Below are 122,073 nucleotides of genomic sequence, written 5' to 3'. Positions count from 1 at the left end.
TGTGCCTCATGCCCTGTGTCACTGTGCTGTGTATGGTAACTCATGCCCTGTCACTGTGCTGTGTATGGTACCTCATGCCCTGTCACACTGTGCTGTGTATGGTGCCTCATGCCCTGTGTCACTGTGCTGTGTATGGTACCTCATGCCCTGTCACTGTGCTGTGTATGGTACCTCATGCCCTGTCACACTGTGCTGTGTATGGTGCCTCATAGCCTGTGTCACTGTGCTGTGTATGGTGCCTCATGCCCTGTCACACTGTGCTGTGTATGGTGCCTCATGCCCTGTGTCACTGTGCTGTGTATGGTGCCTCATGCCCTGTCACTGTGCTGTGTATGGTACCTCATGCCCTGTGTCACTGTGCTGTGTATGGTGCCTCATGCCCTGTCACACTGTGCTGTGTATGGTGCCTCATAGCCTGTGTCACTGTGCTGTGTATGGTGCCTCATGCCCTGTCACACTGTGCTCACTGTACAATATATACTGTATGTACTGTGTGTGTGTGATACATTGTGTCACTGTACTATATATATACTGTATGTACTGTGTGTGATACATTGTGTCACTGTACTATATATACTGTATGTACTATATATACTGTATGTACTGTGTGTGTGTGTGTGTGTGTGTGTGTGTGTGTGTGTGTGTGTGTGTGTGTGATACATTGTGTCACTGTACTATATATACTGTATGTAGTGTGTGTGTGTGTGTGTGTGTGTGTGTGTGTGTGTGTGTGTGTGTGTGATACATTGTGTCACTGTACTATATATACTGCATGTACTGTGTGTGTGATACATTGTGTCACTGTACTATATATACTGTATGTACTATATATACTGTATGTACTGTGTGTGTGTGTGATACATTGTGTCACTGTACTATATATACTGTATGTACTGTGTTTGTGATACATTGTGTCACTGTACTATATATATACTGTATGTACTGTGTGTGTGATACATAGTGTCACTGTACTATATATACTGCATGTACTGTGTGTGTGATACATAGTGTCACTGTACTATATATACTGCATGTACTGTGTGTGTGATACATTGTGTCACTGTACTATATATACTGTATGTACTATATATACTGTATGTACTGTGTGTGTGTGTGTGTGTGTGTGTGTGTGTGTGTGATACATTGTGTCTCTGTACTATATGTACTGTGTGTGTGTGATACATTGTGTCACTGTACTATATATACTGCATGTTCTGTGTGTGTGATACATTGTGTCACTGTACTATATATACTGTATGTACTATATATACTGTATGTACTGTGTGTGTGATACATTGTGTCACTGTACTATATATACTGTATGTACTGTGTATGTGTGTGTGTGTGTGTGATACATTGTGTCACTGTACTATATATACTGTATGTACTGTGTGTGCTACATAGTGTCACTGTACTATATATACTGTATGTACTGTGTGTGTGATACATTGTGTCACTGTACTATATATATATATATACTGTATATATATATATATATATATACTGTATGTACTGTGTGTGTGATACATTGTGTCACTGTACTATATATACTGTATGTACTGTGTGTGTGTGTGTGTGTGTGTGTGTGTGTGTGTGTGTGTGTGTGTGTGATACATTGTGTCACTGTACTATATATACTGTATGTACTGTGTGTGCTACATAGTGTCACTGTACTATATATACTGTATGTACTGTGTGTGTGATACATTGTGTCACTGTACTATATATATCTCTTATATATTTGGCTACATCTGTCACTCAAAGTGTGTCTGGAGCTGTAACGCTGGGTGGAGCCTCTGACTCACATGACTGACTCACATGACAGAGAACCAGCCCAGTGAGCCCACAGACAGTGCCAGACACCCTCTACCTCTCCATGTTACACAGCAAAGACACAGCTACTCACCAGACACACCAGGTGAGCGCCCCACAACTCTATACCTCCCAACATGACCCTCTCCAGGAGGGACAGAATGCTCTGTTTGTGGACTTCCATCTTAATTTATGATTGTCATCACCTGTCATTTTAAACAGGGTAATTGATAAGAAAGGTGTTTAAGCACAGGTGATGGTAATCCATAAATTAAGAAATTAAGAAGAAAGTCCAGAAACAGAGCAATGTGTCCCTCCTGGAGAGGGTCATATTGGGTATGCACCTCCCTCCCCCCCCCCCCCCCCCCCCCATTCACGGCATCCCCACGATTAAATGGCACATGCAAAACACTGACATGGCTATGGTCGACAATGAAAAAGGTTGACAAGATTTATTTTTCACTTTTTCAATGTTTTCATATTCATTCTCATGTGTCGACATCGACACCAATGAAGTGCCACACTTATGTCAACATTTACATGTGTTGACCTTTCTGTGTTGATTTTTTCTTGTGGCGATTCGCGGCACCCCCTCCCACGATTTGCAGCACACCCCCCGCAATTCGTGGCACCCCCGGTGACTCCCGTGATTCGCGGCCCCACCCCGTGACACCCCCCCTCCTGCAATTCGCGGCACCCCGCGACCCCCCCTCCCACGATTCGCGCCAACCCCCCGGGCCCCCCCTCCCACGGTTCATGGTGCCCCCCACGACCCCCCCTACCGCGATTCCCCACCCCTGACCCCCCCTCCTGTCATTGCGGCAACCCCCCGCCCCCGCGACCCACCCTCCCGCGATTCACTGCAACCCCCCGCGCCCCCCATCCCACAATTCGCGGCACCCACACCCCTCCCACGACCCCCCCTCCCGCAATTCACGGCATCCACCCACGACCCCTCCTCCCGTGATTCGCGGACACCCCTCACCTCCTCCCTCCCCCCCCACCCCCGCGCGTGATTCACGGCAACCCCAGGATTAAATGGCACATGCAAAACACTGGCACGGCTATGGTCGACAATGAAAAAGGTTGACATGAGTTTTTGAAGATTTATTTTTCTTTTTTTGAATGTTTTCATATTCATTCTCATGTGTCGACATGGACACAGATGAAGTGCCACACTTATGTCAACATTTACATGTGTTGAACTTTCTGTGTTGATTTTTTCTTTTAGCAATTTTTTTCCAGTGACAACTATGAACTATGTGCACGTCAACCTACACATCATCAACCAATTCTTTGTATAATATATAACACCTGTTCTGTTTTACTGTAGGTGTTTTAAGTCAGACCTTTTACTGCTACCATTACTGTTTATGTAAATGCATTCTGAATGACAGCAACATCCTACCATCCTTCTACAAGAATATATAACCAACTAGGTGATTCATTGCGCCCCGTGCCCCCCCCCCCTCCCGCAATTCACGGACCCCCCCTCCCGCGATTCGCAACCCCCCCCCCTCGCGCAATTCACGCCCCCTCCCACGCTTTGCGGACCCCTGCCCTCTCCCGCGATTCACCGACACCTGCGCCGCCTCCCTCCCTTGATTCATGGCACCCCCGCGCCCCTCCCGCAATTCACGGCACCCCTAAGCCCCTCTTTAGTCCCCCGTATTCTCACACACCCCTATCACTACCCAGCTTCCTGCTCTCCTGAACCGTAACTTCCACCACTGGGGAGTCGCTGACGCTGTTTTGCCCACATGCCCCTATCATGCCTCATAGCCCAGCCTCCTGCTCTCATGCACCCGAACTCCCACCCAGTAGGAGGAGACACTGACTAAGGGCCACCATCCTGTACTCCTGTACTGGCACGCTGAACCCTCACCCACTGGCAGAAGCTGCACAGTATCTCCCACCCTCCTCTTTAGTCCCCCTTATGCCCACACACCCCTATCACTACCCAGCCTCCTGTTTTCCTGTGTCGTGACCTCCGCCAGTGGGGAGCCGCTGACTCAGAAACACCCTACTATACTATTGCACACACACACCTAAACAACATGCACACACAGCCCCCCCCCACATCCACAAATGTCACTGTACCATCCACACTATCAATGTACATCTTACTCTGTAACCGCTTTTTAATTAAACAAAACAATACACGCCCCCTTCCACATCATATGCTCTCTATTTAACACATTTCACCTATAACTCAAGTTGCAATACAGGCATCTTTCATACAATTCTAAGCATCTTTCTCATATACAAATGTTCACAAATTAAGGGGGCGCAGCCCCTTACGACGGTGTGAAGAGCGCCCGTAGGGCGCGATGAATCACCTAGTATATATATATATATATATATATATATATATATATACTGTATGTACTGTGTGTGTGATACATTGTGTCACTGTACTATATATAGATATATATATATACTGTATGTACTGTGTGTGTGATACATTGTGTCACAGTACTATATATATACTGTATGTACTGTGTGTGTGATACATTGTATCACGCCACTATATATACTGTATGTACTGTGTGTGTGTGTGTGTGTGTGTGTGTGATACATTGTGTCACTATAATATATATATACTGTATGTATTGTGTGTGTGATACATTGTGTCACTATAATATATATACTGTATGTGTATGGTACCTCATGCCCTGTCACTGTGCTGTGTATGGTACGTCATGCCCTGTCACACTGTGCTGTGTATGGTGCCTCATAGCCTGTGTCACTGTGCTGTGTATGGTGCCTCATGCCCTGTCACACTGTGCTGTGTATGGTGCCTCATGCCCTGTGTCACTGTGCTGTGTATGGTGCCTCATGCCCTGTCACTGTGCTGTGTATGGTACCTCATGCCCTGTGTCACTGTGCTGTGTATGGTGCCTCATGCCCTGTCACACTGTGCTGTGTATGGTGCCTCATAGCCTGTGTCACTGTGCTGTGTATGGTGCCTCATGCCCTGTCACACTGTGCTCACTGTACAATATATACTGTATGTACTGTGTGTGTGTGTGTGTGTGTGTGTGTGTGATACATTGTGTCACTGTACTATATATACTGTATGTACTATATATACTGTATGTACTGTGTGTGTGTGTGTGTGTGTGTGTGTGTGAGATACATTGTGTCACTGTACTATATATACTGTATGTACTGTGTGTGTGTGTGTGTGTGTGTGTGTGTGATACATTGTGTCACTGTACTATATATACTGCATGTACTGTGTGTGTGATACATTGTGTCACTGTACTATATATACTGTATGTACTATATATACTGTATGTACTGTGTGTGTGTGTGATACATTGTGTCACTGTACTATATATACTGTATGTACTGTGTGTGTGTGTGTGTGTGTGTGTGTGTGTGTGTGTGTGATACATTGTGTCACTGTACTATATATACTGCATGTACTGTGTGTGTGATACATTGTGTCACTGTACTATATATACTGTATGTACTATATATACTGTATGTACTGTGTGCGTGTGATACATTGTGTCACTGTACTATATATACTGTATGTACTGTGTTTGTGATACATTGTGTCACTGTACTATATATATACTGTATGTACTGTGTGTGTGATACATAGTGTCACTGTACTATATATACTGCATGTACTGTGTGTGTGATACATAGTGTCACTGTACTATATATACTGCATGTACTGTGTGTGTGATACATTTTGTCACTGTACTATATATACTGTATGTACTGTGTGTGTGTGTGTGTGTGTGCGTGTGTGTGATACATTGTGTCACTGTACTATATATACTGTATGTACTGTGTGTGTGTGTGTGTGTGTGATACATTGTGTCACTGTACTATATATACTGCATGTACTGTGTGTGTGATACATTGTGTCACTGTACTATATATACTGTATGTACTATATATACTGTATGTACTGTGTGTGTGATACATTGTGTCACTGTACTATATATACTGTATGTACTGTGTGTGTGTGTGTGTGTGTGTGTGTGTGTGATACATTGTGTCACTGTACTATATATACTGTATGTACTGTGTGTGCTACATAGTGTCACTGTACTATATATACTGTATGTACTGTGTGTGTGATACATTGTGTCACTGTACTATATATATATATATATATATATATATATACTGTATGTACTGTGTGTGTGATACATTGTGTCACTGTACTATATATAGATATATATATATATATATATACTGTATGTACTGTGTGTGTGATACATTGTGTCACAGTACTATATATATACTGTATGTACTGTGTGTGTGATACATTGTATCACTCCACTATATATACTGTATGTACTGTGTGTGTGTGTGTGTGTGTGTGTGTGTGATACATTGTGTCACTATAATATATATATAATATATATACTGTATGTATTGTGTGTGTGATACATTGTGTCACTATAATATATATACTGTATGTACTGTGTGTGTGTGATACATTGTACCACTGTACTATATATACTGTATGTACTGTCTGTGTGATACATTTTGTCACTGTACTATATATACTGTATGTGTAATTCATATAATCCCCTGTGTGTGATACATTGTGTCAGTGTGCTGAGGAGATACACAGCATATAATCCACTGTGTGTTATACATTGTGTCAGTGTGCTGAGGAAATACACGGCATATAATCCCCTGTGTGTGATACATTGTGTCAGTGTGCTGAGGATATACGCTGCATATAATCCCCTGTGTGTGGTACATTGTGTCAGTGTGCTGAGGATATATACAGCATATAATCCCCTGTGTGTGATACATTGTGTCAGTGTGCTGAGGATATACACGGCATATAATCCCCTGTGTGTGATACATTGTGTCAATGTGCTGAGGATATACACGGCATATAACCCCCTGTGTGTGATACATTGTGTCAGTGTGCTGAGGATATACACGGCATATAATCCCCTGTGTGTGGTACATTGTGTCAGTGTGCTGAGGATATATACAGCATATAATCCCCTGTGTGTGATACATTGTGTCAGTGTGCTGAGGATATACACGGCATATAATCCCCTGTGTGTTATACATTGTGTCAGTGTGCTGAGGATATACACGGCATATAATCCCCTGTGTGTTATACATTGTGTCAGTGTGCTGAGGATATATACAGCATATAATCCCCTGTGTGTGATACATTGTGTCAGTGTGCTGAGGAGATACACGGCATATAATCCCCTGTGTGTGATACATTGTGTCAGTGTGCTGAGGATATACGCTGCATATAATCCCCTGTGTGTGATACATTGTGTCAGTGTGCTGAGGATATATACAGCATATAATCCCCTGTGTGTGATACATTGTGTCAGTGTGCTGAGGATATACACAGCATATAATCCCCTGTGTGTGATACATTGTGTCAGTGTGCTGAGGAGATACACGGCATATAATCCCCTGTGTGTTATACATTGTGTCAGTGTGCTGAGGATATACGCTGCATATAATCCCCTGTGTGTGGTACATTGTGTCAGTGTGCTGAGGAGATACACGGCATATAATCCCCTGTGTGTTATACATTGTGTCAGTGTGCTGAGGAGATACACGGCATATAATCCCCTGTGTGTGATACATTGTGTCAGTGTGCTGAGGATATACACGGCATATAATCCCCTGTGTGTGATACATTGTGTCAGTGTGCTGAGGATATATACAGCATATAATCCCCTGTGTGTGATACATTGTGTCAGTGTGCTGAGGATATACGCTGCATATAATCCCCTGTGTGTGATACATTGTGTCAGTGTGCTGAGGATATACACGGCATATAATCCCCTGTGTGTTATACATTGTGTCAGTGTGCTGAGGATATACACGGCATATAATCCCCTGTGTGTTATACATTGTGTCAGTGTGCTGAGGATATACACGGCATATAATCCCCTGTGTGTGGTACATTGTGTCAGTGTGCTGAGGAGATACACGGCATATAATCCCCTGTGTGTTATACATTGTGTCAGTGTGCTGAGGATATACACGGCATATAATCCCCTGTGTGTGGTACATTGTGTCAGTGTGCTGAGGAGATACACGGCATATAATCCCCTGTGTGTGATACATTGTGTCAGTGTGCTGAGGAGATACACGGCATATAATCCCCTGTGTGTGATACATTGTGTCAGTGTGCTGAGGATATACGCTGCATATAATCCCCTGTGTGTGGTACATTGTGTCAGTGTGCTGAGGAGATACACGGCATATAATCCCCTGTGTGTTATACATTGTGTCAGTGTGCTGAGGAGATACACGGCATATAATCCCCTGTGTGTGATACATTGTGTCAGTGTGCTGAGGATATACACAGCATATAATCCCCTGTGTGTTATACATTGTGTCAGTGTGCTGAGGATATACACAGCATATAATCCCCTGTGTGTGATACATTGTGTCAGTGTGCTGAGGATATACACAGCATATAATCCCCTGTGTGTTATACATTGTGTCAGTGTGCTGAGGAGATACACGGCATATAATCCCCTGTGTGTGATACATTGTGTCAGTGTGCTGAGGATATATACAGCATATAATCCCCTGTGTGTTATACATTGTGTCAGTGTGCTGAGGATATACACGGCATATAATCCCCTGTGTGTTATACATTGTGTCAGTGTGCTGAGGATATACACGGCATATAATCCCCTGTGTGTTATACATTGTGTCAGTGTGCTGAGGATATATACAGCATATAATCCCCTGTGTGTGATACATTGTGTCAGTGTGCTGAGGAGATACACGGCATATAATCCCCTGTGTGTGATACATTGTGTCAGTGTGCTGAGGATATACGCTGCATATAATCCCCTGTGTGTGATACATTGTGTCAGTGTGCTGAGGATATATACAGCATATAATCCCCTGTGTGTGATACATTGTGTCAGTGTGCTGAGGATATACACAGCATATAATCCCCTGTGTGTGATACATTGTGTCAGTGTGCTGAGGAGATACACGGCATATAATCCCCTGTGTGTGATACATTGTGTCAGTGTGCTGAGGATATACGCTGCAAATAATCCCCTGTGTGTGGTACATTGTGTCAGTGTGCTAAGGAGATACACGGCATATAATCCCCTGTGTGTTATACATTGTGTCAGTGTGCTGAGGAGATACACGGCATATAATCCCCTGTGTGTGATACATTGTGTCAGTGTGCTGAGGATATACACGGCATATAATCCCCTGTGTGTGATACATTGTGTCAGTGTGCTGAGGATATATACAGCATATAATCCCCTGTGTGTGATACATTGTGTCAGTGTGCTGAGGATATACGCTGCATATAATCCCCTGTGTGTGATACATTGTGTCAGTGTGCTGAGGATATACACGGCATATAATCCCCTGTGTGTTATACATTGTGTCAGTGTGCTGAGGATATACACGGCATATAATCCCCTGTGTGTTATACATTGTGTCAGTGTGCTGAGGATATACACGGCATATAATCCCCTGTGTGTGGTACATTGTGTCAGTGTGCTGAGGAGATACACGGCATATAATCCCCTGTGTGTTATACATTGTGTCAGTGTGCTGAGGATATACACGGCATATAATCCCCTGTGTGTGGTACATTGTGTCAGTGTGCTGAGGAGATACACGGCATATAATCCCCTGTGTGTGATACATTGTGTCAGTGTGCTGAGGAGATACACGGCATATAATCCCCTGTGTGTGATACATTGTGTCAGTGTGCTGAGGATATACGCTGCATATAATCCCCTGTGTGTGGTACATTGTGTCAGTGTGCTGAGGAGATACACGGCATATAATCCCCTGTGTGTTATACATTGTGTCAGTGTGCTGAGGAGATACACGGCATATAATCCCCTGTGTGTGATACATTGTGTCAGTGTGCTGAGGATATACACAGCATATAATCCCCTGTGTGTTATACATTGTGTCAGTGTGCTGAGGATATACACAGCATATAATCCCCTGTGTGTGATACATTGTGTCAGTGTGCTGAGGATATACACAGCATATAATCCCCTGTGTGTTATACATTGTGTCAGTGTGCTGAGGAGATACACGGCATATAATCCCCTGTGTGTGATACATTGTGTCAGTGTGCTGAGGATATATACAGCATATAATCCCCTGTGTGTTATACATTGTGTCAGTGTGCTGAGGAGATACACGGCATATAATCCCCTGTGTGTTATACATTGTGTCAGTGTGCTGAGGATATATACAGCATATAATCCCCTGTGTGTTATACATTGTGTCAGTGTGCTGAGGAGATACACGGCATATAATCCCCTGTGTGTGATACATTGTGTCAGTGTGCTGAGGATATACACAGCATATAATCCCCTGTGTGTGTTATACATTGTGTCAGTGTGCTGAGGATATACACAGCATATAATCCCCTGTGTGTGATACATTGTGTCAGTGTGCTGAGGATATACACAGCATATAATCCCCTGTGTGTGTTATACATTGTGTCAGTGTGCTGAGGATATACGCTGCATATAATCCCCTGTGTGTGGTACATTGTGTCAGTGTGCTGAGGAGATACACAGCATATAATCCCCTGTGTGTGATACATTGTGTCAGTGTGCTGAGGATATACACTGCATATAATCCCCTGTGTGTTATACATTGTGTCAGTGTGCTGAGGATATACGCTGCATATAATCCCCTGTGTGTGGTACATTGTGTAAGTGTGCTGAGGATATACACTGCATATAATCCCCTGTGTGTGATACATTGTGTCAGTGTGCTGAGGATATACACTGCATATAATCCCCTGTGTGTGATACATTGTGTCAGTGTGCTGAGGATATACGCTGCATATAATCCCCTGTGTGTGGTACATTGTGTAAGTGTGCTGAGGATATACACTGCATATAATCCCCTGTGTGTGATACATTGTGTCAGTGTGCTGAGGATATACGCTGCATATAATCCCCTGTGTGTGGTACATTGTCAGTGTGCTGAGGATATACACAGCATATAATCCCCTGTGTGTGATACATTGTGTCAGTGTGCTGAGGATATACACGGCATATAATCCCCTGTGTGTGATACATTGTGTCAGTGTGCTGAGGATATACGCTGCATATAATCCCCTGTGTGTGGTACATTGTGTAAGTGTGCTGAGGATATACACTGCATATAATCCCCTGTGTGTGATACATTGTGTCAGTGTGCTGAGGATATACACGGCATATAATCGGAAGCGTGTGGGTGGATGCGCGCGGGTGTATGTGTGTGATTGGATGCATGCGGGTGGATGTGTACAGGTGGAGGTGTGCTGGTGGATGCGTGCTGGTGGATGCGTGCGGGTGGATGCTTGCGGGTGGATGTGTGTGGGTGACTGTGCGGGTGGATGCGTACGGGTGGATGTGTACGCGTGGATGCGTGCGGGTGGATGCGTGCGGGTGGATGCGTGCGGGTGACTGTGTACGGGTGGATGTGTATGGGTGGATGTGGATGCGTGCGGGTGGATGCGTGCGGGTGGATGCGTGCGGGTGACTGTGTACGGGTGGATGTGTATGGGTGGATGTGGATGCGTGCGGGTGGATGCGTACGGGTGGATGGGTGCGGGTGGATGGGTGCGTGTGGATGGGTGCGGGTGGATGTGTACGGGTTGATGCGTGTGGGTGGATGCGTACGAGTGGATGTGTACGGGTGAATGTGTGCGGGTGAATGTGTGCGGGTGGATGCGTAATGGTGGATGCGTGCGGGTGGATGTGGATGCATGTGAGTGGATGCGTGCGGGTGGATGTGTGCGGGTGGATGTGTGCGGGTGGATGTGTGCGGGTGGATGCGTGTGGGTGGATGCGTGTGGGTGGACGGGTGGATGCGTGTGGGTGGATGCGTGCGGGTGGATGCGTATACGGGTGGATGCGTGCGGGTGGATGTGTGCGGGTGGATGCGTGTGGGTGGATGCGTGTGGGTGGTGGACGGGTGGATGCGTATATGGGTGGATGCGTGCGGGTGGATGCGTGCGGGTGGATGCGTGCGGGTGGATGCGTGTGGGTGGATGTGTGCGTGTGGATGTGTATGGGTGGATGCGTGCGGGTGGATGCGCGCGGGTGGATGTGTGTGATTGGATGCATGCGGGTGGATGCGTGCGAGTGGATGTGTGCGAGTGGATGCGTGTGGGTGGATGTGTGCGTGTGGATGCATGCGGGTGGATGCGCGCGGGTGGATGTGTGTGATTGGATGCATGCGGGTGGATGTGTATGGGTGGATGCATGCGAGTGGATGTGTGCGAGTGGATGCGTGCGGGTGGAGGTGTACGGGTGTATGTGGATGCGTGCGGGTGTATGTGTACGGGTTGATGCGTGCGGGTGGATGCGTGCGGGTTTATGTATACGGGTGGATGCATGCGGATGGATGCGTGCGGGTGGATGCGTGCGGGTGGATGTGTATGGGTGGATGTGTACGGGTGGATGGGTGCGGGTGGATGTGTACGGGTGGATGGGTGCGGGTGGATGTGTACGGGTGGATGGGTGCGGGTGGATGTGTACGCGTTGATGCGTGTGGGTGGATGCGTGCGGGTGGATGCGTACGGGTGGATGTATACGGGTGGATGCGTATATGGGTGGATGCGTGCGGGTGGATGTGTACGGGTGGATGCGTGCGGGTGGATGTGTATGGGTGGATGTGTACGGGTGGATGCGTGCGGGTGGATGCGTGCGGGTGGATGCGTGCGGGTGGATGCGTGCGGGTGGATGCGCGCGGGTGGATGCGTGCGAGTGGATGCGTGCGGGTGGATGCGTGCGGATGCGCGCGGGTGGATGCGTGCGGGCTCACCATGGAATGATTTATATACTGTGCACACGCCATGACAGCCGCCGCGTAGCCGCTCCCACTATACGGCCGGTCGCCACCCCCCCCAGACACCCACTTCCTGTCAGTCACCTTGCAAACGGCGTGTGAATAGAAAAAGTAGCAGGACGTCATTGCAGGTTGGCCTTGTGCAGGGGCACTATGGGCCGTACGCATGTGCAGTCTATGCTGTGTTAATTCGCAGCTGGGCGATCAGGTCTGAATCGGGCCCATGGTTTTGTGCATTTGCACACAAAATGTGCCCTGCGATCAGATCTGAATTAGGCTCAATGTGCACTATTTTCCGCTCCTGGATACAAAGCCGGGACACCAGTGGCTGAGCAGCGCTATACTGTGAGTCAGGCCCCTGATGGGATCACTCCGCACTGTGCACTGTATACGTCTCCGGGCTGTGACAGATCCTGTCAGGGCACCTGGCTACCTGGCCTGTGTATTTAGCTGAAGGGGGGGGGGGAGATGCTGCAGCTGGCTAGGACTCTGTATACATCATCAGTGACCTTTGCAGTAAATTACAGAACTGCAGACGGTACATTTCCCTGTAATGTCAGCTGTGCGGATGACGTTACCCAACCCCTGCCCGGCGCTGTACATCTCTCCTGTCCCTCTCCCTGTAGTGTGCTCTGTATTATACTGGGGAGCGGGAGATGGGATTGATACATCTTCCCCCTAGTACAGCACGCCAATAACAATAACGCTATATAGTCAAAATCGATAGCAAATTAGTTCAAATTGCACCGTGTTTTGCCGCGCCCGTTCCCGATGCGCGGACCTGCGTCATCCGAATCGGAAGTAGAAACAGACTACAGCGCAGTGTATTTCTACTGTCTCGTAATGAGGGCCATGCTGTACATGCTGTACTGCGCCACGTTAGAGTGCCTTACATTTCAAAATATGCCCGGTTGTTGTGTCCTAGAATATATTATGCCACACTATAGTGCCTCCATTTCATATTATGCCACATTACCGTGCCCCAGTTATTATTCCGCAGTATTATCGTGCCGTCCACATTACAAAGAGCAGATCATATTATGCCACATTAGAGTGCCCTCCAGTTCGTACTGCGCCATATTACAGTGCCCTCCAGTTCATACTGTGCCATATTACAGTGCCCTCCAGTTCATACTGTGCCATATGACAGTTCCCTCCAGTTCATACTTCACCATATTACAGTGCCCTCCAGTTCATACTGCGCCATATGACAGTGCCCTCCAGTTCATACTGCGCCATATTGCAGTGCCCTCCAGTTCATACTTCACCATATTACAGTGCCCTCCAGTTCATACTGCGCCATATGACAGTGCCCTCCAGTTCATACTGCGCCATATTACGGTGCCCTCCAGTTCATACTGCGCCATATTACGGTGCCCTCCAGTTCATACTGCGCCATATTACAGTGCCCTCCAGTTCATACTGCGCCATATTATGGTGCCCTCCAGTTCATACTGCGCCATATGACAGTGCCCTCCAGTTCATACTGTGCCATATAACAGTGCCCTCTAGTTCAAACTGCGCCATATTACAGTGCCCTCCAGTTCATACTGCGCCATATTACAGTGCCCTCCAGTTCATACTGTGCCATATGGCACTGCCCCCTTACCATTATAACATTAAGGGTCATGAATGTCATTGCAGATTGCACATTTCCTCATGTTTATATACAGTATGCCGCTGTTACCTACATATTGTGATTACCTGTATATTACCTTGATATTGCCTGTATACTGTCATTGGCCACTGGATTACTTGTATATTGTGGTTACATATATAATATATATATATGTATAATAGGTACTTGTGTAGTTTCACGGCGCCAGTATGGTGCTTCGCTCGCCCACACTGCGGGCTCGGTGGCTCGCTACGCTCCCCACGCTATTTAAAATCAACTCCATGCCAACATGGATAGTGGGGGTATGAACTATCCATGTTGGCATGGAGTTAAGTTACTTTTTTTAACATAGTTTGTGGCGAGCGTAGAACCTGGAAGTAGCAAGTAGCATGTTGGCGCCGTGAAACTACACAAGTACCGTATAATACACTGATTATTATCTGGCATTCATCTCTTCCTCTCCTCCCTTGCAGACTGGTCTCCTCCATACAAGCTGTCTTAGCATCTACGGCTGGGTATATAGTCGCTACTTCCTGCAGAGATGTCATCGAGGACCGGTACGTATGACCTGCAGGGTACATGTGAGGGTAAGCTGCCTGGCAGGGACAACACACACCAGCTGATAGGCTGCCCTCAGCCAGAGAACATAAGGAGCCATTAAATATGTATAGAATCTGATGTAGTGTGCGGAGGAGAGGTGTCTGCAGAGAGAGTCACCTCGCGGCCTGTGTCTGGGGACTAATCCGGTGACAGAACTGAGCGTGCACTAGCATTGTGTGACACATGTGACCGCTCATCCTGTCCTCCAGCTGCACTGACCTGCGCTCTCTAGGGTGTCTCTAGTCTCTGCGTTCTGGAAATCATTCAGTACAAACTTTTTGGTTGATGGGTTTTATTTAGCTACATTTTCAGTGTGTGTTATAGGTGCTGTATGATGTAGAGCCAGGAATACATTGCATATATTGTGTGTCTACGCGAGTCTGTGTATTACCGTGCAGTGGTAAATTGTGGTAGAGCGTTTGCTGTGTTATTTATCTCTCTTATACTCTATGCCAGGGGTGGGCAATTATTTCAGTAAATATTTGAGGGCCATGCTCAAAAGCGGGTGTGGCCACTCAAAAGCGGCTGGGGGGGGTGTCCTTGAGTGTAAGTGTACCACACCATATACCCCTTATATACATTATGCAACACAATAGTAGACACTCTTATACTTGCCCCTTAACATTACGCCACACGGATTGAGATTCACATGGAAGGATGCAAAATTCACATTATGCCACATGGAATAAGCCAAAATTCACAGGGAATGAGCCAAAATTCATGATATGCAACATGGAATGAGCCAAAATTCACACTATGCCACATGAAATGAGCTAAAATTCACACTATGCCACATGAAATGAGCTAAAATTCAAACTATGCCACATGAAATGAGCTAAAATTCACATTATGCCACATAAAATGAGCTAAAATTCACATTATGCCACACTGAATGAAGTAAAGTTCTGTTATACGGTGTGAGGGGGTCTCTTCAAAAGTGTAAAGGCCCCATCCACTAGTGTAATTTGGACCATTTAATCTGATTCTGAGGCATTGGACTAAGGAATCAGATGAAAACTGCCAAAATCGCATGTTTCATGCACTTTGGATTGGGCCCAGAGATTGTTAGTGCATGTGGATCGCGCAACCAGGAAAATAACCTGCCGCCCGGGAGCTGCCGGGTCAGTCGGCAGGGTATTGCATGCGAGGAACGGCATGTGATGCCTCAGTAGGGGATGGATGCCTTCATTTCATCCCAGTTGCTGCCTGTCATATAGATTTGTGCCCCCCCCCCCCAAAATAGGATAAGGTGAGTGTGTGTAGTCTTGTGTAAGGATTAGGTAAATGTGTGCAGACTGGTGTAAGGATAAGGTGAGTGTGTGCAGGCTTGTGTAAGCATAAGGTGAGTATGTGTAGTCTTGTGTAAGACTAAGGTGACTGTGTGCAGACTTTTGTAAGGATAAGGTGAGTGTGTGCAGGCTTGCAAGAATAAGGTGAGTGTGTGCAGTCTTGTGTAAGAATAAAGTGAGTGTGTGCAGACTTGTGTAAGAATAAACTGAGTGTGTGCAGTCTTGTGTAAAGATAAAGTAAGTATGTGCAGTCTTGTGTAAGGATAAAGTGAGTGTGTGCAGACTTGTGCAAGGATAAGGTGAGTATGTGCAGTGTTGTGTAAGGATAAAGTGAGTGTGTGCAGACTTGTGTAAGGATAAAGTGAGTGTGTGCGGGCAGTCTTGTGTAAGGATAAAGTGAGTGTGTGCAGACTTGTGTAAGGATAAAGTGAGCATGTGCAGTCTTGTGTAAGGATAAAGTGAGTGTGTGCAGACTTGTGTAAGGATAAGGTGAGTGTGTGCAGACCTGTGTAAGGATAAAGTGAGTGTGTGCAGACCTGTGTAAGGATAAGGTGAGTGTGTGCAGTCTTGTGTAAGGATAAAGTGAGTGTGTGCAGTCTTGAGTAAGAATAAAGTGAGTGTGTGCAGTCTTGTGTGACGATAAAGTATGTGCAGACTTGTGTAAGGATAATGTGAGTGTGCGCAGACTTGTGTGAGGATATAGTGAGTGTGTGCAGTCTTGTTTACACAAAGTGAGTGTGCACAGTCTTGTGTAAGAATAAAGTGAGTGTGTGCAGTCTTGTGTAAGGATAAGGTGAGTGTGTGCAGTCTTGTGTAACGATAAGGTGAGTGTGTGCAGTCTTGTGTAAGGATAAGGTGAGTGTGTGCAGTCTTGTGTAAGGATAAGGTGAGTGTGTGCAGTCTTGTGTAAGGATAAGGTGAGTGTGTGCAGTCTTGTGTAAGGATAAGGTGAGTGTGTGCAGACTTGTGTAAGGATAAGGTGAGTGTGTGCAGTCTTGAGTAAGAATAAAGTGAGTGTGTGCAGTCTTGAGTAAGAATAAAGTGAGTGTGTACAGTCTTGTGTGACGATAAAGTATGTGCAGACTTGTGTAAGGATAATGTGAGTGTGCGCAGACTTGTGTGAGGATATAGTGAGTGTGTGCAGTCTTGTGTAAGGATAAGGTGAGTGTGTGCAGACTTGTGTAAGGATAAGGTGAGTGTGTGCAGTCTTGTGTAAGAATAAAGTGAGTGTGTGCAGTCTTGTGTAAGGATAAGGTGAGTGTGTGCAGTCTTGTGTAACGATAAGGTGAGTGTGTGCAGTCTTGTGTGAGGATATAGTGAGTGTGTGCAGTCTTGTGTAAGGATAAGGTGAGTGTGTGCAGACTTGTGTAAGGATAAGGTGAGTGTGTGCAGTCTTGTGTGAGGATATAGTGAGTGTGTGCAGTCTTGTGTAAGGATAAGGTGAGTGTGTGCAGTCTTGTGTAAGGATAAGGTGAGTGTGTGCAGTCTTGTGTAAGGATAAGGTGAGTGTGTGCAGAATTGTGTAAGGATAAGGTGAGTGTGTGCAGTCTTGTGTGAGGATATAGTGAGTGTGTGCAGTCTTGTGTAAGGATAAAGTGAGTGTGTGCAGAATTGTGTAAGGATAAGGTGAGTGTGTGCAGTCTTGTGTAAGGATAAGGTGAGTGTGTGCAGTCTTGTGTAAGGATAAGGTGAGTGTGTGCAGTCTTGTGTAAGGATAAAGTGAGTGTGTGCAGACTTGTGTAAGGATAAGGTGAGTGTGTGCAGACTTGTGTAAGGATAAGGTGAGTGTGTGCAGTCTTGTGTAAGGATAAAGTGAGTGTGTGCAGACTTGTGTAAGGATAAGGTGAGTGTGTGCAGACTTGTGTAAGGATAAAGTGAGTGTGTGCAGGCTTGTGTAAGGATAAGGTGAGTGTGTGCAAGGGGTATGGATCATTAGGTCACCAAAATGTTGGTCAACAGTCAATAGGTCAACACCACTAGGTCGACATGAGTCTGGGTCGACATGCAGGATGGTCGACATGGTTTAGGTCAACAGTCAAAAGGTCAACATTGGGTTTAAAAAAAAATTGTCCCGAATATCGACACAGTCGACATGGACACTGAAAGGTAGCACGGCGTCCCCTCGCATGGCTCGCTGCGTTTCGCACACTATTTTATTCTCCCACCGTGCCCTAGTGGATGGCAGGGCATGAAATACTGTCTGTCGGCACATGTCAGCTCAAAAATGTGATCAACCCATGTCGACCTAATGACCCTGTCGATCTATTGACCCTGTCGACCTAACCCATGCCAACCTAGACTCATGTTGACCTGCCTGCATGTCGACCTAGACTCATGTCGACCTAAATGCATGTCGACCTAATGGTGTTAACCTAATGACTGTCTACCAACATGCTGGTGACCCAATGACCATATCCCGTCTGCAGACTTGTGTGATGTAGGGAATTCTGCACTCTAATTGGTCAATACAGTAGCCTCAGTCATCCACCAATCAGCATGCTGAGTGATAGCCATTAGTTTCCAGGCAGAGAATGTGTGTTGAGCATCTCAGGCTCCCTCCTATCACTGAGGCTCCAGAGGCAGCATCCCATGAGGAAAAGGCCCCTCAGGCCAAACCCCCCTCCCCCAACACTCAACGGCCCCTTGAGGTGTGAGAGCCAGTGTGCCCAATGTTTAGATGGTCGGAGAGCCTGACTCTCCGACCACACCACAAAATCATACTGGCAGGTTTATTGAAATCTGAAAATAGTTCTAGTGTGTACGCCACAGCCTAACCCTAACCCTACCACAGCCTAACCCTAACCCTACCACAGCCTAACCCTAACCCTACCACAGCCGAACCCTAAACCAACCACAGCCTAACCCTACCACAGCCTAACCCTACCACAGCCTAACCCTACCACAGCCTAACCCTACCACAGCCTAACCCTACCACAGCCTAACCCTAACCCTACCACAGCCTAACCCTAACCCTACCACAGCCTAACCCTAACCCTACCACAGCCTAACCCTAAACCAACCACAGCCTAACCCTACCACAGCCTAACCCTAACCCTACCACAGCCTAACCCTAACCCTACCACAGCCTAACCCTAACCCTACCACAGCCTAACCCTACCACAGCCTAACCCTAACCCTACCACAGCCTAACCCTAACCCTACCACAGCCTAACCCTAACCCTACCACAGCCTAACCCTAACCCTACCACAGCCTAACCCTAAACCAACCACAGCCTAACCCTACCACAGCCTAACCCTAACCCTACCACAGCCTAACCCTAACCCTACCACAGCCTAACCCTAACCCTACCACAGCCTAACCCTAACCCTACCACAGCCTAACCCTAAACCAACCACAGCCTAACCCTACCACAGCCTAACCCTAACCCTACCACAGCCTAACCCTAACCCTACCACAGCCTAACCCTAAACCAACCACAGCCTAACCCTACCACAGCCTAACCCTAACCCTACCACAGCCTAACCCTACCACAGCCTAACCCTAACCCGACCACAGCCTAACCCTACCACAGCCTAACCCTAACCCTACCACAGCCTAACCCTACCACAGCCTAACCCTAACCCTACCACAGCCTAACCCTACCACAGCCTAACCCTAACCCTACCACAGCCTAACCCTACCACAGCCTAACCCTACCACAGCCTAACCCTAACCCTACCACAGCCTAACCCTAACCCTACCACAGCCTAACCCTACCACAGCCGAACCCTACCACAGCCTAACCCTACCACAGCCTAACCCTAACCCTACCACAGCCTAACCCTAACCCTACCACAGCCTAACCCTAACCCTACCACAGCCTAACCCTACCACAGCCTAACCCTAACCCTACCACAGCCTAACCCTACCACAGCCTAACCCTAACCCTACCACAGCCTAACCCTATCACAGCCTAACCCTAACCCTACCACAGCCTAACCCTAACCCTACCACAGCCTAACCCTACCACAGCCTAACCCTAACCCTACCACAGCCTAACCCTACCACAGCCTAACCCTAACCCTACCACAGCCTAACCCTACCACAGCCTAACCCTACCACAGCCTAACCCTACCACAGCCTAATCCTACCACAGCCTAACCCTAACCCTACCACAGCCTAACCCTACCACAGCCTAACCCTACCACAGCCTAACCCTAAACCTACCACAGCCTAACCCTAAACCTACCACAGCCTAACCTCCCCTCCTCCACCCTAACCTTACTCTACCCCTCTCCCCCACAGCCTAACCCTAACCGCCCCTCCTCCACCCTAACCTTACTCTACCCCACTCTGCCACAGCCTAACCCTAAGCCTACCACAGCGTAACCCTAAACCTACCACAGCCTAACCTCCCCTCCCCCACCCTAACCTTACTCTACCCCCCTCCCCCACAGCCTAACCCTAACCGCCCCTCCTCCACCCTAACCTTACTCTACCCCTCTCTGCCACAGCCTAACCCTAACCTCCCCCCTCCACCCTAACCTTACTCTACCCCTCTCTGCCACAGCCTAACCCTAACCTCCACCCTAACCTTACTCTACCCCTCTCCCCCACAGCCTAACCCTAATCTCACCCCTCCAGCCTAACCTTACTCTACCCCTCTCCCCCACAGCCTAACCCTAACTTCCCCCCTCCACCCTAACCTTACTCTACCCCTCTCCCCCACAGTCTAACCCTAACCGCCCCTCCTCCACCCTAGCCTTATTCTACCCTCTCTGCCACAGCCTGACCCTAACCTTCTCCCCTCCACCCTAACCTTACTCTACCCCTCTCCCCCACAGCCTAACCCTAACCTCCCTTCCTCCACCCTAGTCTTACTCTACCCCTCCACATCCCAACCCCAACCTCCCCCCTCCATCCTAGCCTTACTCTACCCCCCTCCCCCACAGCCTAACCCTAACCTCCCCTCCTTCATACTAGCCTTACTCTACCCCCCACAGCCTAACCCTGACCTCCCTTCCTACACCCTAGTCTTACTCTACCTGCCCCCCAACAGCCTAACCCTAACCTCCGCTGCTCCACCCCCTCCCCCACAGTCTAACCTCCCGTCCTCCTCCCTAATCTTACTATACTCCCCACAGCCTAATCCTAACCTCCCCTCCTCCACCTAAGCCTTACTCTACCCCCACAGCATAACCCCCTAACCTCCCCTCCACCACACAAACCTTACTCTACCCCCCACAGCCTAAACCCCCCTCCTGTATCCTGTATTGTTAATCTACCCACATAGCCTAACCTTCCCTCCTGCACCATTGCCTTACTCTACCCCCCACAGTCTAACCCTAACCTCCCCTACTCCAGCCTATTCTTACTCTACCCCTAAAGCATAACTTCCCCTCCTCCATCCTAGTCTTACTCTACCTCCCACAGCCTAACCCAAACCTCCACTCTTCCACCCTATGCTTTCTCTACCCCCACAGCATAACCTCCCCTCCTCCACCCTAGTCTTACTCTACCTACCACAGCCTAACCCTAACCTCCACTCCTCCACCCTAGTCTCACTCTACCCCACACAGCCTAACCCTAACCTCCACTCCTCCACCCTAGTCTCACTCTACCCCCCACAGCCTAACCCTGACCTCCCCTCCTCCACCCAATACTTACTCTACCCCCGACAGCCTAACCCTCACCTCCCCTCCTCCACCCTAGTCTCACTCTACCCCCCCACAACCGAACCTCCCCTCCTCCACCCTAAACTCACTCTACCCCCCACAGCCTAACCCTAACCTCCCCTCCACCCAATACTCACTCTACCCCCCACAGCCTAACCCTAACCTCCCCTCCTCCAGACTAGCCTTACTCTTACCCATATACATTGCTAATCATTGACATCTACTGGAAATAGAATCCACCATGTCTATGCTGTCCTTTACTATATACTCCTTTAATATATTATATACAAAGAACTATCTATGTAACAGCAACTACAGCTATGGTTATCTTTTGATACATTTCAGACCTCTATAAATATGCATCATTCTAATGAGATATCTGTACATAATGGTCTGAATTTTGTCATTATTCTGGTCCTTCACATCACACCCGACACTGCGAAAGGCTGATCAGCACCTACACAATGTGAGCACAGGTGTAACATCCAGTATAAACAACAAGAGCCAAACAGATCCATAGAAACCAGCACTACAATGGCCTGTGGGAACAATGCTTACGTCAAAGTCTCTCCCAGTGTATGGTCAATATGGGGGTGTGTCTCTGGGAGGATCATCCTATAGGTCCATTCAAAACATCTTATGTCCTTATACAATGTCCAAGCATCATGTCCTCCGCCCTCCGGGATGGATATATCCCTACTCCTTACTCGTGTATGGGAAGTCATTGATTTTATTACAGATCAACTGCACTGATGACGATATAAGGATAGCACGATGTGACTGATAACAGTTTTTTTGTGCAAGCACAAGGTGAGCACCATTAAGACTTTCATCCGCATACATGTGTGGTTACAGAGACCGGACTATCACCTATTCTAAAGACACCTTTACTGGTTCAACACATGAGTTGTTCTGTGTAAGAGCTGCTTCCCGTATACACAGGAGCATAACCTTATAGAGAGGCCAATACTCTATTACACCCTATACAGACATAGGACACTACACCCCCAACATGTCCTGACCACTGGCCATAATACATCTATTACACCCTATACAGACATAGGACACTACACCCCAACATGTCCTGACCACCGGCCATAATACATCTATTACACCCTATACAGACATAGGACACTACACCCCCAACATGACCTGACCATAATACATCTATTACACCCTATACAGACATAGGACACTACACCCCCAACATGTCCTGACCGCCGGCCATAATACATCTATTACACCCTATAAAGACACAGGACACTACACCCCAACATGTCCTGACCGCTGGCCATAATACATCTATTACACCCTATACAGACATAGGACACTACACCCCCAACATGTCCTGACCACTGGCCATAATACATCTATTACACCCTATACAGACATAGGACACTACACCCCCAACATGACCTGACCGCTGGCCATAATACATCTATTACACCCTATACAGACATAGGACACTACACCCCAACATGTCCTGACCGCTGGCCATAATACATCTATTACACCCTATACAGACATAGGACACTACACCCCAACATGTCCTGACTGCTGACCATAATACATCTATTACACCCTATACAGACATAGGACACTACACCCCCAACATGTCCTGACTGCCGGCCATAATACATCTATTACACCCTATACAGACATAGGACACTACACCCCCAACATGTCCTGAGCACTGGCCATAATACATCTATTACACCCTATACAGACATAGGACACGACACCCCCAACATGTCCTGACCACCGGCCATAATACATCTATTACACCCTATACAGACATAGGACACTACACCCCAACATGTCCTGACCGCCGGCCATAATACATCTATTACACCCTATACAGACATAGGACACTACACCCCCAACATGTCCTGACCGCCGGCCATAATACATCTATTACACACTATACAGACATAGGACACTACACCCAACATGTCCTGACCGCTGGCCATAATACATCTATTACACCATATACAGACATAGGACACTACACCCCCAACATGTCCTGACCGCCGGCCATAATACATCTATTACACCCTATACAGACATAGGACACTACACCACAACATGTCCTGACCACTGGCCATAATACATCTATTACACCCTATACAGACATAGGACACTACACCCCCAACATGTCCTGACCTCTGGCCATAATACATCTATTACACCCTATACAGACATACTGTAGGACACTACACCCCAACATGTCCTGACCACCGGCCATAATACATATATTACACCCTATACAGACATAGGACACTACACCCCGACATGTCCTGACCGCTGGCCATAATACATCTATTACACCCTATACAGACATAGGACACTACACCCCGACATGTCCTGACCGCTGGCCATAATACATCTATTACACCCTATACAGACATAGGACACTACACCCCGACATGTCCTGACCACTGGCCATAATACATCTATTACACTCTATACAGACATAGGACACTACACCCCCAACATGTCCTGACCGCTGGCCATAATACATCTATTACACCCTATACCATGGGTCCTCAAACTGCGGCCCTCCAGATGTTGTGAAACTACAAATCCCAGCATGCCTTGCCACAGTTTTAACACTCCCTTATAGCAAAACTGTGGCAAGGCATGCTGGGATCTTGTAGTTTCACAACATCTGGAGGGCCGCAGTTTGAGGACCCATGCCCTATACAGACATAGGACACTACACCCCAACATGTCCTGACCGCTGGCCATAATACATCTATTAGACCCTATACAGACATAGGACACTACACCCCAACATGTCCTGACCGCCGGCCATAATACATCTATTACACCCTATACAGACATAGGACACTACACCCCAATATGTCCTGACCGCCGGCCATAATACATCTATTACACCCTATACAGACATAGGACACTACACCCCAACATGTCCTGACCGCCGGCCATAATACATCTATTACACCCTATACAGACATAGGACACTACACCCCCAACATGTCCTGACCACTGGCCATAATACATCTATCACACCCTATACAGACATAGGACACTACACCCCAACATGTCCTGACCGCCGGCCATAATACATCTATTACACCCTATACAGACATAGGACACTACACCCCAACATGTCCTGACCGCCGGCCATAATACATCTATTACACCCTATACAGACATAGGACACTACACCCCCAACATGACCTGACCACTGACCATAATACATCTATTACACCCTATACAGACATAGGACACTACACCCCAACATGTCCTGACCGCTGGCCATAATACATCTATTACACCCTATACAGACATAGGACACTACACCCCAACATGACCTGACCGCTGGCAATAATACATCTATTACACCCTATACAGACATAGGACACTACACCCCAACATGACCTGACCACTGGCCATAATACATCTATTACACCCTATACAGACATAGGACACTACACCCCAACATGTCCTGACCGCTGGCCATAATACATCTATTACACCCTATACAGACATAGGACACTACACCCCAACATGTCCTGACCGCTGGCCATAATACAACTATTACACCCTATACAGACATAGGACACTACACCCCAACATGACCTGACCACTGGCCATAATACATCTATTACACCCTATACAGACATAGGACACTACACCCCAACATGTCCTGACCACTGGTCATAATACATCTATTACACCCTACACAGACATAGGACACTACACCCCAACATGACCTGACCACTGGCCATAATACATCTATTACACCCTATACAGACATAGGACACTACACCCCCAACATGTCCTGACCGCTGGCCATAATACATCTATTACACCCTATACAGACATAGGACACTACACCCCCAACATGTCCTGACCACCGGCCATAATACATCTATTACACCCTATACAGACATAGGACACTACACCCCTACATGTCCTGACCGCCGGCCATAATACATCTATTACACCCTATACAGACATAGGACACTACACCCCCAACATGTCCTGACCACTGGCCATAATACATCTATTACACCCTATACAGACATAGGACACTACACCCCCAACATGACCTGACCGCTGGCCATAATACATCTATTACACCCTATACAGACATAGGACACTACACCCCAACATGTCCTGACCGCTGGCCATAATACATCTATTACACCCTATACAGACAGGACACTACACCCCCAACATGTCCTGACTGCCGGCCATAATACATCTATTACACCCTATACAGACATAGGACACTACACTCCCAACATGTCCTGACCTCTGGCCATAATACATCTATTACACCCTATACAGACATACTGTAGGACACTACACCCCAACATGTCCTGACCACCGGCCATAATACATCTATTACACCCTATTCAGACATAGGACACTACACCCCGACATGTCCTGACCGCTGGCCATAATACATCTATTACACCCTATACAGACATAGGACACTACACCCCGACATGTCCTGACCGCTGGCCATAATACATCTATTACACCCTATACAGACATAGGACACTAAACCCCGACATGTCATGACCACTGGCCATAATACATCTATTACACTCTATACAGACATAGGACACTACACCCCAACATGTCCTGACCGCTGGCCATAATACATCTATTAGACCCTATACAGACATAGGACACTACACGCCAACATGTCCTGACCGCCGGCCATAATACATCTATTACACCCTATACAGACATAGGACACTACACCCCAATATGTCCTGACCGCCGGCCATAATACATCTATTACACCCTATACAGACATAGGACACTACACCCCAACATGTCCTGACCGCTGGCCATAATACATCTATTACACCCTATACAGACATAGGACACTACACCCCAACATGACCTGACCGCTGACCATAATACATCTATTACACCCTATACAGACATAGGACACTACACCCCCAACATGTCCTGGCCACTGGCCATAATACATCTATTACACCCTATACAGACATAGGACACTACACCCCAACATGTCCTGACCACTGGTCATAATACATCTATTACACCCTACACAGACATAGGACACTACACCCCAACATGACCTGACCACTGGCCATAATACATCTATTACACCCTATACAGACATAGGACACTACACCCCCAACATGTCCTGACAGCTGGCCATAATACATCTATTACACCCTATACAGACATAGGACACTACACCCCCAACATGTCCTGACCGCTGGCCATAATACATCTATTACACCCTATACAGACATAGGACACTACACCCCCAACATGTCCTGACCACCGGCCATAATACATCTATTACACCCTATACAGACATAGGACACTACACCCCAACATGTCCTGACCGCCGGCCATAATACATCTATTACACCCTATACAGACATAGGACACTACACCCCCAACATGTCCTGACCACTGGCCATAATACATCTATTACACCCTATACAGACATAGGACACTACACCCCCAACATGACCTGACCGCTGGCCATAATACATCTATTACACCCTATACAGACATAGGACACTACACCCCAACATGTCCTGACCGCTGGCCATAATACATCTATTACACCCTATACAGACAGGACACTACACCCCCAACATGTCCTGACTGCCGGCCATAATACATCTATTACACCCTATACAGACATAGGACACTACACCCCCAACATGTCCTGACCTCTGGCCATAATACATCTATTACACCCTATACAGACATACTGTAGGACACTACACCCCAACATGTCCTGACCACCGGCCATAATACATCTATTACACCCTATTCAGACATAGGACACTACACCCCGACATGTCCTGACCGCTGGCCATAATACATCTATTACACCCTATACAGACATAGGACACTACACCCCGACATGTCCTGACCGCTGGCCATAATACATCTATTACACCCTATACAGACATAGGACACTACACCCCGACATGTCCTGACCACTGGCCATAATACATCTATTACACTCTATACAGACATAGGACACTACACCCCAACATGTCCTGACCGCTGGCCATAATACATCTATTAGACCCTATACAGACATAGGACACTACACCCCAACATGTCCTGACCGCCGGCCATAATACATCTATTACACCCTATACAGACATAGGACACTACACCCCAATATGTCCTGACCGCCGGCCATAATACATCTATTACACCCTATACAGACATAGGACACTACACCCCAACATGTCCTGACCGCCGGCCATAATACATCTATTACACCCTATACAGACATAGGACACTACACCCCAACATGTCCTGACCGCTGGCCATAATACATCTATTACACCCTATACAGACATAGGACACTACACCCCAACATGACCTGACCGCTGACCATAATACATCTATTACACCCTATACAGACATAGGACACTACACCCCCAACATGTCCTGGCCACTGGCCATAATACATCTATTACACCCTATACAGACATAGGACACTACACCCCAACATGTCCTGACCACTGGTCATAATACATCTATTACACCCTACACAGACATAGGACACTACACCCCAACATGACCTGACCACTGGCCATAATACATCTATTACACCCTATACAGACATAGGACACTACACCCCCAACATGTCCTGACCGCTGGCCATAATACATCTATTACACCCTATACAGACATAGGACACTACACCCCAACATGTCCTGACCGCTGTACATAATACATCTATTACACCCTATACAGACATAGGACACTACACCCCAACATGTCCTGACCGCCGGCCATAATACATCTATTACACCCTATACAGACATAGGACACTACACCCCAACATGTCCTGACCGCTGGCCATAATACATCTATTACACCCTATACAGACATAGGACACTACACCCCCAACATGTCCTGACCGCCGGCCATAATACATCTATTACACCCTATACAGACATAGGACACTACACCCCCAACATGTCCTGACCGCCGGCCATAATACATCTATTACACCCTATACAGACATAGGACACTACACCCCCAACATGTCCTGACCCCCGGCCATAATACATCTATTACACCGTATACAGACATAGGACACTACACCCCAACATGTCCTGACCGCTGGCCATAATACATCTATTACACCCTATACAGACATAGGACACTACACCCCAACATGTCCTGACCGCTGACCATAATACATCTATTACACCCTATACAGACATAGGACACTACACCCCAACATGTCCTGACCGCCGGCCATAATACATCTATTACACCCTATACAGACATAGGACACTACACCCCCAACATGTCCTGACCACTGGCCATAATACATCTATTACACCCTATACAGACATAGGACACTACACCCCCAACATGACCTGACCGCTGGCCATAATACATCTATTACACCCTATACAGACATAGGACACTACACCCCAACATGTCCTGACCGCTGGCCATAATACATCTATTACACCCTATACAGACAGGACACTACACCCCCAACATGTCCTGACTGCCGGCCATAATAAATCTATTACACCCTATACAGACATAGGACACTACACCCCCAACATGTCCTGAGCACTGGCCATAATACATCTATTACACCCTATACAGACATAGGACACTACACCCCCAACATGTCCTGACCACCGGCCATAATACATCTATTACACCCTATACAGACATAGGACACTACACCCCAACATGTCCTGACAGCCGGCCATAATACATCTATTACACCCTATACAGACATAGGACACTACACCCCCAACATGTCCTGACCGCTGGCCATAATACATCTATTACACCCTATACAGACATAGGACACTACACCCCCAACATGTCCTGACCACTGGCCATAATACATCTATTACACCCTATACAGACATAGGACACTACACCCCCAACATGTCCTGACCACTGGCCATAATACATCTATTACACCCTATACAGACATAGGACACTACACCCCGACATGTCCTGACCACTGGCCATAATACATCTATTACACTCTATACAGACATAGGACACTACACCCCAACATGTCCTGACCACTGGCCATAATACATCTATTAGACCCTATACAGACATAGGACACTACACCCCCAACATGACCTGACCGCTGGCCATAATACATCTATTACACCCTATACAGACATATGACACTACACACCAACATGTCCTGACCGCCGGCCATAATACATCTATTACACCCTATACAGACATAGGACACTACACCCCAATATGTCCTGACCGCCGGCCATAATACATCTATTACACCCTATACAGACATAGGACACTACACCCCAACATGTCCTGACCGCCGGCCATAATACATCTATTACACCCTATACAGACATAGGACACTACACCCCAACATGTCCTGACCGCCGGCCATAATACATCTATTACACCCTATACAGACATAGGACACTACACCCCAACATGACCTGACCACTGGCCATAATACATCTATTACACACTATACAGACATAGGACACTACACCCCGACATGTCCTGACCACTGACCATAATACATCTATTGCACCCTATACAGACATAGGACACTACACCCCAACATGTCCTGACCACTGGCCATAATACATCTATTACACCCTATACAGACATAGGACACTACACCCCAACATGACCTGACCACTGGCCATAATACATCTATTACACCCTATACAGACATAGGACACTACACCCCCCAACATGTCCTGACCGCTGGCCATAATACATCTATTACACCCTATACAGACATAGGACACTACACCCCAACATGTCCTGACCGCTGGCCATAATACATCTATTAGACCCTATACAGACATAGGACACTACACCCCAACATGTCCTGACCGCCGGCCATAATACATCTATTACACCCTATACAGACATAGGACACTACACCCCAATATGTCCTGACCGCCGGCCATAATACATCTATTACACCCTATACAGACATAGGACACTACACCCCAACATGTCCTGACCGCCGGCCATAATACATCTATTACACCCTATACAGACATAGGACACTACACCCCCAACATGTCCTGACCACCGGCCATAATACATCTATTACACCCTATACAGACATAGGACACTACACCCCAACATGTCCTGACCGCCGGCCATAATACATCTATTACACCCTATACAGACATAGGACACTACACCCCAACATGTCCTGACCGCCGGCCATAATACATCTATTACACCCTATACAGACATAGGACACTACACCCCCAACATGACCTGACCACTGACCATAATACATCTATTACACCCTATACAGACATAGGACACTACACCCCAACATGTCCTGACCGCTGGCCATAATACATCTATTACACCCTATACAGACATAGGACACTACACCCCAACATGACCTGACCGCTGGCAATAATACATCTATTACACCCTATACAGACATAGGACACTACACCCCAACATGACCTGACCACTGGCCATAATACATCTATTACACCCTATACAGACATAGGACACTACACCCCAACATGTCCTGACCGCTGGCCATAATACATCTATTACACCCTATACAGACATAGGACACTACACCCCAACATGTCCTGACCGCTGGCCATAATACAACTATTACACCCTATACAGACATAGGACACTACACCCCAACATGACCTGACCACTGGCCATAATACATCTATTACACCCTATACAGACATAGGACACTACACCCCAACATGTCCTGACCACTAGTCATAATACATCTATTACACCCTACACAGACATAGGACACTACACCCCAACATGACCTGACCACTGGCCATAATACATCTATTACACCCTATACAGACATAGGACACTACACCCCCAACATGTCCTGACCGCTGGCCATAATACATCTATTACACCCTATACAGACATAGGACACTACACCCCCAACATGTCCTGACCACCGGCCATAATACATCTATTACACCCTATACAGACATAGGACACTACACCCCAACATGTCCTGACCGCCGGCCATAATACATCTATTACACCCTATACAGACATAGGACACTACACCCCCAACATGTCCTGACCACTGGCCATAATACATCTATTACACCCTATACAGACATAGGACACTACACCCCCAACATGACCTGACCGCTGGCCATAATACATCTATTACACCCTATACAGACATAGGACACTACACCCCAACATGTCCTGACCGCTGGCCATAATACATCTATTACACCCTATACAGACAGGACACTACACCCCCAACATGTCCTGACTGCCGGCCATAATACATCTATTACACCCTATACAGACATAGGACACTACACCCCCAACATGTCCTGACCTCTGGCCATAATACATCTATTACACCCTATACAGACATACTGTAGGACACTACACCCCAACATGTCCTGACCACCGGCCATAATACATCTATTACACCCTATACAGACATAGGACACTACACCCCGACATGTCCTGACCGCTGGCCATAATACATCTATTACACCCTATACAGACATAGGACACTACACCCCGACATGTCCTGACCGCTGGCCATAATACATCTATTACACCCTATACAGACATAGGACACTACACCCCGACATGTCCTGACCACTGGCCATAATACATCTATTACACTCTATACAGACATAGGACACTACACCCCAACATGTCCTGACCGCTGGCCATAATACATCTATTAGACCCTATACAGACATAGGACACTACACCCCAACATGTCCTGACCGCCGGCCATAATACATCTATTACACCCTATACAGACATAGGACACTACACCCCAATATGTCCTGACCGCCGGCCATAATACATCTATTACACCCTATACAGACATAGGACACTACACCCCAACATGTCCTGACCGCCGGCCATAATACATCTATTACACCCTATACAGACATAGGACACTACACCCCAACATGTCCTGACCGCTGGCCATAATACATCTATTACACCCTATACAGACATAGGACACTACACCCCAACATGACCTGACCGCTGACCATAATACATCTATTACACCCTATACAGACATAGGACACTACACCCCCAACATGTCCTGGCCACTGGCCATAATACATCTATTACACCCTATACAGACATAGGACACTACACCCCAACATGTCCTGACCACTGGTCATAATACATCTATTACACCCTACACAGACATAGGACACTACACCCCAACATGACCTGACCACTGGCCATAATACATCTATTACACCCTATACAGACATAGGACACTACACCCCCAACATGTCCTGACCGCTGGCCATAATACATCTATTACACCCTATACAGACATAGGACACTACACCCCAACATGTCCTGACCGCTGTACATAATACATCTATTACACCCTATACAGACATAGGACACTACACCCCAACATGTCCTGACCGCCGGCCATAATACATCTATTACACCCTATACAGACATAGGACACTACACCCCAACATGTCCTGACCGCTGGCCATAATACATCTATTACACCCTATACAGACATAGGACACTACACCCCCAACATGTCCTGACCACCGGCCATAATACATCTATTACACCCTATACAGACATAGGACACTACACCCCCAACATGTCCTGACCGCCGGCCATAATACATCTATTACACCCTATACAGACATAGGACACTACACCCCCAACATGTCCTGACCCCCGGCCATAATACATCTATTACACCGTATACAGATATAGGACACTACACCCCAACATGTCCTGACCACTGGCCATAATACATCTATTACACCCTATACAGACATAGGACACTACACCCCAACATGTCCTGACCGCTGACCATAATACATCTATTACACCCTATACAGACATAGGACACTACACCCCAACATGTCCTGACCGCCGGCCATAATACATCTATTACACCCTATACAGACATAGGACACTACACCCCCAACATGTCCTGACCACTGGCCATAATACATCTATTACACCCTATACAGACATAGGACACTACACCCCCAACATGACCTGACCGCTGGCCATAATACATCTATTACACCCTATACAGACATAGGACACTACACCCCAACATGTCCTGACCGCTGGCCATAATACATCTATTACACCCTATACAGACATAGGACACTACACCCCAACATGTCCTGACCGCTGGCCATAATACAACTATTACACCCTATACAGACATAGGACACTACACCCCAACATGACCTGACCACTGGCCATAATACATCTATTACACCCTATACAGACATAGGACACTACACCCCAACATGTCCTGACCACTAGTCATAATACATCTATTACACCCTACACAGACATAGGACACTACACCCCAACATGACCTGACCACTGGCCATAATACATCTATTACACCCTATACAGACATAGGACACTACACCCCCAACATGTCCTGACCGCTGGCCATAATACATCTATTACACCCTATACAGACATAGGACACTACACCCCCAACATGTCCTGACCACCGGCCATAATACATCTATTACACCCTATACAGACATAGGACACTACACCCCAACATGTCCTGACCGCCGGCCATAATACATCTATTACACCCTATACAGACATAGGACACTACACCCCCAACATGTCCTGACCACTGGCCATAATACATCTATTACACCCTATACAGACATAGGACACTACACCCCCAACATGACCTGACCGCTGGCCATAATACATCTATTACACCCTATACAGACATAGGACACTACACCCCAACATGTCCTGACCGCTGGCCATAATACATCTATTACACCCTATACAGACAGGACACTACACCCCCAACATGTCCTGACTGCCGGCCATAATACATCTATTACACCCTATACAGACATAGGACACTACACCCCCAACATGTCCTGACCTCTGGCCATAATACATCTATTACACCCTATACAGACATACTGTAGGACACTACACCCCAACATGTCCTGACCACCGGCCATAATACATCTATTACACCCTATACAGACATAGGACACTACACCCCGACATGTCCTGACCGCTGGCCATAATACATCTATTACACCCTATACAGACATAGGACACTACACCCCGACATGTCCTGACCGCTGGCCATAATACATCTATTACACCCTATACAGACATAGGACACTACACCCCGACATGTCCTGACCACTGGCCATAATACATCTATTACACTCTATACAGACATAGGACACTACACCCCAACATGTCCTGACCGCTGGCCATAATACATCTATTAGACCCTATACAGACATAGGACACTACACCCCAACATGTCCTGACCGCCGGCCATAATACATCTATTACACCCTATACAGACATAGGACACTACACCCCAATATGTCCTGACCGCCGGCCATAATACATCTATTACACCCTATACAGACATAGGACACTACACCCCAACATGTCCTGACCGCCGGCCATAATACATCTATTACACCCTATACAGACATAGGACACTACACCCCAACATGTCCTGACCGCCGGCCATAATACATCTATTACACCCTATACAGACATAGGACACTACACCCCAACATGACCTGACCGCTGACCATAATACATCTATTACACCCTATACAGACATAGGACACTACACCCCCAACATGTCCTGGCCACTGGCCATAATACATCTATTACACCCTATACAGACATAGGACACTACACCCCAACATGTCCTGACCACTGGTCATAATACATCTATTACACCCTACACAGACATAGGACACTACACCCCAACATGACCTGACCACTGGCCATAATACATCTATTACACCCTATACAGACATAGGACACTACACCCCCAACATGTCCTGACCGCTGGCCATAATACATCTATTACACCCTATACAGACATAGGACACTACACCCCAACATGTCCTGACCGCTGTACATAATACATCTATTACACCCTATACAGACATAGGACACTACACCCCAACATGTCCTGACCGCCGGCCATAATACATCTATTACACCCTATACAGACATAGGACACTACACCCCAACATGTCCTGACCGCTGGCCATAATACATCTATTACACCCTATACAGACATAGGACACTACACCCCCAACATGTCCTGACCACCGGCCATAATACATCTATTACACCCTATACAGACATAGGACACTACACCCCCAACATGTCCTGACCGCCGGCCATAATACATCTATTACACCCTATACAGACATAGGACACTACACCCCCAACATGTCCTGACCCCCGGCCATAATACATCTATTACACCGTATACAGATATAGGACACTACACCCCAACATGTCCTGACCACTGGCCATAATACATCTATTACACCCTATACAGACATAGGACACTACACCCCAACATGTCCTGACCGCTGACCATAATACATCTATTACACCCTATACAGACATAGGACACTACACCCCAACATGTCCTGACCGCCGGCCATAATACATCTATTACACCCTATACAGACATAGGACACTACACCCCCAACATGTCCTGACCACTGGCCATAATACATCTATTACACCCTATACAGACATAGGACACTACACCCCCAACATGACCTGACCGCTGGCCATAATACATCTATTACACCCTATACAGACATAGGACACTACACCCCAACATGTCCTGACCGCTGGCCATAATACATCTATTACACCCTATACAGACAGGACACTACACACCCAACATGTCCTGACTGCCGGCCATAATAAATCTATTACACCCTATACAGACATAGGACACTACACCCCCAACATGTCCTGAGCACTGGCCATAATACATCTATTACACCCTATACAGACATAGGACACTACACCCCCAACATGTCCTGACCACCGGCCATAATACATCTATTACACCCTATACAGACATAGGACACTACACCCCAACATGTCCTGACAGCCGGCCATAATACATCTATTACACCCTATACAGACATAGGACACTACACCCCCAACATGTCCTGACCGCTGGCCATAATACATCTATTACACCCTATACAGACATAGGACACTACACCCCCAACATGTCCTGACCGCTGGCCATAATACATCTATTACACCCTATACAGACATAGGACACTACACCCCGACATGTCCTGACCGCTGGCCATAATACATCTATTACACCCTATACAGACATAGGACACTACACCCCGACATGTCCTGACCACTGGCCATAATACATCTATTACACTCTATACAGACATAGGACACTACACCCCAACATGTCCTGACCGCTGGCCATAATACATCTATTAGACCCTATACAGACATAGGACACTACACCCCCAACATGACCTGACCGCTGGCCATAATACATCTATTACACCCTATACAGACATAGGACACTACACCCCAACATGTCCTGACCGCCGGCCATAATACATCTATTACACCCTATACAGACATAGGACACTACACCCCAATATGTCCTGACCGCCGGCCATAATACATCTATTACACCCTATACAGACATAGGACACTACACCCCAACATGTCCTGACCGCCGGCCATAATACATCTATTACACCCTATACAGACATAGGACACTACACCCCAACATGTCCTGACCGCTGGCCATAATACATCTATTACACCCTATACAGACATAGGACACTACACCCCAACATGACCTGACCACTGGCCATAATACATCTATTACACACTATACAGACATAGGACACTACACCCCGACATGTCCTGACCACTGACCATAATACATCTATTGCACCCTATACAGACATAGGACACTACACCCCAACATGTCCTGACCACTGGCCATAATACATCTATTACACCCTATACAGACATAGGACACTACACCCCAACATGACCTGACCACTGGCCATAATACATCTATTACACCCTATACAGACATAGGACACTACACCCCCCAACATGTCCTGACCACTGGCCATAATACATCTATTACACCCTATACAGACATAGGACACTACACCCCCAACATGTCCTGACCACTGCCCATAATACATCTATTACACCCTATACAGACATAGGACACTACACCCCCAACATGTCCTGACCGCCGGCCATAATACATCTATTACACCCTATACAGACATAGGACACTACACCCCGACATGTCCTGACCGCTGGCCATAATACATCTATTGCACCCTATACAGACATAGGACACTACACCCCAACATGTCCTGACCACCGGCCATAATACATCTATTACACCCTATACAGACATAGGACACTACACCCCGACATGTCCTGACCGCTGGCCATAATACATCTATTACACCCTATACAGACATAGGACACTACACCCCAACATGTCCTGACCGCTGGCCATAATACATCTATTACACCCTATACAGACATAGGACACTACACCCCAACATGTCCTGACCACCGGCCATAATACATCTATTACACCCTATACAGACACAGGACACTACACCCCAACATGTCCTGACCGCTGGCCATAATACATCTATTACACCCTATACAGACATAGGACACTACACCCCAACATGTCCTGACCGCTGGCCATAATACATCTATTACACCCTATACAGACATAGGACGCTACACCCCAACATGTCCTGACCACCGGCCATAATACATCTATTACACCCTATACAGACACAGGACACTACACCCCAACATGTCCTGACCTCTGGCCATAATACATCTATTACACCCTATACAGACATAGGACACTACACCCCAACATGTCCTGACCACTGGCCATAATACATCTATTACACCCTATACAGACATAGGACACTATACCCCCAACATGTCCTGACTGCCGGCCATAATACATCTATTACACCCTATACAGACATAGGACACTACACCCCCAACATGTCCTGACCACCGGCCATAATACATCTATTACACCCTATACAGACATAGGACACTACACCCCCAACATGTCCTGACCACCGGCCATAATACATCTATTACACCCTATACAGACATAGGACACTACACCCCAACATGTCCTGACCGCCGGCCATAATACATCTATTACACCCTATACAGACATAGGACACTACACCCCAACATGACCTGACCACCGGCCATAATACATCTATTACACCCTATACAGACATAGGACACTACACCCCCAACATGTCCTGACCACCGGCCATAATACATCTATTACACCCTATACAGACACAGGACACTACACCCCAACATGACCTGACCACTGACCATAATACATCTATTACACCCTATACAGACATAGGACACTACACCCCCAACATGTCCTGACCGCTGGCCATAATACATCTATTACACCCTATACAGACATAGGACACTACACCCCAACATGTCCTGACCGCTGACCATAATACATCTATTACACCCTATACAGACAGGACACTACACCCCAACATGTCCTGACCGCCGGCCATAATACATCTATTACACCATATATAGACATAGGACACTACACCCCCAACATGTCCTGACCGCCGGCCATAATACATCTATTACACCCTATACAGACATAGGACACTGCACCCCCAACATGTCCTGACCGCCGGCCATAATACATCTATTACACCCTATACAGACATAGGACACTACACCCCAACATGTCCTGACCGCCGGCCATAATACATCTATTACACCCTATACAGACATAGGACACTACACCCCAACATGTCCTGACCGCTGACCATAATACATCTATTACACCCTATACAGACAGGACACTACACCCCAACATGTCCTGACCGCCGGCCATAATACATCTATTACACCATATATAGACATAGGACACTACACCCCCAACATGTCCTGACCGCCGGCCATAATACATCTATTACACCCTATACAGACATAGGACACTGCACCCCCAACATGTCCTGACCGCCGGCCATAATACATCTATTACACCCTATACAGACATAGGACACTACACCCCAACATGTCCTGACCGCCGGCCATAATACATCTATTACACCCTATACAGACATAGGACACTACACCCCAACATGTCCTGACCGCTGGCCATAATACATCTATTACACCCTATACAGACATAGGACACTACACCCCAACATGACCTGGCCACTGGCCATAATACATCTATTACACCCTATACAGACATAGGACACTACACCCCAACATGTCCTGACCACTGGCCATAATACATCTATTACACCCTATACAGACATAGGACACTACACCCCCAACATGACCTGACCGCTGGCCATAATACATCTATTACACCCTATACAGACATAGGACACTACACCCCAACATGACCTGACCACTGGCCATAATACATCTATTACACCCTATACAGACATAGGACACTACACCCCAACATGTCCTGACCGCCGGCCATAATACATCTATTACACCCTATACAGACATAGGACACTACACCCCAACATGTCCTGACCGCTGGCCATAATACATCTATTACACCCTATACAGACATAGGACACTACACCCCCAACATGTCCTGACCACTACCCCCAACATGTCCTGACCGCCGGCCATAATACATCTATTACACCCTATACAGACATAGGACACTACACCCCCCAACATGTCCTGACCACTGGCCATAATACATCTATTACACCCTATACAGACATAGGACACTACACCCCCAACATGTCCTGACCACTGCCCATAATACATCTATTACACCCTATACAGACATAGGACACTACAACCCCAACATGTCCTGACCACTGCCCATAATACATCTATTACACCCTATACAGACATAGGACACTACAACCCCAACATGTCCTGACCGCCGGCCATAATACATCTATTACACCCTATACAGACATAGGACACTACACCCCCAACATGTCCTGACTGCCGGCCATAATACATCTATCACACCCTATACAGACATAGGACACTACACCCCCAACATGTCCTGACCACTGGCCATAATACATCTATTACACCCTATACAGACATAGGACACTACACCCCCAACATGTCCTGACCACTGGCCATAATACATCTATTACACATATACAGACAAACATAGGACACTACACCCCCAACATGTCCTGACCGCCGGCCATAATACATCTATTACACCCTATACAGACATAGAACACTACACCCCAACATGTCCTGACTGCCGGCCATAATACATCTATTACACCCTATACAGACATAGGACACTACACCCCAACATGTCCTGACCGCTGGCCATAATACATCTATTACACCCTATACAGACATAGGACACTACACCCCAACATGTCCTGACCACTGACCATAATACATCTATTACACCCTATACAGACATAGGACACTACACCCCCAACATGTCCTGACCGCTGACCATAATACATCTATTACACCTATACAGACATAGGACACTACACCCCCAACATGCCCTGACCACTGGCCATAATACATCTATTACACCCTATACAGACATAGGACACTACACCCCCAACATGTCCTGACCACCGGCCATAATACATCTATAACACCCTATACAGACACAGGACACTACACCCCAACATGTCCTGACCGCTGGCCATAATACATCTATTACACCCTATACAGACATAGGACGCTACACCCCAACATGTCCTGACCGCTGGCCATAATACATCTATTACACCCTATACAGACATAGGACGCTACACCCCAACATGTCCTGACCACCGGCCATAATACATCTATTACACCCTATACAGACACAGGACACTACACCCCAACATGTCCTGACCACTGGCCATAATACATCTATTACACCCTATACAGACATAGGACACTACACCCCCAACATGTCCTGACTGCCGGCCATAATACATCTATTACACCCTATACAGACATAGGACACTACACCCCCAACATGTCCTGACCACCGGCCATAATACATCTATTACACCCTATACAGACACAGGACACTACACCCCCAACATGTCCTGACCACCGGCCATAATACATTTATTACACCCTATACAGACACAGAACACTACACCCCAACATGACCTGACCACTGACCATAATACATCTATTACACCCTATACAGACATAGGACACTACACCCCAACATGTCCTGACCACTGGCCATAATACATCTATTACACCCTATACAGACATAGGACACTACACCCCAACATGTCCTGACCGCCGGCCATAATACATCTATTACACCCTATACAGACATAGGACACTACACCCCAACATGTCCTGACCGCTGGCCATAATACATCTATTACACCCTATACAGACATAGGACACTACACCCCCAACATGTCCTGACCACTGGCCATAATACATCTATTACACCCTATACAGACATAGGACACTACACCCCCAACATGTCCTGACCACCGGCCATAATACATTTATTACACCCTATACAGACACAGGACACTACACCCCAACATGACCTGACCGCTGGCAATAATACATCTATTACACCCTATACAGACATAGGACACTACACCCCAACATGACCTGACCACTGGCCATAATACATCTATTACACCCTATACAGACATAGGACACTACACCCCCAACATGTCCTGACCACTGGCCATAATACATCTATTACACCCTATACAGACATAGGACACTACACCCCCAACATGTCCTGACCACTGGCCATAATACATCTATTACACCCTATACAGACATAGGACACTACACCCCCAACATGTCCTGACCACCGGCCATAATACATTTATTACACCCTATACAGACACAGGACACTACACCCCAACATGACCTGACCGCTGGCAATAATACATCTATTACACCCTATACAGACATAGGACACTACACCCCAACATGACCTGACCACTGGCCATAATACATCTATTACACCCTATACAGACATAGGACACTACACCCCAACATGTCCTGACCACTGGCCATAATACATCTATTACACCCTATACAGACATAGGACACTACACCCCCAACATGTCCTGACCACTGGCCATAATACATTTATTACACCCTATACAGACACAGGACACTACACCCCAACATGACCTGACCGCTGGCAATAATACATCTATTACACCCTATACAGACATAGGACACTACACCCCAACATGACCTGACCACTGGCCATAATACATCTATTACACCCTATACAGACATAGGACACTACACCCCAACATGTCCTGACCACTGGCCATAATACATCTATTACACCCTATACAGACATAGGACACTACACCCCCAACATGACCTGACCGCTGGCCATAATACATCTATTACACCCTATACAGACATAGGACACTACACCCCAACATGACCTGACCACTGGCCATAATACATCTATTACACCCTATACAGACATAGGACACTACACCCCAACATGTCCTGACCGCCGGCCATAATACATCTATTACACCCTATACAGACATAGGACACTACACCCCCAACATGTCCTGACCGCTGGCCATAATACATCTACTACACCCTATACAGACATAGGACACTACACCCCCAACATGTCCTGACCGCTGGCCATAATACATCTATTACACCCTATACAGACATAGGACACTACACCCCAACATGTCCTGACCGCTGGCCATAATACATCTATTACACCCTATACAGACATAGGACACTACACCCCGACATGTCCTGACCACTGGCCATAATACATCTATTACACTCTATACAGACATAGGACACTACACCCCAACATGTCCTGACCGCTGCCCATAATACATCTATTACACCAGTGGTGTAACTAGCTTTTGGGCACCCCCCCCGCTGTTAAAGGGAGGGCGCCCACCCACGCACCCCGCCGCACCACCCACCCACGCACCCCGCCGCACCAACGCCCGCCCCGCCGCACCAACGCCCGCCCGCCCCGCCGCCCCAACTCTCGCCCGCCCCGCCACCCATGCAATCCCCCCCAGTCTTACCTGGCTACGCTCAGTACGCGCTGGTCCCGGCTCCCTTCTTCTGCTATGAGGACCACCACAAAATGTCTGCCCCCATGCAGCAGACAGTTTCAGAGAACTATCTGCTACATGGGGGCGGACATTTTGTTGTGGTCCTCATAGCAGAAGAAGGGAGCCGGGACCAGCGCGTACTGAAGACTGACAGGTAAGACTGTAGGGGATGGCGGCGGGGTGTAACTATAGCACTGCAGCCCCCGGCGCCCGCACATGCACAGCGCCCCCCCGCGGTCGCGGGGGCTGCGGTGCTATAGTTACGCCCCTGCATTACACCCTATACAGACATAGGACACTACACCCCAACATGTCCTGACCGCTGCCCATAATATATCTATTACACCCTATACAGACATAGGACGCTACACCCCAACATGTCCTGACCGCCGGCCATAATACATCTATTACACCCTATGCAGACACAGGACACTGCACCCCAACATATCCTGACCGCTGACCATAATACATCTATTACACCCTATACAGACATAGGACGCTACACCCCAGCATGTGCATGGTGTATGGAAGCAGTGTGTGTCTCTGCAGTGTGTAGTGTTATGTGATGGGTCAGACCCTCCGCTCGGCACAGCCGGCCTGGACCCATCCGGTGGGAGCATTAGCTGCAGCACAGACAGCTGAAGGTCGTCTCCTCCTTCCATCTTGTAATCTCTTTTATTTGTAAGAATTAATAAGTTTAAAAGAGATTATCACTCTCCCCACCTCCTGCCCTGCAGCCCGGCCCGGCCAGATGGAGATTAGAACAGACTATAGGAGAGAGATTAACTCCTCCTGACATCTGTCTAATTGGCACGGTTATAATAGTTTCACCTTACGTACAGCCCGTACTCCTGACCTGAGCTACGTGGGCCAGCGTGACAGACAGCCAGGGCGACCTCTGGGCCTGCATAGGTTAGAGAGCTCCGGGGGGGGGTGAGGTGGTAAGCGATGACCGCCAGTGTTTATGTATAGAAAGTGTTAATGGGTCGGTGGTCCGTGCAGTGATGAAAGGGTTATTTCAGTAATTCTCTGTAATGAACTCATTTGTTTATCTCCTTCCCTGTTTCCGTCTCCATCCCTCAGTGTCCCTCTGACATTCCCTATCTGCCACATTGTCAGTCACTGGACTGGTTCTAAGTCAGGTGCTGCAGCACCCATGTCCAGGGGTGTCAGTAGCTGTGCGGTGCTCTGACACTGGGAGGGGGCATGGCTGTATTGGAGGAGGTGTGGCCAGGCTCCCTCCTTACCATCACGGTGAAATATGTAATGTACGCTGGTGGAGACCCCCACGTTTAGCGTTGATGCACATGGTAATACTGCTACACAACCTCCTGCCCATAGGGACTGTAATACCACTGACTGCATGCCTTCCTCTGGTGTACAGACGCGTGTCTGTGTGTGCAAGGGCTGAGACCCCCAGTGTGAGTGCCCATAGACACTGTAATAGCACTGCATGCCCTCCCCTAGTGTACTGCCATGTGTACACGTGTGCAAGGACTGAGTCCCCCAGTGTGAGTGCCTATAGACACTGTTATACCACTGCATGCCCTCCCCTGGTGTACAGCCGCCTGTATGTGCAAGGACTGAGACCCCCAATGTGAGTGCTTATAGACACTGTAATACCACTGACTCCACACCTTCCTCTGGTGTACAGCCGCGTGTCTGTGTGTGCAGGGACTGAGACCCCCAGTGTGACTGCCCATAGGTACTGAAATACCACTGCATGCCCTCCCCTGGTGTACAGCCGCCTGTATGTGCAAGGACTGAGACCCCCAGTGTGAGTGCCTATAGACACTGTAATACCACTGACTCCACACCTTCCTCTGGTGTACAGCCGCGTGCCTGTGTGTGCAGGGACTGAGACCCCCAGTGTGAGTGCCCATAGGTACTGTAATACCACTGCATGCCCTCCCCTGGTGTACAGCCGTGTGCCTGTGTGTGCAAGGACTGAGACCCCCAGTGTGAGTGCCCATAGGTACTGTAATACCACTGCATGCCCTCCCCTGGTGTACAGCCGTGTGTCTGTGTGTGCAATGGCTGAAACCCCCAGTGTGAGTGCCCATAGACACTAATACCACTGCATGCCCTTCCCTGGTGTACAGCCATGTGCCTGTGTGTGCAAGGACTGAGACCCCCAGTGTGAGTGCCCATAGGTACTGTAATACCACTGCATGCCTTCTGGTGTACAGACACGTGTCTGTGTGTGCAAGGACTGAGACCCCCAGTGTGAGTGCCCATAGACACTGTAATACAGTTGCATGCCCTCCCCTGGTGTACAGCCATTTGTCTGTGTGTGCAAGGACTGAAACCCCCATGTGAATGCCCATAGACACTGTAATACCACTGCATGCCCTCCCCTGGTGTACAGATGCGTGTCTGCGTGTGCAAGGACTGAGAACCCCAGTGTGAGTGCCCATAGGTACTGTAATAACACTGCATGCCCTCCCCTAGTGTACAGCCTTGTGTCTGTGTGTGCAAGGACTGAGACCCCCCAGTGTGAGTGCCCATAGGTACTGTAATAACACTGCATGCCCTCCCCTAGTGTACAGCCGTGTGTCTGTGTGTGCAAGGACTGAGACCCCCAGTGTGAGTGCCCATAGACATTGTAATAACACTGCATGCCCTCCCCTGGTGTACAGCCGCGTGTCTGTTTGTGCAGGGACTGAGACCCCCAGTGCGAGTGCCCATAGATACTGTAATACCGATGCACGCACTCCCCTGGTGTACAGCCATGTGTCTGTGTGTGCAAGGACTGAGACCCCCAGTGCAAGTGCCCATAGATACTGTAATACCGATGCACTCACTCCCCTGGTGTACAGCCACGTGTCTGTGTGTGCAAGGACTGAGACCCCCAGTGTGAGTGCCCATAGATACTGTAATACCGATGTACGCAATCCCCTGGTGTACAGCCACGTGTCTGTGTGTGCAAGGACTGAGACCCCCAGTGCAAGTGCCCATAGACACTGTAATACCGCTGCACCCCACACTGGTGTACAGCGACGTGTCTGTGTGTGCAAATACTGAGACCCCCAGTGTGAGTGCCCATAGATACTGAAATACCGATGCACGCAATCCCCTGGTGTACAGCCACGTGTCTGTGTGTGCAAGGACTGAGACCCCCAGTGCAAGTGCCCATAGACACTGTAATACCGCTGCACCCCACACTGGTGTACAGCGACGTGTCTGTGTGTGCAAGGACTGAGACCCCCAGTGCAAGTGCCCATAGACACTGTGATACCGCTGCACACCCTCCTCTGGTGTACAGCCGTGTGTACGTGTGTGCAAGGACTGAGACCCCCAGTGAGAGTGCCCATAGGGACTGTAATACTGCTGCATGCCCTTCCATGGTGTACAGCCGCATGTCTGTGTGTGCAAGGACTGATATCCCCAGTGTGAATGCCCATAGACACTGTAATACCGTTGCACGCCCCCCTGGTGTACAGCCGCATGTCTGTGTGTGCAGGGGCTGAGTACCCCAGTGCGAGTGCACATAGGGACTGTAATACCACTGCACAAACTTTTCCTGGTGTACAGCCGCATATTTGTGCAAGGACTAAGACCCCCAGTGTGGGTGCCCATAGACACTGTATAACCAATGCACGCCACTCCACTGGTGTACAGCCGTGTCTCTGTGTGTGCAAGGGCTGATACCCCCTGTATGAGTGCCCATAGGGACTGTATTACCACTACACGCACTCCCATGGTGTACAGCCGCATGTGTGTGCAAGGACTGAGACCCCAGTGCGAGTGCCCATAGACACTGTAATACAGTTGCATGCCCTCCCCTGGTGTACAGCCATGTGTCTGTGTGTGCAAGGACTGAGACCCCCATTGTGAGTGCCCATACGTACTGTAATACCGCTGCACGTCCTCCCCTGGGGTACGTCTGTGTGTGCAAGGACTGAGACCCCCAGTGTGAGTGTCTATAGACACTGTAATACCACTGCATGCCCTCCCCTGGTGTACAGACACGTCTGTGTGTGTAAGGACTGAGATCCCCAGTGTGAGTGCCCATAGGTACTGTAATACCACTGCATGCCCTCTGGTGTACAGATGCGTGTCTGTATGTGCAATGGCTGAAACCCCCAGTGTGAGTGCCCATAGACACTGTAATACAGTGTCTGTGTGTGCAGGGACTGAGACCCCCAGTGCGAGTGCCCAAAGATACTGTAATACCGATGCACGCACTCCCCTGGTGTACAGCCATGTGTCTGTGTGTGCAAGGACTGAGACCCCCAGTGCAAGTGCCCATAGATACTGTAATACCGATGCACTCACTCCCCTGGTGTACAGCCACGTGTCTGTGTGTGCAAGGACTGAGACCCCCAGTGTGAGTGCCCATAGATACTGTAATACCGATGCACGCAATCCCCTGGTGTACAGCCACGTGTCTGTGTGTGCAAGGACTGAGACCCCCAGTGCAAGTGCCCATAGACACTGTAATACCGCTGCACCCCCCACTGGTGTACAGCGACGTGTCTGTGTGTGCAAGGACTGAGACCCCCAGTGTGAGTGCCCATAGATACTGTAATACCGATGCACGCACTCCCCTGGTGTACAGCCAGGTGTCTGTGTGTGCAAGGACTGAGATCCCCAGTGCAAGTGCCCATAGACACTGTGATACCGCTGCACACCCTCCTCTGGTGTACAGCCGTGTGTACGTGTGTGCAAGGACTGAGACCCCCAGTGAGAGTGCCCATAGGGACTGTAATACTGCTGCATGCCCTTCCATGGTGTACAGCCGCATGTCTGTGTGTGCAAGGACTGATATCCCCAGTGTGAATGCCCATAGACACTGTAATACCGTTGCACGCCCCCCTGGTGTACAGCCGCATGTCTGTGTGTGCAGGGGCTGAGTACCCCAGTGCGAGTGCACATAGGGACTGTAATACCACTGCACAAACTTTTCCTGGTGTACAGCCGCATATTTGTGCAAGGACTAAGACCCCCAGTGTGGGTGCCCATAGACACTGTATTACCAATGCACGCCACTCCACTGGTGTACAGCCGTGTCTCTGTGTGTGCAAGGGCTGATACCCCCTGTATGAGTGCCCATAGGGACTGTATTACCACTACACGCACTCCCATGGTGTACAGCCGCATGTGTGTGCAAGGACTGAGACCCCAGTGCGAGTGCCCATAGACACTGTAATACAGTTGCATGCCCTCCCCTGGTGTACAGCCATGTGTCTGTGTGTGCAAGGACTGAGACCCCCATTGTGAGTGCCCATACGTACTGTAATACCGCTGCACGTCCTCCCCTGGGGTACGTCTGCGTGTCTGTGTGTGCAAGGACTGAGACCCCCAGTGTGAGTGCCCATAGACACTGTAATACCACTGCATGCCCTCCCCTGGTGTACAGACACGTCTGTGTGTGCAAGGACTGAGATCCTCAGTGTGAGTGCCCATAGGTACTGTAATACCACTGCATGCCCTCTGCTGTACAGATGCGTGTCTGTGTGTGCAAGGACTGAAACCCCCGTGTGAATGCCCATAGACACTGTAATACCACTGCATGCCCTCCCCTGGTGTACAGATGCGTGTCTGTGTGTGCAAGAACAGAGAACCCCAGTGTGAGTGCCCATAGGTACTGTAATAACACTGCATGCCCTCCCCTAGTATACAGCCATGTGTCTGTGTGTGCAAGGACTGAGACCCCCAGTGTGAGTGCCCATAGACACTGTAATAACACTGCACGCCCTCCCCTGGTGTACAGCCACGTGTCTGTATGTGCAGGGACTGAGACCCCCAGTGCGAGTGCCCATAGGGACTGTATTACCACTGCATGCCCTTACCTGGTGTACAGCCGTGTGTCTGTGTGTGCAGGGGCTATGAACCCCAGTGTGAGTGCCCATAGATACTGTAATACCGATGCACGCACTCCCCTGGTGTACAGCCAGGTGTCTGTGTGTGCAAGGACTGAGACCCCCAGTTCAAGTGCCCATAGACACTGTAATACCGCAGCACACCATCCACTGGTGTACAGCTACGTGTCTGTGTGTGCAAGGACTGAGACCCCCATTGTGAGTGCCCATAGATACTGTAATACCGATGCACGCACTCCCCTGGTGTACAGCCAGGTGTCTATGTGTGCAAGGACTGAGACCCCCACTGCAAGTGCCCATAGACACTGTAATACCGCTGCACACCCTCCTCTGGTGTATAGCCAGGTGTCTGTGTGTGCAAGGGCTGAGACCCCCAGTGTGAGTGCCCACAGGGACTGTAATACCACTGCACGCCCTCCCCTGGTGTACAGCCGCCTGTGTGTGCAAGGACTGAGACCCCCAGTGTGGGTGCCCATAGACACTTTAATACAGCTGCACGCCATCCCCTGGTGTACAGCCGCATGTCTGTGTGTGCAAGGACTGAGACACCCAGGGCGAAATGTAATAGGGTGCGATTTTTAGACTAAAAAAAAATCGCACCAAATCGCACCTTTAAAAATCGCATTTTTTGCCGCGAATTCGCATATGTAATGAGATGCGAATTAGCGGGAAAAAATGCGATTTGCCGCGATTTGCCGCGATTTTTAGTCATGAAAATGTGCGCATTTTCAGTCATGAAAATGTGCGCATTTTTATAAATGCGATTTTGTGCAAAAAAAAAAAAGTTAAAAAAAAAAACGGCGTGGGGTCCCCCCTCCTAAGCATAACCAGCCCCGGGCTCATTGAGCCGGACCTGGTTCCAAAAATACGGGGGGACAAAAAGCATAGGGGTCCCCCGTATTTCTGAAACCAGCCCCGGACTCTTGGACCGGTCCTGGTTCCAAAAATACGGGGGACAAAAAATCTGGGGGTCCCCCGTATTTTGAAACCAGCACCGGGCTCCAACAGCCCGCGGTGTCATGCCACAGCCGGGGGACACTTTTTATACAAGGTCCCCCGGCCAAAACATGAGCACCGTGGCTGGTCAGCCTTGGACGGGGTACCTGGAGGAGTGGGGTCCCCCCCAATAAAGGGGTCCCCCCCCCCCAGGCTTCACCCGTCCAGGGCTGAAGCCCGGGGCTGTCACCGGCGTCCGTGGCCAGTGGACGCCGGCCTGATAGGGTTAAATCCATCATACATATCATTACATTGCTTTTTACCGGCGAACTACAAGTGCCAGCAGACCTCCCCCGCATGCTGGGACTTGGAGAACCACAAGTCCCAGCATGCAGGGCATTAATGGGCCCGCTGGGACTTGTAGTCCACCTGTAAAAAGAATGTTTATAAAAAAAACACACACAGAGAAGTACAAGTTTATTACACACACACACCTCAATTTTACACCAGCATACTTACCATTCCTGGATCCAGCGCTGGTCTGGCTGCTTCACAGCCGGCTCCCCCCGCACTGACAGGCAGCGGGGAGAACCGGCTTTCTCCGTTGCCTGTCACCGGCTTTCTCCGTAGCTTCTGTAGCGCTGTCCCAGTGCTACAGAGGCTGAGAGCGTGATTGGCTGAGCTACAGTATGCGTCTCCATGGAGACGCATAGCTCAGTCCTGATTGGCTGAGCTATGCGTCTCCATGGAGACGCATACTGTAGCTCAGCCAATCGCGCTCTCAGCCTCTGTAGCACTCGGACAGAGCTACAGAAGCTACGGAGAAAGCCGGTGACAGGCAACGGAGAAAGCCGGTTCTCCCCGCTGCCTGTCAGTGCGGGGGGAGCCGGCTGTGAAGCAGCCAGACCAGCGCTGGATCCAGGAATGGTAAGTATGCTGGTGTAAAATTGAGGTGTGTGTGTGTAATAAACTTGTACTTCTCTGTGTGTGTTTTTTTTATAAACATTCTTTTTACAGGTGGACTACAAGTCCCAGCGGGCCCATTAATGCCCTGCATGCTGGGACTTGTGGTTCTCCAAGTCCCAGCATGCGGGGGAGGTCTGCTGGCACTTGTAGTTCGCCGGTAAAAAGCAATGTAATGATATGTATGATGGATTTAACCCTATCAGGCCGGCGTCCACTGGCCACGGACGCCGGTGACAGCCCCGGGCTTCAGCCCTGGACGGGTGAAGCCTGGGGGGGGGGGACCCCTTTATTGGGGGGGTCCCCACTCCTCCAGGTACCCCGTCCAAGGCTGACCAGCCACGGTGCTCATGTTTTGGCCGGGGGACCTTGTATAAAAAGTGTCCCCCGGCTGTGGCATGACACCGCGGGCTTTTGGAGCCCGGTGCTGGTTTCAAAATACGGGGGACCCCCAGATTTTTTGTCCCCCGTATTTTTGGAACCAGGACCGGTCCAAGAGTCCGGGGCTGGTTTCAGAAATACGGGGGACCCCTATGCTTTTTGTCCCCCCGTATTTTTGGAACCAGGTCCGGCTCAATGAGCCCGGGGCTGGTTATGCTTAGGAGGGGGGACCCCACGCCGTTTTTTTTTTTATAAAAACACTTTTACACATTTTTATTAACAGAACCATGCACAGATCTCAATGATCTGTGCATGGTTCTGTCAAATTCGCCTGTCAGAACCTGGTCTATTTTTTTTGCGATTTTTGGTAACATTGACCAAAAATCGCACCCTATTACATTTGCGAGTTGTATACTTTATAATGGGAAAACATCTGGATGCGAATTGAAATGTGACTAAAAATCGCACTTCTAAAAGTGCGATTTCGCGGTAAAAAGTGCGATTTTTTACCGCGATTTTCAACCTATTAAATGTGCGATTTTCGGAAAATGTGCGATTTCGGCCGTTTTTGACCAAAAATCGCACATGTCTAAAAAATCACACCCTATTACATTTCGCCCCCAGTGTGAGTGTCCATAGACACTGTAATACCGCTGCACGCCCTCCCCTGGTGTACTGCCGTCTGTACGTGTGTGCAAGGACTGAGACACCCAGGGCCAGATTCTATAAGCTTCAAAAGTGATAAAATGAAGAGTGATAAACAGCCAGCCAATCAGCACCTGCCTGACATTTTTCAAACACAGTCTGTGACATGGCAGGTAGGAGCTAATTGGCTGGCTGTTTATCACTCTCCATTTGATCACTTTTGAAGCTTAGAGAATCTGGCCCCCAGTGAGAGTGCCCATAGGAAGTGTAATACCACTGATTGCACGCCCTCCCCAAGTGTACAGCCCCATGTCTGTGTGTGCAAAGACTGAGACCCCCAGTGTGAGTTCCCACAGACATTGTAATACTGCAGAATTCCCTCCCCTGGTGGACATCCCAATTCTAAACATAATAAGCGGTGCTAGCATGCTGAAACTTGTAGTGGCACACAGAAAAAAACTATTATTTTGTTGTTGTAAGTGGGCCATACTTTTTGTTTTGGTCCAGAAATTATGCTAAATTCAATGTTAAATAGCAGAGTTTATTAGAACTGTTATACCCTCTCCCACCTGTTATTACCACTATTCTCCCCTCCATAGCTCTACCCTCTCCCACCTGGTGTCACCACTATTCTTCCCACCATTGCTCTACCCTCTCCCACCTGTTGTCACCACTATTCTCCCCTCCATAGCTCTACCCTCTCCCACCTGTTATTACCACTATTCTCCCCTCCATAGCTCTACCCTCTCCCACCTGTTATCACCACTATTCTCCCCTCCATTGCTCTACCCTCTCCCACCTGTTGTCACCACTATTCTCCCCTCCATTGCTCTACCCTCTCCCACCTGTTGTCACCACTATTCTCCCCACCATTGCTCTACCCTCCCCCAGCTGTTATCACCACTATTCTGCCCTCCATTGCTCTACCCTCTCCCACCTGTTGTCACCACTATTCTCCCCACCATTGCTCTACCCTCTCCCATCTGTTGTCACCACTATTCTCCCCACCATTGCTCTACCCTCTCCCACCTGTTATCACCACTATTCTCCCCTCCATTGCTCTACCCTCTCCCACCTGTTGTCACCACTATTTTCCCCACCATTGCTCTACCCTCTCCCACCTGGTGTCACCACTATTCTCCCCTCCATAGCTCTACCCTCTCCCACCTGTTATCACCACTATTCTCCCCTCCATAGCTCTACCCTCTCCCACCTGTTATCACCACTATTCTCCCATCCATTGCTCTACCCTCTCCCACCTGTTATCACCACTATTCTCCCCACCATTGCTCTACCCTTTCCCACCTGGTGTCACCACTATTCTCCTCTCCATAGCTCTACCCTCTCCCACCTGTTATCACCACTATTCTCCCCACCATTGCTCTACCCTCTCCCACCTGGTGTCACCACTATTCTCCTCTCCATAGCTCTACCCTCTCCCACCTGTTATCACCACTATTCTCCCCTCCATAGCTCTACCCTCTCCCACCTGTTATCACCACTATTCTCCCATCCATTGCTCTACCCTCTCCCACCTGTTATCACCACTATTCTCCCCACCATTGCTCTACCCTCCCCCAGCTGTTATCACCACTATTCTCCCCTCCATAGCTCTACCCTCTCCCAGCTGTTGTCACCACTATTCTCCCCTCCATTGCTCTACCCTCTCCCACCTGTTATCACCACTATTCTCCCATCCATTGCTCTACCCTCTCCCACCTGTTATCACCACTATTCTCCCCTCCATAGCTCTACCCTCTCCCACCTGGTGTCACCACTATTCTCCCCTCCATAGCTCTACCCTCTCCCACCTGTTGTCACCACTATTCTCCCCACCATTGCTCTACCCTCTCCCACCTGTTGTCACCACTAATCTCCCCTCCATTGCTCTACCCTCTCCCACCTGTTATCACCACTATTCTCCCCTCCATTGCTCTACCCTCTCCCACCTGTTATCACCACTATTCTCCCCTCCATTGCTCTACCCTCCCCCAGCTGTTATCACCACTATTCTCCCCTCCATAGCTCTACCCTCTCCCAGCTGTTGTCACCACTATTCTCCCCTCCATTGCTCTACCCTCTCCCACCTGTTATCACCACTATTCTCCCATCCATTGCTCTACCCTCTCCCACCTGTTATCACCACTATTCTCCCCTCCATAGCTCTACCCTCTCCCACCTGGTGTCACCACTATTCTCCCCTCCATAGCTCTACCCTCTCCCACCTGTTGTCACCACTATTCTCCCCACCATTGCTCTACCCTCTCCCACCTGTTGTCACCACTAATCTCCCCTCCATTGCTCTACCCTCTCCCACCTGTTATCACCACTATTCTCCCCTCCATTGCTCTACCCTCTCCCACCTGTTATCACCACTATTCTCCCCTCCATTGCTCTACCCTCTCCCACCTGTTATCACCACTATTCTCCCCTCCATTGCTCTACCCTCTCCCACCTGTTATCACCACTATTCTCCCCTCCATTGCTCTACCCTCTCCCATCTGTTGTCACCACTATTCTCCCCTCCATTGCTCTACCCTCTCCCATCTGTTGTCACCACTATTCTCCCATCCATTGCTCTACCCTCTCCCACCTGTTGTCACCACTATTCTCCCCACCATTGCTCTACCCTCTCCCACCTGTTATCACCACTATTCTCCCCTCCATTGCTCTACCCTCTCCCACCTGGTGTCACCACTCCTCTCCTCTGATGCTCTACCCTCTCCCACCTGTTGTCACCACTCCTCTCCTCTGATGCTCTACCCTCTCCCACCTGTTGTCACCACTCCTCTCCTCCGTTGCTCTACCCTCTCCCACCTGTTGTCACCACTATTCTCCCCACCATTGCTCTACCTTCTCCCACCTGTTGTCACCACTATTCTCCCCACTATTGCTCTACCCTCTCCCACCTGTTCCCATCACCATTCTCCCATCCATAGCTCTACCCTCTCCCACCTGTTGTCACCACTATTCTCCCCTCCATTGCTCTACCTTCTCCCACCTTTTGTCACCACTATTCTCCCCTCCATAGCTGTACCCTCTCCCACCTGTTGTCACCACTTCTCCCCTCCGTTGCTCTACCCTCTCCTACTTGTTGTCACCACTCCTCCCCTCCGTAGCTCTTCCCTCTCCCACCTGTTGTCACCACTCCTCCCCTCCGTAGCTCTACCCTCTCCCACCTGTTGTCACCACTCCTCCCCTCCATTGCTCTACCCTCTCCCACCTGTTGTCACCACTCCTCCCCTCCTATGCTCTACCCTCTCCCACCTGTTGTCACCACTCCTCTCCTCTGATGCTCTACCCTCTCCCACCTGTTGTCACCACTCCTCCCCTCCGTTGCTCTACCCTCTCCTACCTGTTGTCACCACTCCCCTCCGTTGCTCTACCCTCTCCCACCTGTTGTCACCACTCCTCCCCTCCGTTGCTCTACCCTCTCCCACCTGTTGTCACCACTCCTCCGCTCCGTAGCTCAACCCTCTTCCACCTGTTGTCACCACTCCTCCCCTCCTATGCTCTTCCCTCTCCCACCTGTTGCCACCACTCCTCCCCCCGTTGCTCTACCCTCTCCCACCTGTTGTCACCACTCCTCCCGCCCTTTGCTCTACCCTCTCACACCTGTTGTCACCACTTCTCCCCTGCGTTGCTCTACCCTCTCCTACCTGTTGTCACCACTCCTCCCCTCCGTAGCTCTACCCTCTCCCACCTGTTGCCAGCACTCCTCCTCTCCGTTGCTCTACCCTCTCCCACCTGTTGCCACCACTCCTCCCCTCCTTTGCTCTACCCTCTCCCACCTGTTGTCACCACTCCTCCCCTCCGTTGCTCTAGCCTTTCCCACCTGTTGTCACCACTCCTCCCCTCCGTTGCTATACCCTCTCTCACCTGTTGTTACCACTCTTCTCCTCCGTTGCTCTACCCTCTCTCACCTGTTGCCACCACTCCTCCCCTCCTTTGCTCTACCCTCTCCCACCTGTTGCCACCACTCCCCCCCCCCCTCCGTTGCTCTACCCTCTCCCACCTGTTGTCATCACTCCTCCCCTCCTTTGCTCTACCCTCTCCCACCTGTTGTCACCACTCCTCCCCTCCGTTGCTCTAGCCTTTCCCACCTGTTGTCACCACTCCTCCCCTCCGTTGCTATACCCTCTCTCACCTGTTGTTACCACTCTTCTCCTCCGTTGCTCTACCCTCTCTCACCTGTTGCCACCACTCCTCCCCTCCTTTGCTCTACCCTCTCCCACCTGTTGCCACCACTCCCCCCCCCTCCGTTGCTCTACCCTCTCCCACCTGTTGTCATCACTCCTCCCCTCCGTTGCTCTACCCTCTCCCACCTGTTTTCATCACTCCTCCCCTTCGTTGCTCTACCCTCTCCCACCTGTTGTCACCACTCCTCCCCTCCGTTGCTCTAGCCTTTCCCACCTGTTGTCACCACTCCTCCCCTCCGTTGCTATACCCTCTCTCACCTGTTGTTACCACTCTTCTCCTCCGTTGCTCTACCCTCTCTCACCTGTTGCCACCACTCATCCCCTCCTTTGCTCTACCCTCTCCCACCTGTTGCCACCACTCCCCCCCCCCCCCTCCGTTGCTCTACCCTCTCCCACCTGTTGTCATCACTCCTCCCCTCCGTTGCTCTACCCTCTCCCACCTGTTTTCATCACTCCTCCCCTTCGTTGCTCTACCCTCTCCCACCTGTTGCCACCACTCCTACCCTCTGTTGCTCTACCCTTTCACACCCCCATTCTCTTCTCCCCTGTTAAACCTTCTTCCCCTTGTTGTCTCCACCATTCTCTATAGATTGCTGAGCAATTCTCCCCCTTTATGGCTTTCTTGCCTCTCTCATCCTTAGGCACTGGCTGGCCGCTACCTACACTCGCTTTGCCGTCCCATACTTTATATATGATGTGTACGCCATGTACCTCTGCTACTGGCACAAGCATAAGGTGAAAGGCCACACAGGAGGCTGGACACTCGTCAAGGCCTACCTAGGCAAGGAGTTCCTGATGGTCCTGCACCATGTCTTCATGGTGGCTGTCTGCTTTCCTGTCTCTGTGGTAAGTTCTGGTTGAGGGCAGGGACTGCAGCCAACACCCGTCACTTTACAATCTAGTCTTCAATATGTTTGAACCACATATTTGTGAGCGATGACCAGGACCAATGGCCAAAACATTTACACGTACACTTATATGTGTGTGGAGTCATACACATGTATACAGCTAGTTGTGTATGCACAGACACTTACACCGCCAGTACTGACAGTATGATACTGGACTGAAGTATCATCTATACTCCAGTATGTGGCTGGAGGTAGGACCGGTCATCTGGTGGCCACCTATGGGCAGATGATGCGGTTCTCCACCAGTTTCCTACTTGAATCTTCTAAAACCATTGCAATGAGTCCTTGCAATGTGTCTTCCCATATAGTTAGGGTACAATTGGCGTATAATGGCAAGCCTAAAATGTATCCTTCACTTGGCTAGCTATGCAGAGTTCTGCACACACCTGGTATTCTGTGGGACGCATCCTACACTTACAATTAGTTGCAGCATGGGTCCATCCAAAGATTAGCACAGTCCCATCTTCTGTTGCTGGTATCATCCATATCGCCAGATAGTAAGTGTGGTGTCTCCAGTCGGTGGGAGGAAGGTGTTCCTCGTCATCTCAAATAGCAGCCCCAATTTACCCCCAAGAAAATTTGGACGACACTAAGCTTGCCGTGTCGGAAATGACATGATATGCCAGGGGTAGCCAACAGTCCAGTCCTCGAGAGCAACCAACAGTTAACGTTCTCCAGTAATAAGTAATTAGCCGCACCTGTAATTGCACCTGTGCGCCAGCTCGGTGGTCCGGAAGACGTGAGCTGTTGGTAGATGTTGAGGACTGGAGTTGGCCACCTCATTGTATCCAAATAGAGAGCCTTGCTCTGATTAAAGACAACCAGACCGAAGCTACTCGTAAAACGATGACAACTTCAGAGCGGTCCTTGACTGTTGGGCCGAATTTTAGCACAGGGATGTGGGATGTGGCCTATCAGAGTTTACATATCAACTTTTATGAGCTGGCTCCGGATTGGCTGGCGTTCAGCCACGTCTCCACTTCTTACCCTCCACAGTAAGTAATACACAGAAGATCAGGCCCCTGCACAGCAGCACTAAGTCTATGAAGCGTCTGGTTATTAGGCTGCTGTCTGGTCTGACGAAGAGCTTTACGCTGTTATCCCTACTTTATTATGAGACTTTATTTCTGATTGTCTTGCAGCTCTGGAGAGAAGGGAAGGGAGACTTCTTCTTGGGGTGCATGCTGATGGCTGAGATCAGCACCCCGTTTGTTTGCCTGGGTAAAGTGCTGATCCAGGTGAGTGTGACTGCTGAGCACACTGGGTTATTGCTGAGACATAAGCGTCACATTTCAGTAAAGACAGATTGTCAGATAAAGATAAAGCCAGTAAATACAGATTCTTCTGCGTGGCCTAGTATTATTCCATGACACCGGCTGCAGATGGTAATTATGTGGCTGGTTCAGAGGTGGACGCAGAAGCGCCGGCAGTTGTCTGCCGTCCGAGTCCTTCCCTGGTGTACATCCATGCGTCATGTGTGCAAGGTCTCAGTGTCACTGCCCTGGAACCCCCACTACATTCTCAATAACAACTGCGCTGCGCTACGTCCGGCATGGCAGTGCGCCCTCCTCTGAGCCAGGTCCTACATATTACAATGGAATGTTTCTCTCCTACTCTCATAGAATAACATTTCTCGTTCTCGACTTTCACGATGTTGAGTCAGTTAGACGCCATGTACACTTAATGTTGCTTAGAATTAAACAAACAATTTTATTGTCTTTATCTTCCTGATTCTTTCCCCTCCGAGCGGAGATGTAATCCATTTGTGTCTTCCTCTTTCTCTCACTAGAAGTAAAAAAAAATTTATATTAGGTTAATTGGCCATTTACACAATGGGGGGTGTGGCTGCTATTATCTCAGCGGCCGGTTCTGTCCAGTAAACAGCATTCTCCACCTGCCTCCTGGGCTGCAGCCAGACAGTGAATGACTGTCAGCAAGCCTATTGGTCGATGGCTGGATCTGTCCACCAATCAGAGTGCAACATTCTCTACCTGCCTCTTAGCTTGCAGCCAGACAGTGAATGGCTGTCAGCAGGCTTATTGGTCGATGACTGAACCTATCCACCAATCAAAGCGCATCATTCTTTACCTGCCTCCCAGCCAGACAGTAAATTAGGCAGCAAGATTAAGATACCTTATGTTATACTTTAACCTCTGTATAAAGCAATAATGTCTATTCACCCAAACGACCCTCCCTCTCCTGTCCCCCCATTTCCCTCTCCTGTCCCCCATTACCCTTTCCTACCTTTTGTACCCACATTTCCCTCTCCTGTCTTTTTGTCCCCCCGGTTCCTCTCCTGTCTCTTTGTCCCCCCGTTTTCCTCTCCTGTCCCTTTGTCCCCCCCATTTCCCTCTCATGTCCCTTTGTCCCCCCGGTTACCTTTCCTGTCTCTTTGTCCCCCGGTTACCTTTCCTGTCTCTTTGTCCCCCCCCCGGTTCCTTCTCCGGACCCTTTGTCCCCCCCCATTAACCTTCTCCTGTTCCTTTTGTCCCCCTGTTAACCTTCTCCTGTCTCTTTGTCCCCCTGGTTACCTCTCCTGTCCCTTTGTCCCCCTTGTTCCCTCTCTTGTCCCCCCTGGTTCCCTCTCCTGTTCCTTTGTCCCCCTGGTTCCCTCTCTTGTCCCCCCTGGTTCCCTCTCCTGTTCCTTTGTCCCCCTGGTTCCCTCTCTTGTCCCCCCTGGTTCCCTCTCCTGTTCCTTTGTCCCTCCATTTCCCTCATCTGTCCCTTTGTCCCACCGGTTACCTCTCCTGTCTCTTTGTCCCCCCATTTCCCTTCTCCTGTCCCTTTGTCCCCCTGGTTACCTCTCCTGTCCCTTTGTCCACCCGCTCTCCTCTCCTGTCCCTTTGTCCCCCCGTTCTCCTCACTTGTCCTTTTGTTCCCCCCCCCCCGGTTCTCTCTCCTGTCCCTTTGTGCCCCCCCCCCCCCCCCCCCCCGCTTCCCTCTCCTGTCTCTTTGTCCCTCTGTTTCCCTTTTAATGTCCCTTTGTCCCCCCTGGTTCCCTCTCCTGTCCCTTTGTCTCTCCGTTTCCCTCTCCTGTCCCTTTGTCTCCCCCCCTGTTTCCCTTCTCCTGTCTCTTTGTACCCCCGGTTCCCTCTCCCTTTGTTCCTCTATTTCCCTCTCCTGTCCCTTTGTCCCCCCCATTTCATTTCTCCTGTCTCTTTGTCCCCCCCGGTTACCTCTCCTGTCTCTTTGTTCCCCTGTTTTCCTTCTCCTGTCCCTTTGTCCCCCCGTTTCATTTCTCCTGTCTCTGTCCCCCCATTTCCCTCTCCTATCTCTGCCCCTCCCCCCCATTTCCCTCTCCTGTCTCTGTCCCCCTGTTTCTCCCCACAGTACAAGAAGCAGCACACGCTCCTGCACCGTGTCAATGGCGTCTTCATGCTGGTCACCTTCTTCTGCTGCCGTCTCCTGCTGTTCCCCTACATGTACTGGGTGTATGGACAGCGGGTGGGACTGCCTCTGTACAGAGTCCCATTCAACCTTTCCCCAGAATACAACTTCGGTGCCGCGATTCTCATGGCGCCCCAGGTCTACTGGTTCTACCTGATTTGCCGAAGAGCCTACAGCTTGTTCCAGCAGTCTAGGATGAGCCAGCAGCCCAAGAATGGACATCCAGTCCCCGAAAGTCCCTCAGCCAAAGACCAGGACTGCTCGCAGTGACATTTATCCCCCTTACTGCCCTCACCCATCTGGATCCAGAGAGCCCATCCCCAAAACTGAGACCCAGTGAGGCCACCTCTGCAGCATCAAAGACTGCGCCTTCTTAATGGAGGCAATAAAGGCACCTTGTAAATGCACTGCTTAGGAGGAGGTCCACAGGATGTCTCTAGGGTGTCTTGGAGAGGAGGGAGAGAGAGGTAGGAAGACGTCGTTACCTCTCCGTGTACCCTGGCAGAGGTCTCGCCCACCACGTGACAGTATTATTGATGCACACACAGCTACCACTATGTCATACTAAAGATGTATTCTCTGCAGTACTCACGGTGACCACTATGTGTCACTGTCACCCCCACAGAGGAATTCCTGCAGCACACTAAGGGGCTCATTAAGAGGTGGACATACAAAATGTTTTTGGTTATTTTTTTAATGGAAGGTGCAGATTTTTGCTCTGCGCTTGTGCACCTGAATGTACGTAGCTTTTCGCATAGTATCACCTGCTCGCGTCTCCTTACGCCTACAGAGGCAGATTAGGGCGGGCAAGCATAGGCCGATTCCAGTATAGGCGGCTTTTGCACATAGTTGAGTTACAATTAATGTGGAGGCATCGCGAGAAGTGTTGCAATTCTTAGGGGGGGTGGCGCTAGAGATCCGGGGGTAACCATACGCCACATTAATGGCGGCTATCTGCAGCGCCTCAGCCACATACCTCTGCACTGATTGGCCCTCCAGCTGGTACCGCGCACATTATTAGCGCCGCGACTACTTTATATTAAGTTGCACCCGTTCGTTCGTATTACTTGACACTTTTGTTTAGACTACTGCAGGGAAGGCGATCCCTACTTTATCGTGAAAAAAGGGAAAACGACACGTTTGTATTTCATTGAATTATTTCATTTGTATTTATGTTTTGTATTTGTGTTTGTATTTTCGTTACATTTTATACTGCGAATATTTATTAATTAGTGTCAAGGTGACCTTCTCTGTTGTGTACATGACACTGCACTACGTTAATATATTGCAAACGAGTGGGGTAATGCGGCTGCTGTCCTGCCGCACCCCTACGCTATTGCAAGGCTTGCACCGCGCTGTTGTACAGCGCCTGTACGCAATTCTTTCCGAGCTGGACACTTTATGTCATGCGCATCTTTTTTCCATGTCATTTCACGGCGCAGTACGTCCGCCTCTGAATGAGCCCCTCAGTGTCGCACAGGCCAGTGTTATTGTGCAATACACAATGCGTAGCTATTTCTCTGTAAACCAATGCATGCAGTGATAACCTACTTGATCTGAAATACTCGGAAGCCCCTAATGTAGCCCACAGCCACTGTAGGTGCCCGCATTCAAATGGGTGCATCCTGCAGTACTCTCAGGGGTGAATTTATGAAGCTTGGAGAAGTGTTATCTATCCCCATAAAGAACGTTATGAGCAAGGTGATAATGGTTCAGCCAATCAGCTCTTACCTGTCAATTTACATATTGTAGCTGATTGGCTGAACCATTATCACCTTGCTCATAACGTTCTTTATGGGGATAGATAACACTTCTCCAAGCTTCATAAATTCACCCCTCAGTGACCACATGGGGGTGTGGTGGTCATACAACACAAGTTTACCTTTTATAGGGGGTTACACATAATTCACTTGGGGTGGCTGAAGTAAACCATTATAGCAACCTTCCTCCTGCTCTCTACCTCCCATTCGTGATGTGGGTGAGGGGATAATGCCCCCTGCATCCCTCCCTTTAGATTTCGGGAGAGTTTTGGGCAGTAGCATGTTAGGAGTTAAGTCTAACTGCCCAGACGCCTAATCTAAAGCAATGGCTATTATAAACTAAGCAAAAATAATTGCGCAAAGCTGCACACTTAAGGGTTAAGCATGGCCAGATATTAGCCAATCAGCAGGCAGCGTTTACCTTGATCACAACCTTTGGAACCCTCATAGCTACATACGAGCTGTATCCGAACCGGACATCTCTGCTTTTCACCCCTCTCAGCTACGTCTAGGCTGCTGCTATTAACAGGGAGAGATGTAACAAACCTCGGAGAGAGATAAAGCAGCCAGTGAGAGATAAAGTACTAAGCAATCAGCTCTTAGCTGCCATTTTTCAAAGGCAGCCTGTCACATGACATGATAGCAGCCCATTGGCTGAACTCAGCCCCGTCCGATGGAACATGAATTAGGCCCTTTATCTCTCTACACTTACTCTATCTCTCTCTCTACAGAGTTTGTTACATACCTCCCTTAGTAATAGACCTTTGCCGGGTCGGATAAATGTTATAACCTGTTATTTGTTTTGTAAGGCTGTGACTGTCCCCCTATTCACAGCGGGGGCAGCCATTTTGTTTTAGGATAGCACAGCCAATCGATATACTAGGAGCAGGTGACCTCACTGACGGCACCATCAATGTCAAGGACTCCTAATGATTACCAGGCCCAGTGTTCAGGAATTCTTTTCTCCTCTGTCTATAGGCGGCACAGTATGCGCCCTTATACTGGTGTTAGAGTAGTGCAGATATGAACCATCTCCGGCCAGAGGTGGTACATCATATAAGCTACAAATGGTTCCAGGTAAGTGTTACTGTATATAGGTGTGGATCATGGGGTTGACTTACTATGTCGACAGCATCTAGGTTGAAATGGGAGAAAGGTCAACATGGAATTGGTCGTCATGAGTGTTTTACTCTTTTGGGGTGTCAATGTGTACCTTAGAGCATGTGCCCCCCCCCACACACACACACACACACACACACTCGTGTAGCGTATCCTCTCACTTGGCTGGCTTCACTTGCCACGAGGGTCGGATTTAGGGGTCAGACCGCCCCTAGGCACAATATTTGTGCCCGCCCCCTGGACCCCGAGGCTCAGCTCAGTTGCCTCCTGGCGCACTTACCGCTGGTGGCGCCGGGTCCGTGGTGCCCCTAGCGGTGAGAAGAGCACGTCAGTTCTGTGGTGCTGCTCTGAGCTGCTTCTGCAGGTAGGAGGAGCGGTTTTGGGCAGCACCAGCAGAGGTATGTACCCTTATGCTGACGTCCGGGGGCGGGGTAGAGAAGGGACTCGGGAGTGATGGCGGGGGAGAGGTGGAGCCGTGACGGACATACCTGGCAGTGCTTCTAGTAGCTTCTTGTACTGCTGGGGCCCGGCACACTTGCCTCCCCCACGGAGGGGGCGCAGATAAAAACTGCCCGCTGCCCCTCATATGTGCCGGCCCTGCTTGCCCCGCTTTGGGCCACGTCCAGTAAACTTTACCGTTTCCCAAAGTAGTCTACATGAATGGTATGAAAAAAGGAAAAAAGAAAATAATTGGCAAAAAAACTCATGTCGACCTCATGCGTCGACCATTTGACCTTTCGTCTATGTCAACCTCATCAATGTCGGCTATATGGTGTCACCCGGATTCCCTGGTATATAACAGGAAAGCCCCAGAGCAGAACAATAACTCAAATCCAATATAATATATATATATATTTTGTATAAGTTGCTGCTATTTCAGGGTTTGCGTAAGGTTCTGATAATTTAGCTCAGCCTATGTAGACACTTATGTATCTCTGTTTAAGTTCTCGCCCTCACAGCCTCCGCTAGACCCACAGATGCCCGGCCATCGACCCCGTATATTTATTTTAATTTATTATTAATTTATTCCACTATTTTTTTTTTTAAACTGAATGTAAATATGTTTCAGCAGAGCGACATGTTAGTAAATGTACTGCAATTTATAATACTTGTAAAAAGGTATTAAAAAGATTAAACGCAATCCAAAGAGGATTTGTGGAACATCTTTCATTTCCTGCACTGACGTGGATGGTGAAATTATTCATATTAATAAATTCTCCCCCGGTGTGTGGGCGGCATATCGTCACAAGAGCTATAAGCCAATCACAGGTCACAGATGATTACAATGGTCCTAGTACTAGGACTGTCACGTGGCAGGTGTGTATGACAGTGTAAAAGTGTTTTTTATAAGAGTGTAGGGAATTTTGGGTTCTTTCCAACTTCAGTCCTCACAGGGTCTACATTAGCCTCCAACAGATCTGTATCTATTTGCTGTCCTATACATATCTGTAGAGAGTACTTACCTTACTTACTGTACTGATAACTGCAGTAACGGTTCACTGACAGTTGACCTGGATCTGGAATCTTCATAATCCAGGCATGCAAAACCTGCAGATGATTAAGTAAGCACAAAGAGAAGCTAGCCAATAAGAGGAAAGATGGATGGAGCAGCGTAGGCACTAGTTATGGGTGGAGGAGTGGAGACATTTGTGATGGGTGGAGATTCGTAGACACTAGTGATTGGTGGAGAATTGGAGACACTAGTTATGGGTTGAGAAGGGAGACATTAATGATGTGTGGAGCATCAGAGACACTAGTGATGGGTAGAGGAGTGGGACACTAGTGATGGGTGGAGGAGCAGAGACACTAGTGATGGGTGGAGGAGCAGAGACACTAGTGATGGGTGGAGGAGCTGAGACACTAGTGATGGGTGGAGGAGCAGAGACACTAGTGATGGGTGGAGGAGCAGAGAAACTAGTGATGGGTGGAGGAGCAGAGAAACTAGTGATGGGTGGAGGAGCAGAGTCACTAGTGAAAGGAGAAAGAGCACAGTCAGTAGTGATGGCTGGAGGAGCAGAGTCACTAGTGATGACTGGAGGTGCAGAGTCACTAGTTATGGGTAAAGGAGAAGAGTCACCAATAATGGGTGGAGGAGCAAAGACGACCGTGATGGGTGGAGGAGTGGAGACCCAGTGGGAGATTGTAAGAGTGAAAGACAAAATACGAGATATGAGCCCCAAGAGTGGGAACGCAAAGAGAAAAAAAAAAACAATTGAGAGCAGTGCAGGTACAAGTGATGGGTGGATGAGTGTTGACCCTAGTGATAGTTGGAGGAGAGAAGACACCAGTGACAGGTGGAGGAGAGGAGACACCAGTGTCAGGTGTAGGAGAAGAGAGAACAGTGATGATGGATGGAGGAGTGGAGACATCATTGATAGATGGATGAGAGAAGACACCAGTTATGAGTGGAAGACAGCGGAGACATCAGTGATGATGTGTGGAGGAACAGAGACTCTAGTGACGGATGGAGCAGAGGAGACACCAGTGATGGGTGGATGAGTGGAGACACCATTGATGGGTGAAGGAGAGGAGACGCTAGTGATGGATGAAGGAGAGGAGATGCTAGTGATGGGTGAAGGAGAAGAGATACTGGTGTTGGGTGGAGGAGCATATATACTGTATCTGTGATGGGTGAAGGGGAGGAGACAATATTGATGTGTGAAGGGGAGGAGACAATATTGATGTGTGAAGGAGAGGATACGCTAGTGATGGGTGAAGCAGAAGAAATACTGGTGTTGGGTGGAGGAGCAGATGTACTGTGTCTGTGATGGGTGAAGGAGAGGAGATGATAATGATGTGTGAAGGAGAGGAGACACTAGTAATGGGTAAAGGAGAGGAAATGCTAGTAATGGGTAAAGGAGAGGAAATGCTAGTCATAGGTGAAGGAGAGGAGATGCTAGTGATGGATGAAGGAGAGGAGATGCTAGTGATGGATGAAGGAGAGGAGACGCTAGTGATGGATGAAGGAGAGGAGATGCTAGTAATGGATAAAGGAGAAGAGATAATGGTCTTGGGTGGAGGAGCAGATATACTGTATCTGTGATGGGTGAAGGGGAGGAGACGATATTGATGTGTGAAGAAGATGAGACGCTAGTGATGGGTAAAGGAGAGGAGAGGCTAGTGATGAATGAAGGAGAGGAGACTTAAGTGATGGGTGAAGAAGAGGAAACACTAATAAAGGAGAAACTAGTGATGTGTGAAGGAGAGGAGATGCTAGTGATGGGTGAAGGAGAGGAGAGGCTAGTGATGAATGAAGGAGAGGAGACGCTAGTGATGGATGAAGGAGAGGAGATGCTAGTGATGGATGAAGGAGAGGAGATGCTAGTGATGGATGAAGGAGAGGAGATGCTAGTGATGGATGAAGGAGAGGAGATGCTAGTGATGGATGAAGGAGAGGAGATGCTAGTGATGGATGAAGTAGAAGAGATACTCGTCTGAGGAAGAGAGGGATCTAGGTGTCACTATTTCAGGGGACTTAAAAGCAGGTAGGCAATGTAACAAAGCAATGAAGAAGGCAAGTCAGATGCTTGGTTGCATAGGGAGAGGTATCAGCAGTAGAAAGAAATAAGTAATAATGCCACTGTATAGGTCATTGGTATGACCTCACCTAGAGTGATGTGTTCAGTTCTGGAGGCCATATCTCCAGAAGGATATAAATACATTAGAGACTGTACAAAGAAGAGCAACTAAAATGGTGCATGGCCTACATCACAAAACGTACCAGGAAAGACTAAAAGATCTAAATATGTTTACTTTAGAGCAGAGAAGGGAAAGGGGGGACATGATAGAAACTTTCAAATATATCAAGGGCTTTAACAAGGTACAGGTGGGAGACATTCTTCACAGGAAGAGGAGCAACAGAACACGAGGACATGCACTGAAACTAGAGGGAGGAAGATTCAGGGGAAATGTGAGGAATAATTTTTTCACAGAAAGAGTAGTAGATAAGTGGAATAGCCTCCCAACAGAGGTGGAAGACGCAAATACAGTAGTACAATTTAAACATGCTTGGGATAAGCATATTGATATCCTTACAAAAAAATAAGGATCAAATATGGTTTGAGGTAACATGTTTAAAAAAGGGGCAGACTAGATGGGCCAAGTGGTTCTTATCTGCCGTCAAATTCTATGTTTCTATGTCTTGGGTGGAGGAGCAGATATACTGTATCTGTGATGGGTGAAGGGGAGGAGACGATAACGATGTGTGAAGGAGAAGAGACGCTAGTGATGGGTAAAGGAGAGGAAATGCTAGTAATGGTTAAAGGAGAGAAATGCTAGTGATGGGTGAATGAGAGGAGACGCTAGTGATGGATGAAGGAGAGGAGAAATTAGTGATGGGTGAAGAAGAGGAAACGCTAATGAAGGAGAAGAGACTCTAGTGATGGATGAAGGAGAGGAGATGCTAGTGATGGATGAAGAGGAGGAGACATTAGTGATGGGTGAAGAAGAGGAAACAATAATGAAGGAGAAGAGACTCTAGTGATGGATGAAGGAGAGGAGATGCTAGTGATGGATGAAGGAGAGGAAACACTAGTGATGGACGAAGGAGAGGAAATGCTAGTAATGGGTGAAGGAGAGGAGACGCTAGTGATGGGTGGAGGAGAGGAAGTGTTAGTGATGGATGAAGGAGAAGAGATACTGGTGTTGGGTGGAGGAGCAGATGTTCTGTATCTGTGATGGATGGAGAGGAGACGCTAGTAGTGGATGAAGGAGAGGAAACGCTAGTGATAAGTGAAGGAGAGGAGACGCTAGTGATAAGTGAAGTAGAGGAGACAATAGTGATGTGTGAAGGAGAGGAACGCTAGTGATGGATGAAGGAGAAGAGATACTGGTGTTGGGTGGTGGAGCAGATGTACTCTATCAGAGTAGGCACTCATGACGGACAATATAGCATAGTAAGGATATGCCAGGACAATGTAATATAGTAAGGAGAATATAGCATATTAAGGAGAATATAGTATAGTAAGGATGCACCAGGACAATGTAGTATACTGTAGTAAGGAGAATATAGCATAGTAAGGATGCACCAGGACAATGTAGTAAAGTAAGGAGAATATAGTATAGTAAGGATACGCCAGGACAATGTAGTATAGTAAGGAGAATATAGTATAGTAAGGATACGCCAGGACAATGTAGTATAGTAAGGAGAATATAGTATAGTAAGGATGCACCAGGACAATGTAGTATAGTAAGGAGAATATAGTATAGTAAGGATACGCCAGGACAATGTAGTATAGTAAGGAGAATATAGTATAGTAAGGATGCACCAGGACAATGTAGTATAGTATGGAGAATATAGTATAGTAAGGATGCACCAGGACAATGTAGTATAGTAAGGAGAATATAGTATAGTAAGGATGCACCAGGACAATGTAGTATAGTAAGGAGAATATAGTATAGTAAGGATGCACCAGGACAATGTAGTATAGTAAGGAGAATATAGTATAGTAAGGATGTACCAGGACAATGTAGTATAGTAAGGAGAATATAGTATAGTAAGGATGCACCAGGACAATGTAGTATACTGTAGTAAGGAGAATATAGTATAGTAAGGATGCACCAGGACAATGTAGTATAGTATTGAGAATATAGTATAGTAAGGATACGCCAGGACAATGTAGTATAGTAAGGAGAATATAGTATAGTAAGGATGCACCAGGATAATGTAGTATAGTAAGGAGAATATAGTATAGTAAGGATACGCCAGGACAATGTAGTATAGTAAGGAGAATATAGTATAGTTAGTATGCGCCAGGACAATGTAGTATAGTAAGGAGAATATAGTATAGTAAGGATGCACCAGGACAATGTAGAATAGTAACTAGAATATAGTATAGTAAGGATGCGCCAGGACAATGTAGTATAGTAAGGAGAATATAGTATAGTAAGGATGCACCAGGACAATGTAGTATAGTAAGGAGAATATAGTATAGTTAGTTTGCGCCAGGACAATGTAGTATAGTAAGGAGAATATAGTATAGTAAGGATGCACCAGGACAATGTAGTATAGTAAGGAGAATATAGTATAGTTAGTATGCGCCAGGACAATGTAGTATAGTAAGGAGAATATAGTATAGTAAGGATGCACCAGGACAATGTAGTATAGTAACTAGAATATAGTATAGTAAGGATGCGCCAGGACAATGTAGTATAGTAAGGAGAATATAGTATAGTAAGGATGCACCAGGACAATGTAGTATAGTAAGGAGAATATAGTATAGTAAGGATGCACCAGGACAATGTAGTATAGTAAGGAGAATATAGTATAGTTAGTATGCGCCAGGACAATGTAGTATAGTAACTAGAATATAGTATAGTAAGAATGCGCCAGGACAATGTAGTATAGTAAGGAGAATATAGTATAGTAAGGATGCACCAGGACAATGTAGTATAGTAAGGAGAATATAGTATAGTAAGGATGCACCAGGACAATGTAGTATAGTAAAAAGAATATAGTATAGTAAGGATGCACCAGGACAATGTAGTATAGTAAGGAGAATATAGTATAGTAAGGATGCACCAGGACAATGTAGTATAGTAAGGAGAATATAGTATAGTAAGGATGCACCAGGACAATGTAGTATAGTAAGGAGAATATAGTATAGTAAGGATACGCCAGGACAATGTAGTATAGTAAGGAGAATATAGCATAGTAAGGATGCACCAGGACAATGTAGTATAGTAAGGAGAATATAGTATAGTAAGGATACGCCAGGACAATGTAGTATAGTATGGAGAATATAGTATAGTAAGGATGCACCAGGACAATGTAGTATAGTAAGGAGAATATCGTATAGTAAGGATGCACCAGGACAATGTAGTATAGTATGGAGAATATAGTATAGTAAGGATACGCCAGGACAATGTAGTATAGTAAGGAGAATATAGTATAGTAAGGATGCACCAGGACAATGTAGTATAGTGAGGAGAATATAGTATAGTAAGGATGCACCAGGACAATGTAGTATAGTAAAAAGAATATAGTATAGTAAGGATGCACCAGGACAATGTAGTATAGTAAGGAGAATATAGTATAGTAAGGATGCGCCAGGACAATGTAGTATAGTAAGGAGAATATAGTATAGTAAGGATGCACCAGGACAATGTAGTATAATAAGGAGAATATAGTATAGTAAGGATGCACCAGGACAATGTAGTATAGTATGGAGAATATAGTATAGTAAGGATACGCCAGGACAATGTAGTATAGTAAGGAGAATATAGTATAGTAAGGATGCACCAGGACAATGTAGTATAGTAAGGAGAATATAGTATAGTAAGGATGCACCAGGACAATGTAGTATAGTAAGGAGAATATAGTATAGTAAGGATGCACCAGGACAATGTAGTATAGTAAGGAGAATATAGCATAGTAAGGATGCACCAGGACAATGTAGTATAGTAAGGAGAATATAGTATAGTAAGGATGCACCAGGACAATGTAGTATAGTAAGGAGAATATAGTATAGTAAGGATGCACCAGGACAATGTAGTATAGTAAGGAGAATATAGTATAGTAAGGATACGCCAGGACAATGTAGTATAGTAAGGAGAATATAGTATAGTAAGGATGCACCAGGACAATGTAGTATAGTAAGGAGAATATAGTATAGTAAGGATGCACCAGGACAATGTAGTATAGTAAGGAGAATATAGTATAGTAAGGATGCACCAGGACAATGTAGTATAGTAAGGAGAATATAGTATAGTAAGGATGCGCCAGGACAATGTAGTATAGTAAGGAGAATATAGTATAGTAAGGATGCACCAGGACAATGTAGTATAGTAAGGAGAATATAGTATAGTAAGGATGCACCAGGACAATGTAGTATAGTAAGGAGAATATAGTATAGTAAGGATGCGCCAGGACAATGTAGTATAGTAAGGAGAATATAGTATAGTAAGGATGCACCAGGACAATGTAGTATAGTAAGGAGAATATAGTATAGTAAGGATGCGCCAGGACAATGTAGTATAGTAAGGAGAATATAGTATAGTAAGGATGCACCAGGACAATGTAGTATAGTAAGGAGAATATAGTATAGTAAGGATGCACCAGGACAATGTAGTATAGTAAGGAGAATATAGCATAGTAAGGATGCACCAGGACAATGTAGTATAGTAAGGAGAATATAGTATAGTAAGGATGCACCAGGACAATGTAGTATAGTAAGGAGAATATAGCATAGTAAGGATGCACCAGGACAATGTAGTATAGTAAGGAGAATATAGCATAGTAAGGATACGCCAGGACAATGTAGTATAGTAAGGAGAATATAGTATAGTAAGGATGCACCAGGACAATGTAGTATAGTAAGGAGAATATAGTATAGTAAGGATGCACCAGGACAATGTAGTATAGTAAAAAGAATATAGTATAGTAAGGATGCACCAGGACAATGTAGTATAGTAAGGAGAATATAGTATAGTAAGGATGCGCCAGGACAATGTAGTATAGTAAGGAGAATATAGTATAGTAAGGATGCGCCAGGACAATGTAGTATAATAAGGAGAATATAGTATAGTAAGGATGCGCCAGGACAATGTAGTATAGTATGGAGAATATAGTATAGTAAGGATACGCCAGGACAATGTAGTATAGTAAGGAGAATATAGTATAGTAAGGATGCACCAGGACAATGTAGTATAGTAAGGAGAATATAGTATAGTAAGGATGCACCAGGACAATGTAGTATAGTAAGGAGAATATAGTATAGTAAGGATGCACCAGGACAATGTAGTATAGTAAGGAGAATATAGCATAGTAAGGATGCACCAGGACAATGTAGTATAGTAAGGAGAATATAGCATAGTAAGGATGCACCAGGACAATGTAGTATAGTAAGGAGAATATAGCATAGTAAGGATGCACCAGGACAATGTAGTATAGTAAGGAGAATATAGTATAGTAAGGATACGCCAGGACAATGTAGTATACTGTAGTAAGGAGAATATAGTATAGTAAGGATGCACCAGGACAATGTAGTATAGTAAGGAGAATATAGTATAGTAAGGATGCACCAGGACAATGTAGTATAGTAAGGAGAATATAGCATAGTAAGGATGCACCAGGACAATGTAGTATAGTAAGGAGAATATAGTATAGTAAGGATGCACCAGGACAATGTAGTATAGTAAGGAGAATATAGTATAGTAAGGATGCACCAGGACAATGTAGTATAGTAAGGAGAATATAGTATAGTAAGGATGCACCAGGACAATGTAGTATAGTAAGGAGAATATAGTATAGTAAGGATGCACCAGGACAATTTAGTATAGTAAGGAGAATATAGTATAGTAAGGATGCACCAGGACAATGTAGTATAGTAAGGAGAATATAGTATAGTAAGGATGCACCAGGACAATGTAGTATAGTATGGAGAATATTGTATAGTAAGGATGCACCAGGACAATTTAGTATAGTAAGGAGAATATAGTATAGTAAGGATGCACCAGGACAATGTAGTATAGTAAGGAGAATATAGTATAGTTAGTATGCACCAGGACAATGTAGTATAGTAAGGAGAATATAGTATAGTAAGGATGCACCAGGACAATGTAGTATAGTAAGGAGAATATAGCATTGTAAGGATGCACCAGGACAATGTAGTATAGTAAGGAGAATATAGTATAGTAAGGATGCACCAGGACAATGTAGTATAGTAAGGAGAATATAGTATAGTAAGGATGCACCAGGACAATTTAGTATAGAAAGGAGAATATAGTATAGTAAGGATGCACCAGGACAATGTATTATAGTAAGGAGAATATAGTATAGTGAGGATGCACCAGGACAATGTAGTATAGTAAGGAGAATATAGTATAGTAACGATGCACCAGGACAATGTAGTATAGTAAGGAGAATATAGTATAGTAACGATGCACCAGGACAATGTAGTATAGTAAGGAGAATATAGTATAGTAAGGATGCACCAGGACAATGTAGTATAGTAAGGAGAATATAGTATAGTAAGGATGCACCAGGACAATGTAGTATAGTAAGGAGAATATAGTATAGTAAGGATACGCCAGGACAATGTAGTATAGTAAGGAGAATATAGTATAGTTAGTATGCACCAGGACAATGTAGTATAGTAAGGAGAATATAGTATAGTAAGGATGCACCAGGACAATGTAGTATAGTAAGGAGAATATAGTATAGTAAGGATGCACCAGGACAATGTAGTATAGTAAGGAGAATATAGTATAGTAAGGATGCACCAGGACAATGTAATATAGTAAGGAGAATATAGTATAGTAAGGATGCACCAGGACAATGTAGTATAGTAAGGAGAATATAGTATAGTAAGGATGCACCAGGACAATGTAGTATAGTAAGGAGAATATAGTATAGTAAGGATGCACCAGGGCAATGTAGTATAGTAAGGAGAATATAGTATAGTAAGGATACTCCAGGACAATGTAGTATAGTAAGGAGAATATAGTATAGTAAGGATGCACCAGGACAATGTAGTATAGTAAGGAGAATATAGTATAGTGAGGATGCACCAGGACAATGTAGTATAGTAAGGAGAATATAGTATAGTAACGATGCACCAGGACAATGTAGTATAGTAAGGAGAATATAGTATAGTTAGTATGCACCAGGACAATGTAGTATAGTAAGGAGAATATAGTATAGTAAGGATGCACCAGGACAATGTAGTATAGTAAGGAGAATATAGCATAGTAAGGATGCACCAGGACAATGTAGTATAGTAAGGAGAATATAGTATAGTAAGGATGCACCAGGACAATGTAGTATAGTAAGGAGAATATAGTATAGTAAGGATGCACCAGGACAATGTAGTATAGTAAGGAGAATATAGTATAGTAAGGATGCACCAGGACAATGTAGTATAGTAAGGAGAATATAGTATAGTTAGTATGCACCAGGACAATGTAGTATAGTAAGGAGAATAAAGTATAGTAAGGATGCACCAGGACAATGTAGTATAGTAAGGAGAATATAGTATAGTAAGAATGCACCAGGACAATGTAGTATAGTAAGGAGAATATAGTATAGTTAGTATGCACCAGGACAATGTAGTATAGTAAGGAGAATATAGTATAGTAAGGATGCACCAGGACAATGTAGTATAGTAAGGAGAATATAGTATAGTAAGGATGCACCAGGACAATGTAGTATAGTAAGGAGAATATAGTATAGTAAGGATGCACCAGGACAATGTAGTATAGTAAGGAGAATATAGCATAGTAAGGATGCACCAGGACAATGTAGTATAGTAAGGAGAATATAGTATAGTAAGGATGCACCAGGACAATGTAGTATAGTAAGGAGAATATAGTATAGTAAGGATGCACCAGGACAATGTAGTATAGTAAGGAGAATATAGTATAGTAAGGATACGCCAGGACAATGTAGTATAGTAAGGAGAATATAGTATAGTAAGGATGCACCAGGACAATGTAGTATAGTAAGGAGAATATAGTATAGTAAGGATGCACCAGGACAATGTAGTATAGTAAGGAGAATATAGTATAGTAAGGATGCACCAGGACAATGTAGTATAGTAAGGAGAATATAGCATAGTAAGGATGCACCAGGACAATGTAGTATAGTAAGGAGAATATAGTATAGTAAGGATGCACCAGGACAATGTAGTATAGTAAGGAGAATATAGTATAGTAAGGATGCACCAGGACAATGTAGTATAGTAAGGAGAATATAGTATAGTAAGGATGCACCAGGACAATGTAGTATAGTAAAAAGAATATAGTATAGTAAGGATGCACCAGGACAATGTAGTATAGTAAGGAGAATATAGTATAGTAAGGATGCGCCAGGACAATGTAGTATAGTAAGGAGAATATAGTATAGTAAGGATGCACCAGGACAATGTAGTATAATAAGGAGAATATAGTATAGTAAGGATGCGCCAGGACAATGTAGTATAGTATGGAGAATATAGTATAGTAAGGATACGCCAGGACAATGTAGTATAGTAAGGAGAATATAGTATAGTAAGGATGCACCAGGACAATGTAGTATAGTAAGGAGAATATAGTATAGTAAGGATGCACCAGGACAATGTAGTATAGTAAGGAGAATATAGTATAGTAAGGATGCACCAGGACAATGTAGTATAGTAAGGAGAATATAGCATAGTAAGGATGCACCAGGACAATGTAGTATAGTAAGGAGAATATAGTATAGTAAGGATGCACCAGGACAATGTAGTATAGTAAGGAGAATATAGCATAGTAAGGATGCACCAGGACAATGTAGTATAGTAAGGAGAATATAGTATAGTAAGGATACGCCAGGACAATGTAGTATACTGTAGTAAGGAGAATATAGTATAGTAAGGATGCACCAGGACAATGTAGTATAGTAAGGAGAATATAGTATAGTAAGGATGCACCAGGACAATGTAGTATAGTAAGGAGAATATAGCATAGTAAGGATGCACCAGGACAATGTAGTATAGTAAGGAGAATATAGTATAGTAAGGATGCACCAGGACAATGTAGTATAGTAAGGAGAATATAGTATAGTAAGGATGCACCAGGACAATGTAGTATAGTAAGGAGAATATAGTATAGTAAGGATGCACCAGGACAATGTAGTATAGTAAGGAGAATATAGTATAGTAAGGATGCACCAGGACAATTTAGTATAGTAAGGAGAATATAGTATAGTAAGGATGCACCAGGACAATGTAGTATAGTAAGGAGAATATAGTATAGTAAGGATGCACCAGGACAATGTAGTATAGTAAGGAGAATATTGTATAGTAAGGATGCACCAGGACAATTTAGTATAGTAAGGAGAATATAGTATAGTAAGGATGCACCAGGACAATGTAGTATAGTAAGGAGAATATAGTATAGTTAGTATGCACCAGGACAATGTAGTATAGTAAGGAGAATATAGTATAGTAAGGATGCACCAGGACAATGTAGTATAGTAAGGAGAATATAGCATTGTAAGGATGCACCAGGACAATGTAGTATAGTAAGGAGAATATAGTATAGTAAGGATGCACCAGGACAATGTAGTATAGTAAGGAGAATATAGTATAGTAAGGATGCACCAGGACAATTTAGTATAGTAAGGAGAATATAGTATAGTAAGGATGCACCAGGACAATGTAGTATAGTAAGGAGAATATAGTATAGTTAGTATGCACCAGGACAATGTAGTATAGTAAGGAGAATATAGTATAGTAAGGATGCACCAGGACAATGTAGTATAGTAAGGAGAATATAGTATAGTAAGGATGCGCCAGGACAATGTATTATAGTAAGGAGAATATAGTATAGTGAGGATGCACCAGGACAATGTAGTATAGTAAGGAGAATATAGTATAGTAACGATGCACCAGGACAATGTAGTATAGTAAGGAGAATATAGTATAGTAACGATGCACCAGGACAATGTAGTATAGTAAGGAGAATATAGTATAGTAAGGATGCACCAGGACAATGTAGTATAGTAAGGAGAATATAGTATAGTAAGGATGCACCAGGACAATGTAGTATAGTAAGGAGAATATAGTATAGTAAGGATACGCCAGGACAATGTAGTATAGTAAGGAGAATATAGTATAGTTAGTATGCACCAGGACAATGTAGTATAGTAAGGAGAATATAGTATAGTAAGGATGCACCAGGACAATGTAGTATAGTAAGGAGAATATAGTATAGTAAGGATGCACCAGGACAATGTAGTATAGTAAGGAGAATATAGTATAGTAAGGATGCACCAGGACAATGTAGTATAGTAAGGAGAATATAGTATAGTAAGGATGCACCAGGACAATGTAGTATAGTAAGGAGAATATAGTATAGTAAGGATACTCCAGGACAATGTAGTATAGTAAGGAGAATATAGTATAGTAAGGATGCACCAGGACAATGTAGTATAGTAAGGAGAATATAGTATAGTGAGGATGCACCAGGACAATGTAGTATAGTAAGGAGAATATAGTATAGTAACGATGCACCAGGACAATGTAGTATAGTAAGGAGAATATAGTATAGTTAGTATGCACCAGGACAATGTAGTATAGTAAGGAGAATATAGTATAGTAAGGATGCACCAGGACAATGTAGTATAGTAAGGAGAATATAGCATAGTAAGGATGCACCAGGACAATGTAGTATAGTAAGGAGAATATAGTATAGTAAGGATGCACCAGGACAATGTAGTATAGTAAGGAGAATATAGTATAGTAAGGATGCACCAGGACAATGTAGTATAGTAAGGAGAATATAGTATAGTAAGGATGCACCAGGACAATGTAGTATAGTAAGGAGAATATAGTATAGTTAGTATGCACCAGGACAATGTAGTATAGTAAGGAGAATAAAGTATAGTAAGGATGCACCAGGACAATGTAGTATAGTAAGGAGACTATAGTATAGTAAGAATGCACCAGGACAATGTAGTATAGTAAGGAGAATATAGCATAGTAAGGATGCACCAGGACAATGTAGTATAGTAAGGAGAATATAGTATAGTAAGGATGCACCAGGACAATGTAGTATAGTAAGGAGAATATAGTATAGTAAGGATGCACCAGGACAATGTAGTATAGTAAGGAGAATATAGCATAGTAAGGATGCACCAGGACAATGTAGTATAGTAAGGAGAATATAGCATAGTAAGGATGCACCAGGACAATGTAGTATAGTAAGGAGAATATAGTATAGTAAGGATGCACCAGGACAATGTAGTATAGTATGGAGAATATAGTATAGTAAGGATACGCCAGGACAATGTAGTATAGTAAGGAGAATATAGTATAGTTAGTATGCACCAGGACAATGTAGTATAGTAAGGAGAATATAGTATAGTAAGGATGCACCAGGACAATGTAGTATAGTAAGGAGAATATAGTATAGTAAGGATGCACCAGGACAATGTAGTATAGTAAGGAGAATATAGTATAGTAAGGATGCACCAGGACAATGTAGTATAGTAAGGAGAATATAGTATAGTAAGGATGCACCAGGACAATGTAGTATAGTAAGGAGAATATAGCATAGTAAGGATGCACCAGGACAATGTAGTATAGTAAGGAGAATATAGTATAGTAAGGATGCACCAGGACAATGTAGTATAGTAAGGAGAATATAGTATAGTAAGGATGCGCCAGGACAATGTAGTATAGTAAGGAGAATATAGTATAGTAAGGATGCACCAGGACAATGTAGTATAGTAAGGAGAATATAGTATAGTAAGGATGCACCAGGACAATGTAGTATAGTAAGGAGAATATAGTATAGTAAGGATGCACCAGGACAATGTAGTATAGTAAGGAGAATATAGTATAGTAAGGATGCGCCAGGACAATGTAGTATAGTAAGGAGAATATAGTATAGTAAGGATGCACCAGGACAATGTAGTATAGTAAGGAGAATATAGTATAGTAAGGATGCACCAGGACAATGTAGTATAGTAAGGAGAATATAGTATAGTAAGGATGCGCCAGGACAATGTAGTATAGTAAGGAGAATATAGTATAGTAAGGATGCACCAGGACAATGTAGTATAGTAAGGAGAATATAGTATAGTAAGGATGCGCCAGGACAATGTAGTATAGTAAGGAGAATATAGTATAGTAAGGATGCACCAGGACAATGTAGTATAGTAAGGAGAATATAGTATAGTAAGGATGCACCAGGACAATGTAGTATAGTAAGGAGAATATAGCATAGTAAGGATGCGCCAGGACAATGTAGTATAGTAAGGAGAATATAGTATAGTAAGGATGCACCAGGACAATGTAGTATAGTAAGGAGAATATAGCATAGTAAGGATGCACCAGGACAATGTAGTATAGTAAGGAGAATATAGTATAGTAAGGATGCGCCAGGACAATGTAGTATAGTAAGGAGAATATAGTATAGTAAGGATGCACCAGGACAATGTAGTATAGTAAGGAGAATATAGTATAGTAAGGATGCACCAGGACAATGTAGTATAGTATGGAGAATATAGTATAGTAAGGATGCACCAGGACAATGTAGTATAGTAAGGAGAATATAGTATAGTAAGGATGCACCAGGACAATGTAGTATAGTAAGGAGAATATAGTATAGTAAGGATGCACCAGGACAATGTAGTATAGTAAGGAGAATATAGTATAGTAAGGATGCACCAGGACAATGTAGTATAGTAAGGATGCACCAGGACAATGTAGTATAGTAAGGAGAATATAGTATAGTAAGGATGCACCAGGACAATGTAGTATAGTAAGGAGAATATAGTATAGTAAGGATGCACCAGGACAATATAGTATAGTAGGGATAGAATTACTAGACTTTGGGCACCAGAAGAGACTCTCTCACCTTCTGCAGAATATCTGGTAGACGAGGAAGAAGACGGCGAGACACACTGCAGCAATCAGGATCAGCCTCAGGAGTTTGTTCAGCTGCACTGTGGAACAGAGGACATGTACAATCACTTGGTATACCCTTGTCCTTCTCTGCAGTCACTCCATACCGAAGGACTGAATTGTGGCACTGGAATTTGATTCTGTATATGGAGCATCTATGGCCACCCTGTTAGCAACCTTCTCACAATGGTGGCAGTAATATGTCCTCCAAGGTGCAGCCCTCCTGTTCCTATAGCCTCAGATTTACCCTGATGGTGACTGGAGCCATCTTAAACAGAGTAGATATTAGACCAGGCATGTCCAAACTGTGGCACTCCAGCTGTTGTGAAACTACACATCCCAGCATGCCTTGCCATAGTTTTAGCATTCTCTAATGGCAAAACTGTGGCAAGGCATGATGGGACTTGTAGTTTCACAACAGCTGGAGGGCCATAGTTTGGACATGTCTGCATTAGACGAATGAAGGCTGATCTTTAATTTATAAAGCAGGTCACAGCATACCAGATGAATTCCACAGGCAAGCGTAGTTACAGGCAGCCGCATACAGGTGATCACAGCATAAACAGACTCAGGTGCTGCTGATTACACACCTGGCTTCTGCTACTGCTCCAACGCCTGGTCTGGATCCTCCACATTACTTTCATACAGAGAGATGCTGTCTCTGCCACAGTACCCAGCATAACATCGTGGGCATCAGGTCCCAACGGGGAAGCTGACACCGTCAAGTGCATACATTCTTGGGTGATGCCGGCAGCGCGGCCCTCGCTAATGACATCCCCTGTGGATCCTGCATGTAGGGCCTATTGTCACTGATGTAGTGCAGAAGTGTGCAAGGCCCTTATTCAGATCTGATCGCAGTACAAATTTGTTCTCAAAATGGGCAAAACCATGTGCACTGCAGGTGGGGCAGATGTAAGATGTATACAAAGAGTTAGATTTTGAGTTATTTTGTTTCTGTGCAGGGTAAATACTGGCTGGATTATTTTTACACTGCAATTTAGATTTTAGTTTCAGCACACCCATCAAAATGTTACTCTCTCTGCACATGTTACATCTGCCCCACCTGCAGTGCACATGGTTTTGCTCATTCTGAGAACAAATGTGTACTGCGATCAGATCTGAATAAGGGCCATAGTGCACGCACACTAGGCAATGTGGGCGATCTGTCAGAATCAGACAAATTGTTTGAAATGTTCTCTAAAGTGTACCCAGCTATTGCCCTTCATGTATCTGCTGCTGGGGTGCGTGGTATTTAGGGGGCTTCTCTTATCACCACTCAACTGACCCGAAGTTTTGACCGATTTTTTGCCTAATCAAAGGTAAAAATCAACCAAAATTGTCCAGAAATGCGTTAATTGAAAACACTGATGTTTTCCGATAGTGCGATGCAAACTGGAGATTTACTAACAGTCATTCTGCAAAATAATTGTGCAATCGATGGAAAATCAGCCACACAATCGATATTTATATACAAAGGTCTATTACTCCTTACCCTCTTTGGTGAAGTAACACCACCGACCACTAGAGGCCACTCAAAGGACCAAATGACCAAATTAAGATGTCATAACAGGAAAGCTAATGCGATCACTACTGAACTATTCCCATAGGGGCAGATGTATGACGGTGCGGTATGGGGGAGAAGGGGTATCAGCGCACGTTATGTGCACTGATACCCCTTCTGCCCCATGTATGAAGGAGCCCGGTGTGCCTAAAATGACAGGGGCACCCCTGTCCATATTGGCACTGCTATCTAAATGAATGGTCAGCATCTCTGACCATTCCGCCCACTGCTGCTATCGGCTGTCCCTGCTGGTGGCTCTGGGCTGCGCTGGAGATCTCGCGTGAGTAGCGATATCCCGTGCATGCCCAGTGCAGGCAGCCGGGGGAAGGAGAAGGCGCATCAGTGTAGGGGACACGCCAGAGGGGGGAGTTTACGCTCCCCCACTTCAGCAGACAAGATGTTAATACATCTTGTTGGTCTCCCCTCCAGCAGGAGGTATTATAGCGCGCACTATGCAGTTTGGTGAGCGCAGTGTGGGAGAACATGACTGTACCGCACAGAGGAGCAGATGTATTATAGTGGCACTTAGGGGATGTATTAACATCTTGTCTGCCGAAGCGGAGAAGCGCTAACTCCCCTCTCCGGCGATGTCCCCTCCTGGTTTACACTGACGCGCTGTCTCCTTCCCCCCGGCCGGCCGGACTCGGCATGTGCGGGATCTCGCTGCTCACGTGGGATCTCCAGCGAAGCCCAGAGTTAACAGCAGAGACAGTGCTGTCCCTGCTGTTGAGATAGGACTTCGCCAGCCTGATGCTGGCAAAGCCAAAACCAGTATCATGCGGAACAGTCAGCAATGCTGACGTTCATACATTCAGCCTGCTATCATATAGATATGCGCCCCTGTCATTTACCACACGCTGGCTCCTTCATACATGGGGGAGAAGCGGTATCAGTGCACAGGACGTGTGCTGATACCCCTACTCCCCCATAAAGATCTTTCATACATCAGAGACCGGACCTCACCCACATCCAGCACCTTTGGGATGCTCTGGAACGGAGACAGCGAGCCAGACTAACATCAGTGCTTGACCTCATGCCCGACACAATGATTGGGGACAAATTCCCACAGAAACACCCCAACATCTTGAGGAAAGCCTTCCGAGGAGAGTGGGTGCTGTTATAGCTGCACCAGGGGGACCTCCTCCATATTACAGTATATGTACTTGTATGGGGTCATTACAGTCCCTGCTGGGGTGGTCCATGGACTATATATACATATATATATGTCCACATAGTATGTATAGTCCACATAATACGATATTAGTTATGTTTATCTTAACGGATCACATTAGTTCCACATATTAAAGTTACCAGTTCCATCCGCAACTTGGTACTCTCCGATCAGGTTGGAAATTTCCATGGTCCTGTTGTGGTCGTTATCGGGATAATCGAAGAAGAGGGCGGTGCTGACTGGTGGGGCGTATGGGGTAGAGGTGGGTGGGTCCTGGCCTGGAGTAATGGAAGAGGAGAGGTGCTGTGTAACCCACACAGAGACTATACAGAGGTACATAGAGAATATATGGTATAACTGCGCCAGTCCCAGATGTACCGGACATATTACATTGGCTGAATAGTTGGCGGGACTGTATGTCTCTCTACAGCTGTATCTATAAAAGGTGGATAATCAAGATATTTATTAAATCCCAACTTTACAGCTATGGGATAGTTGTCCATGATCCTGTTAACCCTGTAACGTAGCGTTGGATATGAGATTTGCCCGATTTGGTCTTTAATTTGTCTTTAGAACATGAATACATCCTCCACTGGAGGCAATCAGGTTAACTGTGAAGAGAGATAAAGTACCAGCCCATTAGCTCCTAACTGCCATGTTTAAAAAGTGACAGGAGCTGGTTGGTTTGTACTTAATTCCAAGGCGTGAGCCTCTAATAACTGCCCCATCATATAAAGTCCATCTTTGCTTCTCGCATTCACCACATCCATAGGTTTATCTTTACCTGGGGCCGCTAGAACTCCCATAACCAACCATCCACAGAGCACCAGGCACACCTTCATCTTCCTTCCTGGTCTTCCTGCTGAGGGGCTCTGTGACATCACAGTATACTCTATGACATCACCATCATCTTTGGACTGAACTGCCAATCATGCATGTTTAAACAAATTTCCACTGCTATCCTATCTCCAACGTATGTTTAGGTACGCTCTATCAGGGAGTAGCCAACATAATGTAGCCTTTGGTGCAGAGTTGGTGGCAGAGGCCCGGTATGCAGTTCTCTGGCTGTCCCTCCATTACTTGCCTAAAACATTTGTGGGTCTAACACTCTACAATGAAGAGACAGCCACACTGTCAGCACAATCGGTGGCCTGGGGGTAGGCATTGAGCGGCTTACACCTGGCCCACCAGAACCTACATGCCAACTATTGGCGCAGTACAGATTTCTTCTTCTGTAGGAAAACAACTGGATATTATCTAAGTGCAGGCTAACACAGAGGTATAATGGATCACCTGGTCACGTGGCAGTATGGGTCATAGGATAAACAGTCATTAGGTCGACATACAGACTACCAATAGGCTGATCCCTATTGGCCAACAAGCCATTAAAGAGGTCAGCATGGCTTGGGTCAACAAGGTTAAAAGGTTAAGGAAAATGTTGACATGAAAAATGTCGACATTCATTTTTCACGTTTTTAAATAAGTGTCGATTTACGTAGACACGGACATCGTATGAGTGTACCGCCATGCTCCAGGCACCATTACATTCTCCCTCTATGTCAACTTGGATAGTGAAGAATGAATTAACACCGGTTTGTGGAAAAAAAGAGAGGAATAAAACATGTCAACCTTTTTCATGTCGACCGTACCCATGCTTGTGTCAACCTTTTGATAAGGTATGTTGTCCTTTTTCATGTGTTAATTTATGGCCTGTCGACCAATAGCGGTCAACCTATTGACAGTCATGGGGGCTGTACATGTCCAACCAGGATTGTGAGGGTATTGTGGGTCAACCAAACTGATTGGTGGATGCCTGTGCATGTGATTGCAGGCTCCTGTCACATGACCATCCGGAACACGTGACATCCCAGACAGCCCAATCTGGAACATGCAACTTTTTTCTATGTGGGTCATGTGATCTAGATTAGCCAATACGAGGGCGTGAATTTGTCCCCAGCCTGGAAACTGAAACTATCATTACCTTGGAACTCAAATATAAAAAAAAAATGTATAATGTGATTATATAATACATTATTACGTTTGTAACTATGCCTATTATCTAATCTGCCTTCTTTTAAACCATAACGATAGTCATAATCAATCTTTTATTGCCTGGATTGTCTGTTTTGTGTCATGTGTGTATGATTGTTCCTCATTAGGAGGGTATACAGCTCCAATATGGAGGAACTAACTACACCTTTAATAAAGCTGCTTGAGGGAGCAGCACAACGCGTCAGTACCCCATCACCTCGCACCTCACCTGCTCTTGGAACTCAATCTATACAGTCTGACCCAGCCCCGGACTCTGATTCCATCTTCCACCAGCAAGAAATCCCTCTAGTGCAGGCATGTCCAAACTGTGGTCCTCCAGCTGTTGTGAAACTACACATCCCAGCATGCCTTGCCATAGTTTTAGATTTCCCTAGTATCAAAACTGTGGCAAGGCATGATGGGACTTGTAGTTTCACAACAGCAGGAGGGCCATAGTTTGGACATGTCTGCTCTAGTGGATATCTGGCTTTGCAACTCCACCGCCAGGACCACCACACCTCTCGGTGCTTTGCCCAGCTGGTCTCCTCTAACCCTTACTGGTAAGGTTTCCCCTTAATGGTTCGTCATAAATGCTGCCTACGCACCAATCTCAGGAGCATTATAGGAACAGGCTGTTTTGCTATAGGTGCATTTTCTGATACACTACATACCTTATGTGTTACATATGTAATTTATTGTATGTAAAGACAACCCAATAGTGACAACCCAATCGTTTAGATTTTTATTTAATTGGTTAGCGCTGCTCCACTGTATATATTGTTCTCCAACCAGGATTACAGGTGGACTATCATCAGGCATCTTCATCACAGCTATGGGCTACTGTGGTGTGTAACAGGTTCCCGGACATCTGTTACCCATTGGAGGAGATCCACTAAATGTCCAAATGGCCTTGGTCTAGTGGTAACAAACAGCGAGGTCCGTGGCTAATCAGTGCCACGGAAATAAGTTACGGGAATGTGAGGGTACACCACTCCAGCTAATGCATGGTCCAACCCACAGTCCTGGTCCATTCAGGTTTTATTGGTCATTCGAGTGACGAATCACGTACAAGGAGAGGTCCCTCATTATCATAGCATCTCAATTCTACACAAGGCCAAGGTGTAATACTGATCCAGCAAGTTCAAATGTGAGACTCATTTAATATGCAAAACTTTCCACTGCTGTTTCCTACCAAACCAATATAAAACACTTCTAGGATCATAGGCCATAAACAAAACTGCACCAACATACACCTCTTCCCTCATCTCCTAATATCTCCCAACCCAACTCCTCTGCTCTCACCCAAACTCCATGGTTCCGATTCGTTACAGACTTTTTTCTTCCTGCAACCACCAGTGGAACTCTCACCCTCACATAAAGACCTTTCTCTAGCCTACAACGGTTTCCAGGCTTCTCATGGCTTCGATCAGGTTATCACCTCTCCCTCAGCTATTCTACATGATTACCAGTCCTCTACACAGTTCAGACAAAACTTACATTCATTCTCCTTCAACACTCAAACTAATATTGTTGCATAACCCAATTTGGAGGAGATCAGGGTAGTGGTGCCCTCTCCTGGGGTAGATGGGCACCTCCTAACACACAGCAGCCAGGAAAACAGCATCAGTCCACGAAATAACAACAATAATAAACAAGACAATGAGAGTACAAAACAACCTGAGGTTTATTGAGTTCAGATTAGTCTTTTACACAGGTTATGGCTATAATACCCCTCACTGCAGAGGTAAGGCACATCAGATACAAACATCACAGCAGATCTGAGGACAGCCATATATGGAGTGGATAATGAGCGACACAGCTGGATAATGTGAGAGTGCAGAGCACAGGATAATGAGACGCTGCTGGAGAATGCGAGAGAGCAGAGAACAGGATAATGAGTGAGAGTGCTGGAGAATGTGAAAGCAGAGAACAGGATAATGAGACACTGCTGGAGAATGTGAGAGCAGAGCACAGGATAATGAGACACTGCTGGAGAATGTGAGAGCAGAGAACAGGATAATGAGACACAGCTTGATAATGTGAGAGAGCAGAGAACAGGCTAATGAGACACTGCTGGAGAATGCGAGAGCAGAGAACAGGCTAATGAGACACTGCTGGAGAATGCGAGAGAGCAGAGAACAGGCTAATGAGACACTGCTGGAGAATGCGAGAGAGCAGAGAACAGGCTAATGAGACACTGCTGGAGAATGTGAGAGAGCAGAGCACAGGATAATGAGACACTGCTGGAGAATGTGAGAGCAGAGAACAGGATAATGAGACACTCCTGGAGAATGTGAGAGCAGAGAACAGGATAATGAGACACTGTGAGAGAGCAGAGAACAGGATAATGAGAGACACTGCTGGAGAATGTGAGAGAGCAGAGAACAGGATAATGAGACACTGTGAGAGAGCAGATCACAGGATAATGAGACACTGCGAGAGAGCAGAGAACAGGAGAATAAGTGACATGCTGTACACTGCAGACTAATGGGCCCAAATAGTAAAACAGGTGAGGTGAGAGTATCTTTGGTTTCATTTCTCTTCCTCTTTTTCCAGCAGTGACTTGGTGGGAATCCCCAGGAGACCGGTCGCTGTGCTGAAGAGGTTGATCGGTGTTGATCCGTCGGTGATCAGAGTAGACTGAATTCCCAGACCCTTCAGAAGTTTTACCTGTGGGCAAAAAAAAGGATAAAGAGGTGAGAAGAGGAGCGGAATCGCACCATGACCCGGAATAGCTGTGTGTAGGCAATTGGACAGGAGAGGGTCTCTGGCGGGCAGTCACCTGTAGCTCCGGACCAGCGAGTGCAATGTCCCTCAGAGTGTCCGTTCCAATGGCCTCGGTCAGCCCCCGGAACTTCTTCACTGCGATCTCTGCGACTTCCTGCTCTTTCGCCACTTCTAGTTTGTTCTTCTCTTGCAGGTATTTAAGCTCCTCGCTACGGGCCTGGCGCAGCCGCTGCAACTCCGCCTCCTGAGTAAAGTGAAGAGAGACGACAGCTTCATGGTAAACCCGCACAAAGAACCAGTCCCTCATACATCCCTATCATGTCGTCCTTCTCTCACCGTCTCGATGGCGAGAGCTTCCGCACGGAGTTTGGCCTGTAAGACCGCACCCTCTCCCTCGATCTTTGCAGCCTCTGCTTTCGACTGGGCCTCTGCCTTTGCAGCTCCCGTGCTTTCTACCGCAGTACTGGGGACGAAGGAGAAAAATGACACTTCATTAATAAGAGTAGACCAAGAATAGTCCCTTTTGAAGCTCACACAAGGATTACTTTCAATATATTACTTTGAGTAAACTCATAGTATTTAACAATCCATAAACGTATCAAGGGTGTCTGAAATATAAACACAGCTAACTTTGGTGCAGGACCTGCTGACTGTCATTAGGTGGCGCTATTTCGTGGTTGCCTACCTGATGCTCTCCTTCAGGGAGAAAATGCTTTGTTCATGGACTTCCCTGGTAATGTATGATCACCAGCACCTGTGGTGAAACACCTTTATCATCAGTTACCTAGCTCCCACAGGTGTTGGCAATCATACATTACCAGGGAAGTCCAGGGACAGAGCATGGTGTCCTCCTGGAGAGGGGCATGCTGGGAGGTATGGATAATGTAGGATTGCCAGCACCTGTGGGGAGCTAGGTAACTGATAAGAGAGGTGTCACCACAGGTGCTGGCAATCCTACATTACCAGGGAAGCCCAGGAGCAGAGCATTGTGTCCTCCTGGAGAGGGACATGCTGGGAGGTATGGATAATGTAGGATTGCCAGCACCTGTGGGGAGCTAGGTAACTGATAAGAGAGGTGTCACCACAGGTGCTGGCAATCATACATTACCAGGGAAGCCCAGGAACAGAGCATTGTGTCCTCCTGGAGAGGGGCATGCTGGGAGGTATGGATAATGTATGATTGCCATCACCTGTGGGGAGCTAGGTAACTGATAAGAAAGGTGTCACCACAGGTGCTGGCAATTCTACATTACCAGGGAAGCCCAGGAACAGAGCATTGTGTCCTCCTGGAGAGGGGCATGCTGGGTGGTATGGATAATGTATGATTGCCAGCACCTGTGGGGAGCTAGGTAACTGATAAGAAAGGTGTCACCACAGGTGCTGGCAATCCTACATTACCAGGGAAGCCCAGGAACAGAGCATTGTGTCCTCCTGGAGAGGGGCATGCTGGGAGGTATGGATAATGTAGGATTGCCAGCACCTGTGTGGAGCTGGGTAATTGATAAGAAAGGTGTCACCACAGGTGATGGCAATCCTACATTACCAGGGAAGCCCAGGAGCAGAGCATTGTGTCCTCCTGGAGAGGGGCATGCTGGGAGGTATGGATAATGTATGATTGCCAGCACCTGTGGGGAGCTAGGTAACTGATAAGACAGGTGTCACCACAGGTGCTGGCAATCCTACATTACCAGGGAAGCCCAGGAGCAGAGCATTGTGTCCTCCTGGAGAGGGGCATGCTGGGAGGTATGGATAATGTAGGATTGCCAGCACCTGTGGGGAGCTAGGTAACTGATAAGAAAGGTGTCACCACAAGTGCTGGCAATCATACATTACCAGGGAAACCCAGGAACAGAGCATTGTGTCCTCCTGGAGAGGGGCATGCTGGGTGGTATGGATAATGTATGATTGCCAGCACCTGTGGGGAGCTAGGTAACTGATAAGACAGGTGTCACCACAGGTGCTGGCAATCCTACATTACCAGGGAAGCCCAGGAACAGAGCATTGTCTCCCTGTAGTAGAGAGGGTCAGGTAGGAAACCATGCACTATTTACTTGCAGTGCAGACAAATATCTCACCAGCAGCAAAGCTCTTCCATAATCAGCCACAGTCACACCATACATCTGTATTAAATCATGTCAATGTTAAGGTGAGTTAGTTTGTTGTAGTGAGTGCTGGGCCCCCTGTGTTTGTATTTGCTGGAGTGTGTGGTCACAGGCCACCGCACCCCAACCTGGGAAGTGTGGGTGCTGTTTGCACCTCATTCTTAGGAATGGCGAGTGCGGAGGCACATCTGTATCTCTATATGTATTAAATCAGAAATAAGTTAGGGGTTCAGGAACCAGAAAAGGGTTTGTCATGATCATAATGTAAAGCTCTGCAGACAATACTAATTCCTAAATCATTGCAGAGATTGTGGACACCCATATACCTCATGGCTTCCAGTTCCAGAAGCTCCTTGCGGGCTCTCTCCGCCTCGGCCTGGTCCGTGATGCGCTGTCTCTCCAGCCGTCCCTTTGCTTCCTGCTCCAGGCGCTCTGCTTCATGTCTGCGGGAGGGGGGAGGAGAGGGTCAGTGAGAGAGAGTCTGACATGTGCAAGGGCTCAATCAGCTGCATCTGTGATACAATGACCTATCAGGGCAATGCATGCACACAAGGTGGCGCCACTGGTTACTCTCAGAAGGCCTATTGTCCTCTTTGTAATGGACAGGTGAGGGAGGACAATTATGGTTCCACCGACGTTCCCAGCATGCACTGCATTGTGTTATATATAGCAGGCCTAAGCAATATTTTAGTCTCCATGTTCTAGAGGGACTATGGCCTTTTGGACACCTTGTGGCTCTGATACAAAAACAAACAAATATATCAGTCCCAAGGCGCAGTCACTTTTCTTCTGCCAAGTCTGAAAAGAGGGGTCACCACTGAACCCCGTATTGGTGCAGTTTGTAGAGAAGAGGACCAGGGGCGATGAAAAGTTGTCACCATATCCGAAGAAATATGCAAAGAAATTTTAACAATGTGTGAAGTAAAAAAGTCTTAACGGCCTGAAGGTGTTTTTACACAAAATCTGGGAGAAGGGTCTCAGAAGGCGTACCCGTACTCACCCTCAGAAACAAGGATGGTGCTCATAAAGGTTTCTTTCACATCTATAAGGAATTTCATAAACAAGTGTATATTCAATTTAACATTGAATGCGTACCGTACTCACAAGTAGTACTTGTGAGTACGGTACGCATTCAATGTTAAATTGAATATTCACTCGTTTATGAAATTCCTTATAGATGTGAAAGAAACCTTTATGAGCACCATCCTTGTTTCGGAGGGTGAGTATGAGTACGCCTTCTGAGACCCTTCTCCCAGATTTTGTGTGAGGACATCCCGGACATTTTGGGGCCGGATCCCGGCAATCCCGATCCCGGGATTGGCCACCCTAGCTCCGGGACTTGTGCCTCTCACCTTGCTGTAGCCTCCTGGGAGTTGGTTGTGATTTCAATGGCCAGCTGCACACTCTTCTGCAGAGCGTCTCTCGTACGCTGGTCTACCGGCTCCACCGACTGAATGTCCACGCTGGTGATGACCAGGTTATTCTGGGGGAACTTGAAGGCACTTCGGATCTTCACAGATTCGTCAAAGCCAAAGACGGCAGAGCAGATGATGCGGTTGGAGTTCTGCGGAGGAGGAAAGTACGGCCAGCCATTAGGTACAATAATATCCATTAGAGGGTCCACCAGGAATGGGGATCTCCAGCTACGCACCTTGTGGAAGTCATCGAACTGTACGGAAGCCACGGCCCCTCTTATCCGGGAGGCGATGGCTTTACAGGCGTCGCCCACAAAGTCGGGAACGCTGAAAATCGTTGAAGCCTCTACTGCATCAGTCTTATCCTTCATTTCAAAATGCCTGTGAGTGGGAAAAACAGGGATTATACACAGCTAGTCATCTAGTCGGGGCAGTCCTTCACTTCAATAGAAAAGCGCAGGATTTCATTTATTATAATCGGATTATTTAGGCATTTTCACAAAATGTTACTACAACTACTAATGAAGTCTACGCTGTTCCGTGAGAGATTATCAATAGGTCATGATTAGGTTATGTATCATATCAGGCAACATGGAACTGTAATAGGGTCCAAGTCTGCCATAGATGCAAGCTGCCAGCCAATCCAGGGTGTGTTTTTAAAGCGGCAATCATTTGAAGGGCATGGTTTTGCCTTGTTAACGATTGCCACTTTAAAAAATAGATTTCTCCAATTAGGTTCATTGACGGTATTTCTTTAATTACCCATGTCCAGCTGCTGGGGTAATTATTTATCGGAGAAGATGCGGTCAGGGGTGGCCGGTAGACTTATGTCCTAATAGGACTGCCAGCAGACATACGCGGATACAATTAAAGGGTCATATACATTCCTTTGTGTATAGAAGAACAGGAAACGCCCCCATACATTTATACGATTTGGGCTGATGTCACTCAATTCCGATGGGGTCCAGAAATGGGGCATGTGTCTGGCATTCCATCTGCATCAGATCGGAGTCGGAGTTTGGACCTAGGGTGGCCAATCCCGGGATCGGGAGGATCCCGGGATTTGGCCCCTAAAACGCCGGGATTGGAGCTAGTGCAGGCCACACAACAGCCACCTCGTTCTGTGTGCACAGCACTGACCTCCCGCCGCCTCCATGAGACCATCGCCCGACGCCACCCACACAGGCTCCATCCTCCCGCCTACCCGTCCAGGCTGCATCCGCCCAGCCGCACCGCACCTGTAAGTAAATATGCGGCTGGCCGGGGCGGGTTTTTGTATTTGGGAAGCCAATCCCAGGATTGGGCATTTTTCAATCCCGAATTTCGGGATTGAAAATATGCCCCGGGATTGGCATCCCTATTGCTTGCACGTCCGACTTTATACTCTCTGACACCCTCCCGGGGGAACGGGGTTGCATGTGATACCTCACAAGTCGATGTATTGCATGCGTATCTGCCACCCAGGAAGGTCGGGGTGGCTCAAGGGGGATTGGATGGCCATTTACTGCTGCAAGAAGTCGCAGTAGTGTGTGGCCACCTATAGTCTGCTTTTGTAGGTCATTCTTAATACTGTATTTGTTTTTATAAACAATTAAAACATTGTATCTTTATCGAATTAAACTTCCATTAATAAGAACGGTCTTTGTGATTCTTATGCGAAAGAGACAGCATCTCTCCACATGAGAGTAATGTGGAGGATCCAGACCAGGATCAGCAGAATCCCAGGTGTGTAATCGGCAGCACCTGTGATCTCCTGATATAAGTGTTTCCAGGGCAGAGGGTAAATGCTCCTGATGGTGGATTAGCTGCCCAAGCGATAGGCCGGGTGTGGGCTATGGTAGGGACCACTGGAGCATTTGTAAGAGTCTGCTTATGCTGTGATCGGATTCAGTATTGAATCCCGGCGGTCAGAATCCCGACAGCCGAAATGCCGACAAGGGGGGGGACGTGGATCGCCCCCCCTTGCGGGCTCGCTGCGCTCGCCACGCAGCGGGCCCGGTGCCTCGCTACGCTCGGCACACTAATTTATTCTCCCTCCAGGGGTGTCGTGGACACCCCAGGAGGGAGAATGTGTCGGCATTTCGGCGGTCGGGATTCCGGCGTCGGGATTCTGAACGCCGGGATCCCGACCGCCGGGATTTTAACTGCATCCCGCTGTGATCACCTGTATGCGGCTGCATGTAACTACGCTTGCCTATGGAATTCATCTGGTATGCTGTGACCTGCTTTATAAAATAAAGATTAAAGTCGTCATGTATGTGATCCTTGTCACACATATTGGATCAGTTTTGCCTGTGGGTTTGGCTAATCCACGTCCATCTGTACGACAGGCTATAATTAGGGAGATCGGAAGAACTTTCTACTTGCAGCGTGTCATGCGTGTCGGCAGACACTGGAAATGACTGGGGAGTGGAAGAGATGCTGGGGAGTGGAATCATTTCTGTAGACTGGCCGGGTGGGTGTTTTTCGCTTAATTTGGAATTAGCCACACGTCACGCAGGCCCCAGCGAGTGCTGAACTTGACAAACTTACAGACAGCGGTCAGAGACTGGCGTATCCTGGATCTCGGGCCGTAATAGATTGCCTAGGACTTAAAGTGGCCAAGCTGACGGATCGCAGTTACGAATAAATAAAAATGGAGATGAATGTAAACATATTAAGCATCAAGTCTGAGTAGAGCATTTTGGTTTCAATAGATGGTGAAAATCGAGAACACATTTGTACGTTGACCACCCCATCCCGCAGGTTTCTCACCAGTTGTAGGACAGTTGGATCTGGAGCCTGGCGTGGTCCGCGGTCTCGATATTGATCAGGTCTGTGCAGAAGTCGGGCCCCAGGAGGAGACAGATGGCTTTGATGACATTAGAGCGTTTTGGGGTACCACCTGAGAGACTGAGGACTGTGAACTGCTCATCGGGCCCCAGAATCACCAGCTCGGGGCCAAACACCACCCTGAAGGAGAAGACCATTACCAATTAATGAGCACTAGAGCAGGAGCTTATGTCACATGACCAGGGAGTGGGAGGAGCTTAGGCTGCTGACCTGGCCTTCTTCTCCCGGTAGTCGTACACCTGCACAGCGGCGTTATGTGGCACACGGTAGGTGACCGCCTTTGTCTTATCCCGCGTCTGAGCCTCCTGTGTCTGGGTAGATCTGTTGGACCTGTCTGCAACTGGGTCCTTCCCAGAGGCAAGCAGAGCTTCTACATTAGAGGGGAGGTCCTTCTCCCACAGCTCCTCGTCCTGTGTCAGCATGTATGTGTGCCCCACCACTGCACGCACCTGGCAGGAGAGAAACGGGTTTATATAGACCATATTATACACATTATTCTGCTACAACCATTATTATGGTGAATTTACAAGAAAATAGGGCCCATGGTAGTGCACAAAACACCTCTACGGGGACACTGGTGTGTAGAGTATTCCGGAAACATCAGCAATACACTGGTTTTATTGCTGTTGGAAAGCAGCAATACAACCAAAAATTCAGCCACTAGGTGGCGCTGTGTGTGATCATACGTGGAATACAAACGGCCTATCAGATGGGAGTGGGGTACAGTAGCTACCGCTACAGGCCTTGTTCCTAGCCCAAGTCCCTTCTTCCCATCACTTTTACAGTTGTGTGTCCTTTGCCCTGTGCCGACTCTGATAACCAAGCCCTTACCGATCGGGAACAGGATTATTCTTTGCAATGTTTTTGGCTATGGACATTGGGCCTAATTCAGACCTGATTGCAGGACAAATTTGTTCTCAAAATGGGCAAAACCATGCTGCACTGCAGGTGGGGCAGATGTAACATGTGCAGAGAGTTAGATTTGGGTGGGGTGTGTTTGTACTGAAATCTAAATTGCAGTGTAAACATAAAGCAGCCAGTATTTACCCTGCACAGAAACAAAGTAACTCCCCCAAATCTAACTCTCCATACATGTTACATCTGCCCCCTGCAGCGCAGCATGCTTTTGCCAATTTTGAGAACACATTTGTCCTGCGATCAGATCTTCATAGTGATCACAGGCTAACGCCAGTAACTCTGCTCTCCGGTAGTCCGCCAGCGGGTATACAGCTATGTGAAGATGGCGTTGTGCGTCTTAAACAGGCAAGAAAAGGATCGCTTTTCCCTCGTCGCCTGATAAACTGAGGCCAAGCATCGCCGCCACATTGGGATACTGAGGTAGTGCCGCTAAGGAAGTCTGACTGGATAACTTGGTGCGCGATGCCGGCCGATGCCTTGCAAATAATTCCCACTTTAAAAAAAAAACAATGCTGAGAAAGGCGCATTTCCCGTACCCCTGGCAAACTCGGACCGTATATCGTACGCTTTAACAATTGATAACGCCAATAAAAACAAACTAAGGTCTCACGTCACTGTTGGATAGACCGTTCCCGATTCCTCGCCCCCATTCGCAACATGAGAATGAAAAACATCAGAGGGAAAAGCATCATGGGAATCCTTTTAATCGTTTGCTAATTAAAACAAAACATTTACTTGATTTCATTTAAAAGAAGTTTAGCCGGTGGTCTTTTATGGAGAGGGGGCTACACCGGGAAATAATGAAGCTGTGATAGTCGCACACATTTATTCTCTGGCGCCCTGGGTGCTATTCCGGGCCACCGCGCTGAGTGGTGACAGCTGACAGCCTGAGTCAGCCATTAGGATCACAGCTTCATTTCCCGGAACACTGCGGACTCTAGTGGTCTCCTGACAGACAACTGCAGCAGCTGCCTCTTTATCCCTAACCACAATTATGTAGAGAAAGCTGGCTACCCTCACAGTAACCTACAGGTCATAGCCCCAAACAAAGATGGCTGCCTGTGCTTCATACTAACCTTTCCAGTCTTGATGTCTCGTACGTATATCCCTTCATTTTCATCCAGGGGGATAGACTGCCTCCTTACCACTACCTCCACCTCAACTGAGGGCACGTACTCTAATGGTCCGCGAATCATCCAGCGGTCCCCGGGTTTGCGCTCCACCTCTTTCCCATCCTAGTAGCAGATACAAGAAAGGAATCAGTGAAATCTGGAAGGAAAATGCACAGAAAGAAATAATTGCGCGTGACTTGGTATGGGTTGTGTCTTCTGCCCTCATTCCGTACCTCATCCTTCTCCTCCAGGACTTGCAAGGCTCTCAGGACCAGGCCCTCCTCCTCTGACAGTATGTAGACATCTTGGATTCCAAACTCCAGGCTCTCACCAGGCTGAAGGAAGAAAGACTTTTCTCCCTGCAAAGAATGAAAAATATCGATCTGAACAGGTAGCAGAGACCCGGGCTAGGCCGGCTAGCTGCAAGAGCAGAGACCTGGGCCACCTAGCTACAGGACCAGTGCCCAGGTTGGGATGCCTAGCTACAGGACCAGTGCCCAGGTTGGGATGCCTAGCTACAGGACCAGTGCCCAGGTTGGGATGCCTAGCTACAGGACCAGTGCCCAGGTTGGGATGCCTAGCTACAGGACCAGTGCCCAGGTTGGGATGCCTAGCTACAGGGCCAGTGCCCAGGTTGGGATGCCTAGCTACAGGACCAGTGCCCAGGTTGGGATGCCTAGCTACATAAAATGATAGAACTGGACTGGCGATAAGAAGCACTGGACCCATCTAGTCTGCACTTTTGTTTCAGGCCTATGTGATCCTTTGTTCCATGTAAGAATACCAGTAACAGGCTGGGCCGCCTAACTACAAGAATCTTACACTAATCCAGGGGTGTGCAATAAGTGGCCCAGCTGCTGTTAAACTACAAATCCCAGAATGCCCAGATACAGTTTAACCATGTCCTATCAGCCAAACCTTGCTGGGATGTGTAGTCCCACCACAGGTGGATGGACGCTGATTGGCCAATTTCCTCTGGATTATATGATCATGTGTAATGACGAGCAGGACATAAGTACGTTATACAGATGTTACATGTAAATGCTGGGGCGTGAGGCACCGCAGGGAATGGGCAGAGGACACGGACCTGGGGCTAAGGCTACACTCTAGGAGCGGTAGATAATGGGGTTCCACCACGTTACCTTCACAACTTTCTTCTGTCCAAGCTGAGGCTTTCCATCAGCCCCCACGGGGTCCAGGATTACACAGTACTGGCGGCTGTTCAGAGTGGTGATTTCCACGATCCCCAGCACCTCCTCATAGACATTGGGGATGTAGGCCTCGGCGTCATCCATGGTGACCAGCCACTCCTCTCCTGTGCGCCGCAGGTTCGCCTTCTCATCGCGGAACGTCTTGGTGGCGCGGATGTGCAGGGCCCTCTGTAACACAGATCACACATCAGAGACGTCACTACACTCCGGCACGGGGCCCAATACAAGGGTCTAATGAGGATATCATGAAGCTGGGTGGTGTGTATCAGGGATAGCCTAGACCAGGCGTAGCTAACCTGTGGCTCTCCAGCTGTTGGGAAACTACAAGTTTCAGCATGCCTTGCCACAGTTTAAGCATTCCCAAATAGCAAAAACGGTGGCACGGCATGCTGGAACTTGTAGTTCCACAACAGAGCCACAGGTTGCCTACACCTGGCCTAGACCGATGACGGGTAACAAGCAGAACAGTGTGGCCCCAGCTCTGCCTGGTTATAAAGCCATCCACGCACCAGCAACCCCGTGATACCCGTCATCTTTCATTACCGCCCTGTCCAATAGTGATGTGATCAATGTCGGATTATTGATAGGCATTGCGGGTGCGTTCGGAGTAATCATGTGGCATCAGCGAATATGCTGTAGCGTGTAACCAGTATAACACAGCGTAACACCATAATGCTGCCAGGTCAGTACAGTCTCTGCCATAAGCGGATTACAGATAGATGGGATCTCCGGAGAGCCCGGGGAGGGGGAGGGAGGGAGCTCCCTTATTGTCTCGCATTTGTCTTATCCTCCAGGACGTTAATGACTACAGTCAGCTGTAGAGGTCACAGTCCTATTGTGTAGGTGGATAAGGGCTCGTCATCGGACTTGGGACTGGAGTATGACGCACCACAAAGCAGTCGGCTGTCATTGTCACATTACCAGTCAGCGATATGCAGAAGGGGTCTAAGAGTTCATGGTATAAACCTGGGGCGGGTCAGCGAGTACGGGGCTACAATACACGCAGACGTGGCATTTACATCCCTGGTTGCTAAACTGGGTCCTCAAGGAAAATGTATGCTGTGTGCAGGTGGGGAAGATGTAACAGGTGCAGAGAGAAAGAGTTTTGGGTGATTTTAAACTGAAATCTAACTTGTGAAGGATAAAGCTGTCTAACATGTGTGGGCTACATGCAAAAGCAGACAGTATTTACGCTGCACAGAAATAATCTAAATGTATCTTCTCCCCTCGTTTGGCATCATGGTTTGTCCCAGACACAACATTACTTTTTTGCTTTACTGAATCTGAATAAAGTGATTATAGGGGATGCACGTTCACATAATCTAACAGACATGTATAAAAGGTACATTATTAGTGTATAATACAATGTAATGAAATACTGCAGCTATTTATGGCGGCAGGTCGCAGAGGGAATTACGCACAGCCTTCAATGGGGACTTAATACAAAAGAAAAGCACTTTATGTAAACAGACGTCGGCGGGCAGCGCAGGAATCAGAGGTCAGGACGAGAACATAATGTTATCTGGGGATGTGTTTGTATAATGCGACAACCACTAGAACCTGTATAATGTGACTGCACCTGCAGATAAAGACACAGTGAGGTCATTACACTGCAGAAATAAATGCATTCAGAATTCCAGGGATATATACCGCCTTGTGGTGCTGGTTCCTCTAGCAGCTAGAAGGAACGGAGTTATCACTATGGTACAAGAAGCGGTTATTACCCAGAAGCCTCTGTGCCTTCACCGCTACTCTCTGCTCCCGCCTTGGGAGGATTCCGCCGAAACATTCCAGGCCTGGTTCTGCATCGTACGCAAGGGGACATCGGATTTCTGTAATCTACGCATGTATGTGCACACGGATGGCGATCGCTCAAGTGTACGGATAGATCGGTCCGCCAACTGGCCGCACATCTATTAAATATCTCATATCTCTAGTATACATGGGGGCAGATTCCCTGCCGGTCCCCACTCAGCTTAGGTGAGGACGCCCCAGTAACAGTTGCCCCCCTTCAGCAGCCACTTGAGATGCGCATGTCTGGAATCGGCCCTTAGAGGCAGAGGCTTGGCTAAGAAGCACGCACAGTGCTAAATACTAGATCCGTCCGCAAAGCAGACTTGCGTACAGCTGTACATCGGCCCCTTACACTCCTTTAATAACAAGAAGAATACACCCCAAAACGTTTCAAATGAATATATTTTCCTCTGTTATTGCCATCGGTCTGTGATCGGATTAGATGTTCACTTCGACGTTTCCGATCATCATGAATAGTAATATTATTCTGAGCAGAAAGTCCCGGTATCTCTCCGCCTCCAATAAAATGCTCAGAATTCACCTACATAGGACCCAAACCTTCACACAATGAACTGTTACACCCCACCATTGGTCAGTTACCTTGTCTGTCAGGACAAAGGCATCTACAACGTCCACCACCTCTTCGTATACACCTGGAAGATACGCTCCGACCTTCTTCACCAGCCACTCCTCCCCTACAACACAGACAGGGGTAATAAGAGAAAGTTCTCATCACCACAGGCATATGGATGGGTGAGGGGAGCGGGGATCAGATGTGTATAGATCAGCGGTGAGATGTGACCGTGGCAGGGGAGCGGGGATCAGATGTGTATAGATCAGCGGTGAGATGTGACCGTGGAAGGGGAGCGGGGGTCAGATGTGGACAAATCAGTGGTGAGATGTGAGCGTGGAAGGGGAGCGGGGGTCAGATGTGGACAGATCAGCAGTGAGATACAAGTGTAAAAGGGGAGTGGGGGTCAGATAAGGACAAATCAGTGGTGAAATGTGACCGTGGGAGGGGAGTGGGGGGTCAGATGTGGACAAATCAGCGGTGAGATGTGACCATGGAAGGGGAGCGGGGGTCACATGTGAGTGTGGAAGGGGAGCGGGGGTCACATGTGGACAGATCAGCAGTGAGATACAAGTGTAAAAGGGGAGTGGGGGTCAGATGTGGACAAATCAGTGGTGAGATGTGAACGTGGAAGGGGAGCGGGGTCAGATGTGGACAGATCAGTGGTCAGATGTGACGGTGGAAGGGGAGCGGGGGTCTGTATGACATTGCCCTCTAGGTCAGAGCGGCTCCTGGTAATCACACATCTGCTACATATATTCCCTGGCCTCACTTTCCATTATAACCAATAATAAATGTATTATACCAGGACAGCAGATTATGATGAACACTAATGTATGTATATACACTCCAGTAAATAATAGCTGTATAATAGTGCGCTCTGATGTCACCACTACAATGTTCTCGTAGGAATCTTGTGAAAATAAGAGATAGTGCAGAGAATGATAAACAACCAGCTCCCAACTGTGATTTTCCAGCCTGTAACATGACAGCTAGGAGCTGATTGGCTGGCTGTTTATACCTCTCCATATTATCACTTTTTGAAGCTTGATACACCTGGCCCAATATAAGCCACATTTACGGTACACTATTGCGGATGTTAGGTCACCAGGAGATCCTTTACCGGTGTAAAATCCCTGAGCCTCGCACCTCCTAACAGCGCGGATATGCTTTATACCACCAGTGCCGGACTAGCAGCCCCTCAGGACTTCCCGGTAATCACCGCAGCAGAACATTACTGATCCTGTGAAGCCACTAGGAGGCGACTGTTATAACAGAGGGACCAATAGATAGACAGGAGAAGAGAGAGATAACTATTCTATAGAGACCACCAAACACTGACCAGTGACCCGAGCCCGGTCCTCCCGGTCCTGACACTCCTTGCGGGCACGCAGGCGGATTGCCTGGTTATGCCGAATCACAGTTGCTTGTATGGTCTGTACAACTTCCACCTCCTTCCGGGGAATATAGGTACCTGGGGGGGGGGGGGGGAACAGACGTTAGTTCTCCCTCAGCGGATGATGGACAACAGTCAGTCCCGTCTCGGACAGTTCTCACCTGGTCCTTCGAAGAGCCACTCGTCCCCGGCCACAAGCTTCTCATCGTCATCCTCAAAGTCCAAGAGAGCTTTCAGGTGCAGCGCGGTGTTGGCAAGGACCACCGTCAGAGGGGTGATACCCTGTGCCAGAGGGGGGAGGGGGAGAACGAGGTAGCGGATGGATAATCAGAGGGTTTTATCACTGGAATATTTATCTACACAGATATTTACCATCTGTGGGCTACATGCAGAAGCAGATGGTATCTGCTCTGCATGCAAACAGAATACATGTAAGACACCAGAAAAACCCACAGAGGAATTTCCATTAATACAAAACGTGGAACCCAAATAATGACAACATACCTGCTGTAACTCCTCCCCTGGATACAACGGGAACGGATCCTGAGTCAGGCGGATCTCTTGGTCTCCGTGCCGCAGTTTTGCTTGTCCGATGTCATCAAACTGCGCATTGTGTGCTGCGTCCCTCACCGCCGGGTTCAGAATGATACAGTAGTGACGCGGCGGAACCATTACCATACGGACGGGATGGAACAGGACCCTGCAGAACATTGCAACATTATATCCACCTTACATACAAAGCCCTGAATCCTTATATCACTCGCAGAGCATTTCACAATGATAAGACACAGAGACAGCTCTTCCCCTTATACCGGGATATGGCGGTTATTATTATTATCAAATTTTTATATAAGACGCCACAAGTGGCTGGCAGCGCCGTACATATAGACAGATAAACCTTTAGGTGTGTACCCAGATTCACACGCCGGTGGTGTTTACCAGGGACCCCCTCAAGAAGGTTCGGGCAACATGCAGGACATGGGCTCCTGTCTGTATTCCCAAGTACGGGGCTGGTATACACCGGTATATTCTCAGCTGCGCAGGCATTAGCATACAAACCTGGGTACTTGTGGAGTATCACGGCTCCCACGACCTTCATCGTATGCTGATTGTATGCTAAAAATCGCATACGATCAAATCGCATGCGATGCGATCGCACTCGATTTTGCACTGAAATGCATCAGAATGCATTGAAATGTGTATTAAACTTGTGAAATGCCCCCAAATGCCATTCTTCATAGTGCACCACCCCCACTATCAACGTCAACCCGAAGCGTGGCGAGCGCAGCGAGCCCGCGAGGGGCGGTGGTACGCGTCCTACGACCTTTTCATACCCCCACTATCCACGTCGGCGTGGAGTTGAGAATAGAATAGTGTGGCGAGCGCAGCGAGCCACCGAGCCCGAAGCGTGGCGAGCCCCGCGTGGGGACGCGGATACCTTCACAGCTATACGCGTCCCCTCGCGGGCTTCACAGGTATCCGCGTCCCCTCGCAGGGCACGCTGCGCTCGCCACGCTTCGGGCTCGCCACACTATTCTATTCACAACTCCACGCCGACGTGGATAGTGGGGGTATGAAAAGGTCGTAGGACGCGTACCGCCGCCGCTCGCCACGCTTCGGGTTGACGTTGATAGTGGGGGTGGTGCACTATGAAAAATGGCATTTGGGATCATTTCACAAGTTTTAATACACATTTCAATGCATTCGGATGCATTTCAGTGCAAAACCGTGTGCCATCGCATCGGATGCCATCGTATGGCATCCGATGCGATCGCATACGATTTTTGAGCAAAAATGCTCAAAAATCGGTAAAAATCGTATCGCATCGTATGCCACTACACATGGCATACGATGCCATACGATGGGAGCCGTGATACTCCACAAGTACCCAAACCTGAATTAGGCCAAAAAGAGCAGCTTACCAAACTGCAGCAATGACGGAAACTGGGCTCAGGAGAGGGTGCCCAGGCAGTGCCAGGGAACAGAGTCCAGGGGTCCCACAGTGGCCGGAGAGGTCAGGAGAGGGTGCCCAGGCAGTGCCAGGGAACAGAGTCCAGGGGTCCCACAGTGGCCAGGAGAGGGTGCCCAGGCAGTGCCAGGGAACAGAGTCCAGGGGTCCCACAGTGGCCAGGAGAGGGTGCCCAGGCAGTGCCAGGGAACAGAGTCCAGGAGAGGGTGCCAAGGCAATGCCAGGGAACTGTCTCCCGGGGTCCTACAATGGTCGGCGGGGTCAGGCTGGAAACAAGAAGCCAGTAGAGCAGCCAATCCTGTGGACACTGGGACCCTGTGCAGAAGCAGCTCCAAGAGTGTGTAGATTATTAGGTCGACCACTATTGGACGACAGGCAAAAGGTAGACACATGAAAGACTCTCTCCCATGGCCAGTTGTATGTTGCCCCATTATCTGTGCCCTCTGACCCCAGGGCAGAGCACCGGCAGCCGCACCAGCGCCATGTGATGGGGGCTCACCTCTCATTGTCCTGCCGGATGTAGGTCTTCGGTCCGGTTTCCACCCGGGAGATGTTGCTGTTCTGGTCCAGGACATGGATGTAGTGGTAGGGCGGGATACGGATGATGGACTCCTCAGTCATTGTCAAGATGGTCTGAGCTGTGTGAGAGACTGTACACAACATACAGTGATAGTGAGTATTGTACAACACACAGTAATGCCTGGCACACACCAGGACGACTAGGGCCCGATCCCCTCAATCTAGATCCAATTCCAACCAATTGGATGTAGATTGTGTGGCGATTGGGCCCTTTTCTGTCCTGGTGTGGACCGATACCGATCCGATGCGCGGTCCCGCGGGTCGGTCGGTCGTTATTCAGATCCTACCTGCTGCAGGTAGGATCTGAATAACGACCATACTGCCGGGTGCGGGTCGCCATTGGATCGGACCCGCTCACGGTGCACATCGTGAGCAGGTCATGCCCCCCCGCATCATCGTGAGCGGGTCTGAAGAAACACTGACGACCCGCTCACAATGTGCATCGTGAGCGGGTCGTCGTGGTGTGTACCCTACATAACACTCAGACAGAATCCCACAGCAACGGGGCAATGGGCAGAGTGATGCCCACAGAGCAGGCGGTAAAGGATTATAATAAGAGGGGCAGGAGAGGTGAGGAATAGCAGAGACTCGCAGGACAGGACAGGAGAGGAGAGGTGAGGAATAGCAGAGACTCGCAGGAGAGGAGAGGTGAGGAAAGCAGAGACTCGCAGGACAGAAGAGGAGAGGTGAGGAATAGCAGAGACTCGCAGGACAGGAGAGGAGAGGTGAGGAATAGCAGAGACTCGCAGGACAGAAGAGGAGAGGTGAGGAATAGCAGAGACTCGCAGGACAGGAGAGGTGAGGAATAGCAGAGACTCGCAGGACAGGACAGGAGAGGAGAGGAATAGCAGAGACTCGCAGGACAGGAGAGGAGAGGAATAGCAGAGACTCGCAGGAGAGGAGAGGAATAGCAGAGACTCGCAGGACAGGAGAGGTGAGGAATAGCAGAGACTCGCAGGACAGGAGAGGTGAGGAATAGCAGAGACTCGCAGGACAGGAGAGGAGAGGTGAGGAATAGCAGAGACTAGCAGGACAGGAGAGGTGAGGTGAGGAATAGCAGAGACTAGCAGGACAGGAGAGGTGAGGAATAGCAGTGACTCGCAGGACAGGAGAGGAATAGCAGAGACTCGCAGGAGAAAAGAGGTGAGGAATAGCAGAGTCTCGCAGGAGAGGAGAGGTGAGGAATAGCAGAGACTCGCAGGAGAGGAGAGGTGAGGAATAGCAGAGACTCGCAGGACAGGAGAGGAGAGGTGAGAAATAGCAGAGACTCGCAGGACCGAAGAGGAGAGGTGAGGAATAGCAGAGACTCGCAGGACAGGAGAGGAGAGGAGAGGTGAGGAATAGCAGAGACTCGCAGGACAGGAGAGGAGAGGAGAGGTGAGGAATAGCAGAGACTCGCAGGACAGGAGAGGTGAGGTGAGGAATAGCAGAGACTCGCAGGACAGGAGAGGAGAGGTGAGGAATAGCAGAGACTCGCAGGACAGGAGAGGAGAGGTGAGGAATAGCAGAGACTCGCAGGACAGGAGAGGAGAGGTGAGGAATAGCAGAGACTCGCAGGACAGGAGAGGAGAGGTGAGGAAAAGCAGAGACTCGCAGGACAGGAGAGGTGAGGAATAGCAGAGACTCGCAGGACAGGAGAGGAGAGGAGAGGAATAGCAGAGACTCGCAGGACAGGAGTGGAGAGGTGAGGAATAACAGAGACTCGCAGGACAGGAGAGGAGAGGTGAGGAATAGCAGAGACTCGCAGGACAGGAGAGGAGAGGAATAGCAGAGACTCGCAGGACAGGAGAGGAGAGGAATAGCAGAGACTCGCAGGACAGGAGAGGAGAGGTGAGGAATAGCAGAGACTCGCAGGACAGGAAAGGAGAGGTGAGGAATAGCAGAGACTCGCAGGACAGGAGAGGATAGGAGAGGTGAGGAATAGCAGGGACTCGCAGGACAGGAGAGGTGAGGAATAGCAGAGACTCGCAGGACAGGAGAGGAGAGGAATAGCAGAGACTCGCAGGACAGGAGAGGAATAGCAGAGACTCGCAGGACAGGAGAGGAGAGGTGAGGAATAGCAGAGACTCGCAGGACAGGAGAGGAGAGGAATAGCAGAGACTCGCAGGACAGGAGAGGTGAGGAATAGCAGAGACTCGCAGGACAGGAGAGGAGGAATAGCAGAGACTCGCAGGAGAGGAGAGGTGAGGAATAGCAGAGACTCGCAGGAGAGGAGAGGAGAGGTGAGGAATAGCAGAGACTCGCAGGACAGGAGAGGAGAGGTGAGGAATAGCAGAGACTCGCAGGACAGGAGAGGAGAGGAGAGGTGAGGAATAGCAGAGACTCGCAGGACAGGAGAGGTGAGGTGAGGAATAGCAGAGACTCGCAGGACAGGAGAGGAGAGGTGAGGTGAGGAATAGCAGAGACTCGCAGGACAGGAGAGGAGAGGTGAGGAATAGCAGAGACTCGCAGGACAGGACAGGAGAGGTGAGGAATAGCAGAGACTCGCAGGACAGGAGAGGAGAGGTGAGGAAAAGCAGAGACTCGCAGGACAGGAGAGGAGAGGTGAGGAATAGCAGAGACTCGCAGGACAGGAGAGGAGAGGAATAGCAGAGACTCGCAGGACAGGAGTGGAGAGGTGAGGAATAACAGACTCGCAGGACAGGAGAGGAGAGGTGAGGAATAGCAGAGACTCGCAGGACAGGAGAGGAGAGGAATAGCAGAGACTCGCAGGACAGGAGAGGAGAGGAATAGCAGAGACTCGCAGGACAGGAGAGGAGAGGAATAGCAGAGACTCGCAGGACAGGAGAGGAGGGGAATAGCAGAGACTCGCAGGACAGGAGAGGAGAGGTGAGGAATAGCAGAGACTCGCAGGACAGGAGAGGAGAGGTGAGGAATAGCAGAGACTCGCAGGACAGGAGAGGATAGGAGAGGTGAGGAATAGCAGGGACTCGCAGGACAGGAGAGGTGAGGAATAGCAGAGACTCGCAGGACAGGAGAGGAGAGGAATAGCAGAGACTCGCAGGACAGGAGAGGAGAGGAATAGCAGAGACTCGCAGGACAGGACAGGAGAGGAGAGGAATAGCAGAGACTCGCAGGACAGGACAGGAGAGGTGAGGAATAGCAGAGACTCGCAGGACAGGAGAGGTGAGGAATAGCAGAGACTCGCAGGACAGGAGAGGAGAGGAATAGCAGAGACTAGCAGGACAGGAGAGGAATAGCAGAGACTAGCAGGACAGGAGAGGAATAGCAGAGACTAGCAGGTCAGGAATCTTGGTGGATCACAGTACAGGATGGCAGTGTATGGTGGTGGATCAGGACACAGTATGGCAGGGCAGGGTATAGGGTGGATAAGGGTACAGGATGGCAGGGTATGGGGTGGATAAGGGTACAGGATGGCAGGGTATAGGGTGGATAAGGGTACAGGATGGCAGGGTATGGGGTGGATAAGGGTACAGGATGGCAGGGTATAGGGTGGATAAGGGTACAGGATGGCAGGGTATGGGGTGGATAAGGGTACAGGATGGCAGGGTATGGGGTGGATAAGGGTACAGGATGGCAGGGTATGGGGTGGATAAGGGTACAGGATGGCAGGGTATGGGGTGGATAAGGGTACAGGATGGCAGGGTATGGGGTGGATAAGGGTACAGGATGGCAGGGTATGGGGTGGATAAGGGCACTGGATGCCAGGGCAGGGTATGGCGGTGGATCAGGGTACAGGGTGGCAGGGTATGGCGGTGGATCAGGGCACAGGATGCCAGGGCAGGGTATGGCGGTGGATCAGGGCACAGGATGCCAGGGCAGGGTATGGCGGTGGATCAGGGCACAGGATGCCAGGGCAGGGTATGGCGGTGGATCAGGGCACAGGATGCCAGGGCAGGGTATGGCGGTGGATCAGGGCACAGGATGCCAGGGCAGGGTATGGCAGTGGATCAGGGCACAGGATGCCAGGGCAGGGTATGGCGGTGGATCAGGGTAAAGGATGGCAGGGCAGGGTATGGGGTGGATAAGGGTACAGGATGGCAGGGCATGGGGTGGATCAGGGCACAGGATGACAGGGCAGGGCATGGGGTGGATCAGGGTACAGGATGGCAGGGAAGGGTATGGCAGTGGATCAGGGTACAGGATGGCAGGGAAGGGTATGGCGGTGGATCAGGGTACAGGATGGCAGGGCAGGGTATGGGGTGGATAAGGGCACAGGATGGCAGGGCAGGGTATGGGGTGGATCAGGGCACAGGATGGCAGGGAAGGGTATGGCAGTGGATCAGGGTACAGGATGTCAGGGCAGGGTATGGGGTGGATAAGGGTATAGGATGGCAGGGCATGGGGTGGATAAAGGTAAAGGATGGCAGGGTATGGCGGTGGATCAGGGTACAGGATGGCAGGGAAGAGTACGGCGGTGGATCAGGGTACAGGATGGCAGGGAAGGGTACGGCGGTGGATCAGGGTACAGGATGGCAGGGAAGGGTACGGCGGTGGATCAGGGTACAGGATGGCAGGGAAGGGCATGGGGTGGATCAGGGCACAGGATGACAGGGCAGGGCATGGGGTGGATCAGGGTACAGGATGGCAGGGAAGGGTATGGCAGTGGATCAGGGTACAGGATGGCAGGGAAGGGTATGGCGGTGGATCAGGGTACAGGATGGCAGGGCAGGGTATGGGGTGGATAAGGGCACAGGATGGCAGGGCAGGGTATGGCGGTGGATCAGGGTACAGGATGGCGGGGAAGGGTATGGCGGTGGATCAGGGTACAGGATGTCAGGGCAGGGTATGGGGTGGATAAGGGTATAGGATGGCAGGGCATGGGGTGGCTAAGGGTAAAGGATGGCGGTGGATCAGGGTACAGGATGGCAGGGAAGGGTATGGCGGTGGATCAGGGTACAGGATGGCAGGGCAGGGTATGGGGTGGATAAGGGCACAGGATGGCAGGGCAGGGTATGGCGGTGGATCAGGGTACATGATGGCAGGGCAGGGTATGGCGGTGGATCAGGGTACAGGAAGGCAGGGAAGGGTATGGCGGTGGATCAGGGTACAGGATGGCAGGGAAGGGTATGGCGGTGGATCAGGGTACAGGATGGCAGGGTATGGCGGTGGATCACGGTACAGGGTGGCAGGGCAGGGTATGGCGGTGGATCACGGTACAGGGTGGCAGGGCAGGGTATGGGGTGGATCAGGGTACAGGATGGCAGTGGATCAGGGTACAGGATGGCAGGGCAGGGTATGGCGGTGGATCACGGTACAGGGTGGCAGGGTATGGGGTGGATCACGGTACAGGATGGTAGGGCATGGGGTGGATCAGGGTACAGGATGGCAGGGCATGGGGTGGATCAGGGTACAGGATGGCAGGGCAGGGTATGGCGGTGGATCAGGGTACAGGATGTCAGGGCAGGGTATGGGGTGGATAAGGGTACAGGATGGCAGGGCATGGGGTGGATAAGGGTACAGGATGGCAGGGCAGGGCATGGCGGTGGATATGGGTACAGGATGGCAGGCCAGGGTATGGGGTGGATAAGGGTACAGGATGGCAGGGCATGGGGTGGATAAGGGTACAGGATGGCAGGGCATGGGGTGGATAAGGGCACAGGATGGCAGGGCATGGGGTGGATAAGGGCACAGGATGGCAGGGCATGGGGTGGATAAGGGCACAGGATGGCAGGGCATGGGGTGGATAAGGGCACAGGATGGCAGGGCATGGGGTGGATAAGGGCACAGGATGGCAGGGCATGGGGTGGATAAGGGCACAGGATGGCAGGGCATGGGGTGGATAAGGGCACAGGATGGCAGGGCAGGGTATGGCGGTGGATCAGGGTAAAGGATGGCAGGGCAGGGTATGGGGTGGATAAGGGTACAGGATGGCAGGGCATGATGTGGATAAGGGCACAGGATGACAGGGCAGGGTATGGCGGTGGATCAGGGTACAGGATGGCAGGGAAGGGTATGGCAATGGATCAGGGTACAGCAGGGTAGGGAGGTGGATCAGGGTACAGGATGGCAGGGAAGGATATAGCGGTGGATCAGGGTACAGGATGGCAGGGCAGGGTATGGGGTGGATAACTGTACAGGATGGCAGGGCAGGGTATGGGGTGGATAAGGGCACAGGATGGCAGGGCATGGGGTGGATCAGGGCACAGGATGGCAGGGCATGGCGGTGGATATGGGTACAGGATGGCAGGCCAGGGTATGGGGTGGATAAGGGTACAGGATGGTAGGCCAAGGTAAGGGGTGGATAAGGGTACAGGATGGCAGGGCATGGGGTGGATCAGGGCACAGGATGGCAGGACAGGGTATGGCGGTGGATCAGGGCACAGGGTGGCAGGGCAGGGTATGGGGTGGTACAGGATGGTAGGGCAGGGTATGGCGGTGGATCAGGGTACAGGATGGCAGGGCAGGGTATGGCGGTGGATCAGGGTACAGGATGGCAGGGCAGGGTATGGCGGTGGATCAGGGTACAGGATGGTAGGGCAGGGTATGGCGGTGGATCAGGGTACAGGATGGCAGGGTATGGCGGTGGATCAGGGTACGGGATGGTAGGGCAAGGTATGGCGGTGGATCAGGGTACGGGATGGTAGGGCAGGGTATGGCGGTGGATCAGGGTAGGGGATGGTAGGGCAGGGTATGGCGGTGGATCAGGGTACAGGATGGCAGGGTATGGCGGTGGATCAGGGTACAGGATGGTAGGGCAGGGTATGGGGTGTATCAGGGTACAGGATGGCAGGGTATGGCGGTGAAGCAGGGTACAGGATGGCAGTGGATCAGGGCACAAGATGGTAGAGCAGGGTATAGCGGTAGATAAGGGCACAGGATGGGGAATGGGGTGGATCAGGGTACAGGATGGCAGGGTATGGCGGTGGATCAGGGTACAGGATGGCAGGGCAGGGTATGGCGGTGAAGCAGGGTACAGGAGGATGGCAGGGTATGGCGGTGAAGCAGGGTACAGGAGATTGGCAGGGTATGGCGGTGGATCAGGGTACAGGATGGTAGGGCAGGGTATGGCGGTGGATCAGGGTACGGGATGGCAGGGCAGGGCATGGCGGTGGATCAGGGTACGGGATGGCAGGGCAGGGCATGGCGGTGGATCAGGGTACAGGATGGCAGGGCAGGGCATGGCGGTGGATCAGGGTACAGGATGGCAGGGTATGGCGGTGGATCAGGGTACAGGATGGCAGGGTATGGCGGTGGATCAGGGTACAGGATGGCAGGGCAGGGTATGGGGTGTATCAGGGTATGGCGGTGAAGCAGGGTACAGGATGGCAGGTTATGGCAGTGGATCAGGGTACAGGAGGATGGCAGGGTATGGCGGTGGATCTTGGGTACATGGGATGGCGGTGGATCAGGGTACAGGAGGATGGCAGGGTATGGCGGTGGATCAGGGTACATGAGGATGGCGGTGGATCAGGGTCCAGGAGGATGGCGGGGTACGGCGGTGGATCAGGGTACAGGATGGCAGGGTATGGCGGTGGATCAGGGTACAGGATGGTAGGGCAGGGTATGGGGTGGATCAGGGTACAGGATGGCAGGGTATGGCGGTGAAGCAGGGTACAGGATGGCAGTGGATCAGGGCACAAGATGGTAGAGCAGGGTATAGCGGTAGATAAGGGCACAGGATGGGGAATGGGGTGGATCAGGGTACAGGATGGCAGGGTATGGCGGTGGATCAGGGTACAGGATGGCAGGGCAGGGTATGGCGGTGGATCAGGGTACAGGATGGCAGGGCAGGGTATGGCGGTGAAGCAGGGTACAGGAGGATGGCAGGGTATGGCGGTGAAGCAGGGTACAGGAGATTGGCAGGGTATGGCGGTGGATCAGGGTACAGGATGGTAGGGCAGGGTATGGCGGTGGATCAGGGTATGGCGGTGGATCAGGGTACGGGATGGCAGGGCAGGGTATGGCGGTGGATCAGGGTACGGGATGGCAGGGCAGGGCATGGCGGTGGATCAGGGTACAGGATGGCAGGGTATGTCGGTGGATCAGGGTACAGGATGGCAGGGTATGGCGGTGGATCAGGGTACAGGATGGCAGGGCAGGGTATGGGGTGTATCAGGGTATGGCGGTGAAGCAGGGTACAGGATGGCAGGTTATGGCGGTGGATCAGGGTACAGGAGGATGGCAGTGGATCAGGGTACAGGAGGATGGCAGGGTATGGGGTGGATCTTGGGTACATGGTATGGCGGTGGATCAGGGTACAGGAGGATGGCAGGGTATGGCGGTGGATCAGGGTACATGAGGATGGCGGTGGATCAGGGTCCAGGAGGATGGCGGGGTACGGCGTTGGATCAGGGTCCAGGAGGATGGCGGGGTACGGCGGTGGATCAGGGTCCAGGAGGATGGCGGGGTACGGCGGTGGATCAGGGTCCAGGAGGATGGCGGGGTACGGCGGTGGATCAGGGTCCAGGAGGATGGCGGGGTATGGCGGTGGATCAGGGTACGGGATGGCAGGGCAGGGTATGGCGGTGGATCAGCAGGGTACGGGATGGCAGGGCAGGGTATGGCGGTGGATCAGCAGGGTACGGGATGGCAGGGCAGGGTATGGCGGTGGATCAGCAGGGTACGGGATGGCAGGGCAGGGTATGGCGGTGGATCAGCAGGGTACGGGATGGCAGGGCAGGGTATGGCGTGGATCAGGGTACGGGATGGCAGGGCAGGGTATGGCGGTGGATCAGCAGGGTACGGGATGGCAGGGCAGGGTATGGCGGTGGATCAGGGTACGGGAGGGCAGGGTATGGCGGTGGATCAGGGTACGGGATGGCAGGGCAGGGTATGGCGGTGGATCAGGGTACGGGATGGCAGGGCAGGGTATGGCGGTGGATCAGGGTACGGGATGGCAGGGCAGGGTATGGCGGTGGATCAGGGTACGGGATGGCAGGGCAGGGTATGGCGGTGGATCAGGGTACGGGATGGCAGGGCAGGGTATGGCGGTGGATCAGGGTACGGGATGGCAGGGCAGGGTATGGCGGTGGATCAGGGTACGGGATGGCAGGGCAGGGTATGGCGGTGGATCAGGGTACGGGATGGCAGGGCAGGGTATGGCGGTGGATCAGGGTACGGGATGGCAGGGCAGGGTATGGCGGTGGATCAGGGTACGGGATGGCAGGGCAGGGTATGGCGGTGGATCAGGGTACGGGATGGCAGGGCAGGGTATGGCGGTGGATCAGGGTACGGGAGGGCAGGGTATGGCGGTGGATCAGGGTACGGGATGGCAGGGCAGGGTATGGCGGTGGATCAGGGTACGGGATGGCAGGGCAGGGTATGGCGGTGGATCAGGGTACGGGAGGGCAGGGTATGGCGGTGGATCAGGGTACGGGATGGCAGGGCAGGGTATGGCGGTGGATCAGGGTACGGGATGGCAGGGCAGGGTATGGCGGTGGATCAGGGTACGGGATGGCAGGGCAGGGTATGGCGGTGGATCAGGGTACGGGATGGCAGGGCAGGGTATGGCGGTGGATCAGGGTACAGGATGGCAGGGTATGGCGGTGGATCAGGGTACAGGATGGTAGGGCAGGGTATGGGGTGTATCAGGGTACAGGGTATGGCGGTGAAGCAGGGTACAGGATGGCAGTGGATCAGGGCACAAGATGGTAGAGCAGGGTATAGCGGTAGATAAGGGCACAGGATGGGGAATGGGGTGGATCAGGGTACAGGATGGCAGGGTATGGCGGTGGATCAGGGTACAGGATGGCAGGGCAGGGTATGGCGGTGAAGCAGGGTACAGGAGGATGGCAGGGTATGGCGGTGAAGCAGGGTACAGGAGGATGGCAGGGTATGGCGGTGAAGCAGGGTACAGAAGGATGGCAGGGTATGGCAGTGGATCAGGGTACAGGATGGTAGGGCAGGGTATGGCGGTGGATCAGGGTACAGGATGGTAGGGCAGGGTATGGCGGTGGATCAGGGTACAGGATGGCAGGGTATGCCGGTGGATCAGGGAACAGGATGGCAGGGCAGGGTATGCCGGTGGATCAGGGTACAGGATGGCACTCACTAGACCAGAAGATAGGGGACACAGAAGGATCCGGCTGAGCTCAGGGGATCACACAGCGATGAATATGAAGACAAGATACAGAAGGTAATGTCAGGTGTAATGAGACACCTGCCCAGACACTGCCTCCAGGTGTCACATATAATACAGAGCAGGGAGAGGTCACCTGGCAGCAGGCCCGCCCACGGGAACACCTGTCGGTATACATTCTAGCAGACGTCCCTATATCGTGTCACAGACAATACCCCGCACAGGTACACCTGTCAGTATACATTCTAGCCGACGTCCCTATATCGTGTCACAGACATGTCCCCGCACAGGTACACCTGTCAGTATACATTCTAGCCGACGTCCCTATATCGTGTCACAGACATGTCCCCGCACAGGTACACATTGGCCTGGCCCACCCAGCACCCTCCTAGCACACTTACATAACAGTGTCCGGTTATCTCCTGCAGAGTAACATACATGGCAGAGGTAAGGATAAGGCAGGTGGGCACTGCAAGCAGCAACGCCCCCTGCCAGCCACCCCTGCCACAAACACCCCGCCCCCTGCCAGCCACCCCTGCCACAAACCCCCCGCCAGCCACCCCTGCCACAAACCCCCCGCCAGCCACCCCTGCCACAAACCCCCCGCCCCCTGCCAGCCACCCCTGCCACAAACCCAGCCAGCCACAAACCCCCCGCCCCCTGCCAGCCACCCCTGCCACAAACCCCCCGCCAGCCACAAACCCAGCACTCCCTGCTAGCCACCCCTGCCACAAACCCCCCGCCCCCTGCCAGCCACCCCTGCCACAAACCGCCCGCCCCCTGCCAGCCACCCCTGCCACAAACCCCCCGCCCCCTGCCAGCCACTCCTGACACAAACCCTCCACTCTCTAGTACCAGTCACCCCTGACACAAACCCCCCGCTCCGTGCCAGCCACCCCTGACAGGGAATGGGGGGGCAGCCATAAAGTTGCAATAACTGGAGCCCACCCATGCACACAGTGAAAATGCTGCAAGTATACATATCCCAGTACAACTGAGAGTGAATCATCAGTGTGTTATGTGGGGACATGTCCCCGCACAGGTACACATTGGCCTGGCCCACCCAGCACCCTCCTAGCACACTTACATAACAGTGTCCGGTTATCTCCTGCAGAGTAACATACATGGCAGAGGTAAGGATAAGGCAGGTGGGCACTGCAAGCAGCAACGCCCCCTGCCAGCCACCCCTGCCACAAACACCCCGCCCCCTGCCAGCCACCCCTGCCACAAACCCCCCGCCAGCCACCCCTGCCACAAACCCCCCGCCAGCCACCCCTGCCACAAACCCCCCGCCCCCTGCCAGCCACCCCTGCCACAAACCCAGCCAGCCACAAACCCCCCGCCCCCTGCCAGCCACCCCTGCCACAAACCCCCCGCCAGCCACAAACCCAGCACTCCCTGCTAGCCACCCCTGCCACAAACCCCCCGCCCCCTGCCAGCCACCCCTGCCACAAACCGCCCGCCCCCTGCCAGCCACCCCTGCCACAAACCCCCCGCCCCCTGCCAGCCACTCCTGACACAAACCCTCCACTCTCTAGTACCAGTCACCCCTGACACAAACCCCCCGCTCCGTGCCAGCCACCCCTGACAGGGAATGGGGGGGCAGCCATAAAGTTGCAATAACTGGAGCCCACCCATGCACACAGTGAAAATGCTGCAAGTATACATATCCCAGTACAACTGAGAGTGAATCATCAGTGTGTTATGTGGGGATGGCACAACTCTGATCAGTCACCTGACCCCGAGCGTGTAATCAGGATGCAACCACATGAATCACTGGATTCTGGGGAAATCCATACAGCAGGATCTGTGTCTGGCCCTCTGGGTGCAGCATTTCCCATATGGGGAGAGGGCAGCCGGAGGACAGAGAGGAGCTGGAAACATCTACCTCGTTATCTCTAGACAGGGCCCCCTGTACTTTATACCCGCTCTATCATACCATCTCTGCACAGTGCCCCCTGCACATTATACACCGCCTTATACCCCAACTCCGCACAGTGCCCCCTGTACATTATACACCGCCTTATACCCCATCTCTGCACAGTGCCCCCTGTACATTATACACCGCCTTATACTCCATCTCTGCACAGAGCCCCCTGTACATTATACACCGCCTTATACTCCATCTCTGCACAGAGCCCCCTGTACATTATACACCGCCTTATACCCCATCTCTGCACAGAGCCCCCTGTACATTATACACCGCCTTATACCCCACCTCTGCACAGAGCCCCCTGTACATTATACACCGCCTTATAGCCCATCTCTGCACAGAGCCCCCTGTACATTATACACCGCCTTATAGCCCATCTCTGCACAGTGCCCACATTATACACCGCCTTATAGCCCATCTCTGCACAGAGCCCCCTGTACATTATACACCGCCTTATACCCCATCTCTGCACAGACCCCCCTGTACATTATACACCGCCTTATACCCCATCTCTGCACAGTGCCCCCTGTACATTATACACCGCCTTATAGCCCATCTCTGCACAGAGCCCCCCTGTACAATATACACCGCCTTATAGCCCATCTCTGCACAGAGCCCCCTGTACATTATACACCGCCTTATAGCCCATCTCTGCACAGTGCCCCCTGTACATTATACACCGCCTTATACCCCCATCTCTGCACAGTGCCCCCTGTACATTATACACCGCCTTATACCCCATCTCTGCACAGTGCCCCCTGTACATTATACACCGCCTTATAGCCCTTCTCTGCACAGTGCCCCCTGTACATTATACACCGCCTTATACCCCATCTCTGCACAGTGCCCCCTGTACATTATACACTGCCTTATACCCCATCTCTGCACAGAGCCCCCTGTACATTATACACCACCTTATACCCCATCTCTGCACAGTGCCCCCTGTACATTATACACCGCCTTATACCCCATCTCTGCACAGTGCCCCCTGTACATTATACACCGCCTTATACCCCATCTCTGCACAGTGCCCCCTGTACATTATACACCGCCTTATACCCCATCTCTGCACAGTGCCCCCTGTACATTATACACCATCTCTGCACAGAGCCCCCTGTACATTATACACCGCCTTATACCCCATCTCTGCACAGTGCCCCCTGTACATTATACACCGCCTTATACCCCATCTCTGCACAGTGCCCCCCTGTACATTATACACCGCCTTATACCCCATCTCTGCACAGTGCCCCCTGTACATTATACACCGCCTTATACCCCATCTCTGCACAGTGCCCCCTGTACATTATACACCGCCTTATACCCCATCTCCGCATAGTGCCCCTGTACATTATACACCGCCTTATACCCCATCTCTGCACAGAGCCCCCTGTACATTATACACCACCTTATACCCCATCTCTGCACAGTGCCCCCTGTACATTATACACCGCCTTATATCCCATCTCTGCACAGTGCCCCCTGTACATTATACACCGCCTTATACCCCATCTCTGCACAGTGCCCCCTGTACATTATACACCATCTCTGCACAGAGCCCCCTGTACATTATACACCGCCTTATACCCCATCTCTGCACAGAGCCCCCTGTACATTATACACCGCCTTATACCCCATCTCTGCACAGTGCCCCCTGTACATTATACACCGCCTTATACCCCATCTCTGCACAGTGCCCCCTGTACATTATACACCGCCTTATACCCCATCTCCGCATAGTGCCCCTGTACATTATACACCGCCTTATACCCCATCTCTGCACAGAGCCCCCTGTACATTATACACCACCTTATACCCCATCTCTGCACAGTGCCCCCTGTACATTATACACCGCCTTATATCCCATCTCTGCACAGAGCCCCCTGTACATTATACACCGCCTTATACCCCACCTCTGCACAGAGCCCCCTGTACATTATACACCGCCTTATACCCCATCTCTGCACAGTGCCCCCTGTACATTATACCCCATCTCCGCACAGAGCCCCCTGTACATTATACACCGCCTTATACCCCACCTCTGCACAGAGCCCCCTGTACATTATACACCGCCTTATACCCCATCTCTGCACAGTGCCCCCTGTACATTATACCCCATCTCTGCACAGTGCCCCCTGTACATTATACACCGCCTTATATCCCATCTCTGCACAGTGCCCCCTGTACATTATACACCGCCTTATACCCCATCTCTGCACAGTGCCCCCTGTACATTATACACCGCCTTATAGCCCATCTCTGCACAGAGCCCCCAGTACATTATACACCATCTCTGCACAGTGCCCCCAGTACATTATACACCACCTTATACCCCATCTCCGCATAGTGCCCCTGTACATTATACACCGCCTTATATCCCATCTCTGCACAGAGCCCCCTGTACATTATACACCGCCTTATACCCCATCTCTGCACAGAGCCCCCTGTACATTATACACCGCCTTATACCCCACCTCTGCACAGTGCCCCCTGTACATTATACACCGCCTTATACCCCATCTCTGCACAGTGCCCCCCTGTACATTATACACCGCCTTATACCCCATCTCCGCATAGTGCCCCTGTACATTATACACCGCCTTATATCCCATCTCTGCACAGAGCCCCCTGTACATTATACACCGCCTTATACCCCATCTCCGCACAGTGCCCCCTGTACATTATACACCGCCTTATACCCCATCTCCGCACAGTGCCCCCTGTACATTATACACCGCCTTATACCCCATCTCCGCACAGTGCCCCCTGTACATTATACACCGCCTTATACCCCATCTCCGCACAGTGCCCCCTGTACATTATACACCGCCTTATACCCCATCTCCGCACAGTGCCCCCTGTACATTATACACCGCCTTATATCCCATCTCCGCACAGTGCCCCCTGTACATTATACACCACCTTATACCCCATCTCTGCACAGTGCCCCCTGTACATTATACACCGCCTTATACCCCATCTCTGCACAGAGCCCCCTGTACATTATACACCGCCTTATACCCCACCTCTGCACAGTGCCCCCTGTACATTATACACCGCCTTATACCCCATCTCTGCACAGTGCCCCCTGTACATTATACCCCATCTCTGCACAGTGCCCCTGTGCCATATTCAGCCCGTATACCATACACAGCCCTTATACACTATACACCTCCTATCCACATGGGATATGGTCATTAGGTTGACATGCATTGGGTTGGAAGGTTGACACAAGTATTAGGTCGACAGTCAAAAGATCAACTTGAGTTTTTCACATTTTGTTTACCCATCCCTATACCATACACAGCCCTTATGCATCGCACAGCATGTATACATTATACAGCCCTTATACATGGTTCACCCCCTATACCTTACACAGCCCATATACATTATACACCTATCCCATATAACTCACACAGCACTTATATACCTTATACACCTAACACAGCCCCTATACACCTGTACCATATACCTCACACAGCCCGTATATACCCCCTATACCTTACACAGCCCATATACATTATACACCTATCCCATATAACTCACAGCCCTTATACACCTACACCTAACACAGCCCCTATACACCTGTACCATATACCTCACACAGCCCTTATATACCCCCTATACCTTACAGAGCCCCTATACATTATACACCGATACCATATAACTCACAGCCCTTATACACCTACACCTAACACAGCCCCTATACACCTGTACCATATACCTCACACAGCCCGTATATACCCCCTATACCTTACAGAGCCCCTATACATTATACACCGATACCATATAACTCACAGCCCTTATACACCTACACCTAACACAGCCCCTATACACCTGTACCATATACCTCACACAGCCCGTATATACCCCCTATACCTTACAGAGCCCCTATACATTATACACCGATACCATATACCTCACACAGCCCTTACATACCCTCTATACATTATTCACCTGTACCATAAACCTCACACAGCCCTTATACAACCTCTATACCTTATACACCCCCTAAACCTCATGCAGCCACTAAATATACCATATACCTTACACAGCCCGTAAATACCCTGTATACCTTACACATTCGCTATACATTATATACCTTTACCATTTACCTCCCACTGCCCTTATATACCTTACACAGCCCCTATACATTATACCATACCTAGCACAGCCCATATATACCCCCTATATCTTGAACAGCCCCTATACACAGCCCTGTACATTCTCTTGTAATAACCTATACAGCCATTATACATTGTAGACCCCCTATACATACAAAGCCCCCTTACCATATACCAGCCACACTGCCCTTATATACCCGCCTATGTCTTACACAGCCCCTACACACCCTCCTGTAATAACCTATTACAGTCATTATACAGTGTAGACCCCCTATACCATATACCAGCCACACTGCCCTTATATACCCCCCTATATCTTACACAGCCCCTACACACCCCCTGTAATAACCTATTACAGCCATTATACAGTGTACAGCCCCGCACACCCTCCTGTGATCCCCTACACAGTATACATACAGCGCAGGCAGACGGGGCCGGGTCACTGAGAGTAACTTCCTAGTGCAGCAGCAGCTGAGGATCCCCCGGCCCCGCCCGGCCTGTGATGCCGCTGCCGGGAAGGAGGAGGCCGCGGCCCTGGTTACCTGGCGACGTCCTGCGGCTGCTGCAGAGGGAGAAGGCGTGGGCGGCCGCTCCCTTCGTAACTAGTGACCGGTGACCGCATTACCTTACCCTGTCGTAGTCCACGTGTGTGGGAAAGCAGGAAAAGTATTCACTCAAACTCATGTCAACCTTTTCATGTGAACATTCTGACCATGTCGACCACATACCTCCCAACATGACCCTCTCCAGGAGGGACACATTGCATCACCTGTGGAGAAACACCTTTCTTATTAGTTAACCTGATAAAAAGCAGGTGATGGCAATCATACATTGGGCGGGATTCACTAATAATCCCCGATGCACATCGCCGGCATTCGCATAGTTAATCAGGGGTTAAAGTGATGGGGAACGGGGTGGAACTGAGTTCCACCACCTCTAATGGTGAGTTGGAACATTTTAACCTCCACATTGGTCCGGCACAGTAATTCTCACAGAAAAGCATTCTAGTGTGCAGGGGGATGCCAAAAACCCTACCACTGGCCATGTCTCTGCCTAATGGGGGGAGGTGAGGGGCTATAATTAGGTGGCATGGAGAAATTAGTTTGCCCTCCTCTGCATGACCACTTTATGCCCTGGCAATTATTAACGCAAAAGCAATGCCCGGCGATGTGCACCGGGTCCCCCCCTCCCTGCCGGAACCCTTACACAGCTGTAAGGGCTCCGGTTCCTCCTCCCTGCACTCGGAAGAGGTGCAGGCAGGAGGAAAGCACTGGTCTGGGCAGCACAGCAGGAGGCTGCCCGGACACAGGTGAGGGGGGTGCGGGATGGCGGGGGACGCGAAGGGAAGCCCATAGGCTTCCATGGGGTTACGCCAAATAGGAACTGGCATAACCCCCCACAGCGAAGCCCCAGCAATGGGGCTTTGCTGCATATGAAAATGCGGTAAAAACCCCGAAAACTGGGTTTTTACTGCATTTTCAGCTTGCTGAATCTCGCCCATTAAGAGGGAAGTCCAGCAGCAGAGTAGTTTGTCCCTCCTGGCATGGGTCATGTTGGGAGGTATGTGACCATATGGTGTCGACCTACTGTCGACCTATCATCCTGATCCCCTCGCTACTGTACTGTATATGATATATCTCCACATTACAGGGACAGCTGTGTGCCGCTGAGGGGGGCTGTCACTGATGTCTCACCCCTAAGGTGGTCTGTCACCTATTTTGCTCCGCTGAGGAGTCTCCCACCCCTGTCATGCTGCTGAGGGGGTCTCCCACTCCTGTCATGCTGCTGAGGGGGTCTCCCACCCCTGTCATGCTGCTGAGGGGTCTCCCACTCCTGTCATGCTGCTAGGGGGTCTCCCACCCCTGTCATGCTGCTGAGGGGGTCTCCCACTCCTGTCATGCTGCTGAGGGGGTCTCCCACTCCTGTCATGCTGCTAGGGGGTCTCCCACTCCTGTCATGCTGCTGAGGGGGTCTCCCACCCCTGTCATGCTGCTGAGGGGTCTCCCACTCCTGTCATGCTGCTGAGGGGGTCTCCCACCCCTGTCATGCTGCTGAGGGGTCTCCCACCCCTGTCATGCTGCTGAGGGGTCTCCCACCCCTGTCATGCTGCTGAGGGGTCTCCCACCCCTGTCATGCAGCTGAGGGGGTCTCCCACCCCTGTCATGCTGCTGAGGGGGTCTCCCACCCCTGTCATGCTGCTGAGGGGGTCTCCCACTCCTGTCATGCTGCTAGGGGGTCTCCCACCCTACATGAATTGGTCGATATGAGTTTTTCACAATTTTTTTTATTCTTTTTTGAACATATTCATACTGTAACATCTACTGTATGTGGCCCCCAAAAGGGAATGGTGAGCATGGCGAGCCTACACACTACTCTAAATGGGGGTAATCCATGTCGAAAGGTTTGAACATTGGCACCAGAAAAGTGAAATATTCATGTCGACCTTTTCATGTGTTGATCT

General features: G+C 48.6%; 3 protein-coding genes across 5 annotated transcripts; 1 reads left to right on the top strand and 2 right to left on the bottom strand.

The window, feature by feature from the left end:
• Positions 1-14,671: 14,671 nt before the first annotated feature.
• On the top strand, positions 14,672-62,630 carry TLCD3B (TLC domain containing 3B). Its single transcript, XM_083152426.1, has 4 exons — positions 14,672-14,802; positions 57,285-57,489; positions 58,694-58,789; positions 60,882-62,630. Exons 2-4 carry the CDS (start codon positions 57,349-57,351, stop codon positions 61,206-61,208), a joined length of 564 nt encoding a protein of 187 aa, XP_083008552.1. The 5' UTR covers positions 14,672-14,802; positions 57,285-57,348; the 3' UTR covers positions 61,209-62,630.
• LOC146019836 (uncharacterized) lies at positions 59,162-83,775 on the bottom strand. Its single transcript, XM_083152427.1, has 5 exons — positions 83,701-83,775; positions 83,057-83,194; positions 80,138-80,225; positions 65,281-65,365; positions 59,162-59,336 (listed from the first exon to the last, which is right to left on the bottom strand). Exons 1-4 carry the CDS (start codon positions 83,756-83,758, stop codon positions 65,344-65,346), a joined length of 306 nt encoding a protein of 101 aa, XP_083008553.1. The 5' UTR covers positions 83,759-83,775; the 3' UTR covers positions 59,162-59,336; positions 65,281-65,343.
• Positions 83,776-86,607: 2,832 nt separating this feature from the next.
• Positions 86,608-120,358, bottom strand: MVP (major vault protein). 3 transcript variants are annotated; one of them, XM_083152425.1, is made up of 17 exons: positions 120,243-120,358; positions 103,494-103,644; positions 101,530-101,725; positions 101,187-101,307; positions 100,972-101,103; positions 99,659-99,753; positions 97,196-97,432; positions 96,287-96,412; positions 96,018-96,176; positions 94,234-94,472; positions 93,946-94,143; positions 91,428-91,572; positions 91,129-91,340; positions 90,103-90,219; positions 88,011-88,137; positions 87,730-87,918; positions 86,608-87,617 (listed from the first exon to the last, which is right to left on the bottom strand). In XM_083152425.1, exons 2-17 carry the CDS (start codon positions 103,613-103,615, stop codon positions 87,480-87,482), a joined length of 2,553 nt encoding a protein of 850 aa, XP_083008551.1. In that variant the 5' UTR covers positions 103,616-103,644; positions 120,243-120,358; the 3' UTR covers positions 86,608-87,479. The 3 variants fall into 3 exon arrangements, with proteins under 3 accessions (XP_083008551.1, XP_083008550.1, XP_083008549.1); XM_083152424.1 differs by having other exon boundaries at positions 120,155-120,293; XM_083152423.1 differs by lacking the exon at positions 120,243-120,358 and adding an exon at positions 120,030-120,168.
• Between the last annotated feature and the right edge of the window lie 1,715 nt (positions 120,359-122,073).

Source organism: Crinia signifera, chromosome 7 (genome assembly GCF_055691185.1).
Source record: "Crinia signifera chromosome 7, ASM5569118v1, whole genome shotgun sequence".
Classification (NCBI taxonomy): domain Eukaryota; kingdom Metazoa; phylum Chordata; class Amphibia; order Anura; family Myobatrachidae; genus Crinia; species Crinia signifera.
Note: the sequence above shows the minus strand (reverse complement) of the source record. Positions and strands in the feature narration are given on the sequence as shown.

Coding starts and splice junctions, on each gene's coding strand:
- MVP (XM_083152425.1), bottom strand. CDS start 103,615: ATGACTGAGGAGTCCATCATCCGTATCCCGCCCTACCACTACATCCAT. Junction 96,413..97,195: donor GACAGAAGAAAGTTGTGAAG/GTAACGTGGTGG, acceptor CATTCTTTGCAG/GGAGAAAAGTCTTTCTTCCT. Junction 94,473..96,017: donor GAGACATCAAGACTGGAAAG/GTTAGTATGAAG, acceptor CTCTCCTGCCAG/GTGCGTGCAGTGGTGGGGCA.
- LOC146019836 (XM_083152427.1), bottom strand. CDS start 83,758: ATGAAGGTGTGCCTGGTGCTCTGTGGATGGTTGGTTATGGGAGTTCTA. Junction 83,195..83,700: donor GGGAGTTCTAGCGGCCCCAG/GTAAAGATAAAC, acceptor CCATTACTCCAG/GCCAGGACCCACCCACCTCT. Junction 65,366..80,137: donor TACCAGATATTCTGCAGAAG/GTGAGAGAGTCT, acceptor AATCATCTGCAG/GTTTTGCATGCCTGGATTAT.
- TLCD3B (XM_083152426.1), top strand. CDS start 57,349: ATGTACCTCTGCTACTGGCACAAGCATAAGGTGAAAGGCCACACAGGA. Junction 57,490..58,693: donor TCTGCTTTCCTGTCTCTGTG/GTAAGTTCTGGT, acceptor ATTGTCTTGCAG/CTCTGGAGAGAAGGGAAGGG. Junction 58,790..60,881: donor TGGGTAAAGTGCTGATCCAG/GTGAGTGTGACT, acceptor TTCTCCCCACAG/TACAAGAAGCAGCACACGCT.